General features: G+C 40.7%; 4 protein-coding genes across 4 annotated transcripts; 2 read left to right on the top strand and 2 right to left on the bottom strand.

Moving 5' to 3' along the window:
• The first annotated feature begins 24,229 nt into the window (after window positions 1–24,229).
• Window positions 24,230–51,720, top strand: slco2a1 (solute carrier organic anion transporter family member 2A1). Its single transcript, NM_001142196.1, is given in 14 exon segments — window positions 24,230–24,480; window positions 41,938–42,075; window positions 42,217–42,379; window positions 42,717–42,941; window positions 43,021–43,119; window positions 43,238–43,371; window positions 44,802–44,883; window positions 45,851–46,015; window positions 46,848–47,046; window positions 47,854–48,001; window positions 49,105–49,274; window positions 49,684–49,748; window positions 49,916–50,039; window positions 50,852–51,720. Coding segments are annotated over 14 exon segments (1,914 nt in total). The 5' UTR covers window positions 24,230–24,399; the 3' UTR covers window positions 50,973–51,720.
• An 18,736-nt stretch (window positions 51,721–70,456) lies between these two features.
• On the top strand, window positions 70,457–96,108 carry rab6b (RAB6B, member RAS oncogene family). The gene is made up of 8 exons (NM_001097366.1): window positions 70,457–70,809; window positions 82,476–82,534; window positions 85,043–85,096; window positions 87,305–87,410; window positions 89,596–89,707; window positions 92,421–92,514; window positions 93,217–93,283; window positions 95,219–96,108. The coding sequence occupies exons 1-8, from the start codon at window positions 70,740–70,742 to the stop codon at window positions 95,281–95,283; spliced, it is 627 nt and encodes a 208-aa protein (NP_001090835.1). The 5' UTR covers window positions 70,457–70,739; the 3' UTR covers window positions 95,284–96,108.
• A 2,938-nt stretch (window positions 96,109–99,046) lies between these two features.
• srprb (SRP receptor subunit beta) lies at window positions 99,047–105,827 on the bottom strand. The gene is made up of 7 exons (NM_203711.2): window positions 105,617–105,827; window positions 104,444–104,538; window positions 103,574–103,651; window positions 102,373–102,455; window positions 101,647–101,783; window positions 100,387–100,441; window positions 99,047–100,127 (listed from the first exon to the last, which is right to left on the bottom strand). Exons 1-7 carry the CDS (start codon window positions 105,747–105,749, stop codon window positions 99,914–99,916), a joined length of 795 nt encoding a protein of 264 aa, NP_989042.2. The 5' UTR covers window positions 105,750–105,827; the 3' UTR covers window positions 99,047–99,913.
• A 2,905-nt stretch (window positions 105,828–108,732) lies between these two features.
• On the bottom strand, window positions 108,733–129,497 carry tf (transferrin). The gene is made up of 17 exons (NM_001032316.1): window positions 129,404–129,497; window positions 126,047–126,213; window positions 124,764–124,872; window positions 123,305–123,496; window positions 121,186–121,324; window positions 119,847–119,902; window positions 119,146–119,309; window positions 118,807–118,972; window positions 117,496–117,641; window positions 115,828–115,924; window positions 115,035–115,076; window positions 114,523–114,678; window positions 114,107–114,260; window positions 112,826–112,890; window positions 112,232–112,416; window positions 109,882–110,077; window positions 108,733–108,906 (listed from the first exon to the last, which is right to left on the bottom strand). The coding sequence occupies exons 1-17, from the start codon at window positions 129,444–129,446 to the stop codon at window positions 108,872–108,874; spliced, it is 2,112 nt and encodes a 703-aa protein (NP_001027487.1). The 5' UTR covers window positions 129,447–129,497; the 3' UTR covers window positions 108,733–108,871.
• Between the last annotated feature and the right edge of the window lie 14,682 nt (window positions 129,498–144,179).

The raw sequence follows: 144,179 nt of genomic DNA, 5'->3' as shown, positions 1-144,179 counted from the left end.
CACGCAAAAATTGGGCACTTAAAACACGCCCCTAGCCACACCCCCAAAAAACACGTTGTTGCTTGCGACATTATTGCCCAGTATTTGCGACATGTGCATAAAAAGAACTGGTGGAAAAATAAATGAACCGACGCAATGTAACGCATATGCAATTGCGTGTGCACACAAAATGGCGCATAATCGTAATTGCGTCGGTTTGTGTGCTGCGATGCATTGATAAATGAGCCCCAGTGTCCCTTATCTTCTTTGTACACATATTGGTTTTTATAGGTGAATGCATGACATTATCTGAGAAATGACACACACACAAAATTGTGATAGTGGAAGAAGATTTAGAGGATCCTAGAAAAACGTCTTGGCAACTGAATCAGTTCCCCATTTTCCTGGCAAAATGTCCCCTTCTGTATACAATAAGGGGAATATTATACACATCAGTAAGGGGAAAGATAGACAGGACTCATAGTTTCCTTTGTAACAATCAGTTTTCCTTTGAACATGGTTAATATATGTTTTGGGAATACAGAGCTACTCGAGCACCAATGAAAAAAAAGATTGTGCGTTTTGCCATTTGCTCCAGTACATGGTGCATGTAAACAAACATCTAAAAAAGCAGTTATTTTGCAGCAAATTTATTTTTTTCTTAACATTATTCCTGTAACATCCTTTGTTATACATCCCCCAACTTTGCCGTCACCCTTGATTGACAAAAAAAAAATAAAAATAAAATCATTCTGTTTTAGCACTCTCTCTCTCTTTGCCCTTTAAAAACCTTTCAACAATGGTCACGTTTACCTGTAGCTTTTTGTTTCCCTATCAGCCATTTGACTTCTCTGAGTTCCAGATTTCACTGACTGATTTATTTTTATCTAAAGAACTGTTCTCACTGCTGTCCTTATTTTCTAACTGTGGGTTCAGTGCAAGTCACATAAATGTACATATATTAGCTCCTAACCTAATGCCAAACAGGGAACATTTGCACCACTCCATTGTTTAGCCTCAGTACTATAGCACCTAGGGCCTATCTCCTAGCACTTATATTTTCATGTTTCTGCCCTGGTTGCCACTTTGCACTGGGCTCAGGTATGTTTAACATCTAAAATATCCACAATAAGAGCCTTGGGATCAGCAGCAGCCGCCCTTATTCACCTCTCCGACTGTATGGAATGCTCTGTTTCCCAGCACGTATCAAGCACCTCTTACCTCCCTCTACAAATGTTTCCTCCTTAGCCAAACATTGCAGAAATGCCCCGACAGTAGCCGCACTTAACAACAGAAACCAGATTACTCTGTGCCATTGTAATTACTTCATCCAGTTCTTCAGTCTCTACAATCTACAAACTGTTATATAATAACAAGAATACCTGGACATGTTTGGAATTATATACACTAGTCACTTGTATAGCCATTATATTTGCCTACATTGATTTTTTAAGCAAAAATTTTCCACCTCTAGAACTACAGGCCATGGGCACAGGGCACCTTAAAATATGTCAGCATCACTTTTGTTCACTTTTAACCTGTGCTTCATGGACTATTTGAATGTATTGCTCATCTCAGAGATGCAAAAGCAAAAGATGCAAAGGCAAAGAAATGGCTGTCCTTCTAGCTTTCACTGCTGCAGAGCTTGGGGTGCACCATGGAAATTATTAGGGCCCATTTACTAAGAACAACATAGCCGCAGTGGCAAGAGATGGCTGCAGTCACTGAATGAATGCAACCCCACCAACGCGCCCAGCAATCAGTTGGATGTACCACAAGCACCTATATAGTGCATTAATTGATGCTAGGGAACCCTGGAGTTCATATTTACCACTCTCATATGTACAGGGTTGTTACTAAATGTTACTGGACCCCACAGCTAAATATTTCACCCCCCCCCCCCAATCTGGGAAAATGACTTCTTTGCCAAGCAGGGTGCCCTCTACACTCCTGACCTCTATGTGTCGCAGGAGCTATTTCCCCTTACACCTATGAATATGTAGCTATTCAGCTAAAATCTGTGGGCTCAGCAATAGGACTAAAAGAAAGATTATTCCCCTAATGTAGGGTTTTACGTATACATGGATATTTGGATATTACTAGTTCTAGATTGGGTTTATATTCCATTTAAAATACGTTTGCCAAATCTAATAAATAAATCTCACTGAAATGCCTTCAGTTTGCAGTCAGTGTCCAGATGCTCAAAACCCTTTGGAAAATGACCTGTTCTGCACTTATGCATAGAAATCAGCCTGGAACTGCAAGGCTATGGGTTACTTCTACATTATCATTCTCTCAGCAGCAACTGTGCCATCTCCATTATAAAGCCCTTCGTCTTCAGATGTTTTGTACAAGTTCCCCTATTTGTGATCCATCGGCTCAAAAAAGGTTCCTTTAGTGTTCTAAAGGAACACAGCAAATAAGTATTCACGGCTAATCCACTGCTTTGGACCATATCATTCCCGGGGTTTGGGAGCCTAGGATTGCCCAGCTGTAGAATGTTTGTCACTTTGCTATCCAACCAATAGAAAGTGAACATTGGCAATTGCCAGCACTTAGTTGCTGTTACTCCATGGCAACAATCACAACACGCCATGTGCCTTGGCTATAAAGGGAATTCACTGGTACTTCATGATCAGTAGCAGCTATTTTTAACTCTAAAACCAAGGGCAGACTTTAGGCCCTACAGACTAACTGCTGATTCATCTGATCTCCAAGTCAGGCTCATTAGTAGGTGTGGTTGGGAGACGCTAGAACTGTACCAAGCCCAGTACTTCCTTGCTGATAGCATGTGGTTCCTCTTACTGTTACGCATTTGGTATCTCTTTTTTCCAGAAGCAGATTATTTTACTATAAAACCCATAGTATAAATGCCCCCTAAGGCTTCGCCACAACCCACTCCCTGTCCTCCACACTTCCTGTTTCCAGTTTGGGAGCCCTGCAACTGGGATGATACATGCACACAGGTCATCTGGGCCAAGTAAAAGGAAATGAGTCTTCCAAGAAATGAAATCACAAACATACTCCTAGAAATTACACTGTACATTGGTTAACCCTCAACATGATACTAGAACTATAACCTCAGAACTATAACTTTGATCCATCAGCAGAAGGTCATTTTTTGTTTTTTGGGCTAATTAGACATTTTGTTGATGGATGCCTTCATAGTATCCCAGGGATCCCAAAACACATGGCACAAGAAATGTGAGTCTTAAGGGCTCTGGCACACGGGGAGATTAGTCGCCCGCGGCGAAATCGCGCCGCCGCGTCTGCCATCCCGCCGGCGACTTACATGTTCGCCGGTGGGATGGCAGGGGAAGGCAACTCGGGGAGATTAGGCAAACAGGGAGTTTTGCCGCGGGCGACTAATCTCCCCGTGTGCCAGAGCCCTAGGGCTGGGGCCTGTAAGTTCAGTAGATAAAATTTGGCATTTTTAGACAAATTGCTTGCTAGAGCTTAGTCCATTATAGTACAACTTTTACCTCTAGGGAGACCTCAGATTAATCATTTTATGACCTGTTCATCCTTACATGTCGGGGAGTAAAGACAGTAACAGAGCAATTGTTACCATTGATACTATAGCTGATACATTGCTCTGCAGCAGCTGCAATGACGGAAGTTTCATCTCTTCCTAAATGTGATCCCTGAGCTTTACTGAGACCTGTAATTAAACAATTGTTACAATTTGGCAGATTAGCTGCTGCTGCTGAGCAATGTATCAACTAATGGATCGATTTTGGCAGAACTGTCATTGGCAAACATTAGAAAAACATTACAGATAAAATTGGACTAGCTACCCAGTATATTGGGAGCCAGCACTAGAGTAATAGATCTCGGTAACAGTGGAGAATAGGAAGTTGCTGGGAAATGCCTGCTGGGTGTTACCATAACCATGATAACTTTGCTGATGTTTCCCAAGACCATGACAAGGCAGCATTTGTACTGCTGGGCTATTAGTAAGGGGCATCCTCACCCCTTTAAAACCGCTACCCTCCATTAAACCACCAGCTATGGATACTAATATTGAGCTTTTGCATGACAAAACTAGGCAGGCAAACAGCCCAGTATTGCTAATCACAGGCTTTATTTGAATCATGTACATATGGGTGTTCTAATGACCTCCCTGTAAGGCCTTCAGACAATAAGCAACCAATAAATAACCATGCTGTTACTTGCACTCCTACTCATCCTCAAACTCCTTCATCCCTTCTTCTTGATTTGTTCTTTTCTAAAGCACTGTTCTATTCTTGGTTACAGCTTTCATGTGAATTATAAAGCCACAAAGCCATTGCTTCCTATCCTGACCACTAACTCTATGATCCCTTGTTCATACTGCAGTTACTACTGGCAGTTCCTAGCCTCGCCTCTCACACACCAATCAGATCTTATTAATTGCATTTCACAACATTATCCCTGACTGGAATCTCTTTATTGTGTCCATTCCACCCCCTGCAATGTGTGTTTGGCACATTCCTGCTCTTGTGTATTTATCTCTAACCTGGTGACGCATGTTCATTCATATACAGTTGTACTTTCCCTTTCTGTTGTAATAACGATACTAAATAAACAATGAACCAAACAAACCCAAGTAGATGAGGTGGTCTTATAACTATAACGTGACAGAGACAGGCAAATGTCACATGGCCAAGAAAAGTGGGTAAATTCTTTGGATGTGGGTATAGGGTTGGGTTGCAGGTCTTTTCCATATTTCTTATCTTATATTACCTATATTATCTATATTCTACTCTTCTTAACATTTTTATACCCTACCAACTTTGGATGATGTCACTTCCAGTTCGTAGCAACAGTTCTTCCTGTTTAATTGTGGTCAACAGACCACAGATCGGGTTGCAGATAGGGCAGTTGTGGGTCTGGTTGGGTAGGGGGTCAATGCGAGTAAAGATGCGGGTTGCGGGTCCAGGTCAGGTCTCAAAAATTGGTTCCATGCAGGGCTCTAACACAGGGCTCTTTTCAGCCTCCAAATAGCTTTGCTTACCAGAGCATTTTGAGGGGCCAAAGCTCTAATGCTTGCTTGTGTGCTTACCATACAAGTGAATGGAAGCCCTGAGAGATGATCATGGGTACATCCAAATATTATTCTTAAAGCTACTTGTGTCAGGACATGTTCCTTGCACCCAAATGCTGGTTGCATCCACCCTGGGATTATTACCTGCCTTGAGCAGATGTTATGTCTAGATCTCTCTTTGTATGTTGCACTCACACTGCCCTCTCGGTTGATACAATTAAAATGAAATGGCAACTTGCACACCATTAACCAACATGGACTCACAATTGCATCAGGATTTTTTTTTCAACTTTCTCTGACTAGTGATACAAGGATCTGTTGGTTTGCTAGCTATTGGGGTCTATGTTGCATTATACCATAGAGCCCATTTACCACCATAGTTGCGGCTGTCACCATTACGTTACTTGTGACTCTCGTTAAACTTCCTTGTAATTGTATTTGACGCTGGTCCATTCAGTCCACCTCCTGTTCCAATTGTGCATCTAGTGACAGAAAGGAACACTGGAGCTACTACTACCTTCAAAATGGATGTAAATCCAGGGTTCCATTGAGGCCTGTGCCAAAACATGCAGTGGACTTGCATCTAAAGAATCTCACACAGATGACATTTCCATGCCAAGTGCTGGAGATACTACTGATTGGTGCAATTGCATCTTACACAAAAACAGTTGCCTTGTGGGGATGGGAACACTGTATTCTGGGTAAAAAAACATGGCAAATTGTATTTTACACTTGCGGTTGTGAATGAGCCAATATATATTTTGTATGATGAAACTGTAGCATTGACTCTATATAGTGATAACAAATCTGATTGGGCAGCAGCATTAATGCATAGTCACATGGGTGCTGTATTATGCAGGAATTATTCAGTATCAGATATTTCCATTTCCTTAGTTAGTCCAGTACTTCTGATTGATTGATAAAGGTTACTGGACATGGCAAACTTTGTGTAGAAGTAAACATAATTGGAAAGTCCCTCTTTTCCCAAACAAAGATGACCAGAACCAAGAAACACAACCCCCAACTCTTTATTGCCTTATCCATGGAAATGAATCATAGAGACTACTGCCAGTCAGTGAGATTTCCCATTCTGGTAAAATAACTATTCCATTCTTCTGCAAAGGCTACTCCCAAATGTCTTTGTTATAGGAAAAGTAAGACAAAAGACATTTGCACTGTGTGTTCACTGTTTGCTCTGACTGCATACTGATAGTCCCCCTACTAACCCCACACCCCTATATAGCCCTGTACATCACATACAGGACTGTGGGCCAGCCAGGTACCCCCTACATATATACATGGAAATATTGGGGGTTTTAATATGACAGTAAATATTGTAGAAGTGATTTAATATATTTAAGGGTTATGGAACCCCAGTTCATCACAGTGCAATATTCGTGTTTCATTAGGTGAAGGCTGTGATGATTACAGAGGAGATCTGTTGACCTTTAAATTGAGATTGCTACATGCAATTTCTGGAGAACTCTATACAATGTCATGGAGAGAAGTGGAACACCATGAGAAACGCCCTTTTGGCAGACAACATGCCCAAGAGCACATTGCCTACTAACAATGAATACAAACATTTCTTTTCCTCTCTTCCTTATTGCAAAAGTGATTAATCCCTGGCCAGTGCCTGCTGCATTATCACACCCATACTATGTCAGGAGGCCACAAGTTTATGAGAAATTGTTTTACACAGATGCCAAGGATTCCTTGGCATCCCTTGCACTTCCCAGAAGATGTCTAGGATAACATTCTGAGTCAAAGTCATAGCGGTAAGAGCATTGGAGACAAAGCAATACCCGTAATGGCTCTCTGACCATTATATCATAGTGATATATATCATAGTGAAATCAATGATATATCCTCACAGAGGGGCATTTACATGCATTGCTCAGTATGGTACCCATTAGTGCAATAGGGACTGGGCACCTGCTTAAAGATATAGTTCTAAGCTAAGCTATAGTTCTTGTCAGTAGAAAACCTATTTCTGCATTTTGACTTGTCTTTGGCAGTTTAGAATTTTTAAATAAGGACAAGAAGTGAAAAACTGCCCTACAAATTGAGGAACATGGCCACCTAGAGCCCAAACCTGACCTAAGAACCTGACATTCAGAGCCATATTAATAAATGGGCAAATGTGGTTATTAAGGGGTAATTGCCCAGGGCCCATCAGGACTGGAGGCCAATGTTCGCTCTAAATCCCCTAGAAATGGTAGATACCTCATTTTAATCAGCTGAAAGACTTCAGCCTCAACCACATTAATCTACTTTTTTTACAGAAAACGTTCCTTGGGGACTATTTAAAAATAAACTTCTGGCTGTGTACCTGGACCTCATGTCTAAGTAGTAAGCACATACTATGTCTCTGTTTCTTGCCTTAATATATATTCATGTTCCAAGGGTAGCCCTTTTACAAATATCTTCAGGTACCAGTGGGGCCCTCCAATAAGATCATTGACCTGGGCCCACTGATACCTTAAAGTGTCCCTGCTGACACTGAGAGCCCAATCTCACCAGAAAAAGATATAGACAGTGCTAGGAAAGGGCTGACACAAGTTGTTCTTGGTGGGGGCCCATCAGGAGATCATTTGGTACTCTGTCACGCAAGTCTGGCACTGATCACTGCCGTACAGGCATCATGTAGTGCTTCTATGCTACTAGCCACCTCCTGTTAAGCTCTTCATCTCCAACCACAATTTAAGACTTTTGGCCATTTTTGTGTAAGTGCTGCCATTCTCTTAATGATACTCAATCATTTGCCAAAGGAGACATGTGAGTTCCCAATGCAGTAGGCAGGCTGGGTACCCACTTGTTAGAATAGTGAGTGCGGATAATACATATATTAAAATTCCCTATGAAATCCTCTTGTTTTACCAAACAATAAAACTGATTAACATTATTTTAATTCTAAAGGAGGAAATCGTCTTTAAAATCTTTAAAATGAAAAATCCCTGTAAGTTTGCCCCAGGCCTATGCACTAATGCGTGACAGATGGCTATGGGTGATGAATCACACCCCACTGAGCTGTACAGCTAGATTCATCTCTTATTCACTTTTTTTCATCAGGTGCTGGATCTGATTTCAACACCCCTTGTGCAAAAAGTTTAAAATATATATATATTATGTCAAAAATATGTATTCCTGTAAAATATGTGCCACAAATGACATGACCCTAAAGAAATGAATTATTCAGTAACATTCTTCTTTGCTGCCCAATATCCGGTTCATAAGGTGAATCCTTATCCTTATCCTGAATCCTATCCCTGCTATCTAACAAAATGGCCCATATGTATTTTGAATATTATCTAATCTAAATATGTATTTAGCACATTTTTTAAATACAGTTTCTTTACAATTTTACAAATGTTAATTTCCAGTGAATTAAATATTTAAGGAATATTATGAAGCATCTTGTACTGCTTTAAATACAGTTTTGCTTTAATCAACAAACTACTTATACTCTCCCTAATGATACTGACACTCAGTGTCAAACTGGGACACCCAACTAACCCACCACCCAACCACTGTCAGTCAAGGGCCCACCACCCAACCACCACCCAACCACCACCCAACCACCACCCAACCACCACCGCACTGAAATCCCTCTCCCCACTGCTCTGCGCAGATGCTTAATACCCAACATCATGCTGGAAAATGTAAAGATAGCTGTGTGCTTCACTATCGAACATGTGTCCATGTTTAATTTTATATGAAGCTTTTAGAAGTAGCTAGGGGCAGGCACCAGGGTTCATCAGAATTTTTCCTGGTGCCCTGGTGGGCCAGTCCAACCCTGCAGACACTTTCCTGTTTGCCAGTGCAAGGTGAACCATACAGAGATATTGCCCAGGAGGGGCAATTATACTCACCCTCACTCCCAATGTGTGGGCAACTTGCCTGCACAACTGATATTTAGTAAACGCTTAGAACTATAGTCTCTATGGTCTTATAACATGATGTCTATTTGTTTGTTTCCCAGTCTTTTCCCATATCCTATGGAGGACTGTTTTCCCACACTTTTTGCATTGTCTTACAGCATCATGTGTTCAAATATATATATATATATATATATATATATATATATATATATATATATATATATATATATATATATATATATATATATATATATTTAAGAGAAATAACCAGAACCAGATCTTTCTACAACATATTGTTATGTTTAACATGACTGGAATTGATTACACATCTTTGATAGGTGGAAAGTCACAATTTGCTCTTTCCAGTGTCTCCAAAATCCTTATCACGTTACATGATCCATATCTTATACATGAACCAGGTGCCTAGAATCAAGGCTTACTAAAGAAATCTGTTATAAAGGGAAACTCTAACATGCGCTGATTACAAATTCAAAACATTGCAGCCTTAGCTCAGATAACATATTTTATAAAGGCCCTTTGGGTAAATCTCCATAAGACAAAAGCCCTTGCAGTGTTGACATATAGAGTAGTGCCTGGAGATATTTGTATACGTGAGCTTCAGTGAATAATGACACTATTGTTATTATCCTTAGGACACAGTCATCACATTTATAGCCTTATAGCTGAGGCAATTGAGTACATCTGTGGATATTTTGTACTGTGAGACAGACATGTTTTACTCGTTCATTTTGTCCTGTTATAATGGGAATGTACATTAGACGCTCAGTGACCTGTCATTATGCCCGTAAAGGAAATACTGCTTGCTTATAAGTAAACGTTGATTATTTATGTCTAGTATTTATGTATTTATATAAGGGGACTTAAAATATATTATATGTGATTATTTACATGAGTGGAAGCAGACAATATACTCAGTCAAAGATAAACTCAATAAGATAAGTATAATGTCCCTTATAAAGGGAAAGATAATAGTTCTAAAAACAACATTTTAGCCCCCTCCTTTCAAGGTCCTACACATATGATACAAAGGCTGCCCAAAACACAATCAGCACCCTTACTGCAACTGGCCTTGGTCCTATTCTATCCCTAGCCTGTTTACTCTGCAGGAGTAATGGCAGGAATTTGTGTCACCTGTACAGTCCTGTTGTTCTCCCCCTGCCATGCACACACCTCAACAAACTCTCATCTTTCTCAATGTCATACAGGGGATGATGCCTTGACAGGAAGGTGTTATTGGGCACAGAGCTACAATGGTTGGAGAGGAATGGCTTTGCTCAGCACCCATGGATTTCCCTGCATTTACAACATAAAACACCTATAAAATATGGTATATTAGCATGGGTCCTATACACCTGTCCAGTTTTGAATAATTTTAAAACATAAATGCTACTCACAGCCAAAGAGACCACACCCCTCATAATTATCCTTGATAACCTACAGCATTTTCAAAAAGATATGTGTTAATTCAACGTATTCATTTGGGGATTAGAAATTTTAGCCAAACTCATGGAATGGAACACTTTTTGTTGTTCGGCAAATAAAGAATTGATTGCAGAGGTTAGTGCTGACTCTGTGAGTAGAAGATTTGCCTTGGGAGAGGTCAATGCGTTGGGAAGGTTTATGATGACATGGAATTCAGATGAATAGGTGCATCTATAGAAAGAAGGAGGAATCATGAGTGGCTGAATCATCATGGCAGCAAATGTCAGATTTGCCACAAACTACTCATTGACCTCCAGTCCCATCACAAAAAATAAACCCAAGTCACACTGAGCAACAGTCTAATTTCTTAAAGGCATACATTCATTTAAAATGAAGTGCAGTGCTTTTAGGCATGAAAATAGTGCAGGGTGCCATAGTAAGGTTTGTACTTGCACAGGGAAGTGTAGGGGTGCCTCAGTGTTCTGTACATTCTCGTGTCGGGGGTCCGCATTTATTCATCAATGTCACTCATATGGCCTCCATCTCTATGAGTCTTTGGCAGTTTAGCCGCTACAGGGCATCTAGTTATGCCTGAATTTGCTACAGGGCATCTAGTTATGCCTTCTGCCTATGTTTTGTAAATGTCAGCAAATATCTTTCCAGACAATGTAACTTGTCAGTAGGAGATGGTACTTGAAGGAAATCTATGCCACCAATATAAATACTTACCCAAAGGATAATTTGTATGATATTCATTGTCATATTAAAGAATCTTACCAAACTGGAATATATATCAGTAAATATTGCACTTTTACATCTTTTCCCATGAGCCACCATTTTGTGATGGGCTGTGTGCTCCCTCAGAGATCAGCTGACAGGAAATAATGGGCTCTAACTGTAACAGTGTAAGTAGTGTGTCCATTAATTGGCTGATGGGGCCTAACATGTATGTGTGCCCTTGGTTTGTTTGAATGCACTGTGAATTGTATGATCGCAGGGGGCGGCACTTAGTATTTAAAATGGCAAGTTTCTATTTAGGATTACCCAATGGCACATGCTACAAAAAAGTATTTTTTTGTGAAAATGTATTATTTATGCAGAGGCCTACAGTGTTTCGGGTATAGTTTTCCTTTAAAGGGGTTGTTAATTGAACTTTTAGCATGGCATAGAAATTGATATTTTGAGGTGATTTGCTATTGGTTTTCATTTTTTATGGTTTTTCAGTTATTTAGATTATTGTTCTGTATTTCTTCAGATTGGCATTTCAGCAGCTATCTGGTCTTACCTATCCTTGCTTACCTTAACCACCAGGCAGTGGTTTGGGACTGCATTATGAATAGGTGAGGAACTGAATAGAAAGATAAAGAATAAAAAGTAACAACAGTAATAAAACTGTAACCTCAGAGAGCAATAGTTTTTTTGCTGCCAGGGTCAGTGACCCCCATTTAAAGCTGGAGAAATATGTAGAAGATAAAGGCAAATAACTGTAAATAAAATAACTGTAAAAAATAAATAATGAAGACCAATTGCAAAGTCCATAGGGTTAGGGCATTCTATAACAAACTAAAAGTTAAGTTAAAGGTGAACTACCCCTTGAAGACTCCAGGCATCAATGAAACCAGTAGCACTAGGACTGTAGTAGTAATGTGCTGGCCCGCGGGACCAACGGGTCGGGTGGGTTCTGGCCAACCTCGGCACAACATTTGTGGGTCGACCTTAGACCACCAGCTTCCGGCTCTCTGATATATAGGTGCGTGTGCCCCAGCCTGCCCCCTTCGTGACATCATTGGTTTGTGGGTCGGGTGCGGGTCTATAAATAGAGGGGGCTAACTGAGCCAGGTATGGTTCGGCCTGGCAGTGGGTGCGTAAGGATCGAGTGCAGGTTAGGGTTAAGGTTTAGTTGGGTCGACAACATTAGACACATCACTAGACACATCACTAGACCCATCACTAGACTGCCAACAAAGAGTTCTGAAGGTCTGGATAAGAATTGAAGGATCCGTGGGAGAAGAATTTAGATCGAGCCATATTTAAAGAATAAATGTTAATACATTCAAATATATACTTTATATCACTGCCTAGTTTTATTCCTTGCGGTTTATACATGTACCAGTTTATGTGGGAGAACCTACAGGGATTGGAGATGCAACCAACAAAAGATGCAAAGTGCTGAAGCAAGAGACCCCTGTACCTAACACATGGCTGCCATTATGTGTCGCTCCTATAGGCACTTGCTGTGCAACCACTTAAAATGCATTCAATTTAAAGGTCGCCATTTACAGCACTGTACCCTCTTAGCTGTGAGCTTGCACACAAATGTTGATGCCAGTGCTCACAACAAAAATGTATTCTGACCTAAGCACACATTAGTTTTTAAACATTTTTGCTCTCATAGCCAAGAAGGAGTTAGAGGGAACATTGCTAGTGAGTTACCAACTAAGCTAATTATTACTCAGATGAGCAACTTCCTGAAAGGAACTGTTCTGTACAGTACATCAGGGAATATGTAGTGAAATACCTCTCAGTTTCCAGCTCCCACAGAGCAATTACAGATGATCTCAATGTAGATAACTGCAAGGGTATGTACTTAGGCCTTAGGAACAAGTTTCTGATAGATCCAGGAGAATTAAGAACAAGGTTCAGAAGGGCAAGTCCATCAGTTAAGGGAATGGGAGGATGAAACTATAATTATAGTAATAGGTTTGACATATTAGATATGTTTACCTCCAGAGAAGCCAAGCCAAGGACAAGGGTAGGAACTTAAAACCTAGGAATGGAAAGGTATTACTGTAACCCTCAATGGTCTTGATTTAGTCTAAAGCAATGATATTTCACCATAAGCATAAAAAGATAATTGGAATTCTTTAAAAAGGGAGGCAATTTTTAAGAAATTCAGTTGTCAGGTTTGGAGATGCCTATAAGATATCTCCTACGGAGTAAAGATTTATAAATATGGTTTGTAGTGCCTGGTCAACTCCAGATGCTCTGTTGGAATTAGGGGGGGGAGGATAAAACTCAATTAATGCTGCTGGTGGTGGGTTCACAAAGACTGAACTACTGATGTAGTTGTGAATCAGGACTAGGAACACTTCATATGGCGGCTTGTAAAACAGAAGTAGTAGAGATCTTTTCTTTTCCATGATATCAGATGGATGACCTACCAGCAGTTATGAGTTATAACTGGCATATTGTGTTATCATATCAGTTACGAAGAAAGACTGGCCAAGCTGGGTCTATTAGTGCTGGACAAGAGATGCTTAAGGGGTGATATGATGACTATGTATAAATATATAAGGGGATCATATAATAATTTCTCTAATGCTTTATTTGCCAGTAGGTCCTTCCAGCAGACACAAGGCCATCCATTCTGATTAGAAGAAAGGAGGTTCTGTTTTAAAATGTAAAAAAAGTCGTTTTTTTTTGTATAGTGAGAGCCGTGAAGTAAAATTATGTGAAATTATCTCCCTAAATCAGTTTTACTGGCAGATACTCTAGATCAGTGCTGTCCAACTGGTGGCCCGTGGGCCGCATGCGGCCCGCGACCCCCCTCTGTGTGGCCCCCCACCTGTTTGGCTGCTTTGATGTTTTACTCCTGTGTAAGCTTTAAATGGTATCAGTACTGAGATTAACTACCCCCCTGCATGGTTCTCACCTCAGATTCAGGCTGTAATCCCTCTGTATTGTTTAAACATGTAATCCCCTGTGTTGTTGACACCTTTAATCTCTGCATTGTTCACCCCCTGCAGTGTTCACACCTCAGGCTCAGGCTGTAATCACCTCCATTGTTCCCCTGTTCACACCTCAGGAGCAGTAGAAACCCACAAATAATCCCTGCACACTACAAAAAGAACATATACTGAGGTGGTACTGCAATTAATATATTATTTTTAATATATAGTTATTGTGCAGACTGTAGGAGCAGTGCCAGCATTGTGTCACTGTAGGCTGCCTGTGTGTGCCATACACACAAGAAGCATAGGGCAAGCAGAGTATGGCACACACAGGCAGGGTAGGGAAGGCAGAGTATGGCACACACAGGCAGGGTAGGGAAGGCAGAGTATGACACACACAGGCAGAGTAGGGCAGGCAGAGTATGGCACACACAGGCAGAGTAGGGCAGGCAGAGTATGGCACACACAGGCCAAGTTTGGCACAAACCAGCCAAGAATGGCGCACACAGTGAAAGTATGGCACACACAGGCAGGGTAGGGAAGGCAGAGTATGGCACACACAGGCAGGGTAGGGAAGGCAGAGTATGGCAAACACAGGCAGAGTAGGGCAGGCAGAGTATGGCACACACAGGCCAAGTTTGGCACAAACCAGCCAAGAATGGCACACACAGTGAAAGTATGGCACACACAGGCAGGGTAGGGAAGGCAGAGTATGGCACACACAGGCAGGGTAGGGAAGGCAGAGTATGGCACAAACAGGCAGGGTAGGGCAGGCAGAGTATGGCACACACAAAGGCAGGGTAGGGCAGGCAGAGTATGGCACACAGGCAGGGTAGGGCAGGCAGAGTATGGCAGGTTTTTGCTGTACTACAACCATTAATATGGGTATGGTCATGTGATAATATGGGTGTGGGTTCAAGTGGGTGTGGTTTCAAAAAGGGGAGTGGTCAAAACTGGCTTCCATTATCTGCCCTCCACCATGTAGGTCGGAAAAATTCCAGCCCTCGGTACAACAGAAGTTGGACAGCACTGCTCTAGATAGCTTTAATATAGGGATGGGATGGCTTTAAGCAAGTAAGAAAATACAGGGTTACTGAGCCAGGGACTGGTCAGGTTGCCATCTTGGAGTCAGGAAGGAATCTTTTTTTACCCCTCTGAAGCAAATAGGAGAGGGTTCAGATAGGGTTTTAGGCAGGTTTTAGATAAGCAAAAGTGTTGAACACAAAAGACAAATTCATTTATTAAACCTAAATGACTATGTTACTAAGAAGCAAATGTTCCACTTAACATTTTACATTTATCCAACATGTGTGTTAGAATATTTACATTATCCAAGCTGCAGTGACATGGCAACAACCATCACTTCTTTCCCACAATTCCATCCAGACCAGTGATAAGTATAGCTTCTAGCTGTTACCCCACTATATTGTGCCATAGTATTACTAGGTAAATGTAAGAATGTCAATTGGAATTTCTCTCCAACATTACCCCTGAGGATGCTGCTGACTAGAAAAACATCTGCCTGTGTCATTTTTAATATGCAGAGAAGCTGAGTTAATAGAATAAAACTGAACATCTGGCTACAGTATAATATGCTGAATTTAAACTTGACCTACTGATTTGCACTCATTTGCATCATTATTAATTAACCCACAACCTTGTATTTAATAAAAAGCACAGATTTAGCCCAAATGTAATAACCCATAGCAACCAATAAGTTGTTTACTTTAAAGCAGGTAACTAGTAAATGCTTTCTGCTGATTGGGTGCTATATGTGACCAGACCTGTAGCAAACTTTGCACCCCTTCAGTACATAAACCCATATAATGCTTTATTTTTGTTTGTTTTTTTTACACAAAAAGGGAAATGCAATAGGAGCAGTGAAATAAAATGTAGATGTAATGTTTGCTACAGTTCTAGTAAACAATTGGCATTTAGTTGGCAGCTGTTTAAAAAGCAAGGATCTGATAGGTTGCTATGAGCAAGTTTGGCACCTTTTATTATATTACTTCAAATGTAATGTCTTGGTGTGCTCTAAGAAATATTTTTATTATCCTTCAGTTTTTTAAGAACTCCTTTAACATTTGACTGTTAATGTTTGTTATCTATTTGTCTATTCCAATCAGACATATTCAATAATAAATTAAAGGTAAAGTAAACCTTGAAAGTATCCTACCATATATAATGCAAAACTCTTTTCATTTGAGTGATGAGCATTTTTCCATGCAGGGCTGGTATTGCAGTATTGCAGAGAATACAGGAATATGAACACCCCATGCATGGGGCCAATTGCCCTTTGACTGAGCTTATAGTGAATAGGCATAGAAATCCCCCCTTTAATTCTGTTTATTCAAACATGTACACTGAGAATTATAGCTTTACCATAAATGCACAGTTTTCTCTCCCGCTGTGAGGTGAGATTAGCTCAATACTTCACATGACTGAGCTTGTTCCAAAATGGATCTTATTGCTCCTTCCCCTCAGGTTCTGTGCAGGGAACCCGATATGGCTAATGGAGCAGCACAGCTTTTCTGGCACACTACAAGGTGGTTACATCGTTGTTGTTTAAGTAATACCGGCCAATTCCATAAAACGATTTTTATATTGTTCATGCTGAAATGGTTTGTATATATATTTTTTAAAACAATCATTCGACCTGGATTTTTCTGCAAGTCCAGCAGCCTTCACATCTGCCTGACAGAAGTATGTAATACCCAATGTACAGTAGGGTTTGTCATAAAAGCAGTGGAATGTGCTAGGTACAAAACATGGATGATATGTTTTTCCTACAATGTTTTCCCTACAATTCAAGCAATATCAATATATATTTATGGAATGTCAGCTCTCCAGTCCTTAATTGATGTGTAATGCACCAATAATTGGCCCCTTTTTTGCTAAATCCCACATAAATGACAGGACATGTTTTTTTGAAGTGGGAATGGCTTCTATTCCGGCATAGCAGTGTATCTAGTATCACTCTTGCTATGTTGGGTACAAATCAGTTGCAGCTATAGAATCAAATCTCTAAGGCTAATGCCACACATGGCTGATTCTCAGCCTGTGAATAACCGCAGGCTGAGAATAAGCCCCTACGCTGGCATTAAGCTTTCCCTGTGTCTGCACCCAGAGCATTTGCATCAGGCTGGGTGCAGCAACACAAAGTGGATTTCAGTGGTCACGGATTTTGCACCGAAATCCATTCCTTGTGTCCGCACCTGAGCTGATGCAATGGTTCTGGGTGCAGGCACAGGGACAGTGTAGTGGCTGATTCTCAGCCTATGTTTATCCACAGGCTAAGAATCAGCCCTGTGTTACATTAGACTAAGGGAACACTGAAATTATGAGCCGGTGAAGGCTGCAGGAAATACCCTTGCTTCCATGTGAAACCTATCACAGCAGGTTGGGTACCTTGACACTTAATGGAAGTGGCTAAAGAACATGTATGGGTGCAAATACTATTGCGAATAGCTTCAATGCATATTAAATTCTTTAGTCATTTGAGCTCTTTGCAAATTGCACTTGTCTTTGTAAAAGAGCTCTAGTAAGCAATGCATATTGCAAGAGTAAATAACTGTATCTAACTAAATGTCACAATGTGCAGCAAGAATATTGTAAATGGTTTCTTCCTTTACATTAAAAAAACCCTTACATATACACCACATATAACATGAGTGTCTCCTGACCTTCCCCCTAAACATTTCCTCTCTTGAGATATAAGGAAAATTATAAGACTCCAGTGCAGCTTCGCTTGCAGAAAATATTCCGACATGTTTTTCCTTAGTGGTAACTCACTGCCGCCTCTGGCATCCTGCTTCTCTATATCTTATTCTTCAGCCATGTTGTACCTTGTCCGCCACCCCAGATATCATTTCTCTGTGCTATCAACTGCCCTTCCTGCTGTCAGACTGTTATATTATCCCCCCCCCCCCTTGCTAAGGCATTGGAACCCTAGTGACGAGGATATCGGGAAGAGTTGTTTGCTTGTTTCAACTAGATGTGACCATGTGTGTATCCTAGTTTATAGTTTATACAGCAGATGAACCCATATAGCATTTTGGTTTTCACATCTTTACTTAAAGTAAGTTAATTTCCCCCCTATCATGGGGAAATGAATACAGCCCTCTTCTGAACCTAGTAATTTTCTTACTACAATATCTACGCTGGCAGATAGTGTAAACACAAGGTAACAGATTGCAGTCCATTCTTACACTTACAGTAAGACATTACTGTCTCCCTTCCAGCAAAGTCAGTGGTTTCTAATAAAAGTGCAGTTCAAATGAAAAGGATTAGGCATTATGTGATGTTGATAAAGAGCCCCCTGCAGGCTGAATAGTGTATGCACAACTGGCAGCGTCAGGACCAATACTTCTGGCTCGCAGGGACCAGGAGACCGAGTCATTTTCTGGCATCTCACAATGAGAGCTGATTATCTCTAAAAATGTGACTGTAACACTGATTGTGTGACGCTCTATGGGACTGCTCATGTTAGTTGCACAACCTTGTGTGGGCTCAGTACTGCTTCCCTTTCTTCTATGATAAATGTTAATTCAAGCTGACCTCCTAACAACAAGGACTGTTGTCTCCCCCACCATAGTATGTGCAAGCAGGTTCTGCACAGTGAATCTACAAGCAGACATGACCCTCTGTGACATGTTATATAATTAAAAAGCTCAAAGTTGCTTAGGTCTAGTAACCCATAGCAACAAATCAGGCATGGGTATTACATTATAGAAACACAAGCACTATACGTAGCATTCCTTACCCTAAAGCCAGCCATACACGCATCAATATTATTGCATGAAACCTTGTTTCGTACGATATTTAGTGTGTATGCTGGTGTAACACTTGTTTGGTTAGGATATGGCAAAACCCAGGCTAGTAATTGGTATAGAGCATGTGTTACATGCGACCTTAAAGAGATACTGACACCAGAAATGAAACCTTTTTTTTTGTCATAACATTGTCTTTGTATGCTATTTATAATTTTGCCATAAAAGTATTTGTCCAAGCTTTTACATTACCTATCTGATCCCACATGTTTCTCTATGAGGGGGTGGCCATATTTGTCCAGCAGGAGGCCGTTAGCATTAGAAGCTGTAACTGACTGGCTGAGAAGGGACAGTCAGGTTGGAAAAACAGTCAGGTTTAGGAACTTCAAGTAACAATTACTTACAAAAGCAAACCTATCAGCAAAAAATTATCAACACAACCTATAGGCAACTTTTTATGTAGATTCATATTTTAAAAAGTTGTTTTTTCGTGTCAGTATCACTTTAATACAAAGGAGTGGGCCTCCGCTAAGTGGGAGATAGATAATGGAGCTGAGGGTGTAGTTGAACTACAACTATATAGAGCTGTGTAGTGCAGTTAGAATAATGGACGTCAGAAAGGTTCTTGCTGATGAACTAATAACTTGTTTATTATACAAGACACTTCTGAGGTAGTGCAACAGGGTATTATACTCACAGACACAGCAGGTATAGATATGGTCACAGTGGAGAATAGCAGAGGTGACTTTAAAAGAACAGTATAGCCCAACTTGAAGAATGTGCAGAGTATTAGCTGGATACCTGAGATGAATACCCTCACTGTAGGGAATGTTTCCAGCCGACTATGGTCCAGGGGCACAGCACCTTCCTGAATCCTGCGTCTAAACCGGTCCCTTCAGAAAGGCACACAGAGCCGGGGTAGGCTAAACCCTTAACACTCCTTTGATGGGGCTAAATAGCTGCCCTTGCTAAATAAGCTAACTGTGCTCACCACTCCTAGAGGGTGCTATTAAATATAGAACTGACTGTGCTGGCTTGTTCTCGTTCACGGGGCCCTGTCCCCGACTTTCACTAGGGTATGAGGTCCCCAAGGGTACAAAATGGCTTCTGGGCCTATGTCCGGTCCAGGCTCAGTTGGAGCTCTGCCCAGGACACAGCATGCAGCCAAAAGAGGAAGACACTCCTCCTTGCAAGACACTGTATAGTCTCCAAGGGGAGTGGTGAACCTGGGCTAAACCTATTAAGGATAGCTTAAGAACTGTAACCTGAGTGTAGAGGGCTCTGCCCTATAACAGTACAGATAAGAATAGGTAGGGAAGTAAAGCCATAGGGAGCTTAACCCTATGGGTCCCTACACTGGCTTGACGAGACGACCGATATCGCAAAGGCTGCGGACATCGGTAGAATTTCTATTGTTTCTACCTCTATATCTGACAGTTCAGCCCTGAATGTCAATGGAGGGTGGAAACAATCTTTCGTGTGACCAATGGTCACACGAAAGATCGTTATTGCTACGTGTATGACCATCTTTACTCAGGGAACCCAAACCTTTTTGACCCGTAAGCCACATTCAAATGTAAAGAGAGTTGGGGAGCAACACAAACATGAAAAATGTTCCTGGAGGTGCCAAATAAGCGCTATGATTGGCTATTTGGTAGTCTCTATGTGGACTGGCAGCCTTCAGAAGGTTCAGTTTGTCAGTACACCTGTTTTTTATGCAACCAAAATTTGCCTCTAAGCCAGCAAAATAAAAATAAACACCTGGTTTGAGGCCACTGGAAGCAACATCCAAGAAGTTGGTGCGTAACATGTTGCATACAAGCCACTGGTTGGGGATCACTGCCCTAACTGGTCTGCAGGCAGGTCTTGCCACTATCTCCCCCACAGTTTGTTTACAACATTCTTAACAGTTTGTGTCCAAGGATGCAATTGACTCGTGCCACTATGTCATTACTAGGATAATTTACACCTAGCAACCTGACAGAAGTTTAAATTACATACCATAGAACCAAAAAGCTAAAAAAATCAAATGCCATAAATAAAAAACAGTCATTAATTATCTTACAATATTACTTTCTGCATCATTCCAAAAGTACAAGACAACATTAGGTCTCAACATGCAACATGTATATTTTGTATAGAGTATAAATATATTTAAACATAGAATTGTGGATTGTATCTATTTAGGCACCAGATGGTGGAGGTAAGGGAAGACCCCTCTGCTTATGCACATAGACTGTATTGCTCATTGTCCATCAGGTAGAAGAGTGGATGGACAAGGAGTTGTGCCTAGGGCAGCCCTGGATATTACACAGTAACATAGTAACATAGTGAGTTAGGTTGAAAAAAGACATACATCCATCAAGTTCAACCATATTAAAGCGGCACTGCTTACCTCACGAGTTTAGAAAAGAGATCTCAAGGTTGTGTTATTCCTGACATAGGACCTATTGAGGAAGGACGTAGTTAGTTGGCAGGGTAAAGGTTAGTAAGGCACAGGTGAGAAAAGGTAAGTTGGCACAAGGTTCCTGTAGGTGGGAACTAGGTTCTAGAGGCTCCCAGGGGCCCAAGGGGTAAGAGAGAACTAGCTAGCGCCTCTTTAGCGCCTATGAGAAGAACGAAGGGTTTAGCAGACCCTTTTTAACTATTAAAACCTCATCTCTTCAAATTATTTAGTAAGTGACTGTGAAAGGAGGCACATACTGAGCAAGTGGAGATCAGCACCTGGTAGAATGTATTTTTGTCTGAAAGAGTGAAAGAGAGAGCAGTAGTGGGAAAGTGATTTTTCAATTATTTTGAAAAACATCTAGTTCTGTTTCTATTCTGTTTGCATATTTCTGGTACACATGGCCCTATCCACTGCATGCTAGTCCTGTGATTCTGGCTTAGACTTATCCAAAAAGGAGTCTGAACTTGTTGCAGAGTAATGATTTGCTTGCAAAAGAAAATTGGGGTACATAAGAAAAGCAGGGGTTAGAATCAGCCACTATGCGGCACATAGCAAGTGGCGCAGCAGTATAGGGGTACATAGCAAGTGGCGCAGCAGTATAGGGGTACATAGCAAGTGGCGCAGCAGTATAGGGGTACATAGCAAGTGGCGCAGCAGTATAGGGGTACATAGCAAGTGGCGCAGCAGTATAGGGGTACATAGCAAGTGGCGCAGCAGTATAGGGGTACATAGCAAGTGGCGCAGCAGTATAGGGGTACATAGCAAGTGGCGCAGCAGTATAGGGGTACATAGCAAGTGGCGCAGCAGTATAGGGGTACATAGCAAGTGACGCAGCAGTATAGGAGTACATAGCAAGTGGTGCAGCAGTATAGGGGTACATAGCAAGTGGCGCAGCAGTATAGGGGTACATAGCAAGTGACGCAGCAGTATAGGGGTACATAGCAAGTGGCGCAGCAGTATAAGTGTACATTTTTTATCATCTGCAGTTTGAGTTTTTTGTGTTAGGGAAATTGGCTGACGAGATTTGTTGCTATGTGAAAGTGACAGATCTTCTGAAAATACCACTCCCTTCACTAACATTCACATCACAGCATATAAAACACCTTACTTGTGGCAATTCAGCATAAATGCTGAAATATGTGTAAGAAGAGAGAGGTATTTTCGTAAGATTTGTCGCCCACATAGCCAACAGTTCCCCCAGTCTCCCCTTTTGCCATAACCATTAGCACTGCTGTTGTCACATCTCCCTCTTGTTGGTTACACGGTACCCATGGCCACCAATATGTGTTCTGGTTTTTAACCATTAGGCCTCTGGGGGGCCCTGATAGTTTTGTTGTATGGGGCCCCGTGATTTCTGATGGCAGCCCTGACTATGCCCTGATCAGCCTACCCCTGTGCTTGCACCTGGAGCCATGGCATTGAGTGTATTTCCCTGCCTAAATATATACATGTTAGTTTTGCTGCCATAATCCACCAATGCAGTGACTCCAAGTGCAGGCACAGGTGTGGCGGGACAGAGTGTAGGCACCAAATTGGGATGTTATCGCATCACTTTATTCACAGGTCAGAGGAGTGCCCCATCTCCTGGCGGTGCTGCCTGCATATCTCTACTGGCAGGTCTGCTGGCCATGGATGGCGTGTGTGTGCCATGAAGGGAGGTGGGGTCCCCACTCAACTGTGCTTTTACAGCTACACAGCAGATTTTGTAGCTGTTGGATGGTGTTGGATCAACAGGTCGCATTCTACAAGTTGGATGTAGTTGTATGGGTTTAAAAATAATGAAACTGATAGAAAAATCTGATGTGTAAACTACATGGAAATGTTTCCATTCCATGCCACAAGTCTGTGGGAAGGGAATGCTCTATCCTGTGTCTGAATCTGAAAAGTTAAAATCTGATGGTGTTTGGCAGACTTTTTTCCCTCATTGAAATACACTGACTGTCGGATGTAGATGGAGGAACAAACCCCACCTTCCGACTATCTGATCTGATTTATATTACAAAATATAAATCATATTTTTTGAATCCATTAAAATCTTGTGCTGTAAAGTCTGACTCACAAAATCTGATGGTGGCTATATCTTTCTAACAATAAATGATCTGTAATGCTAATCTAAATAATAAAACATAACACACGAGGGCTTGCTTGTGAACACAAGTGTAAAACTCAATATTGTGTGCAGTTAATGCCATTTACAGAGGTACTTTGTGACTACATACACTCCTTACGAATTTCTGCTAAAGCCATTCTGCCGGTTCAGTCTGCTCTGATAAACTGCATTAAGGTGCGCAGAGAGCAGGGATACACAGGGATCCTACAATGAACACCTGCTTTAAGGATGGTACTTGCTGTTCCGACACCCAACTAAAGAATATCAGGCTATTGACATTTCTGGTAGTTGTGCATCATTGTGCTGGAAGTGATGCCATTCACAAACTTGTGTGCAACTTACACTATTAGCACTGGTATTTGCAAACCACATACAACTATATCTGCTATTATGGTGTAATTCTGGTGAGAATAATACTGCATTGACAACAAAATTTCTGTTTTTTTTTTACTTTTCTACTATTGTTAAATGTTAAAATACTGTAGATCCTATTTTTCTTAAAGTGTAATTAATTCCTTCCCCCTTGTATTAGTGCTCTGTGTGTCTTTCCTGCTGGCTCCCCTGCCACTTTCCCCATGCAGAATGATCAGAAGGCATGCCACAGGCACTTACAGAAGGACATTGCCTTCCTACATGATATCAAAGCTGAATCAACGTAATGAAGCGTTCTTTCCTCTCTTGCCACACATTGCTCACTGTGGCTTTATCTATATTTCACTTTCTCTCTCGCTCTCTCCACTCCTGCATTTTTTCTTCCTCTAATTGTTTGAAAAGTAGGCGGAGAAGCAGAAAAGGAATCTGTCATAGTGGAAAAGTTACAAATCCTTCCCCCTTCAACTTAAACCTCAGCAGACACCTGAGCAGAGGGAGAGAGACAGAGACAGAGCAGAAGACAGAGACTGTTAGAGAATGCACAGAAGAGAGGGCAGAACAGAAAGGAGTCTCCCAGGCACAGCTACAGGTAGAAGGGCTAATATCTGAACTCTAGATTCCCTGGCATGCTCTGCCTTTAAACTCCCGGACTGAAATTTGGGATACCTGAAGAAGTTCTTCTGCTGCTACATTTTAAAAATGGGAATCAAACTGGTAGATAGCAAGGCAGACAGTAAATCAATAACTGGCTGCAAGAAAGGAATCTTCAACAATATTAAGGTAAGAGAAAGCCTTTTCTTTAAATTATTAACTTTGTAACAGAGTCATAGGAATATATTTTTTATCTGGGAATAGCACTGTGCCCTACGAGCTGAATTACAAGGAACCCAGTGTGATGGAATTGTTTCTTTCTTACCTTACTAAACCTGTATAGGTGCAGATTTGTAGACTTGGAAGAGGTTGTATAAGAATCTGCAAATGGAGACAACCTTAGTATCTCATAGTTATATTAATACTTTCTTCTAATATATTATATTAGGGATTGAAATTGTAGAAAGTAATGTTCCAAATAGGAGAAGCCAGCTTATGAATACAGTGATGCTATGTTTGAACTGGGTACACTGCATGTGCTACTCAAGCTGATGCCTTTCAGGTGCCTCCGGGATACAAGCCCACTACTGAGAGAGCTCCTACGGGGCTGTCCAGAACACCCCCAGCTTTCAGTAGCAGATAGTACTGAATTGCCACTATGATCTTGTGAGACTATCTTTATAAAGTCCCATAATGGTGTCTCCTGGATACATAAGTCCGGTGTGCATAGTTCCTACAGTACCACCCTGGGCACCCTCTTTTTTTAGTGGCAGATACTGTAGAACTGATTTACTACTTTGATCTTGTGGGAATCCTTCTTTGGGGCTATGTTCAATAAGTTTGATAAAAAATTACTGATGGATCCAAGCCCTCTGCAGAGGCTTTCATAGACCGATAAAGCACCACTTTATTCTTGCAGGAATCTCCTTCTTTAGGAATAAAGGCATCTAAAGGGTTATAATACTGATATATTAGGAATTGTGCAAGCATTTAATTGCCTTTTTTGTTGGTTAATCATATATTGCAGAGATGCTCCCCTCATGATTCATTTTTTTGGTAAAGTTAAGTATTTCCATTCTTCATGATAATTCTTCCTCCTGTTTCACTATCTATGGGTGCGATTTAACAGCTCACTTTGGACTACTCACACTACAGTGCCCCATATGAGCTGACAATCTGCTTTGCTCTGCTTGCAGCTCAAGGTGATAGACTTGCCCAAGCTAACTCAGGAACTAAAGACCAGTTTGCTCCGTTTAACCCTAGTGCTAGTGTTGATCTAATAATAAGATCTGTAAAGAAGTTATTTTTTAGTCATTGTAAACTTGCTTTAGGATCTGCATGGTGGTTCTATATGGATCTGTGTAGGCTGGCATTTGTATCAACAGACGGAGCGCTGTTGGTACATTCCTAATATAAACAGTATAATTGAACAGTATTCTGTATATGTATATATGTATATTACACATATTTAACTTGATATTATCTATCCATGGGAGTCGAAGGGCCAATGGAAATGTTCTCTCTGTCCCATTGTGATGCACTGTATCAGTTGAAGGCACTAAGGGGAACATTCACCATTAGCTGGTACCAGGAACCTTGCCCAGAAGTTTGTTTTAGTGACTGTCACTAGCTACTGTACCTATGACAAGATTTGCTTTCCTTGTGCTGTAAATCTCTTATGGCTGTACCTGTAGAGACTCGCTTCCCTACCGCATTCTCATCAAGTACAAGGGATTAAGTACAGTGGGGGGATTTATTTTGTTTTTTTTCTAAGGGCAACATATTTTTATAGATGTGATGGATTATGGTTTATAAGACATACTGCATTAAAAGGAATGTATACTGACTGAATGAATTATGGTCATAATACATGTTTTTTTTATACATTTGATGCGTTTCTATAATCTATATAAAAATGATATATAATAATTGTTTCATGTAACCAAAACTGGATGAATGTAATAGTAAATAATTGCTTTGTAAATTTCACCCTTCAGAGGAGATTTGAAATGGCCCGTGACTTAAATGGTAGGATGGGGGGAGGGCTTGCTATGCCAAAGTCTTTTTTTGATTGGCTGCTATCATGGGGCTTGCAGTGAGCCAATTACTCTCCATATCATTATGCCATGATGATTACTTCCATAAGTAATTCTGTATTGTGTGCCCAAATATTGCTTCAGGAAACCATTCGCTGCTGCTTACTGTAAGCTTGACAAGTGCAGCTGATACCCACTAACATTCCATTCTCCTCCAACACACTGCATTTGAAGGGAATATTTCTTGCTAGTCCAGGAACGTGTTTATCAGGCAGGAATTAGTCATTTATATATATTTCATTACATACCGACAGATCCTTCTCCCATGTTTAATGATACAGAAAGACTTCATTTTAAAAGAGAAAACCATGAGCAGGGTCCTATAAGTTGTCACTTGAAAACAGACCCCATATAAGTGTCATAGAAAGCTCAGAATATTGGAGCAGTGTTTATTATTTACCTATTTACATAGTTACATAGGGTTGAAAAAAGACCATTGTCCATCAAGTTCTGCTTCTCACCAGTCTAGGATTTAACATGTTATCTGGTTGCTAAAATCCCAGTTTCCCTACACTCAGACAGATAAATAGTAAGATAATAATAGAAATTATATATAAGAACCACAGCACACAGTTGCAAAGTTGCTAAGATAACTTCAGTCTATTTTAGGAACCTTTAGCCATGTGATTGATATTAATGTCTCTAGCAGCCAGTGTGATAATGCTCTTTTGATGTATTAACATTATTACTAATGTACAAACTCAATCACAAAGGCGTTTTCCATATCTGACACTAGGTATTTGCCATACCTGACGTGTATTTCCTCGGTGCTGATTTTATCGGGTAGATTTTTCCTGTAACTGAAAACACCTTTCTGTTCCTTATCTGCCAGACTGGCAACAAAGCCCAGGAGAAGGCCCAGGAGCTACTAAATCTGGTTTTAAAGAACTTTGGTTACAGCCTTTAGGGCTCATTTACATTTGGCTCCTCTGTAGAAGCAAAATACAACTAAACTGAAGACTACCTGATTTTACAGTGTAACTCTGAAAGGACAGGTGAAATGGCATTACTGTCACACTAAATGCATGACAATTGAGAGGGCTGCTGTAACCTTAGTAAGTACTGCTTTGGGCAATGGTGTTTTTGAAGGTCAGCTCCTGGGATGTCACTGCTGCTGTCCAGGCAAAACTTTGGGACACATCATGCATCAGCTGTAGGCAAAAGGAGAGAAATACGTTACCAGATCATCTGAAGAAATGGTGACAATTCTAAAAAAATCAGAGAGATCCCAAAATATGGCAGCATGTAGTTTAGAAGAGAGTACCCTGGGCCAGTGTTTGTGCAAAAGAACAATAGAAGTAGTCAGAAGTAGAAGGTATAATCTCTAGGGACAGCCGATCAATTTGACACCCCCAGTGATTTTAACTTTTGCTCTTCTTTAATTTAAATGCAATCACCATAGTCCAGCAGTGGGTGAACCCAAGTGTCTTCCTATATCCCTAACCTTGCTATGAGCTAAAAGGGGCCCTAAGTCTAGGTTGGATCTTCAAACAGGGCTTAAAGTCAACCACCTCCTTAGGGTAAAGAGACTCCATTGCTTCCAGCCGATTCAGCACTTCTCTGGGAAGGGGCTTTAGCTGTGGATATTGTGTGTACTGCAGCACAAAATGGGGTCAGTAATATTTTACTTTAGGGCTGTTCTGCAATCTGAGTTTGAATATAAATAATAGGACCCCCATCAGTTATTGCATACCACCAAGGACAACCCGGCATCTGGCGAGGCTCATGCCACACCCAACTATGATGGTGATTCTTATTGCTGCCCACTCATTGTGACCAGAGGTCAGAAACGGAAATTAGTCAGTACAGTGTTCCTGCTAGGTTAAAATTTAAAGCTGGATAACATACCTGCATCATTTAATAAAAGTAATCTATTATGCTCTCATAGGAAACTATGCCTGTTTCTGGCAAGCTACATGAAACAACTACAAATATTATTATGTGACTTAAGCCTTGGGTAACAAAGTAAAGTAAATGAATGTCCTACAGAATAAGTATCCCTTACTGGCAGCCCCTAAGCAGCAGGGTAGCTGTCGGAAGGACAGAATGCCCTTTGTGGTGTGCTTTACTTGTTTCACTCCATATTTTCCCTTCCTGCTGAATCTGATTTAGATTGCTACCCCCAGGGCAGGTGCACTTTTTGCTTAGGATTTCTCTAATAGCCATAAAAGTATTAACCTCTGACACCTGCAGCACTAGGTCAGTCCATAAATTCATCACCTTTTGGAAATATTACATATTACTACTGACACCTGCTAATTACAGATGAGCTTACAGTGACATGTATGACTTTATTAAACCACAACTACTAGCTTTCCTGAAACACACTGTAGATCCCTGGATATATACTGTATATATATTTATTATAAGTGCAGATTAGGGAGCACACCTTAAATAAATAGCGATACCTGGGTGCCAGCATAATATAAAGTATAACAAAGGCAAAGTGACAGTGCCATCACTTTTCCTTTGTTATACAGGTATATATATATATATTATATATGAGATCCAATCTACTTATGCAGACAGCTGTTATGTTTATATGTGTAGTACATATAAACATAAAAGATGTCATCTAACTTCATTACATGTCACCATAAGAATAAAGTTCCAGTCCCCAAAAATGTAAATAGCTTGTTTCATGTTAAGAGTTGCTTTAGCGTGGGATATGGACTTAAAAAGGCCAAGACCGGATTAGTATTGCCTTAATGACACTAAGTGACATCTATTTGAGTCAATAATGTTAATCCTTGCAGAACAGGCTTCCACTAAGGATATTCATGGTACAGGGCAAGGAAGAGCATTATGTCAAGAAAAAGCTTCCAAGACATGGAATGTTACTAAAGTGGCCATGACCCGTCAGATGAGAGTACGTTGGCTGCTCTGTCATGTATCCAAATAAAGTCATATCTTTACAAGGAAAGGAAAGTAGCAATTCTGTTACATGCAAAATTCAACGTGGGATTTCAAGCATTAAAGGAACAGTAACACCAAAAAATGAAAGCGCTTTAAAGTAATAAAAATATAATGCACTGTTGCCCTGCACTGGTAAAACTGGTGTGTTTGCTACAGTAACACTACTATAATTTATATAATAAGCTGCTGTGTAGCCACGGGGGCAGCCATTCAAGCTGGAAAAAAGGAGAAAAGGCACAGGTTACATAGCAGATAACAGATATGTTCTGTAGAATACAATAGTGTTTTATCTGTTATCTGCTATGTGCCTGTGCCTTTTCTCCTTTAAATGGCTGCCTCCATGGCTACATAGCAGCTTATTTATATAAATTATAGTAGACTTTCTGAAGTAAACACACAACTTTTACCAGTGCAGGGCAGCAGCACATTATATTTTAGTTACTTTTATACACTTTCATTTTTTGGTGTTACTGTTCCTTTAAGGCTGAATCAAGAAGCACAGAGAAAACTGAAGCAATCGTAACTCCATAGCCCAAAAAGGCATTGCTCGAAGCTGAAGATCAAATTAAGATATAAATCATAAATCATAAGGTTTACTGAAAACAAAAGTAAAAACAGAGTAAAAACATATCTGTGATATTCTATGTGCTTTTCATAAATCTTCTACTGTTCTGCCTGCCTGTCTGCATTTTGAAAAGCAAAAAAAAGCAGTTTTATATTGCTCCCTCAGGCAAACAAGCTGGTTATTGGCAATAATGTATTTTATATAGGTATATACCAAGCCTTTATATTACAGCTATAGAGATACATAAGGTAGGGCTGTCAAATTCCACAAATTCCACATCCTCCATAGGCCACACCTGGGGTGGTACTTCTGCTTTGCAGCACTGGGATTCCGACGTCATCGCTAAGGATCTAGTATATTCTCTAGGTGTCTGTGTGGATTTGCTCCTATTACCCACCCACCCTCCAAATACATACAGAGAGGTTACTTGGCTCCTGTTGGAACTGACCCTTTTGTTTTGCGTAGTTGTAACTTACAATCCTATACCTGTACCTATGTGTTGCCCTCTGACACGGCAAGAAATAATAGTCCAGTACACTAGAGTTGTATTCTTCTAAAACTGGAAATCCACATGCTGCAGATCACTGCTAGAGGATTCTGGGAGATGATTTCAATCAATGATACCTTATCAGAAGGTGTGGGCCCTTCACTTTTTCTTACCCAGATAAATTCCTTTGTGTAGCAATAAGGGCAGCAAGCCCCAAGGGGTCTTGACTGTTATGCAGTTTCAAAGAGTAAAATCACCATTGCTTCAGTGCCCCTTCCTGACACTTGTATGTTATACACTAAGCACTATACAGAAAAATAACTTAGTCGAGGTTGTTGGCAAATGTGCTTTGCTTCCATGACTTCTTTGGGATATCACAGACTCTTTATCAAATATGATTGCTGGTTATAGCTTTCACAGTCAAGTAGCTACCTGACAGGAAGTAGCTTCACTATTAGGTACAGAGAGGGTTCCACTGAGGTCACTTCCTGTCCTGGGCCAGTTTGAGCTACAGTCTGTTATGAGGGTCTGTCATAACCCAAAACATGCCCTGTGAATTAAGTACATTTTACGCTTTTCCCCCTTTCTGCTATTAGTGACAGGCAATTGCAGCATATCTTTCAATACCCCAAGTTTCAAGTGTACAAATGGTACAAAGAAGCCCTGGAACTGGTGTGTCTGTGCTGATGTTTATGCAGAGTGTAGCAGCATGGGACTCGGCAGGGCATGGGCACTTATAGCTCGCCCACGGTCTGTGTATAAATGTCACATAGCACTGTGAATTGTTTAAAGTGGCTGAAATCACTAGATGAACAAAGAGCCATAAATCCATACACCCATCTACACTGACTGACTAATTGACTGATAAGGGGAAGGTTTCCAGAATAGCAATAGAAATTATCATCATTTATTTATATAGCGCCAGCAAATTACGCAGGGATGTTAAAAAGTTTAACAAACAAAGGGTATACAGAGTAACAATAGGATAGAGGGCCCTGCTCGCAAGTGCTTACAATCTACAGGGGTTAATAGAAATCAGTTAAATCATTGTAAAAAAATAAATATCTGAAATAAAAGGAATAAGGATGTTATTGTACTTAAGCAAATACAAACTAATGTCAAGCAAACATGCGACTGCTTTTGAACTTTGACAGGAATTTCATTTTTAGGGGCCCGTGAATGAGGAAAGGTTAATGTCTGCCACTTGAACATTTACCCATGATAATAAAGGTGGTGGGAGAGAACTTTACCGGAGAAACACACGGAACTAGGTCTTTACAACCAGGTCAAACTCCAAGCACTCCCCTCCCCCACGTGTTATATCCTGACTATACCTCCACAATACAATGCATTTTATATTACCAATTGGGATGAGTATTTCTCATATAACATGTTTGAGGGCCACATTAAATTAAAATGATTGTGTTATACAGTGTAATCTATGGAGCCCTTAAGCAGACTTGGGGCCATAAAAATCCTCTGGAGGGCCATACTACAGTATATCTGGCCTGTGGGCCTCCAGTTGGACAGCACTGACTTATTTATTTACATCACTTTACAAGGGCCAATGGCTGGGTGCAAGGCAACATAGTACCCTGCCCTGAGAAAGTAAACATTTAAATATCTAGATATACACAGTCAGATAGCTATTCAGTGCCATTCTGCTATGGCTTCCACAAAATAATCTTTTGAACAAAGTATAACAACTTCAGTTGTACATTAAATTTTCATGAACACAGGTTGGGCTACCCTTCCTGGAAAAAAATCATTATTATTGCCTTCCTTGAAAATTACATTGGCATAAGGCATTGTTTTTGTAGCCAGCCTGGTAAAATAATACACAAATGGCAACCCTAATTCCCCCTGTATAGATTGGAAATTAAAGGAGAACTTAAACCTTTGGCTAAAAGAAGAGTCATATACATATTCTCATCTTTTTTGGCAAATCAGCAATCAGTTTAGATGTATACAGGTATGGGACCTGTTATCCAGAATGGGCCTGTTGTTTTCCAGATAAGGAATCTTTCCGTTATTTGGATTAAATATTGAATAAACCCCATTGGATTGTTTTACCTCCAATAAGGATTACTTATATCTTAGTTGGGATCAAGTACAGGTACTGTTTTATTATTACAGAGAAAAGGGAATCATTTAACCATTAAATAAACCCAATAGGGCTGTTCTGCCCCCAATAAGGGGTAATTATATCTTAGTTGGGATCAAGTACAGGTACTGTTTTATTATTACAGAGAAAAGGGAATCATTTAACCATTAAATAAACCCAATAGGGCTGTTCTGCCCCCAATAAGGGGTAATTATATCTTAGTTGGGATCAAGTACAGGTACTGTTTTATTATTACAGAGAAAAGGGAATCATTTAACCATTAAATAAACCCAATAGGGCTGTTCTGCCCCCAATAAGGGGTAATTATATCTTAGTTGGGATCAAGTACAGGTACTGTTTTATTATTACAGAGAAAAGGGAATCATTTAACCATTAAATAAACCCAATAGGGCTGTTCTGCCCCCAATAAGGGGTAATTATATCTTAGTTGGGATCAAGTACAGGTACTGTTTTATTATTACAGAGAAAAGGGAATCATTTAACCATTAAATAAACCCAATAGGATTGTTTTGCCCCCAATAAGGGGTAATTATATCTTAGTTGGGATCAAGCACAAGGTATTGTTTTATTACAGAGAAAAAATTATTTTTTTTAAAAATTAGAATTATTTGATTAAAATGAAGTCTATGGGAGATTGCCATTTCCGTAATTCGGAACTTTTGGCATAACAGGTTTCCGGATAAGGGATCCCATACCTGTACTGCTCACTTCTCTGTGCTCCCATACATTACCATATACAATCTGATAATTGGAAATAGGCATGCAGAATTTGGATCTTATAATGAATTTGGTTTTAAAGGAGCAGCATAAACTAGATTGAAATGCCATGCTGGGTTATCTGCTTAGTTGAATTACTTTTCCAGTTTTCCAATACAGTATTTTTCATATCTGATCTAGATTGGAAACTGTTATTTAGGGTCACCCAGTTTTACACAAACTTTGCTTATAAACACACATAAATACAGTTTTCCCTGCTCATGTAGATAATTCTGCATCTCGCTACGAAATGAAAAGAGTGAAAACATCTTTATTTTTTATTTTACTCTGACATTAGGACTAATTATATTATTATTTCAGGTGGAGGAAAATGTGTGCTTGGTCTGTTGGGCCCAAAAAGAGTTAAAGAGGGGGGTGATGTGGTCACAGTGGAAACTTTATATGAAACAGGGCGGAGAAGAGAATCTCAGCACAGTCCCAACTGAACATTTTGTTCATGCACTTATTTTCTTTATTTCTGCTAGAGCTACAGTCATTCTGTAAATCAGGCAGGATTCCCCCCAGCTCTGGTGAGGAGACCTCATTCCAGCCCAGGAGGGAGAGCATCATTAGGTGCTAAAGCAAATCAAAGCTGATTTTAGAAAGAACATGTGACTAATGCCTTTCTCATGCCAGAGAAGAGGCCCTGTGTGCTGGGGACACAGATACACACTGCAGTGCTATAACAACACAACCCAAAAGAACCTTTATGAATCTGTAATGGGCCCATCCCTGTAACGAATAACAGAAACAATTCTTGCCAGCTAACCATATTCAGATCGAGCCAATTACCCTTAATCCAGCAGTATGTGACTGTGTATGCAAAGTATCCAGTAGTAGGCATTCTTGGCAGCATCTATGTCATCTAATGATCATGAACGGCACTGTTCCAAGTGGGAATGTTTCTCTCTTTCTACACAACTGGAAACAATGCTTTGTTACAAACTTGAGTTACAACAGAAGGAAAGTTAAACAGAGATCAAGAACAAAAGGGCTCTGACAGAGTCCAATAGAGAAAACAATTCACAGCTTTACGCAAAGATAAAAGCAAACAACAAAACAGCATAGTGTGCAGGTATTCATGGGTACGGGTAGAGACTGGGGCTTAAGGGTTACCCAGAAATATAGAAGACCCGAGAAGGGCTTAATTTTCCCCAGGAATACTAAGGGCCTGACCATATAAAACACTGGGGTAAAACTATAATACCTCTCTAACGCTGCAAATGCCCTCTGACAAATATAGGAGAACTAATTATATGCTCCCTGTATTATGATTACGGATAGGGTTAGTTTGTGGTCATTCATGTATCTATGTAATGAATCCTTTCTGTAATTTAAATCACCATAATTTAAGTCTGCTAAAGATCATTTAAATCAGGGATCCCCAACCTTTTTTACCCGTGAGCAACATTCAAATGTAAAAAGAGTTGGGGAGCAACACAAGCATGAAAAAGGTACCTGGAGGTGCCAAATAAGGGCTATGAATGGTTATTTGGTAGCCCCTTTGTGGACTTGCAGCCTACAGAAGGCTCTGTTTGGCTTACACTGGGTTTTATGCATCCAAAACTTGCCTCCAAGCCAAGTATTCAAAAAATTAACACCTACCTTGACGCCACTGGGAGCAACATCCAAGAGGTTGGTGAGCAACATGTTGCTCACGAGCTACTGGTTGGGGATCACTGATTTAAATATTGAACAAACCTAATGGGTTTGTTTTGCCTCCAGTATGAATTTATGCAGCTTAGTTACTATCAAGTACAAGGTACAAGGAAAACTTTTTTTAAAACTTTAATTATTTGATTAATAGCCCAAATCTTTCTGGGTAACAGGTTTTCAGAAAATGGACCTTATACTGTACTGCTAAATATTTTAATTACTTTTGGCCTGGGCATTTCATATATTTAAGCAATTGGTAAAGCATTATGAAAATAGATGGGACAAAGTAACCCTATAAGGAGTTCTGTCAACATAAACGACACAATTGCATTGTATACTTCCCTGCATTACATCCCCAAGGAGTATAGCTAATTCTAAAACAAACCACAGGGTATCTTTTAAGCGAGGAGAGAAAGGAAGGGAATCATCCATTAGAATCAAAAATAAATACTTTTGAACTTACAGAAAAAGGAACAAAAGGTAGTAGAAATAGTACAATAAATGCCCGACACGCACCTGTATTGCAACTTGAGGTACGGTCACGGCACCTTTAAGCCATTATTATCTCAGAACTCGTGAATATTGGAGTGTAATACTTTAAGTGCCATAGTTAAAGGGATTAAAGCACACTTTTTAGAAGTGTTTGGGTAAAGTAACAGTATTAGTAATATGTCACATTAGATAGAACTGTTACCTAATGTTTTCTGGTGTCAATGTTATCTTCAGCCCCATTGCTTCTCTTGGCCCCTCTTGTGTTTCCCATTGCTGATATCACATTTCCAGCACTGTTTAGTTTGGATTTGCTTGCGATTTTAATCCTGCTGCCTGTGTTCATTCACATAACCCAAAATAGAAAAAAACACTAGTGTCCGGAAAAAAGACATCAAACACCCCCTGAAGGGACAAGGAAGTAGGCCTTTCTATCTAGTTGTATTCCTGACTACTTCCTATTGCACCGGAATGGCTGTGGGTTTGTGTTCCATAATGTATCCCTCGCTCTCCCCTTCTTACAAATATTATTTAATGCCAAGCAGCTATAAAATGTGTTTAATGAAAGAAAGTTTACTTGCATCCTATGAAAAAGTAGCAGATTTCTGCTTTATAGAATGTTCAATAATGACATTTGTTATAAACATGATAATCTGAGTGCAGTAGGCTGTAGGCTACACTGGCCAGTGATGATCTAATTGTACTGTTCCAATCAGTATATATTGCCTGCCCTTATCATTATGCTACACGCAATGCAATTCAAAGTTTAACTCCTAAGGAACCTAGCAACCATTAGTAATTTGGAGCTAAGGGAGCTGAAAGTTACAAGTTACAGCTATATTGTCTATGCAGAAGTTGAAGTGCTGGTTGCAACTACTATATAATATAAAATTCTTTGTTAACCCCATTTTCCTCCATAATGGGGTCCATTTTTCACACTTATATTAGGGGAATGTATCTATGCCTACAGTCTTCGCTGTATTGGTTCTCAATTTGTTGTTAGGCCTCACTCGGTCCACTTATTGTTAGATATTGCTGTACCTACTTCTTCAACAAGTCCCATACATAAATCAAGGTGCTTTAGTAATAAACCCCCATGCTACACTTTTTCTCCTGTTTTCAAAACCTATTACACTGGAAAGCACTGGGAAATAAAAGGTAAAAAGAAACGTTCATCTGGCCCAGGGTTCATATCAGGTAATGTCACTGAAAGAACTTGTTGAAAAAAAATGAACAAAAACAGGAACAATCTTGCCTGCTGTACAACTCATTCACAGCCAATGTAAATTCCATAGTAGAACCATCAAAAAGGCCACAGTAAAATAAATGATGTCCTGACAAAATTTATGTGGCATTTGAGTGACATGCACTAATTTCCTCTTCCCTGAACTTGCTGTTCCCAAACTCCATTAGACTTTCCCTCTCCAAGTTACCCCTAACCCTGGGAATCTTTCAGAGCCAAAACTGTTAGCATTAACTATTTGCCTTGTGATAACATAAAAGCTATTGCCTGCAAGTTGCAGAATAAGTAAAGTAAGTAAATCATTTTCACAAGTAATTTCTCAAGTAAATCATTTCACAATGAGTGCACGAGTGCATAGCATTAAAGGAGAACTAAGCCACCCAAACCAAAACCCTCATCCACTGCCCTCCATTTAGCCCCCTCTCTGCTCCCTCCCCACAAAGTCTATTACAATGAAAAGTGTCTCTGTTTGTAAAGTTGACCTACAGATGCAGAATAGTGCAGCGGCGGTAACAGGCTCCATCTTCTGTATCTTCAGGTTTTCTTCAGATCAGTCCCGTGACATGAAGCTTGCTGGCACATGCGCAGTTCAAGATCATCCCGGGGTATCTGTAACTGCACATGCGCCGGCAAGCTCCGTGTCGCTGAAGTGATCTGAAGAAAACCCGAAGATACAAAAGATGGCCCCTGTTGGCTTCACTGCGCTATTCTGCATCTATAGATCAGCTTTACAAACAGAGACACTTTTCATTGTACAGGTATAGGACCTGTTATCCAGAATGCTCGGGACCTGGGATTTTCCATATAAGGGATCTTTACGTAATTTGGATCTTCATAACTTAAGTCTGCTAAAAAATAATTTAAATATTAAATAAACCCAATAGGCTTGTTTTGCCTCCAATAAAGATTAATCATATCTTAGCTGGGATCAAGTACAAGGTACTGTTTTATTATTACAGAGAAAAAAGAAAATCAATTTAAAAAACTAGAATAATTTGCTTATAATGGAGTCTATGGGAGATGGCCTTTCCGTAATTCAGAACTTTCTGGATAATGGGTTTCCGGATAAGGGATCCCATACCTGTAATACATGGGCCTAGGGTGGTAGAAATTTAGGGGAGGCATGCTGCCCAGTCGCACTGGAATTTTGCCCGCATATGGAGCAATGGGGACCGGACATGCAGAAACTTTAGTGTGTCCTCTCCCCACTGCTCCTTATGAGTTGTGGGTTGTGAGTGGTGCGCATAGGTGCGCGCAGGGGGTCAGGCGGTTGAGGTGGGCGGGTGGTAAAAGGGGGCGGCCTCTGGCACCCTATTCAGAAGTCCAGCCCTGGGGGAGGGAGCAGGGAAGGGGCTTAAAGGAGGGCAGTGAATGGAGGCTTTAGTTCTCCTTTAGTCTCCCATGATAACCTTTAATTTTGTGATTATATATTTTCTTTGATAGCAATAATAACTATTAATCACAAATATAAACCCACCAGATTAGAAAAATATATTGCTGTAAAAAAACAATCCACCCCCTCCTATGGAGAAGGATATTACTTTCTGTAGCAGGCAAGTACTATTGATTTAATCTTACTGATGTTTTTAATTTCTGCCTCTCTTATATTACACCCTTGAATACCTCTATCTGGAAAACTCCTCTCCTGTACTGTTCTGTGCTGCTTGTTTAAATGGTGCTTTTAACTCATTCCCCCTAATCTGATAATTTTGCATGTACCTGCCTGCTTGCCTTTCATGCATGAATGATCTACTCCAGCACTAGCTCAGCACAGATTATTAGGTTTCCCTTTCAAAATTAAGTAAAACTTGCTAAAATCTTATGTAAGGCATATTCATTATTAGGTGAAAATATATTTGTACGCAGATTAGTACATAGGGGTTAGTGACTTTTTGGGCACCCTAGCCCTCCAAGTTTGCAATATTCTTTGTACATTGACTGGCTCCTTCCCTGCAGTCTTGGCATGAGAAAAGTTATGTAGAAGGATTTTTCCAACATTCTGAATGTAGGTCTGCACAAACAGTACCTAACCAGTATAGTTCAGTATTAAATATTACTGGAGCCACTGGTGCATTTGGCTTCTCTCCATCAGCATGAGCATTGAAGTCTTAGAATCCAAGTTCTTACATTTCACAATAAATAGCAGCAGAGGTAGAAGATGTTTTGGATTCAAGCCTTTCTCTTTGTTTCTCTTTGATATCCCCTTAGCTCAGGAGAGAGAGTTATAATATGTAATACAATTTACCCTGTTATAGTATTAATGAGTATTGGGTAAATTAAATAAGCTTTCACCTAAACTGGCCCAGTATTGAGGCTCATCCATAGCTTTTAGTACTGCTTGCTGGGGAACTAGTTTCCTGTAGGTTAACCTGCTACACACATCTCACACAAGAATGTTTTATATAGTCCAATGATTTTTGGCATTGCCCTGTTGTCTCCTACCATAGGAGCTGTGCCTATCTGCCACAGCTTTCTTAGATACCCAACAGTCCTACCTGCAAGAAAAGACTCAAAATGTGTCTAATGATTTCTGCTTAACATTTTAAAAATATTCTCCCATGATATTCTTGGGCCCACTACATTTGAAAAGCCTTGTTCTCAATTAGTAGACATCCCCTCCACAACAGTGTGTGTCTGTTTCATACAATTTATTTTGTTTGGGTGGACTCAGATGCCACAAATTACCTTGTTGTGATTTCCTAAGCTTAGGCACCTAGAACATCTTTGTAGAGCTTTTAATCTGATGCCCAATTTCCTTTCCCAGTTCAACATGCTTCTAGTTAATTGTTTATTCTATTGTTTCTTCAGGAGACACCTTTTGGGCCATTGAGTTTACTACAACAATGTTATTTTATTGCTTTATGGACCTTAGTTATCTAATCCCAACACACGTACTTGAAGAAGTTTTTCAGCACCATTGGCTCTGCAAACACTTAGAACTTGTCTGTTCCAGTCCTGTCAGACCACTATTGCTTATGCTACTGTTCAGAGTATATGATGAGATGTTGAACATGTTACTTTTAGAAAATATAGACAACTACAAACACCACCAAGGTGCAGATGACAAAAAGTCTACTTTATTTTAATATAATAGAAGGGTTTGTATCATGCTGCGTTGAACTTAAACACTGCAGATAACTGAAGCACCAGAATTAACTGTGGATAGGAGACGAACCGTAATTTCTATGGTAAATGGAAGATTAAGTTACGATGGATAATAAAGTTCTTTAAGTATGATGAAAGCAGTTTTCTTAAGAAGCCAAAGTTATATAGCACAGGAAAGTTTATCCCTTACCTTGTACATTCCCATAATCCCTGGGTGTGCCGACAAGCTGTTGGTAGACTTCCTATGAGTCAGGGTATAACACTACAATAGATCACGGTCGCCAAGATGCTGATTCAATGTAACGACCTGAAACTAGCCCACAGAAGTTGAAGTAAGCCATTTGCTTTCCATACATTAAGATTAAACTAATGACTATGTAATGGCTTACATATAAAGATTTATACTATATGTAAATAGAAAAATGGAAAACTGCTTCCGTCTTTTTAATTAAAACAAATAATCCAGTATTAAATTAGCATTGCCTGGATGACAATTGAAAATCTTGCAACTTTTTCACGTGATTTTCGGATGTAAATAAATTGCAAGGGTGGTTGCCCTTGTAATGCATGCAACTACTGAACTGTGGAGCCCCAAAAAGTGTGGGCCAGGATAGGAGACCCCTTCTTGCCCCCACAGAATACAAAGGATCCAAACCAGATGACCTATTCTGCTGCTCTATTCTAGGTTAATCTTCCATCTCTGTCTCTTATTTGGGATGTACTGATTATAAACAGAGAATGGGAGAAGGTGAGGAGTTTAATAGGGTTGGTGTAGCAGTAGGAGACTACATTTTACAGGGGATGCCATGCCCAAACAACAAGTTTTTCTTACTCAAATTGTTTAATTAAAGTGCTTATTTTTATATTTGTGTGACCAAGATTCCAATGTATTTCATAATAGTCAATATGCAAGAACAAAGATTCAGTGTTAGCCACTTATAAATATAGTGCTATTTGCAGACTGGGCATTCTTTTATACTGTGTGCCATAGCAAGGAAAGGACTACATACATCTAAATGGTCACTGTATTTTGAAATGTTCTTGCCTTGGTGTTTGGTGCTGGGGTGTTCCTAGCTACACACTGGTTTCTGGAATCGCTTTGCACAGTTTTAAAGCAAGCATTGCGGGTTCCTTTGATGCTATGATTGATTGTTGTCATGACCTTCACTTTCAACTGGTCGTACAACCCAGTAACATCATTCTCTACCCCCTTGGCTACTTGCCCTGCGGTTTCTTGTAGGAGGATCATCAAACCGATATGAGATATGATGTGAAGATAAAAGAATCTAATAAAATATGTATCAAAATCTGCAGAGAAAGTAACTAATAAAGGAAGCTTGCCAAGCTCTCTAATAAAAAGTATAATTATACATAATTATATACATAAGTATACATTTAAATCTTAAAGGACCACTATACACTTCCATATTCCTGTAGCAATATGCCTAGTTTAGGTGATTACTTAAGGCATATTAACATTAGGGCACCTGTACATGCAATGGGAATATATACTGTATATGGAATATTCCATTTTCAATTCAGTTTGACCCCCAAAGGCATAACACCACACTCATGATTTAGTAAGCCATTGCCCTTGCTTATTGTAATGGAATTTTAACACAATAAAAAGGCTTTATTCAGGCCCGGGCGGGCAATCTGTGGATTTTGGCAAATGCCAGAGGGGTTGCTGTAAGATGCCATAGACAGTCATTATTTATTGGTCCTGGGGGGGTCTGTTTGAGCCTCTGTGTAAATCACAGTGTAGGCCTTGCTATGTTGCCTATGTCCTATGGTAGAATTAAATATATACAGCCTAATTAAGGCTTCTCAACTCTGTGGTCAACACCAGGCACGGGTATGGTTTTATGGATATGGTTTTGTAGACAGAGAAGGCAAAAGGTTCTATTACTTTAGGTGGGACCTCATGTCTCATAATGGAATTACTTCCTCGAACCTGCCAATTTTTCTATGACAGGCTTTCTATCTAATCAAGTAAATGCAGATGCTGAATGGAATCAGGGATGATTATTTTTCAAAAAGAAAGTAAAGCTTTCCATATGATTGCAATTTTTAAGTGTTTTAAAGGTGTTTAATAATATCAAATCATAGAGTAAAAGTGAATGTCCCTGGGATGCATTTACATATTTCGATGGCTGTGTAGGATCAGGTTGGAATAACGAATTGACCCTCCATTTTCTCTTCCTATAGGTGTTTGTAGTTTGTCATGCTCTCCTGCAGCTTTCTCAGCTGTTATACAGTGCTTACTTTAAGAGTTGCCTGACCACCATTGAGAAACGATTTGGGCTTTCAAGCTCCTCCTCTGGCCTTCTCTCCAGCATCCATGAGGTTAGTTGAAAGAGCTTGGCATAGTGAATGACAGCCACCTACCTTTGCTTTTATACCTCCTATTGAACAGCCATTACTGCCTCTTCCCTATGTACTTACAAACATTAACTATTTACCCTTTATATACTCTTCTGTTTTTAGATCAGCAATGCAGTTCTTATCATCTTTGTCAGCTATTTTGGAAGCCGAGTTCACCGGCCACGAGTCATTGGTGTAGGAGGCCTTCTGCTGGCCTTGGGGACCTTTCTTCTGACGGTGCCTCATTTTGTATCAGAGAAATATCAGTACACTGAGCTAAATAGCGGTAAGTGATATGTGGTAAGCCTGTAAAATGTCTCTTGAAAACACACAGCAGGGCTTTCATGTAATGTCTAAATGTATTGAGGGACCAAAGGGTAAAATTTTCTTTAGTGCATGGCAACCATTTAGCAGTCAGCATTGATATGTCTAGTGCAGTCAACTCAAGGCATTACCTGACTAATTTCTATGGGTAACTGCACTGAAGTAGTATATACCAGTGTTAGGTAAGGAGCCCACAAGACTGTCTTCTAATGACTAGCATAAACTAACAACACCTATCATCGATAACAAGAGTATTTTCAGATGTTTGGTATACCAATGGCTATGTACTGTTTGGACAGGAAACAGAAGTCAAGTTCTGCTGTGCACCGGAGAGAACAGAACATTCCATTGTAAGACACAAGGCCAGCACCTACCAGTGACTACCAACAATGGGGGCAGCAGCATGTGGGCAATAATGGTGGTGGGGCAGCTTCTGGCTGGCATTGGTACCGTTCCCATACAGCCTTTTGGCATCTCTTATGTGGACGATTTTGCTGAACCAAACAATTCTGCTTTATATATTGGTAAGTTTTTTTAGGTGTAAAGACGTATCATGGCTTTAAACTTTATACCACCAATTACTGTATATCCTTCTCCTTGCAGCCATCCTGTTTGCAGTGGCTGTGTTTGGCCCAGCTTTTGGTTATCTTCTTGGCTCTGTGGTCCTGAGGATGTTTGTGGACATCGGAAGAGTGAATCTTGGTAAGTGTGTGAATAACCCAAGCATTTTTACATTTTAATCATCATTCTACATTAGAAAAAGTGCATGACAAATGTGATTAAAATCATTCAACAAGGATACTTTGCTTTTGCCTTATAGAGCATGTGGATCTGACAGTAGCAGACCCTCGCTGGATAGGTGCCTGGTGGCTGGGTCTTCTTATTGCATCTGGCTGCCTGGTCATCACTTCTATCCCATATTTCTTTTTCCCAAAGCAAATGCTGAGGAATGAGGTAAATATTGGCTGTGGGTTACCATCTAAAATAGTTGGTCAGTCTTTTGGGACCTGAGCTGTTTGTTTTAAAGTAATACCATGTAATAACCTTTGGGATACAGAAAATAGAAAAGAATGTAGCTCTGGCTATCCCAAATAGTCTATTTAGTTAGATGGATTAATAGGGGTTTAGCTTATTAAATGTCTCAAAATATGATGGGATATGTATTTGAACATACAATCATCTGCACCAAATGAACCTTTTGGAACCCAGATTTATGGATTTGTCCTCTTTAAATTAGTAGTATTAATAATAGAGACTAAGGGGCTGATTTACTAACCCACGAATCCGACCCGAATTGGAAAAGTTCCGACTTGAAAACGAACATTCTGCGACTTTTTCGTATTTTTTTCGATTTTTTCGTTACCAAAACGAAAAGTTGCGTAAAATCGCCCGATTTTTTCGTAGCGTTAAAACTTACGCGAAAAGTTGCGCCTTTTTCGTAGCGTTAAAACTTAAAAGGTGCGAAGTTTCGCGTAAGTTTTAACGCTACGAAAAAAGTGCAACTTTTTGCGCAAGTTTTAACGCTACGAAAAATCGCCAGATTTTACGCAACTTTCGTAATGGCTACGAAAAACTCGCGTTTTTACGCAAAAATCGTATTGGTAACGAAAAATTCGTAAAGACGCCGAAAAAATCGCAAAAAATAAGAAAAAATCGCAAAATACCGATCATTACGAAAAAAACGCAATCGGATTCATTTCGACCCGTTCGTGGGTTAGTAAATGTGCCCCTAAAGGTAGCTCTCTAATATGTTGTCTACTTACTTTTTAGGGATAAACTATATATATGGACAAACCTATTTTAAGGAGGCAAAACATTCAGTAGATAGTACACAGGCCTCAGATATGTCCAGGGCTGTATTTAGTAGTCAGTGGGCCACAGAAAAAAAGATTTGGTGGATTCCATTACATAAAGGACTTTCCTACCTAGGACTCTCCAGTTGTGGGTGGGAACAGGCCCAGTTTAGACAATGCTAATGTCAAGTATCATGTACCTTTTATTCAAATGTCTCCATATTGCCCTACTGTTGCCACCATGCCCAACTATATCTACTATTTCTGTCTCTTGCCACCTGGAACAATTCAGATCTAGACTTTTCCATAAATACAACTCTGGGTGGTCACCTAATAATGGATATGGAAAGTTCCTAAAACATTTAGCTTTTTCTTAAAAAGCCAGCCAGTTTTATAAATGTGCTGTACAGACAGAAGAACTAATGCCTTCTAACGTTAACAGGGACCCAGTAAACCATGTAGATACAAAGAGACTAGAAATAGTTAATAGAGAGAGAATCTAAAAATAGCTGGGTTTTTTTTAAACTTCTGTTACAACTATTGTCTGATTTGTGTACTATTTATTTTTTCTGTATCTTTTTTTCCTACCAGAAGCCGGCACCAGAGGAGAATGTCCTGAGAAAGATACCAGACGTTAAAGCAGAAGAAGGATCTCTGTCCGACTTTATAAAGAGTAAGGAAACAGCACTGCAGGGGGCAGCAGGATATCCATAGCACAGGAAAGGCTGTGATCAGAGGCCCTTCTGAGCTTAACTTACACATTTCATTGCTGAAGTCAGTGTATGCTTTTTATTAGTATAAATAAAAACTAACTAGAATTATGCATTTGCAATGGTTCCTGTTGGTAGTAGTGGTTGGAGAATACTAGTAGCCGTTAACACAAGCTTGAGATCTCCAGCACTATTACAACTTATACATGAGCCCAAATTATTGATATATAGTATTGGTTAGTCACACCCACAATAAAGGCAAAGCAATACTGGCAAAGTTATAGCAGTTGTAGACTATTGTTCAAGTATGAACTGTGGCGAGGAAAGGCCAGAGAGTGTATGCTTAAGGGAAATATAATCAAATCAGAGGTTCTTGGAAAGTATGTATAAACAATACTTCATACAAATGTCAGAAGGCTGTTGATTTTATTTCTAACCATATAACCATTCCAGACTTGTGGAAATATAAGCCTCTGTCATTTAAATACAAACAAGATCATACTTTTTATCCTTTTTCTTTTAATGAGAGGATACCTTTATACTATTTTAATCTTTACGAGCTTGGCCTGCACCTATCTGGCCTACTAGACAGCAATTTACAAAGCCAAGTCTGTGGTTATATGAGGACAGCACTCATCATGGCGTACTTTCTGGACACAGCAAGGGCAACTTAAGAGGCATCAAGTGTTCTGAGAAACACTGCAATCCCAGTTATCGCTCGGGGCTTCTTGCTTTACACTCCATGGACTTTTATTTGAATCTAAAACTGACTGACACATCTACAAGATATTTACTCTTGCCATGCAAAGGCCTAGTTAAGGACTAATTTGAAGAACATTATCCTAAAAATGTAATGACGCAGTCCTTAGACCTACAGAGTGTATTAGGGTGACTCCATTACAAATGTCCTTGTTTCTCTTTCTGTGGCAGAGTTTCCTCGGTACGTTAGACGCCTGATCACGAATCCACTCTTTCTGATGTTGGTCCTATGTCAGTGCAGTTTCTCCTCGGTCATTGCCGCATTGTCTACCTTCCTCAATAAGTATTTGGAAAAGCAATACAGCTCCAGCACTTCCTATGCCAACTTTCTTATTGGTAAGTGTAACCTGAATTTAAGTCCTACAGAGGTGATGAGAACTGATAGAATGGGGTCATATGAAAAGATTGTCCATTTATTTGGGCCTATGGTAAAATAGTCACTAAACCAGCAGACATTAGCAAAATAATTGAATACAAGATATGGATCCGTTACCCGAAAACGTAATATCCAGAAATCTCTGAATTATGGGAATGCCATCTCCCATAGACTCCATTTTAATCAAATAATTCCTATTTTTTAAAAACGATTTCCTTTCTCTCTGTAATAATAACAACACAGTACCTTGTACTTGATCCCAACCGAGATATAATTAATCTTTATTGGAGGCAAAACAATTCTATTGGGTTTATTTAATTTTTAAATGATTTTTTAGTAGACTTAAGGTGTGGAGATCCAAATTATGGAAAGACCCCTTATCTGGAAAACCCCAGGTCTCGAACATTCTGGATAACAGGTCCCACTCCCATAGCTGTATCGTCAAATTACAGACCAAGCAAATGCTGCCTTTTTGTGTACTGATGCCATTTAACTATATATATATATACAGACTTAAATACTGTACACTTAACCATTGCCCATATTGCACCTTCTCCATCATTAATCCCAATCTGAAATTTTACAATGGCCAAATCAGGGTAAGGGATAATGGGCTGATAACTGTTTGAACTTGGCCAGATACTGATTGAAAAATCACATTGGGTGAGGACCACATTGGGCTAATTGTACAGACCTCTTCTGATTTCTGAAAAACAGCTGGCCAAATTATTGGACCCTTTCTGCTATTGTAAGTAAAATAAACTATACATTTTCCTGTTTTGCTTTCTACAGGTGCAGTAAATCTGCCAACAGCAGCCCTGGGAATGTTGATAGGTGGAATCATTATGAAGAGGTTCTGTATCTCACTGCAAATCATCCCTCGTTTTGCTCTGGCAATCCTTCTTCTTTCCATTCTGCTCTGTGTTCCTCTTTTCTTCATGGGTTGCTCAACACAAGCACTAGAGATGGGAATGGTTGAGCACTCAACCAGGTAAGATGATTTTTGCTTCTTACTGCTACAAAAAAAGAGTGGCATAGAAACCAGATGGTGCCAACATTGGGGACTCTCACCTTTACCAAACAGAAAGTATAGGCCAGATTTGCTTCTTTTCCTAGTCCTACAGAGGCTCATTCTACCCTTGCATTACTGAACAAAGAAGTAATTGCTGGGTAGTCTGAAGGTCCCTATACACAGGCAGATTGTATCCAAGGGACCGATATCGGCAGCTTATGTGCCCGTGTAGGGGCAGAAACGAGGGGCCTGGCCAACCGATATCTGGCCTGAAATTGGCCAGATCTCGATCTCCCAGGTTAGAAAATTCCGTCGTATCGGGGACCGCATCGGCTCATTGATGCGGTCCCCGAACCGACTGCCCCTTGCCGCCAGTATAATTCATCCAAACGATCAAATAATTTTTTTTTTTAACTACACGCTCCCCGATATCGGGATATCGGGTGCGGATCTCAGCGTGTATGGGGACCTTAAGACTACAAAAAAGGGTATATTTATAAAGTCAGGCTGCTGTTACTAATATACTTAAGTTTAATTGCTCACTACTCAAAACTAAAATACAAAAAAAAAATAATGAAACGGGAACTACCCCAATGCTTTTAACCTAAAGTCCCATACTCCCCCCATATAGGGCTACCTCGTCAAGCAGTTTAAAGCCTGTTTTGTCCTGCTTCTGGATGTATTCATTTAATAATACATTTTGTCTTCCTCATTTGCTAAAAACAGGAAAAATAGGGGAAAATGGAGTTCTATGCAGTCTAATTTAAGGTTTCTGATACTTTGCAGTGGTAACACTCTCTCCACCTGTACCTCACAATGTGCATGCCCAGAATATGCCTTCCAACCAGTGTGTGGTTCTAATGGGGTGGAGTATCTGTCACCGTGTCACGCAGGATGCAGAGCATTCAATCAAACATCATCAGAGAAACTTAGGGTGAGTATATTACTTCATGGGTTGTTATGTGGGTTTGCATCCCATTCATCATTTATATGTGCAATATTAGCTTACAGAAATGGAGTAGGCTATTTCAATAAGATGATAATATGTACAACCAAAGTCTGTAAAAAAAAAAATGAGGTTAAATTTTTCTTAACTGCCAAAATAATGAACGCTGTAGCTTTTGTACTTTTCCAAGCACTTCCAATTGCATGACAAGCCTTTCCAATATACATAAATTGTTTATTTTTTCCTAGTATTAACTGCCAATATAATGTATGTATGTATGTATATTTTTAGATAGCAAAAAAGCAAAAACTCAGAGACCTACGTTTTTTTTACATAATATGCTATCACCATGATCTCTCATCTAAGTATACCTATGTATAATTTTATTTATGTAGTGCTACTTATGTACACGGCACTCTATACAATTAATTAACACCTAGTTAATTACACCTGCTAGTCAGTTTATGTAACTGTAAAGTCAGAGAGAGTCAAGGAGCAACATCAGAACACTTGACTGTTTTCCTTCTTATGTATCTCTCTTTGACTGTACAGTTACAGGAACTGACCAGCAGGTGGCACTGTTTTTAATTCATTGAATACAGTGCTGCCTACATAAGTAGTGCTGCATAAATAAAAATATACATAAATACATTATATTGGCAGTTAATAAAAACTGGGACACTGCAAAAGTTCTTGAAAAATTACCCTGAGCAATTTTACATTCAGATGTTCACATATATTTTAATAAGACATGTATGAAAAATGTTTTATTCCTAAATTTAAGCAAACTCTAAACTGTTTTTGCTGTGGGGGCCCAGTAACTTTAATGTCACGGAGTAGGCAGTTTGTGAGGAGGAGAGAGGCTTCTTGCCAATCCGGAGTTGATGCCATTGCCAGCATATTGTACCACACAGGGAGACTTATACAACACTAATCTTAGTTGTTTATACAACACTTAGAACTTGTTCTTGCTATACTAGAATTATTTACTATGAAATATGCTGACATTAGGCTGTGTTGGCAAAGCCATGGAAGTTTCCATTACAAGAACATGGCAGAACTTATTCTCTCCTTTTGTTTTCATTGTGTAGATGTATCGGAACTGCTCTTGCATCACAGACACTTCTGGCGAGGGGACAGCCCAGACAGGATCCTGCCCTACCAGTTGCTCTCACCTTCTGCTGCCCGTCATGTTCCTTATCTCCTTCGCTGGACTTATTGCCTGCCTGACGCACAACCCCCTGTATATGATGGTGTTACGGTAGGTCCCAGTAACTGGTACAGGTATAGGAACCGTTATCCAGAATGCTCGGGACCAAGGGTATTCCAGATAAGGGGTCTTTCCATAATTTGGATCTCCATACCTTGTCTACTAAAAAATAAATAAAACATTAATTCAACCCAATAGGATTGTTTTGCATCCAATAAGGATTAATTATATCTTAGTTTGGATCAATTACAAGGCACTGTTTTATTACTAAAGAGAAAAAGGGAATCAGTTTTAAAATTCTGAATTATTTGATTAAAATGGAGTCTATGGGAGACGGGCTTTCCGTAATTCGGAGCTTTCTTGATAACGGGTTTCCGGATAAGGGATCCCATTCCTGTACTTACACAGACCCAGTCTTGTTAAATAAAATTCTTTTTGTTAATGGCTTCTCTTATTGCAGGGTTGTGCGTCAGGATGAAAAATCCTTTGCGATTGGAGTTCAGTTCCTTCTGATGAGGTTTTTAGGTGAGGGACAATCAACATTTTGATTTTCTTCTAGAAATAATATGTATCCATAATCTGTCAAAGAACCAGCATTTTGATTGCTAATTCATTCAGAAAAGAAAGAAAACCGTAGAACATTTTTTGTCCTTGAATTAAATACCCCTATTATTCCTTTGTGTGTTCAACAGCCTGGTTGCCTGCTCCAGCTCTCTTTGGACTTGTTATTGACTCCACGTGCCTTGTGTGGGATCGATCCTGTAGCGGCAATAGAGGGGCATGCAGATATTATAATAATGACCTTCTGCGCAACAGGTGACTTGAAGGCAATTAATATCACTAGATGATATATATATAATGAGCACTGTTTTGAAGGGATAGTGACACATTCCAAATTTAACAGGAACATGTCGCTATGCCTACTAGTGCCACTATTGTTTTTTAACTTTAACACCTCACCCCTTACTAACCTGTGTTGGTCTCCAGCAACTGTCAGGAAGTTGAACAGCTTTCTGAGTGATGATACACTTGGGGCGGGGAAATGTTCTTATAGGCTATGGCACATTTGTCCTCCAGCCTATCAGAACCTGTCCCGCCCCCAAGCACGCCATCACTCAGAAAGCTCTTTAACTTGAAGCCATGCCAGAAATCAACACAGGGTTGTAAGGGGTGAGTTGGGTGGAGGCAGGGGGGCAGCTGAAAAGAATAGTGGTGTTACGGTTTATGTAGGCATAGTGATATGTTCCTGCTAAAACCTGCTGGAATGTGTCACTATCCCTTTAATTTTAGCTCAATGCAAGTCAATAGGACAACTTTATAAATGGTTAAAATCTTTTTCTTTAAATCACTAACATATTGCAAACATTTTACAAATAATTATTAGTAGTAAATGCATGATTAATAATGCAAGAAATTAATGCTCAATTAGTAATATGAGTTTAGTTATTACAGGCAATTACAGACCTGCAAGTCTACCATTCAGTATTGTAGTGGGAAAATGATCTGAAGGCTTGTTCTGAGATTACATTCATGTTTATATCCTGAAATAAATAGTAATCAGCATTGGTCTATGAAGAACAGATCATGTAAAACAAATTTAGGTCTAAAGAAAGTGCATCTCTTTGCAGGTATCTGGGTCTGCAGATGGGATACAAAATTCTAGGAATCTTGTTATTGTGTGCCATAGCCTGGAAGGTGAGCAAGCGCAAGGAATACAATGTGCAAGAGAAGGAATCTGGGATGGCGTAAGCATCATATAATGCCCAGAGACTCTTGGCTTCCATCCTTGTGCCCCACCCCAAAGTTCTCTTCCTCAGGAAGCAGTCAAGACTAGTCATTCCAGAGCCCCTTCTATCAATGCAAGTCCCACCACAGTGGCTGGTATTGGGTCAGCTGGACAAGTTGCTGAGTTGCCCTTTCAATGACAAATCTGGGATGACAAGCCAAATGCAGATCATGGAGCAAGTGTTTGGAAACCTTTGGTATATGTAATATAAGCGTCATGTATACAACAGCATGAATTCCTAGCACAAACTGCAATGAAGTTCAGAACACACACAGTATTTAACCCTTCTGCTGGCAAGACTTGGTCGTATTTGTGTTCTAGCCACATGAATGATGGTTTCTGGGCCAGGCAAATCTTGTATGAAACAAAAAAGCTACTGTACAGGAAGATCTGAGACAATTCCACTGATATATTCAAGCTGTATCTAAGCAACTTTTGAATTAAGACTCTCAACCATTCCATGGAGTGTGTTTCTGTAGGCTGATTTAGGGGGATTTAGACTTAAATCATTCACATTTGAGCCCCCAAAGACAGCCTTTATTTCACTAATGGACAATAGGCCAGTATAATATCATTGTATCATAAATTCTCATTGAAGAATTTTTTTTCTAGCAATCCTATCATTCATTTAAATATGTGATTTTTTTTTTATTCATCAATGTCTCTGTATATGAAATTGAATTACTAATTAACACTGGTATTTATACACAATTGCAGTATCAGTATCTTCTTCATTTCTCTATGATGATACCAGTAGGATAGAAAAATCCATTTAATGTTATTAATCAGGGGAAAGTGATGGATTCAGTCCATGGATCCCTGCTGGTTGAATGAATCACTGCTGGGTAATGGGTGCAAAATCCATGTCCCAATGGATTAGAATGAAGGACTCTGCCCAGGGTACTGGGTGAGGCACATTTGTGCTTTGCAGGAAGTTCACCTCCTTCTGGAATCCGATCTCCTTGCCTATTAAAGGGGTTAAATGGTGTTTAAAGTACCTGGTGACTTTGGTTATTGAATTGGTTAACAAATAGTGAATGCGTGTTTGTGCAGGGCTGCTATCATGAAAGAGCAAGGTCACTAACACAGGGGTTACTGGTTAAAAGTTCTATTTGCAGAATAAATAGTACATATTTGCTTACTATAATTGGTTTAATAGATATGGTTAGGTATTAGATGGAAATAGTTCCAGTTCTGTGTCTAGTTCCAAACTTCAATCAACTTCATTTAGGAAAAGTTCTTGAGTCAGAACTACACTGAGAGGGGTTAATTCATAATGGAAGGATACATTTTATTGCATACAGCCTCTGTAGAAGGCATTTTCTGGTGCTTTATACTACAGAATAAGATATTCTTGCCTGAAACTAATGTATGAGAGTTATTTTACTGTTCTATGAGAATCTGCCTTGTAGTCATTCTAGCCTAGAAAACAAATACATATAACAACACTGCAACAATACTGGCAATCAGTTTTGGATAAATGTGAATTTGTAGTAAGGGTGGATCTCCATTGGGAACAAAAGCATGTTGTTTTCAGAGGAATACATGATTTTAGAGTAAAAGAAATCTGAAGGGAGTGTTCATATAGCTGGGGTTTATATGTTACTTAGGCTGGTGGTGCCCCCTAGTGGCATATTTAAATATTTATGTTCAGAACTAAGAGGCCTGTGAAATATCAGCAAATCACTGATGGAAGCAGGTCAGCGTTTAATAAAGCAAGTGTCTAATCACTGGGAAAACCAGGTGGAGCTAAAGAAAAACTTACCCATCATGCATTTGCATCAGTTTCTCGCTTTATTTGCCCTCTGAAATAAGTAAAATCAGTAGAAGTAAAAGGAAAATTAGATGTGATCCATATAAAGTGTGTTTGCTATAGGTAGTAACTTTGCCCTGGGTAAGTAAATGAGTCTGAATGTCTCACACTGCATATAACATATCTGCATGTAGAGTACCAGAACCTACTGCCTTTTGCTGTATTAAATGTACTTTTGAGTGCTAGGACTCACTGGGGCTAATTTATGAACACTGGGCAAATTTGCCTCTGGGCAGTAACCCATGACAACCAATCAAATGATGGCAATCGTTCTTCAACCCGCATCTGGCCGAAAACAAACCATTGCTGATTGGTTGCTATGGGTTACTGCCCATGGGCAAATCTGCCCAGAGTTTATAAATGATACCCAGTGCATCTTGCTGTATATAAAGTAATTTGGGGTGCCATGACCCCCTGCCTCTCACTGTATAATGTGCTTACATGCTCTGTTCTCAGTGTAAAATGTACTTGGTGTGCGATTAACCACTGCCCTTTACTATATAATGTGTTTGGGATGCCAAACGCTCTTACTTTACAGTGAGCTTTGGGTGCAAATACCCAGTATTTCTCACTATTGAATATATAGTATATATATATATATATATGTATGTATGTTGCTTATGCAGGAGTCAGTGGTTTCAATAAGTATACTGGTGATGCCATTAACTGCTTCTTCACTCTCACTTTATTATGCGCCAGGCATGCTTACAGTTAACTATTGCTCTTGCTGTATTTTGTTCTTTGAATGCTATTACCAGTTCGTTTACAGTATAATTAGGATTGCCGCCTCACCCCTTTAATACCGGCCACATATTAAAACCACGTCATGCTTGGCTAGTTAGCAATCAATTTAAATGCATGTTACATGGCTGCACATAAATCAGTTCAGTCTGCAGCATTCATCTAATTGAATTGCTAATTATCCATGCAGGATGTGGATTCAATATGTGGCAGCACTAAAAGGGTGAGATGGCAACCCTATATATAATGTGTGGATGCTATTCCATTATCCACTGCTGTCACTTTATCACATGCATTTAAATGCTATTACTTATTAATGTCATTGTACACTGCACTAGGGACGCTATTTTATTAGCAATTGCTCTCAACTGATCATGTGCTTTTAATGCTTTTACTAATTCCTATCACAGTATAAGTGCTGGGGATGCCATTCCTCATAGCTCTCAATGAATAAGGTGCACATAGCCTTATTTAGTGCTCTAGTGTTGAATAATATTACCCATGGTTTAGATTGAATTACCCATGCTTCACCCACTGACTGAATTACCCATTGCTCTCATTGGAGATGATTTAGTTACTCTATTCAGTAAGCTGCAGAAAGATTTATAAAGGAAAGAAAGTGATTGACTGCCATTGGTTACTGCACTAGTGCAAATTTGCCCATGATAGGTAAATTAGCCCAATGGGCCCTGGCACACAAAAAGTACCTTGTATGCAGTAAGGTACAATCTGATTGGTCAGATGTGGCAGAGTACCACCATCGGGAATCATGGGGCCCCATACTAGTAATTTATCATAGCCATCCCCACCAAGGGGGCCCCAATTGTTAACCAACTGATCATCTGGGTCCCTGGGGCAGAGGGCCCTGCCAACTAGTTGAATGGAGCTCTAATGGAAAATATAACCTGTGGATGCATGCTGACATTATGATCCCCCACAGACACACCCATTATACCCCACACCCCTTTGCAACAGCCAAATTACACTTTTATGACTCTTGCGGCCTCCTCTGCCATGGGGCCCCTGACTGCAGTAACCCCTAAACCCCCTGGATGAGCAGGCCTGTGCTTTCTGGTTAAACAGATAGCGAATTGAGAAAAGTAATCGTCAGCCTCCCCCCAATGGGATGGCCCATGACCAAATGAATAACAAGTGGCACCCCTTTCTTTTTTACCCAAACAGTTGTACCTGACATCATTCTGGATGAGAAGATAGTACAGGTATGGGATCCCTTATCCGGAAACCCGTTATCCAGAAATTTCCGAATTACGGAAAGGCCATCTCCCATAGACTCCATTATAAGCAAATAATTCTAATTTTTAAAAATGATTTTCTTTTTCTCTGTAATTATAAAACAGTACCTTGTACTTGATCCCAATTAAGATATAATTAATCATTAATGGAGGCAAAACAAGCTAATTGGGTTTATTCAGTATTTGAATGATTTTTTGTAGACTTAAGTATGGAGATCCAAATTACGGAAAGATCCCTTATCCGGAAAACCCCAGGTCCCGAGCATTCTGGATAACAGGTCCCATACCTGTACCGAAAAGTTGCATTGCGCTAGGTCCTACTGTGTCTGGTCCGGCCACAAACAAACCAGCTTCCAGCTTTATATGATGCCCTCATGTGGTCTGTCATAAATCAGCATGTACAAAGAATTCCTCTGGCATTATTCCCAGCTGAGTATGAGCATTTCCTAGCACTGTTCTTTTGTTTCTATTCCTATTATTTTGTTTCTTAAGCATAACTCTGATTACTTCTGGCCTAAACAATAGGGTGCCCACCTTCTGTATTCTGGGTAAACCTGCTGGACTTTGCAATATAAAAGGCACAAGTCTGAAACCTAGTAACACTGTTCAGTGAAACCCCCAAGTATTATGTGAAATGATGCCCCAGAATATACTATAACTAAATATATTATCCTTACCATGTAATATGTATGAACTGTTGGATCTAGGTGTGTATATAGTAAATAATGGATCCCCATTTCAATATATAAGGATATTAGAAGTCATTTCTGAGTTTCTGGTCACATGAAGACATAAGGCTACAGTTTTTTATAGAGGTGCTTTTATATAAGTCATAAAAGGTCAAGCTGACTTCTAAAATCCTTATTTTTAAATATCTGTTCGAGACAAAAGCTTCTGTGAATCATGTGACAGTAGTGACATCGCCAATGTCTGTATACATCACTATGTATGACATCACTAACCACTGCTTATAAAGTAAATATTGTACATGCTATTCGAGGCTTTTCTGTATTAAACTAAAGCTTCAGAGATCTGTGATTATTCAGGCGCTGGGCACTTTTGGAGTAAAGACATACTCCATGCCCAAACGCTCAGTACTGAGATTAAGGGTACAAGTGCTTTACTATGGGAGGGTAAGCGTATTGAATGGTACAGTTTATGCATGGTGAGATGGGGGTGGATGATATTTAATTTGGAACAGTGTTTATTCACAACTCAGTGCTGATTTACTTAACATAGTGGCTTAGGACATGGCAATACTTGTGACTGTTAAGCTCAGCCTTCAGTGATACAATTTGTTTTCATCCAGACAAAGGGAAAAAAAACAACAGCAACAAAAAATCTGAAGCTTTGTCCATTTTGCCCCACTAAACAAAAAAAATAAATTCTTGGCCACAAATGTGATCCCGCCCCTACATCAGCACTATATTAAGTGAAATACTACCAACAGTCATGTAACTAAAGCCCTACAGGTCTGGGTGTCTGTTAAATAATACAGCTATGGGATCGATTATCCAGAAATCTGTTATCCAGAAAGCTTCAAATTACAGGAAAGCCATCTCTCACAGACCCTATGTTATTTAAATAAGTCTAATTTAACAATGATTTCCTTCTCCTCTGTACCTTGAACTTGATGGTAACTAAGCTGCATGTTGGCAAAACAATCCTATTGGGTTTATTTAATAATTAAATGATTTCTAGCAGACTTAGAGTATGGTTGAGCATTCTGGATAACAGGCCCCATACCTGTAATTGTCTTCTGCTTAATGAGTTCATTAATATGTGCTCCAGTGATGTACAGGTATATTATGGGGTAACCTGATCTGCTGTAAAAGAAATATGTAAATGTTCCTGATAAATTGCCTTTAATATTTGATGTGGCTCTTAGTCAATTTAAATGGAACATTACAGTACTTGATCTAAAGATAGAGATGAATATGAAGCCTGTGATTTAAGGAGGATAACTTTGAAGTTAGATGAATGGGCATTCAATTTAATTTCTTTCATTATGTTGAGAATAGCTAAGCATAGGAATGGAATCAGTAATAAAACATCATACACTACCGCAGCTGATACCCAGGGGTGATACCTATTGCTAATTACACTTACAATATCTTTACCGGGTCTAGTGGCATTTGCTTGAAGCTCTTATTAAAAGTAATATGAACATAAAGGACAGCCCTGCTCAGTATCACTGTGTAATGCATATGGGAAGGATGCTCTTTTACCACCATATCCCCCTGTAACCCTTTCATTATATGGGTATATTAGTAGCAAATGCAATGGGGACCAAAGTCTGCTAATATTATAGCATGTGTTTATAGATGTGTTTCTACTGGCCCTGGGGTGTTATGTGTAACCCTTGCTATGAAAAAAGAAGCAGCAATGTTCATTGTAGGAACCTGAGCCTGAAGGCCCTAGATAAAAACAAGTCAGAAACCCTAAAGTATGGAGAAAAACTTGGTTGGGAATAGAAGGGGGGGTTATAACACTGGTTACACTCCAGGAGTCCTGCAATGCACTAAGGAGAGATATTGTGTGGTTAGTTCCCCCTGTATAAATCAGCTTTTACTGCTCCTATTAGAATTAGAATAACGTAAGCAATGAGCTATCACCATGTACAGTATATTTGGTTAACACTTCATCTTGCTTATATGTTGCAAGTATATGTTTGCAAATTATGTTCTATCTCTATATTCTTATTCTTTTATATGTAACATTGTTTGTTTACTGAAATCCTGCTCTGGATCCTATTATTGCATATTACAAAGACCTCAAAATTAAAGGGGCAGACACCCAAATTATAACCCTAACTTTAACCATCTATATTATTTATGTAATATTTATATAAAGGGAGTTCCATTACATTCTGGAATGCTGCCATGCCTCTTAACCACAAGGGGTAAATAGAATTTCCAAAATGCTCTTGTACCCTAATAGCCTGTCAGACACCGCAAGGAATGTCTATTCTGATCCATTCTATTCCATTGTCTAAAGAATCATCTGTTTAGCCATTAATTTGTCAAGTTATAATCTCAGTGTTGATGTGTTTGACTGCTTGGAATGATTAGCTTGGGCAATAGGCAAGAATTAAAGATCCTTCTTCTAACAAATAGCAGTTCATAAATGTCACCGATGTTCATTCAAACCAGGATAGTAAAGCAAATCTTCTTTCAAAGGGCTTTTTACTAGCTTAATTAATAAAAATATCTGTTTAGTACCAAAGGTAGAATTGTTTCAGGGGTAAGTAATGCAACTATAAGTGCCAACATCACTAGTTCTGAAACATTACATTCAGGTCTGAAGCCATTAGAACTGCAGAACAAAAGCGTCCTTCACAATCGCACAAATAATTAACTAACAGACAACTTGCCAACTATCTGAAATGTAACAGATTAAGATTATGAAATGTATTGATAGAAAGCCTACATTCAGTACAAAGAAACATAAGACAATTAGTATCTCCTGTCTAAAGTACATTATATAAAATATTTAAGGTTGGTGCCTTCACGAGCAGTGGTGCAATTTTGTGTCCTAATGTGACAAGGCCCATAAATCACCTGTAAATATAACTTTATAAATAGTCCTTAGGGATGCCATTAACTACCTTGGCGTTCCATGATGTGGGTAAAAGCACTCAGCCTGCAGCTTCATGCAGTTATATGACCATGGAACTCCAAAACCCTGTATTCCCTCACTTGCAAAAAAGCCATCCAACCCCTTCTTGAAGCTATCTAATGTATCAGCCAGCACGACTGATTCGGGGAAGGACCTACTGGTAAATAAAGCATCAGAGAGATTAGTTGGGTTCCGGTTAGCACTCTGTGCAAATCAGTCAAGTTATTTCACATTCATCTCAGAAAACCCATTCTGTGCAGAGCTAGCTTTGTGCATATAGGGTCATGTTGTTCTGAAACGACAGACAGAGCCTTCCCCAAACCACAAAGTATAAAACAAGGAAATTGTCAGTAATGTTATTGAACACTGTAGCCCTAAGTTTGCTTCAAACTGAGAACAAACTATGAAAAACAACCCCAGACCATTATTCCTGCTCTTGCCTTATTATTTGGCGTTATGCATTTAGGCAGGTAGTCTTTTCCTGGCATCTACCAAAACCAAGACATTTCCACCAGACTGCCACAAGGTGAAATGCCATTTCAGCTTTCATTTATCACTCATATCACTCATAGGTACTCGCTTCCCTCTTCCCTTTGCACCACTATACGTTTGGCATTGCACATGATGATGATTGGTTTGTTGTTGTCTGATCACCCATAAAATACTCCATGCTCATTAGTTCTTGTGCTAATATTGCTTCCAATATTTTTATAGGCCTTTAGTTGGACCACTCTATAGTATAGAGGTTACACTGTGCATGGCCTTCCCCTGCCATCCTGACACTTGGCTTCTTAACTCTTCTCTTATATTACTCCTATTTATAAAAAGGCATCCACCTCTTTCTTGAAAATGTCTAAGTGGCAATAAAGGTTTGGGCTCTAACTATTGGGAAACGTTTGATCCAGGACATCTTTAAAACACTGGAATGTTAAAGGAACAGTAACACCAAAAAATAAAAGAGCTTTAAAGTAATAAAAATATAATGCACTGTTGCCCTGCACTGGTAAAACTGGTGTGTTTGCTACAGTAACACTACTATAATTTATATAATAAGCTGCTGTGTAGCCACGGGGGCAGCCATTCAAGCTGGAAAAAAGGAGAAAAGGCACAAGTTACATAGCAGATAACAGATAAGTTCTGTAGAATACAAGGGTGTTTTATCTGTTATCTGCTAAGTGCCTGTGCCTTTTCTCCTTTGAATGGCTGCCTCCATGGCTACATAGCAGCTTATTTATATAAATTATAGTAGACTTTCTGAAGTAAACACACAACTTTTACCAGTGCAGGGCAGCAGCACATTATATTTTAGTTACTTTTATACACTTTCATTTTTTGGTGTTACTGTTCCTTTAAGGGAGAAGGAAAGCTACAATCACTGATGGGTTGGCAAATATTAGGCACTTTCAGTGAGTCACTTACCTGATACTCTGGGCTGGTGTTCATGTTAGCAGAAATCTGCACTGGCCCAGGGTTCGAGCGACCAAGCGATCCTGTCTATCTTTGGCATCCCAAGGGCATGCGTGGTAGACTTTTTTTTTTGTTAAATTTGGCTTTTCACTCTACTGTGCATGGGGGGGTTCCTAACATTTTGGCACCCCCCAGTGATAAGACTGTTCCTTCTCCTTTAGTCAGGGATGGGCCCATCTCATCAGATCCACTTAGCCCATGAGCTTGCGAAATCCAGGAGATTTCAAGAACTCAGGGCAAATAAATAGCACATTTTTTCGCCATTTCCTTTCACACCCATCATATCCACTGCTTTCCCTGGCTGTAATTTCTATGAGCATAGTAGGTGATCGCTCCTGTTCTACACAAGCGTTGATGGCAATTCTTTCCTTAATGCGAACAGAAATGACAGGCAGCACAAGCAGGAGATGCGGTTATGAAGACATCTACTGCTTGTGCTCCCTTGGCGAATATTTGCTGTAAACCAGGGGCCCACCAGAAAACCTAAGATCAGAGTTCCACTCTCCAAACTATTTTTCCTCCTTTCCTCACCCAACCTCTTTATTTTCCTAGTCTTTATTTATATTCAAACATCTATTCTTCTATCTCTCTTCTTTGTTTTCATTCAGAAAATAGGGAATGACCATGAACAAGGCCAAATGATCAGGAGCAGGAGGGCCCACTGACACCTGGGCCCACCGGGAGTTTTCCTGTTATCCTGGTGGGCCAGTCCGACACTGCTCCCAAGTGCATTTTCTCACTAATAATACAAGAAAACCTTATACTACATGCTAGCATTAAGTCATGTTATTGCCAAACCAATCCTGCTTTTTTCATGTTTAAATGATTTTAGTAGTATAAAGCCATGCCAATCCACATTATGGAATTACCACTTACTGAGAAAACCCCAAGTCCCAAGCATCCTAGATAATAGATTTTCTACTTGTACCATCTTAACAGTGGTAGAGCTCAGTATTCCTTGACACAGTCTTAATGTCCTATATATATGATATGAGAAGTCACAACAGAGCCATGTGACCATATAAAAGCACAGGATGCCAGGCCAGAACCTCTACTTGTAATAAAAAAGAACTTACCAGCGCGGCGGGGACGCCCGCCGCGCCGGTTTCTCTCTAAGCCGGCTCCTTCTTAGTGTGCGAGCGCGCGCACTTCCGCATTGTTAAAGGCGCAGGCGCGCTGACGGATGACGTCATGACGCATGCGCATGACGTCAGCGCGCAATGGCGCCAAATTTGAATTATTTAAAGGGCTTTTCGTTTGTGACTCATTGCCCGTGATAGGTTTACTCCTGGTGCCTGAATTTGTGCTGTAAGCTTCTGTTTGTTCCTGTTTTGACCCTGCCTGGCTTTGACGATTCCGATTATTCCGTATCCTGATCCGTGCCTGTTTCCGACTACTGTTTCTGCCTCATCCGTCTGATTGTTTACCCGGTTTGACCCTTTGCCTGCCTGACGATCCTAGTTATCCGCCCGCCTCGACCCTGCAAGTTTGACCACGTATTTTGCCTATCCTTTTCTGTACCGTGACCATCGGCCTTAAGACTTTTATACTGTCGTGCCCCATTGCTAGCCAGAACTCCTGCTCTGCACCTCTCGTATAAGTCCAGGTGGCATCCGAGTAGCTGAGGGCTCCTCCCGAAGCCAAAGGCGGTCACGCTACTGGCGAAGCACGAGCCGAGACCAGGGTGCTCGGCACTTGTTCTGGTATTGGGTGCCGACCGTGACATTATCACGGGCCATGGAAGACTATGGTCACGAAGCTGCTGCTGCTCCATCTGCCTCCTCCACCACTGAAGCGTTGCTGACCACCTTGCTTCAACGCCTAGAGGAACAGGAGCAGAAACAAAACTATCTCCTGCAGGGTTTCCATAATCTGACCCGTAAACTGGAAACTCCACAGCAGCGGTCCAGTCCTGCATCTTCTCCTCCGGTAGGTTCTGCTAACTTGTGGGGTAACACCATTAAGCCCCAAGAACCTAAGATTGCTTTCCCTGAAAAATTCTGTGGGGATCGATCCAAATTTTTCACATTTAAAGAGGCTTGTAAACTATATCTCAGTTTCTTTCCTCATTCATTCTCTACTGATGAGGAGAGAGTAAGATTTGTAATGACCCTCCTTCAAGGTGACCCTCAGATTTGGGCCCTCAGATTGTCCACCTCTGACCCAGCCCGTTCTTCCTTAGATAGTTTCTTTGACTCCATGGCGATTCTCTACGATGACCCGGATCGTGCATCCACTGCCGATGCCGCGATTCGTAGGCTTCGTCAGGGGAAACGGGATGTAGAGGTATATTGTACTGAATTCCGTCGGTGGGCAGTAGAGACTGGCTGGAATGACATGGCCTTGCGCAGCCAGTTTCGTATAGGCCTGTCTGAGTCTATCAAGGATAGTCTAGTCAACTACCCCCTATCTTCTAACCTGGACGACCTCATGTCTTTAGCCATCCAGGTAGATAGGAGACAGAGGGAAAGAAGGGGTGAGAGGAATTCCTCTCTTCGTTCTAATTTTTTCAGCTCTTCCAAAGCTGTGTCTAATTTTGAATGTGCTGGGCCCTCCGTACCTTTGCCTCAGGAAGAACCCATGCAATTGGGCATTTCTCGCTTATCCCCTGAGGAAAAGGCTCGCAGGCGTACTCAAGGGTTGTGTATATATTGTGGGGAAAAGGGTCATTTCCTAAATCAATGTCCTAAGAGGCCGGGAAACTCCCAAGCCTAAATGGAGAAGGGGAGCTCCATTTGGGTGCAAGTGTTTCCTCTCCCCTATCCGCCTCTAGGATTTTGATTCCGGTCAAACTAACATGGCCCACGGGCTCAGTCAAGGTATCTGCTTTTGTGGACTCGGGGGCAGAGGGGAATTTTTTGGATGCTGCTTTTGCAGCCAAATTTGGTGTACCTTTACTTCCTTTAAGTACCCCCATGAAAATCATGGCAGTAGATCAAAGACCTTTAGGATCAGGATTGGTTTCTGAGAAAACTATGTCTCTTTCTCTGAGTATAAATTCTCATTGTGAAAAGCTAGCACTATTCATCATAAAGGGTGCCACCTCTCCGCTCATTTTAGGATTGCCGTGGCTCCAGGCCCATAACCCCACTATTGACTGGGCATCTGGGGAAATTATTCAGTGGGGACCTAACTGTAGGGGTTCGTGTATTTCCCCTATAATGGCAGTCACGTCCTTGGAGGGGTTACCTGCAGCTTATAAAGACTATATTGATGTATTCTCAAAGAAAGCTGCCGAGAGACTACCACCTCATAGACATTATGACTGCCCAATTGACCTCATTCCTGGCTCTACTCCCCCCAGAGGGAGAACTTATCCCCTTTCATTGCCCGAGGCCCAGGCAATGAGAGAGTATATTTCTGAGAATTTAGAAAGAGGGTTCATTAGGCCCTCGAATTCCCCTGCCGGTGCTGGATTCTTTTTTGTGGGCAAGAAGGACGGAGGTCTTCGCCCTTGTATTGACTATAGGGGGCTTAACAAGATTACTATTAAGAATCGCTATCCCCTTCCACTAATCTCTGAGCTCTTTGATCGCGTTAAGAGTGCTAACATCTATACTAAACTTGATCTTAGAGGTGCTTACAACCTTATTCGTATCAAGGAAGGGGACGAGTGGAAAACCGCTTTTAACACAAGGGATGGCCACTACGAATATTTAGTTATGCCTTTTGGTCTTTGCAACGCTCCTGCAGTTTTCCAGGAATTTGTCAATGATATTTTCCGGGATCTGCTGGGGGTGTTCGTAGTGGTCTATCTGGATGACATTCTGATATTCTCCTCTAACCTGAGGGACCATCGTAGTCATGTTAAAGTGGTATTACAAAGATTAAGGGAGAATAATTTGTACGCGAAACTTGAAAAATGCACCTTTGAGGTTAATTCGGTTCAATTTTTGGGGTTCCATATTTCCAGTAAGGGTCTAGAAATGGATCCAGAGAAAGTAAGAGCTGTTCTTGACTGGATGCAACCTCTTTCCCTACGTGCTACCCAACGGTTTTTAGGTTTCGCTAACTATTATCGTCAGTTCATTAAAAATTTCTCCCTGATTGTGGCCCCTATCACTGACCTTACTAAGAAGGGAGCAGATCCCAGCTTGTGGTCCTCAGAAGCTGTGCAAGCATTTAATTTTCTTAAGAAAGAATTTGTGTCTGCCCCCATTCTCCGTCATCCTGATACTGCCCTACCCTTCATTGTTGAGGTTGATGCCTCTGAGGTTGGGGCAGGGGCGGTTCTCTCTCAAAGGCACCCTCTGACTAACAAATTGCATCCTTGTGCATTTTTCTCTAAAAAATTTTCCCCTTCTGAAGCCAACTACGATATTGGTAATAGAGAACTGTTAGCAATTAAGTGGGCCTTTGAGGAATGGCGGCACTTACTAGAGGGGGCTAAACATGCTGTTTCTGTGTTTACGGATCATAAAAATTTATTATATATTGAATCGGCCAAACGGTTGAACCCTAGACAGGCCAGGTGGGCTCTATTCTTCTCCAGGTTTAATTTTTCTATTACTTATAGGCCTGGCTCCAAAAACACTAAAGCTGATGCACTCTCTAGGAGTTTTGAAGCTAATCCTCCTGACCCTAGGGAGTGCATACCCATTATTCCGGGTGAGTTGATTGTGGCAGCTCTGGGGGTTGATCTCATCAACCTTTTATCCACAGTTCAGTCTTCTGCCCCAGTTGGGACTCCCTCCGGGAGGCTATTTGTTCCTGAGAATCTCAGAGAACAGGTGTTAAAAGAAGCTCACGATTCCAAAATGGCGGGGCACCCTGGCATTGCCAAGACCATGTCTCTCCTGTCTCGTAGTGTTTGGTGGCCCTCTCTCACTCGAGATGTCAAAGCCTTTGTTAATTCATGTTCTGTCTGTCATAGATCTAAGTCGTCCAGAAACCTTTCACAGGGATTGTTAAGGTCACTGCCAATCCCTGACAGACCCTGGTCCCATCTTTCGATGGATTTTATTGTAGATCTTCCTCCGTCCCAAGGGAAGACTGTAATTTGGGTGGTAGTGGATAGGTTTAGTAAGATGAGCCACTTCATTCCCCTCCCACACCTCCCTTCCGCTAAATCCTTGGCTGATTTATTTGTGTCTAATATTTTTAAGTTACATGGATTTCCGATTAACATTGTTTCGGATAGAGGAGTGCAATTTGTTTCTAAGTTTTGGCGAGCATTCTGTTCTCTGGTAGGGATTGAATTATCTTTTTCCACCGCATATCACCCTCAGACTAATGGCCAAACTGAAAGAGTTAACCAGTCACTTGAACAATTCCTGAGGTGTTATGTGGCTAACAACCAGTCCTCTTGGGCGGAGCTATTACCCTGGGCAGAATTTGCGTATAATAACGCCACTCACTCCTCTACTGGTCAGTCTCCTTTTTTCATTGTTAATGGTCTTCACCCAAAAGCATTTTCGTTTTCCGGTTCATTGTCGTCTGTGCCCTCTGTTAATTCCTCGATTAGTTTGTTTGCTAAGATTTGGTCTGATGTTCATGATTCTCTTTCTAAAGCCACTGCGATCCAAAAGAAATCTGCTGACAGATCTCGCAGGGAGGCTCCCCACTATCAAGTTGGTGATTCTGTCTGGCTATCCACAAAGAATATTAAGTTGAGAATCCCTTCTCTTAAGTTGGGGCCTAGATTCATTGGTCCTTATGCTATTACTGAGGTTATAAACCCCTCTTCTGTTCGTCTTAAACTTCCACAAACCTTTAAGATTTCTGATTCTTTCCATGTTTCTCTTTTAAAGCCAGCTCCTCAGGTCCGTGTATTACCTGTTCCTCCCCCAGTATTGGTTGACGGGCAGTCCGAGTTTGAGGTCCAGGAGCTTCTGGACTCTCGTGTGGTGCGTGGTCGGCTCCAGTATCTGGTCAGGTGGAAGGGTTATGGCTCTGAAGAGAATTCTTGGGTGTCAGTAGATGACATCAAGGCTGACCGCCTTCGGAGGCAATTTCATGCCAGGTTTCCTGAAAAACCTGGGGGTCCAGTGGCCCCCCCTAGAGAGGGGGTAATGTAATAAAAAAGAACTTACCAGCGCGGCGGGGACGCCCGCCGCGCTGCCATCGGCGGGGACGCCCGCCGCGCCGGTTTCTCTCTAAGCCGGCTCCTTCTTAGTGTGCGAGCGCGCGCACTTCCGCATTGTTAAAGGCGCAGGCGCGCTGACGGATGACGTCATGACGCATGCGCATGACGTCAGCGCGCAATGGCGCCAAATTTGAATTATTTAAAGGGCTTTTCGTTTGTGACTCATTGCCCGTGATAGGTTTACTCCTGGTGCCTGAATTTGTGCTGTAAGCTTCTGTTTGTTCCTGTTTTGACCCTGCCTGGCTTTGACGATTCCGATTATTCCGTATCCTGATCCGTGCCTGTTTCCGACTACTGTTTCTGCCTCATCCGTCTGATTGTTTACCCGGTTTGACCCTTTGCCTGCCTGACGATCCTAGTTATCCGCCCGCCTCGACCCTGCAAGTTTGACCACGTATTTTGCCTATCCTTTTCTGTACCGTGACCATCGGCCTTAAGACTTTTATACTGTCGTGCCCCATTGCTAGCCAGAACTCCTGCTCTGCACCTCTCGTATAAGTCCAGGTGGCATCCGAGTAGCTGAGGGCTCCTCCCGAAGCCAAAGGCGGTCACGCTACTGGCGAAGCACGAGCCGAGACCAGGGTGCTCGGCACTTGTTCTGGTATTGGGTGCCGACCGTGACACTACTATAAGGAAATATTAAAGCACTGTATGCCTAGACAAATGCAGAATACATATATAAAGAAGTACTGGTCCCCAATTGGAGAGTGATCTAGTGAACTGGAGGCTGGCCTGTAGCTTGTGGGACACTGAAAGAACCAGAGGTCTTCTGGGAGAAAAAGAGGACTGAGGAGGAATACGTATTTTTTGGCAATGCTGGTAGATGTACCACAGGAGCCCCAACTACCATACTGAAGTGGGGACTATTCAGGAAAACAGGGGGAAGAAGCCCTTGCTAAAATTGGCTTACCCAGCCTGGGGAACCAACTGGAACAAATGTATTTTTACCCAATTCGCCCACCAACATGGATTATATGATTATTGATCTCCAAGGCAAAGATTGGAATAAAATGGGGGCATACACAGTCCCATTGGAGGAGGACTGCATCAACACACCCATACGGTCCTTGGGATAGTTAAACCTGCACTGCTAATTAATAAAGGAACAGGTCTTGAGCTTGCTAGGCAGCTGTGTGGGCTCCCACTGACCCTGCACCCTTGTATGTGTTTCTGTAACAAACATGTTTAATCATACATTTTATTCTTTGTATTAATATTTTATTTACTAGTGGAACTACACAAGGTGGTTCTCTTAGACCCCGATAAGGTATGGGCACAGACCCGGACCGGATCTGTAGATTCTGGCAAATGCCAGAGGGGCTGCTATAAGATGCCTCTCGAAATGGCAGGGTCTATTTTGACTCCCAGTCCAGACCTGTAAAGGCCATATGCCATAAGTGCCAGGGTTACCATTCAATCTCAAACAAAGGAGGGTTTCCAGGTTTGATTTACTGTCAGCAGGTAAGTAACATTCTGCCTTGGGAAACCACATCAGCAACCAGTGACACATAATGAAATAGTCTGTGAAATAAAAATTCTTATGTTTGTTACGTTCTAAAGTCAAACAGGGACAAATACATTTATGCCCAATTAATTTCAAAACATTGCTGACTGACTACTGACTAAATATTATTATACATAAATATAATAAATATAAAACAAATCTTATAAATATTATAATGTCTGAACCGCGTATGCATAATGTATGTATATATAACTTTTTTATATAGCAATACTTCAAAGAGCTGCACATCTTTACAATGCAATAAAAGTACAAACAGGGAGGACAAACACTGCAATAAATCCATATACATTTTCAGTTACTGAGTGCCACGTGCTAAGAGACACAAGAGAACCTCCTCTGCAATGCTGAAAGTCAGGGCTGTATTTTCTATGTGGTTATCCAGAAACCCGTTATCCAGAAAGTTCCGAATTATGGAATTGCCATCTCCCATAGATTCCATTTTAAGCAAATAATTCACATTTTTAAAAAATATTTCCTTTTTCTCAGTAATAATAAAACAGTACCTTGATGCTAGCTAAGATATAATTACTCCTTATTGGTGGCAAAACAATTCTGCTGGGTTTATTTAATGTTTAAATGATTTTTTAGCAGACTTAAGGTATAGAGATCCAAATGAAGGATATATCCCTTATGCGGAAAACCCCAGGTCCTGAGCATTCTGGATATCAGGTCCCATTCCTGTAATATATTCTATGCCCTAGGTTGGGCAGGTTTGAAAATCCATCATATGAAGAGTGTGTTGATGTGGTCTCAACGGGTCTCCGTAGGGTCTCGTGGGCCAAGCATTTCATCAACCAGATATGGCCTAGCACTTGGGTGCCCAAATCGGAAAGACCAAATGTTAGCTGAACTCACCTAATTCGTATATCTAATCATGTATGGCCAGCTTTACAAGTGGAACACGGAATGCATATGATGTTCTCATGTACTTGTTAGTCAGGCAAGCCACTGAGGATGCTGGGAATTGTGTATGATGCCACAATTTAGAAACTGCAGGTGAGATGCAGATTTACCATCCTCAACAGTTATAATTCTGGTAAAATTCACTGAAGGGCAGAGCACACAGTGCCTGCTGAGGGAACCCCTATGTTCCCCTTGGCCCCCTGACACCTGCCTGCTGCAGCTAGCTTACATTAAAGGTAAGAGAGGGTCTGGGGAGCAGAGACTACTATATAGCAGCCCCCGAGGTCCAGGGCAACCATCCCCTTGGGGTCTGCTGTATGGTAGTAACACCACTGATTACTATAAATTAATCTACTGTGGACCCAGGGGGTATATGGGCAGTATAATAGGCAGTTTCAAAATATGCTCATCAAAAATGTCTCAACCCTCCCCACCTCCCAAGTTTATGGGGAGATCTAAAATGATTTTGCACTACTTGCATCATCATTAAATGCTGTGTGGGGTCTCACAAAGGAACTGGATTTGGCTTACTCCTGACACCTTCTAAATGCCATTAATGTTATTGACTTCCCAACCCCCACCAATGCTTCTTCTCTGCCAATTATTTTGACATGTGCTGTCACTTTATTAAATGTGCCCCTTTATCTGAGCAGCACTAGTTTCTTGCCCCCCCAGCTGTAGTACGAGCCTCTGTAACCCCCCAGCTGTAGTACAAGCCTCTGTAACCCCCCAGCTGTAGTACAAGCCTCTGTAACCCCCCAGCTGTAGTACAAGCCTCTGCAACCCCCAGCTGTAGTACAAGCCTCTGTAACCCCCCAGCTGTAGTACAAGCCTCTGCAACCCCCCAGCTGTAGTACAAGCCTCTGTAACCCCCCAGCTGTAGTACAAGCCTCTGTAACCCCCCAGCTGTAGTACAAGCCTCTGTAACCCCCCAGCTGTAGTACAAGCCTCTGCAACCCCCCAGCTGTAGTACAAGCCTCTGTAACCCCCCAGCTGTAGTACAAGCCTCTGTAACCCCCCAGCTGTAGTACAAGCCTCTGCAACCCCCCAGCTGTAGTACAAGCCTCTGCAACCCCCCAGCTGTAGTACAAGCCTCTGTAACCCCCCAGCTGTAGTACAAGCCTCTGCAACCCCCCAGCTGTAGTACAAGCCTCTGCAACCCCCCAGCTGTAGTACAAGCCTCTGTAACCCCCCAGCTGTAGTACAAGCCTCTGTAACCCCCCAGCTGTAGTACGAGCCTCTGTAACCCCCCAGCTGTAGTACGAGCCTCTGCAACCCCCAGCTGTAGTACAAGCCTCTGCAACCCCCCAGCTGTAGTACAAGCCTCTGCAACCCCCCAGCTGTAGTACAAGCCTCTGCAACCCCCCAGCTGTAGTACAAGCCTCTGCAACCCCCCAGCTGTAGTACAAGCCTCTGTAACCCCCCAGCTGTAGTGCAAGCCTCATGAGGCCCCCCCTGCTACAGTACATGCCTCAGCAGCACCCCCAGCTGTAGTACAAGTCTCTGCAGCCCCCCAGCTGTAGTACTAGCCTCTGTAACCCCCCAGCTGTAGTACAAGCCTCTGCAACCACCCAGCTGTAGTACAAGCCTCTGCAACCCCCCAGCTGTAGTGCAAGCCTCATGAGGCCCCCCCCTGCTACAGTACATGCCTCAGCAGCACCCCCAGCTGTAGTACAAGTCTCTGCAGCCCCCGTAACTGTAGCACAAGCCTCGGAATCCCACCAACAGGTTGAAGAGCCCTGCTCCATCATTCCTACCCCTGCTGCTACACATTGCACAGACCCAGTGCATACCTATAGGAGATACCTATAGAATATCCATGCTGCGGGGCGGGTAGGCATAAGCTCATGTTTGCATTATAGGCTATCTGATGTGATTGCCAATTAGCCCATGCAGCCAGTTTAGTGGAATGACCTGACAGGCCTAATGGCAGCCCTATAGAGGGTGCAGGTGTCAGTGTATAGAGTAGCCGGTGCACTGACATCAGCCCAGCTAGGGGAGGGGGGCCGCGGCCAGGGAGTACGCAGGCGTGATGGGTTTGGGCGGGGAGGGGAGAGATGCTGAGCAGCACAGCCCGAAGCATCCGTATTCCCCTACAGTAGCGCCGCTCTCCCTCTTTTACTGCTGCTGCTGCCACTGAGCCATTAACCTATTCCTTCCCCGCCGCACCCTGTTACCTCTCCCTGTGCCCCAGCCGCAGCCACAAGCCCAGCCCAGACTGCTGCAGAATCTGCCCCTGCTGCCCCTGGTCCTGTCTCCGACTCCTTCCCCTGGTCCTGTCTCCGGCTCTTCCCCTGGTCCTGTCTCGGCTCTTCCCCGAGCATCATGTCTGCAGGGGGAGATTTTGGAAACCCTCTGAGAAAATTCAAGCTGGTTTTTCTTGGAGAGCAAAGTGGTGAGTGATGGCTTCAGGGTGGGGTGGGCTGGCTATGGCTCTACCTTGCCCCCTAATTGCACTTTGGGGATCGCTAACTCCTTAGTATGAGGAAGCATGAAATATAGAATATATATGTGTATGGATATTATACATGTGCTTAGGGGTGCAGTCTCCATATATTTGCAGAGCTTCCTCCCTTATTTTTTCTGGACAATATTAATGAGCTGAGATTGAGATGGGGGGGGGGGGGGGGGCACTGGGGGTTACTATAACCCCTTCCATACTGGGCTGGGTCACTGCTGACATTTCTGTACTTATGGATTTGATTAGTCTTTATTATGACAATAACTATTGTGCATCTGCATATTTCTACAGACTGATTATCATTCCACTGAATATGCCTTGTTGCCTGAATCACCCTATGGGCCCAAGATAGATAGAAATATAGATAGATATATAGATAGATAGATACATAGATAGATGATAGATAAAGCTAATTTCAGCATTGCCCAGTGTTTGGGACAAATAGCTGCTGTGTTTATTTGCCTTTCATATATAAGTGACAGCAGTCAGCTGGCTTCTCCTTGCTAAATCTATTTTACAGTATAGAGGCCCTTCTCACAGAATCTTCTGGTAGAAAGGAGACAGCCCCAGGGCCATAGTCCTATTACGTTGCAGAAGCAGAAAATGCAGGTATAATGTGTATTTATTCAGTGAAAGCATCCTATAGTGTATTATGGGGATCTTTGATGTGGACACACCCTTAATGACTCTTGGGATCTGTGCTGGAGACGTACTCAGACTGCTTACCTCTTATCAGCAGAATGGCGATGGCCGTGTTAGCAAAAGGTGGGATATGTGTGCTTATTCCTATGCCTGACCTTGTTCTTATAGATGGGAACATAAAAACAGCATAGCAATAATATGACAATGTAGCAGCTTGAATATAAGCAAGCAATTCAGTTATTAGATTAGCAATAGACAGCTCCTCCGGGGGAAAGTGTTGGTGTATAATTCAATCTATAATAAATACGTCAACTGGGTGAATAGCTACGGGCACATTATGTTTATTAAGGTTTTTTTTTTATAATTGCCATTGCCATTATTTTTCAGCTGGCATTTTATTTATGCAATTTTAGAGAATGACATGCAAGCAGACATGCAATCAGGTAGGTTGCGGTTGTGCGTTCCACATCACCGCTTTTTGCCAGAGGTTACAGCTAATATTTTAAGACCCTTTGACCCCAGGAAGAAAATAATTTATGGCCAGACTTGTTCATTAATAGCTGTGGAGGAATGAGAGGTCCAGCGACATGGTTTTTAAATGCAAATCTAGTAGCATGAGTGTCGGTGATAGACAGTTCCATCATGGGGACACAGTAGGCCGGATACAGGCTGCCATCAGTTTAGTCAGATTTATTGGGTGCCTGAGGATTATGGGTCCATGTTATATTTACAGGTTATATAAATATGTATGTATAATCAGAGTGCCACCTCTAGTTTATGCTCCATTTGGAAAAGAGCAGCGTTTTTTTTCAGATTGGCTATATCTAAGCATCAAGGCTATAATAATGTGCATTTATAATAAATAATACCCATCTGATATTGAATTGCAACTCCCAGGATTCTCTGACCAACCGGAAAAAAGACAATTTTGTGAGGCACAACAGAATTTATATCGCTGACCAATGGTACCTGGTGCAAGTGCCCCCATGTACACCCCTCCGAAGACAGTATTTGTAACCAATAATTGTCTTGCAGTCCTGGGGCAAGTGCTGGGGTGTTACATTGAGGCCTGGACTGGGATTCAAAATAGGCCCTGGCAAATCAAGTACACAGAGGCCCAATCCCCCCCACACGCCCGTTAATTGTGACAGTCTGTGGCATCTTACAGCAGCACCTCAGATTGCCAGTTTGGCCTGGTTACATTAATATTTGCCCATACTTATGTATGACCGTCCATAGTGATGCATCTGGGTGCACAGAAGCAAATAGCTATACAAAAGACCAATTCATCACTTGCAGTTACCCCAGCAGCAGTATAAGCATCACATATTGCTTCATTAAGCGGAGTGCAGGTTCCCCTGCCTATAGCCTGTTCTGCTTATCTGCTTCTTCCATTGGACAGTTTATTAACCCCATACTAATGCCCCAAGCAAAATGTAACCACAACTCATCTTCAGCTCTCGCTTTCAAATTGCTTTTGATTTGTGATCCTTGGCTAATATATATATTTTTAATCTAAACTGACAAGTTGAGAAATAGTGTATTTGGTGAGCAAGCTAGTGCCTCTCCATCTGCATGATACATTTGTGATTTCCCTCACTTCATAACCTCACAGTAGGAGATCAGACTCGGGGTGCCATGGAGAAGGTCAGACACAGAATTGCTTGTCAATATGCTGAAATATTTATTTGCTCGTTGTTTAAAATGTACTGCACTGAAGGTGCTGCAATCAGGAAGTATTGCTACAAAAAGAATACGTGGATGGGCGCTATGTGCTCTACAGTGCTTTGCTGGCCCTAGGATTTTAAGGTGAGGAGAATGGATATTGTATAAATGCCATTTCATGTTGAGGTAAATTTTACCCTTACTTTCACAGCCATGTTACCTCTCTTTTTTCTCAGACCTATAGCAACTATATGTCAAGTACAAGGTCATTTCATTATCCCTTCCCAAGTCCTGGCACACTTTATGCATCCTATATATTCCCAGATTTGGTCAGACAGTTTGGTCAATTCAAACACCACAGGCCAATCATCTGAGCATGTATGGCATCAGTGAAAGCAGTTTATTGAGACTGCCCTGCGAACGCAGTCACAAATCACATCTTCCAGTGTCCCTTCTTGGTGTTTGTTGGGGCATCAGCAGTTTAGCATAAGAGGAGCGCAGTCCCGGTGTAATGAATGGAAAATTGCTATTGTTTCATCTATGTGGATAGCCAAATTGCATAATATCGGGCCATGTGGATAGATGTAAAATCAGCCTGTGGGCCAGTTGGTTGAATAGATGCAGATCAACTCTGTCTGGACTTAAATTCAAAATAGGCTCTAGCCTCAACCCCCCATGGGCCAAATAAAAATTGACTTTCTAGGATATTTTACAGCAGTCTGGGCATGAAATCAACCTTTAAACAGATCAAGTCTACCAAACATCCACTTTCCCAACAGGCATTGTGCCACATATAGGCAGGTAAGGTTTTAATACATCCAATAGGAGTGTTGTCTACCAAGTAAAATATTAGACCCCCAAACAGTGCATGTTGTATTGGATCCTCTTGTGGCAATGATTGATCCAAAAATGCTGCTGCCTCTATCTGAGGAATTAGAGATTTGGAAGTCAGTGCTTAAAGGAGGCCGTACATGTTCCATTAAAAATCTTGACAATTGTTTTGCCAATAACGGTCACCTCGCCAACCCACCATACACGCATATTGTACGAATCCTCATTTTGTAGGATAATAAAACTGCATGTATGGGCACCTTTACTGGGTGTTGAGAGTCAAACAGAGGAGAGCCTTTGTGCAATCAAGTTTTCTCTAAACTCCCCAGGGACGAAAGCAGAAAATATAAATTTTTAAAATTTATTGAGACAGGTTCAGGGGACCACCAATAAGATCTTTACCCTGGGCCTGCTGCCACCTTAAATCATCCCTGCCCAGACATATGTATTGTGTATAAGTTGTAAAAATGCAGTCCCAGCAAGCCCTTCGGGGGTATGAAAAACAGATCCAAGGTTTTGGAAGCGTTAAAGGGATGATTCGCCGTTAACTTAACTTTTAGTATGTTATAGGCCAATTCGAAGCAGATTTTCAATTGGTCTTCATTATTTATTATTTATAATGTTTGAGTTATTTGCCTTCTTCTTCTAATTCTTTGCCCCTCAGCCAAAAAAAAACTATTGCTCAAACTACAGTTTAATTGTTATTGCTACTTTTTAGTACTTATTTTTCTATTCAAGTTCTCTCCTATTCATATATCAGTCTTTCATTCAAACCACACCCTGGTTGCTAAGGTAATTTGGATCCTAGCAACAAAATAGCTGCTGAAACTCCAAACGGCAGAGCTGCTGAATAAAAACTGAAATAATGAAAAAACTACAAATAATAAAAAATGAAGACCAATTGCAAAGTTTCTCAGAATTACTCTATACGCCATACTAAAAGTTAACTCAAAGGTGAACCCCTGTGGGCCTCAGTAATTCTAATTACACTACTAAAAAGGTGCTTCTTGTTTATGGTTAGATGCTGGAGGTGGTGAGTTAGTAGAGCTTGATGAGGGGTGTCCAATAGTGTAATTAGGGTTTGAATCAATATAACCAAAATATTCCTGGTACTGAAGTCTTGGACTCTTTGAAAGCAAGTACAAGCATGACCATTTGCCAGGGGTTTGATAATTAGGTCCTCTGTCACCACCAAAGTTAACTTGTGTAAATCTAAGATCTTCAAGAGGCTTCATTTGGCCATGCTGTAGTGTGCTGTTGTAGTGGCAACTCCAAAATGGCTTTTATTTTTAATATGTTTAACCCCAAGGATACAAATTCAGGAATAACTATTTTACATTTTTGAAATGACTAGAAAATATCATGGAGATGATTAGTTACAATGAGGAGGCCCATATGCTGCTGCAGGAGAAGCCTCTGAGGACTCCCATTTTCCCCTGAGCTGCCTGTTAACCAGCATGGTTTTGTGAGGTTAAAATCCCACACAGTAGCAATATCCTTTCATGACAATCAATACCTGATGATGCGCTGGTTAATGGGTTCCAAATGATTTTCTCCTTGCCTCCCCCACCCCGCTCCCTCGCTCAGTACCTTTCATATAGATTCTTATATCAACTAATCTGGTTTTCTTATTACTTTTTTCATCTTCTTGTTTCTTGCATATTCTTTTTCACTTAACATTGCTGAAGTTTTCCCCATGGGTTACTAAAAGTATCTCTGCCTTGTAGTTAATTAACCAAAAACCGCTTCACTGTACAGCCTTTTTATGGATTTGTTTTCCAACAAAGAGGATGTTCCTCTCAGATGCCTCCCGTGTTTTGATAGCAGAGCCGTCAGTCACCCTGAGCAGACAAGCAGAGCGTCTTGTTCATACGGCACTGACTCCCAAGCAATCACCTTTCTCTCATGATGAGGCAGTTCATGGAAGGACACCAAGTCTTTGAGGAGAATCCTAATGACCTCTTCTAGTCTGGAATTAATTGCTTGTGGGTACCTCGGCCACTAGGATAAGCCAGTTCTCACACAGCTGAATTCAGAGAACAGACTGCTGGGATTTGTATCCCACAGCCAAATTGTGTATTCACCACATACTGTTATATATGGCACCTAACAAATGTATTCTTTATTTCGCTAAAGTTCTAAATATTTTGGACATTAGGTGACTATTTATGCCTGTAAATATCCATCATTTATAGTGAAGCTGAATCTGTGCTTTTACAAGGAGTTGCATCGGTCACCTTTTGGTAATGAGGTACAGGTATGGGATCCCTTATCCGGAAACCTGTTATCCAGAAAGTTCTGAATTACGTAAAGGCCATCTGCCATAGATTCCATTATAAGCAAATAATTCAATTTTTTAAAAATGATTTCCTTTTTTTCTGTAGTAATAAAACAGTACCATGTACTTGATCCTAACAAAGGTATAATTCATCCTTATTGGAGGCAAAACAAGCCCAGGTTTATTTAATATTTAAATGATTTTTAGCAGACTTAAGTTATGGAGATCCAAATTACGGAAAGATCCCTTATCAGGAAAACTCCAGGTCCCGAGCATTCTGGATAACAGGTCCCATACCTGTACTCTATAATCTTGCATATTCTTTCCAGTAATCTGGTCCCTTTGACTAATTTAGGCACAAATGACTGCAAATGCCAACTTGCTATATTCATGTTATAAGTTAGATCTAACATTTTGATTTTTGATTTATAATAAGGTCCTAGATGAGGGCAGTTGTAATAGTGTAATAGTCCTAGAACAAGGATGTAGACATGGGTTATGTAACAAAAGGCACTAAGTTTGCCCAGGAGCAGCGACCCATAGCAGCCGAACAGCAGGCAGAATTTACTGGTCACCTGTTTAAAAGCAAACATCTTATTGCTATGAGGCACTGCTACTGGGCAAACTTAGTGCCTTTTATAACATATGGGGGTTAAATACCATTTATTTTAGCTTGTTATATAGGTGTGGCACTGCTGGTTACACACGCTGTATTACAGTGTAGCTGTGTTGGTACAGGACAACCCTGAGTCTCTACATCATGGCATGGAGAGAGTATAGGTGCTCTTTTGGGTAGCCGTAGTGCCTTCTCCAAACAGGATCTGGGATTATATCTGTGGGTGGCACTCTAGGAACACACTATTACACTCAAGAGTCCTAACAGAGGAGGTATCTGGAGGCTGCTCTATGTAATATTATTTGTTCAGAATTTTAGCATTTATAGAAGTCCCACTGTAGACTCATTTAAATGCTCTGAATTGAGCAGTGTTGTTTAATTATTAAAGGGGTTCCTAAATGTATTATCCATTTATTGACTCTTATTACATCTTCATCTTGGCACAGCTTGGCACAGTCGAGGCTTTCTGTGTGACTACCTGCACCCCTGATGGGGACCCCTTGCAGATTCCTCGTGGGCTTATAGTCATTCCAGTCATCCCTGGGTAGAACTACCTGGTACATTTCAAATGCTCTTCTGCAGCAGGGCCTTCAGGTTCTGAACATGGCAAGCTATTTCACTCTGTATGCCTACTTTCTGGGCTTTACAATCCCAGACATTTTTTGGGAAGGCCCTCTAAGTCCTGGATTACCTTCAGCCAACACTATGGCAACAGTAAGAGGCCGCAGCTCCTCTTCCCTTCCTGCTGTTATGATCTTTTGCCTGTCTGCCTGAATGATCTTCAGTTCGAACTGCTGGTTGATTGGTCAGGTACTTTACAATATTGTGCCATGTATGTCTACCTTTAGCCTAATATTACCAGAAGCCACATGCAGTAGCACGTAGGGTGCAGGTGTCTACTGTTCTCTCTCCATAGCAGTAATCTGGAAATAACGCCATAGACATTGCAGCACTGCAGAAGCTTCACATTCCCCAAGTACTGTACTGAGATTATGAAAATGTCTGCCAAAATACAAATATGGAATTTCCATGTGAAAATGTGCTTGCTTTGAGCAGTTGTTTCCCACAAGGGCCAAATAGGAGAGATGGCCAGTGTCACTGTACTGCCCTACCTGTATTTCTTAATATCACTCCCCTAACTAATTATATCCAGCCCCATTATGCAACCTCCAAGCACCTTTGGGTTAAAGCCCAAAGACCAATATATTAACAATAAGTTAAAGGGGTGGGGCACCTTTAAGTTAACTCTTAGTATGTTACAGAATGGCTAGTTCTAATCAACTTATCAATTGGTCTTCATTATTTATTAATTATAGTTTTTGCTTTCAAACAGGGGTCCCTGACCCCAGCAGCCAAAGACTATTGCTCTGCGAAACTAAACTTTCGTTGTTATTGCTACTTTTTAATACTTATTTTTCTATTAAAGTCCTCTCATATTCATATATTAGTCTTTCATTTAAACCACACCCTGGTTGCTAAGGTAATTTGGATCCTAGCAACCAAATAACTGCTGAAATTCCAAACAGGAGAGTTGCTGAACAGAAACTGAAATACAGTGAAACCTCAATTTTACATCCCCTGATTTTAAGTTTTCCTGCATTTTACACCATTGTTTTGTGCTCCCACTGATATATAACACATAATAAACTTCATTCTCATTTGAGATTCTGCACCATTTTTTCTGGTTCCCTGAAAAACTTAAAATGGGGGTTCTACGTTAATTGAAAAACTACAAATAATAAAAAATGAAGACCAATTGCAAATTGTCTCAGAATATTACTCTCTACATCATACAATACATAGCATATTTAACAGTAAATATGCTAACAGTTATAAAAAGCTCTAAAATAACATGATGCCAACCTGTTAACAAGAGAATTGCTGAAGGCTGCATATGTGGGAGACCATTCCTGTCCCTGGCCACAATCCCTAACCTAAGGCCTATCCTTCTATGATCTCCACCTCCCCCCCCAGCAGACTACCCACAGCTGTGACTACTCCTAATACTCCTATGAGACCTGCCTTTATCCCTATATAGTACACAAGAACCATACATACTTTGTAAATTACATCCCTATTAATTTTTCAGTTAAAATAGGTGCTTTGTAATGTAATCTCTATCACAAGACTTGCAAAATAAATATGTATTATGTACTATATTAAATATAATTTAAATAAAGGTAAATTACCTTGAGGTTTCATGACCTGTATAAAATCACTCGGCCTTTGGCGTTGTGCTTTTATATGGTTGTAAAACTCCTTGGTGACTAATAATATCCTTATATTTTACAATAGGGGGTACAATATTTACTGTATGATAAAGAAGAAGAACAGTAGTCTCTGTTACGCTTTTACTTTGGAAAGGCATTGTGCCACCTCTAAAATCATGCAGTTGCCTTTGCATTTTAAAGTACATTTTAAAGTATTGGACTAAAAACGCAATAAAAAGAAAGTATTTTGCAAATGCTGAGTCACATAATGATCTGGTTATGCTTTCAGTTGTGGTTTATTTCGCTGCTTTATTGGATTGCAAGGATTTATTACTAATAATAACAATTTTTACTTCTCCATAACAGTGTTTTACTGATTGGTTCTTTATGTACATGTCACCCAAGCGGCACCACAAGATAATATTATTGCAACACATTTAGGAGATGTAGAACATAATTATAGTTTTCACGCTTTTCGCCAGCAGTGTCTATGTCTGTAATATACCTGCTAACCTCTATCTAATGACTTGGCAAAATCTGTCTGAAATCATTTTCTAGGGTAATTTGTAGGTATGAATATAGCCAGGATTACTCTAAAATGATATCCCCAGATAGTTAGCTTTATAGCCATCCATTTATAGGTGTAATTAGAGTGAGGTTAGTCAGGATGCCTATTGGGATACTAACAGTTTATTCTGTTATTTATTTTTTCATACCTTAGTGATATTTAGTGGCCATTGACTGATGTTCATTTTACAGCAATCACTGTTCTGCCGTGTCTTATGACATAGTTCTGCTCCTTTCCATGTGTACCTAGGCATGCCACCTGGCCAGTATATCACTGCTCAGCCACTTAAATGCCAACTAAGGCTGGCACCGGTATTACAGAGTTACCGGTAATGTACTTGCTGGTAAATTTACAATAACTAGTCAATGCGTAGCCTATTAGCCCTACTAGTCAATGAAATAGCCTATTAAAGAATCTTTCCAAACTGGAATATATAAATCAGAAAATATTGCCTTTTTACACTTTTTTCCATTGAGCTACCTTTTAGTGATGGCCTGTGTGCTCCCTCAGAGATCACCTGACAGCAGGACGCATTTATATTAGGGATTCTAAATGTATTTTATTTCTTTTACATAGCAAATAATTCACTCTACCATTTAAAATTGTATTCTTGAACCAAGAAATGTATTTTTTAGCTGTAATATTGGTGTGTAGGCGCCATCTCAGTGCATTGTGCCTGAGTCTGAGCTTTCAAAAGGAGCCAGCGCTACACATTAGAACTGCTTTCAGGTAACCTATTGTTTCTCCTACTCCCATGTAACTGGAGGAGTCCCAAGCCAGACTTGGATTTCTTACTATTGAGTGCTATTCTGATATCTGCTGGGAGCTGCTATCTTGCTCCTTTCCCATTGTTCTGCTGATCGGCTGCTGGGGGGGGGGGGGGGGGGTATCACTCCAGCTTGCAGCTCAGCAGTAAAGTGTGACTGAAGTTTATCAGAGCACAGGTCCCATGGCTGTGGCACCCTGGGAAATGAAGAATATGGCTAGCCCCATGTGAAATTCCAAAATTAAATATAGAAAAATCTGTGTTTTTGAAAAACAGATTACAATGCAGGATTCTGCTGGAGAAGCTCTATTAACTGATGCTTTGTAAAAAAAAAAAAATAATTCCCGTGACAGTATTTATTTAAGGCCCCTGTGCATAGGGTGGCAGGTTTTGTGGTAGTGGCTCTTGGGTGCCTATATCATTTTTCATTAAAAAAAAAAAAAAAAAAAATAATATATGCCCTCAGTCTCTGCCATGGATTTCCTATGGGCGGTGAGGGGTAGGATTCCTTTGTGGAATTTTCCACTACATAGGTATGTGTGATATTGTGCGCACGCTGAGCGTGACATCATATGCATGACGTAGGGGGCGTATTTAGGTACGTGCCTAGGGTGTCACCAGACCTAAAAACAGCCCTGCCTGACAGGAAATAATCCAGCTCTAACTGTAATTGGCTAATGTGACCTAGCATGTATGTTTGCCCTTGGCTTGTTTGTGAGCACTGTGACTCTTATGGTCCCAGGGTAGTGTTGCCACCTGTTTGGGTTTGACCCGACCAGTTTGGTTTTTCTTAGGCCTGTTTGGGTCTCAACTGTCTGTTCAGTTTTCAGCCTTGTAAAACACAAACAATAATCTGGCCAATAAATAAAAAACATCTATATATTAAGATCCTCACCGTGTTTTTCTTATCAACATGGCTTAGTTATCATCAGGCACAGTTAATTGCTTATTATTACAGAAAGAAAAAGCAAATCTATCAAAAACATGGAATTGGTTTTCTTAATTCAAATTTCTGATTTTAGAGCTTTTTGGATGCCTGGATTCTGTATAATAGATCCCATACTTTTAATTAAAGGGTTTGATTTACCAGGCAAAATGTAGATAGATAGAGCTAGGATTGGCACTCCAGTTTGTTTCAAAACATTCTATCCAGTTTAAAACATTGAGACAACTGGGTAGAAATCCAGGCAAGTGATGCAATAACCCCTCCCCAGTGTCAAAACCCCACCCAACATTGTGCCCACCCCTGATATCATCATGCTCACCCCCAGCATCGCTGCCCTACCCCCAATGTCATCTGCCCCACCCCCTTTGTTCAGGTTTAGCCATCAGCAAAGGTAGCAACCCCATCTCGGGGGCGGAACTTACAGGGTGGGGTGGTGACATCATGGGGGCAGGGCTATGACATTGCAATTGGCCATTCTCCACGTCAGTATAGGAAAGTCCTGCCCCAGCTGGGCAGGTGATTTTGACCCAGACATCCATTCTGAGAACTGCGCTGTCCGGGTCAAAACCAGATCTGTGGCAACCCTAGGCCCTTAGTATTTAAATGTCAGTTTTCTATTAAGGATTACCCAATGGCACATACTACTAAAAAGTATATATTCATGAAAATGGTTTATTTCTATGAAGCAGGGTTTCACATCTCAGCTGTTTTATGCAATATATTGTTTATAGTAACCAACATTGGGGGGTATATTTTTCCTTAACATAATAACTATGAGAGGTACCAGCTCCACTTTGTGACGAGGTACAATAATTACTTTAGTAATATTACTAGTAGGATACTACTATAAACGTCTGCCCATGCTATGCATCTCACTGTATTGCATTGACTCAACTCTCCAGTGGACTTTTGCTTTGAGATATTTTGTTTTCATGATAGCTTATATTGGGAGTGGTCACTCCAAACCACTGTATAGATTAGCAAAGAACTCTTTTACTGCAGTAGTTCCTTAGGATATATTGAACTGATATATATGAATCCTACTGTCTGTGAATACTAACATTTCTCTGTCCTGCAGTTGGCAAGACATCTCTCATCACAAGGTTTATGTATGACAGTTTCGACAACACATACCAAGTAAGTACCTTGTACCGTGCAGAGTAAGTACCTTGTGGCCTGCCATATTTGCACACTCATGCCTAATATTTCCTTTAGGAAAATACAAAAATAAAATAGAGAAAAGATAATACTGTGAGGCAATACCACAGCAGAAGGAAAAATAGAAAATGCAGAATATAATAATACTAACATTCATCCAGAGTGCAGAGGAGAAATGAAAGGCTATGATAAACGACTAATGCACTCTCAATTTTTTCAGGGGGTTATTATATTAGAACAGGTTAGAAGTCACATAGACAGATAGAATTCTCAGTGTCTTCTGACTAAAATGCTGGTGTAAAGCTGGTGATGTCATCTATAATCTTTTCTAATGTAATTATTCCATCAGCTACTGAGCATGCTTAGGTCATTCTTCATTGACCTGGCGGAGGTCACTGCTTATGTATATTGATAATGCTGCTCTGGGACAAGTCAATCAATAACTGTCATTTGTCTTCACATACACAGAGACTGTACTTGCAGAAATAAATGTTATTGTCTATAGATTTCCCCTATAGTGTCAGAAAAGGATAAGGACATGGCTTCTTTCTTCTTTCTTTATACCAAGGAGTGGGGGCTGCCAAATCCCAGTTGAGGCTGAGCTAAAGGGGATCCTGTCTAAAGGTTAAAATCCAAAGGAGGGCTTGAACCACTGGGTACTGGGTATGGTCTGGCTTAGTCAGGGGCATAGCTTAGAATCAGGCTTATTGGGGAGGTGTGAATGGAGAATGTAAGCATCATGGCTACTCTCCCTTGCATAAATAAAATATATACAGAAGGAATGGATTGTGTATGCAGTAAGCTGTGCCACCATACGTTGCTGTCTTTTTAAGTGGCAATAAAGGTAGGATGCTTTGTACCAATAAATAATATATATTTACCCTTTGAGTTGATTAATGGTTTTAAAGGAGGATGTAACTGCACAATTTTTTACACATCTGCCTGATGTGTCCCTCATTTTGTTTGTTCGAAGCAGCTGATTTTAAAAGCAGACATCCATTTGGTAGCCTTCATTTAGATTATGCCTGCTCGCGGTATGCATATTTTATGAGCTTTTTGTAGGAAAATCTTTCCTTGCTCTTCCCTGTCCCCCATTCACATTACAAGATGAATAGTGTAAGTGAAAAGATAAATTGGTAGATGGACAGACAGACAGATGATAGATAGATAGATAGATAGACAAGTAGATAGGTAGAGGATAGATAGATAGATAGATAGATAGAAAGATAGATGATAGATAGATAGATAGATAGATAGACAAGTAGATAGGTAGAAGATAGATAGATAGAAATAGTATGTATATTTTTTCTCTTCCCTGTCCCCCATTCACATAATTCAGCTGAGCTTACAAGATGAATACTATAAGTGAAAATAAAAATATATTGGTAGATGGACAGATAGATGAGTAGATAGGTAGAAGATATATAGATACATAGATAGACAGGTGTGTGTTGATAGATGAAAAAAGATATAAAGGGTTGATTTACTGGCACACACTGTGAATTTCCCTGCTGTCAGTTGCAATTAAAACCACTTTCAAGGTACTCAAATGCACTCTTTGCACTACTGTATTGTTATGCTCAGCACTGCTTTGTCCCTACCTCTGCTTCAGAATTAAGTGCAGTTGCATTTACTGCGCAAAGGAACTCTAGAGATACCACAACAAAGACTGCAATTTATACATCTGATTTGGGAAGTGGAAGCGCAGTTGTGTTCATTGTGAAGTACCCAACACAATTGCATCAGACACAACATCCCACGGGGCATACAACAACTCTGAAATTGAGGGTAAAATACTGCATTGTGGCAAAAAAATCATGACTATTGTGCTCAAAACTGCACTTTGCACTTGCAAATGACCCCTATAACTGAAAGCATCTTTCCAATACTTATTCATTACAAATTTCCAATGGTGTTAGTTGTAAATATAATTGCTACTGAACGCAGTATCTGCCTGGTCATTTATATTTTCTACACTTTTAGCACTGACTTCTATATTCAGAGTCCTAACCAGAGAACAGGGACAAAGGGATAAAGAAATACAGTTGAAATTACGTTTCCAGACTTGGAACTGATAATGGGGGCTCCCTAACAAACATAGGTGCCACATTGCACAATTGAACCAATCAGCAACTAGTTATGAACTAGATGGGGAATGAAATAAAAGGCTTGATTGGAGGCCATTGGCAGTTGCAAGTCAGCACCTGTGTCTGGGCAGAATTTATCCCTTTGCTGCGCTGCTTGTTGAGTGGCTTTGAATTATGCATGGAAACCCAGTAAGCATTGTATCAATTTTTAATCCAGTCCGGTGATATCACAACTTGTGTACATGATGATGAGAGCTCTGCTTAAAGGCAACGTTGCTATTCTGAGTTCTTAACTGTTACCAGACCCTGTGGTTTTGGCAATACCAGTCTGCTTGGGGGCCATGGTGGCATCATCTGGCATCATTCCCCAACTAACCTATTTAATAATGATCTCTTGCAGGCTACAATTGGAATAGACTTTCTTTCAAAGACAATGTATCTGGAGGATCGGACGGTAAGTTTTACGTGGGTGTGGGCCTACCTGCACATCACTACACCTTAGCACTGCTGTTATTAGTGGTTCTGTAACACAAGGCAACCAATTAATACTTAGCTTCTGTAGCTGTGACTGGTTGAACTTGTCTTGCTCATGCTGTTTTTTTTGCAATGGGAAAGTTAAAGAATTTAACGTAAAGGTGAAGATGAAAACTCATGAAACTTATGGACAGACAATTACAGATAGAGAAAGGGGAAGGAAGAGCTTGGGGGGCACAAGACATATTGTTTGTATGGTACCAGTAAAGGAAGTAAAAATATGGTGCAAGTCTGATAAATGCACTTGTGCTGCAGAATAGAACAATACAGAACAGGAAGTCCAGAGCAGAAGCAAAAGTTTGAGAAAACATTATGGTGTGTAATTAATATAGAATCATTGTCTGTTGCCCCAGTTCCTTGTTTGCTATTTTACTCACTCTTCAGTCTTCCCATGTCCCATGTAAGTCTGGTATATACACCCTCAAGTGCTCAGCTGGTTAATCTTGGCCTTTATTAAAGTTACCTTAATGCTGGTAGGGCGCTGGGAAAAACCCCAGTAAATAGTGACTGTCTATGGCATCTTACAGCAGCCCCTCTGGCATTTGCCAGAACCCACAGATTGCCAGTCCGGGCCTGGTCCCATGCACATGTGTCTTCATGATGTATTTGTCTGGTGTCTAGAAAACTCCATTACTCTGTTTACACTGCCCTTGCCCTTTGTCCACTGTTTAGTTGCCTGCCAATGGCTCACTGCCCACCTCTGCCTAATGTGACTCTATAGCAAGTCATTCTTTTGATTGAATCTTCATGCTGCCCTTACCTTTTTTCAATTGTCCACTTTTTATGGTTGTTTGCTGTTCATGGTCCATTTTTTGCTCTTCATGGTCCCTTACTGTGTATAGTAGATAATGTGCCTTCTCTGCAATATACATTTACATTTTACAGTATATGGAACATAGAGTAGACCGATTATTTTATAAATGTTAGTACTGTGACACTTGAACCTACCATTTTATTACAGTACTGATAACTACCTAGTACAGGTATGTGAGCAGTTATCCGGAAACCCGTTATCCAGAAAGTTCTGATTACAGGAATGCCATCTCCCATAGACGCCATCTTAAACAAATAATTCTAATTTTTAAAAATTATATCCTTTCTCTCTGTAATAATAAAATAGTACCTGTACTTGATCCCAACTAAGAGATAATTAATCCTTATTGGAGGCAAAACAAGCCTATTGGGTTTATTTAATGTTTGACTAATCTTTTAGTACACTTAAGGTATGGAGATCCAAATTATGGAAAGATCCCTTATCTGGAAAACCCCCAGGTCTCCAATCATTCTGGATAATGGCTCCCATATCTGCACTGACATAAACTAATGTTGTGGTAAAAAAATATCTCTCCATGGTGTTACCACTGTGTTCTTGTGACTCTCATTTTATTGTTACTTTTGGGATTTATCACTAAAAATGATAAGTTTAAAGGTTAATAACAGTCAGCACTGGCAACCACAGATTAAACTTCAGTGCTGTGGCATATGTTGGTGCTTTAGAAATGATTGTAATTAAGCTGTACAAGGTCCTAAAGGGGTTGTACTTTTAGTTTGTTATAGAATGAACAATTCTAAGAAATTTTAAAACTGGCCTTCATTATTTATTTCTTATAGTTTTTGAATTATTTGCCTTCTTCAAACTCTTTGTAGCTTTCAAATTGGGCTGCCGGTGACCCCGGCAGCTATTGCTCTGTGAACTTTTTTTTTCTGTTCAGTTTCTCTCCTATTCATATATCAGTCGCACATTCAAACCACTTCCTGGTTGCTAAGGTAATCTTGACCCTAGCAACCAGATAGCTGTTATAACTCCAAACTGGAGAGTTGCTGAACAATTATTCAAATAATTAAAGTTAAAATTATAAAAAATGAAGATCAATTGCAAATTGTCTCAGAATATTACTTTCTACATCCTACTGAAAGTTAATTCAAAGGTGAACAACTCCTTTACATCGCTTGAAGGGCAGCAATACAAGAGAGAAATTAAGAGCAGCATGAAGTCTATTGACTCTCTTATGGAAGGGAAGATCAGGCAGCACATGATGGAATTTAGATTCCTTCTGTACATCCCAGTTATAAGACCAGTAAATGCTGTTGTTCTATGATACATGACATAAATCCTCTCTTGTTTCAGGTTAGACTGCAGCTGTGGGACACTGCTGGCCAGGAAAGGTTCCGCAGCCTCATCCCCAGTTATATTCGGGACTCCACCGTGGCCGTGGTGGTTTATGACATTACAAGTGAGTATTGTTCTGAACCTCAAATTTCAAAGCATATAGGCATTCTTTCTGGCCCAAACAAAGGCACCAGTCTTGGGTGCGGAATGTTTTGTTATATGGGGATCCCCTACCAGTCAGCCTCTATTTATTGTAAATTTCAGCTGTGTTTGTTTGGGCAAGAATCATAAGAATAAATGCCCTTACTGGTGTTTTAATGCAGATCCCATACGCAGCAGAGGCATGGCTGGAGTTGAACTGGGGCATGCCGATAATATTGTTTAAAATAAAGGTTTCAGTATGTGCATGGCTGTGCGCTACTCCTGACTAATATCCATGTGTTATAGATAGTGGCTGGACGCGCCAGTGTATGCTGCATGGGAAAGTGAGGAAGCTAAGTATGGCAGACATCCCTAATTATCAGGCACCAATGTGGCATTTGGACCCCTGCACAGTATCTATCTGTTTGGGCCAAGGGCCACCTTAAGGCCAGCGCCACACTGGTGGCTTTAAATGCAGTCAATATTGGAGAAGAAATATGTTGTTAGGAAGATTGTGCTTGATGTACTTAGCGCAGATCGTCGCGCTTCATGCTGAGATAACATTGCAGGCAGCTCTGTATTCTAGCAGTTCCTTTCATTAGCAATGTTATATCCCCCCGCCCACCCATGGGGTGTGCCTCACTTCTCAAAAGTGTAAAAACACATTATCCCTTTATTAGCTAATTAACTGTTCTTATTAGCAGCTTTTTAGCATGTGGGTAGCACATTCAGATTCACCCCTTATCTCATTTGTGTTAACGCTTCCAACTGTAGGCAGGCACTGGGGAGAGCACAATGGGAAGGCGCCTAAACCCACAGCATCACAGAACTGGAAATAAAAATGGAGACTTAAGTAGAAAATGCCCTCTTGTGAATTATGAAAAATGAAAGTTTCATTAAACCTGAGCACAGCCTGGAAAGAAAACCAGCACAGCCATGATTTGTTTACTTTAAAAACATCTATAGATGACATTCTGTATCGCTGGGTGTTCTTTATAAGCAAATAATAAGAGAAGTACTCTGCTACTCTGTATGGGACATTTCATCTTGAATTCTGACAAACAGGAGGTTTGGTGCATTTCTACCCCAACATTTATTTTAGTAGCAGAGCCAAAACTTGAATTTGCCTCCTCCCCCAACTTCTGTGGGAATCATCTAAGGGCAGAAACTAGGATTGTTCATGAGCTTGGCCTGATAAGAGCGTGGCCTAGAGTGGCATACAGTTAAGGGATGTGACACACGGGGAGATTTGCCAAAGTCGCGGAAGTTTACTCTCAAGGCAACTTCTGCGACTTCGGCAAATCGCGGCACCACTTATGCCATCCCACTGGTGATTTACATTCTAGCCAGTGGGATGGAATTTTGGGGAGATTAGTTGCCCATGACAAGGGAGATTTGTCACGCGCCGACTAATATCCCCATGTGTCACAGCCAGGAGAAAACTGCACCAGTCCGGGGTACCTACGAGCGAGTGTTTCCTCTTCCTTCTTCTGTCTTCGTGCCGCTTGCACATGGGCATAGTGAAAAGCCCAGGTCTCACCGCCGACACGGACCCTACAGCAACATGCGCAGTTGGATCTAGCCTGGAATCCGCTTCAACTGCGCATGTTCAAGCAGGGTCCGTGTCGGCGGTGAGACCTGAAGCATTTTCTAATGGACAGAAGATGGCGCCAGGTATGCTGCTGCGTGCACTGCTCTGCTTTTTTTTAGCTTAGGTTTTGAATTATTAACACTTTTCAATGTAATAGGTTGTGCAAGAAGGGAGAAGTGAAGGGGGTGATGAGTAGTTGAGGGGGCTTTTGTACCTAGGGGGGTTTAGTTCTCCTTTAAGAACTTGCAACAAACATGGGGCAGAAGTGGCAACTGACCAAGAACAGGCAAAAGTGGAAATCCTTTGTTGTTGCCTTACACACCAGTGGGTGTAATAAGCAATGACAATGACAATGATGATTTTGGCCCAGTACAGATAGATTGTTTAAGCTATGGGACAGTACTTTTATCTCTGGAGCACTTAATAATCGCATTTAGCAGTGTGCAAGCCCATTTGCTACCATTACTAAACAGCACACAAAGCATGTTTTAGCCTTGCTCTGTCTCCCAGTTGGCAGTAACTTATCCCATCTGCTTATAGTTCACAAATATTAATACTGACAGTTTTACATTTGCAGACCTGAACTCATTCCACCAAACATCCAAATGGATCGATGATGTCAGAACAGAAAGAGGAAGTGACGTCATAATAATGCTAGTTGGCAATAAGACAGACCTTGCAGACAAAAGGTATGGGGAAGGTTATTTCTCCTGATGTTATGTTTATATAACATTCATATATTATAAATGCATTTCCTAGACTTTATATATAACAATCCCTTTATAGAGTAGCACAAGTCACACAGGTTGCCACCTTTTCTGGAAAAAAATACCAGCCTTCCTATATTTTTGCTTTTTTTCCCTATTAATAAAAATTGGTATCAAGCATCATTTGTACCAGCCAGGTGGCAACCCTACACATAGGGCACTGGGCTGTAGCTTTTGATCTTTAGCTTGAAATGCAAACATTCCTACTCTGGCAGTGCCTACCAAATCTATTTGCTTATTGGGTTTTTTTCTCTGGCATTTGTGTGTGTCAGAATTTTTTGGTTTGTAACCCTTTCTTGGCACATTCACTTAATATTTGGCTGTAATGTCAGGAGATATGTGTTCTCAGAGTAATATTGATACTGGGAACTGGGAACAGCGCTGTGCCTCCACCTAGTGGACACTGAGGAACACACCTCTAGGGGATTTCCACTAGGAAATAATCACACACGGTTTGCAGCAATATCAAACTTTATATAACTTTGAAATAGAAAATAGAACAGCTTAGGGAGGACTGACAATCCTGTCTTGAGGAACTTGTGTGGGCTATCCACGGCTGGCACAGTCTCTGTACTTTGCCCAACCCTAACTTTGATCCGGATAGACCCCCAACCCTTTAATCAGTTCAGTCCCTTTCCAAAGAGCTCTTAATTCCCCCCAGGTAGCGCTACCTGCCCCAGAGTACCTTCCCCATTGAAAAGGGTGACTGCTTCCACATAACAGGTAACCGGGCAATACCTCTTCACTCAGGGGACACACAGTGAGAGTTCCACAGAGGACTTTATATTCCCTGGCAGTCCAGCAGACTTTTATCCTTTCAAGTCTGAACTCACACAGTTTGTGTTAACTGCTCACTCCAGGTATCTCTATTCCAACACTGGCAAACAACAGCAGGGGCTCCCTTTATAAGCTGCTGGGCCCGCCCCTAGACTTTTGGCTCCAAAACTTAGGCACACCTCTCCCAGACGTGCACTGGGGCAGCCAGCCAACCGGATCCCTCCCCAGTCTGTAGCTAGGCTGGATGAGATCACAGACTGAGAAACAGGGGACAGGGTTCTCTGATCCCCTACAGGTTTTTTAAATGTAAAGCCAACTGTATTGGGGCTGTTTGATTTGGAGTCTTCAACTCCAGCAGAGGCAGTGAGATTTATGTTATTGGTCTTATTGCTGATCTGATATGAGGTTACAGACACTATCTTGTAAGGCACAAGGACTTAATAAAAAATTAAGACCAATTGCAGATTGTCTCTGAAAAGCACTCACTACAATATAGTAAAAGTTCATTTAAAGTTGAACATCCCTTTTAATGTCCACAAGTATTTATTATACATAAGCAAACAGGCCAGGACTGGGATTCAAAATAGGCCCCGGCATTTCAAGTACACAGAGGCCCAAACATCCCCCCAGCAGCCCAATAAATAGTGACTGTCTATGGCATCTTACAGCAGCCCCTCTGGCATTTGCCAGATCCCACAGATTGCCAGTCTGGGCCTGTGAGGCAGTATTTATTCTAGGTGTTTAGTATATTGAGCCTTGACATGACCCACATATCATGGCTGGGCAGTCCTGAATTGCAGATTAAAATGAAAAGGGCTTGCTGGAGCACACCAAGAGTACGGTCGGTCATAAGAGCACAGAATGAAATATGCCAGTTATAAAATGGCGCTGTTTAAAGCTGGCCATACACGCACCAATACTATCATACGAAACCTCGTTTCGTACGATATTCGGTGCGTCTATGGCATGTCGGCGAGTCGACCGATATCGCAGGAAGCTGCTGATATCGGACGACTCGCCGATCGGCCAGGTTAGAAAATTTTGATCGGGCGCCATAGAAGGCGCCTGACCAAAATCTGCCGTCAGGGCTGAATTGGCAGAAGGAGGTAGAAATCCTATTGTTTCTACCTCCTTATCTGCTGTTTCAGCCCTGACGGTGTGTGGCGGATCTGACGATGTTTCGTGCGACCAGAAACATCGTCAGATCGCCACGTGTATGGCCAGCTTAAGGGCATAAGCCGGGAGCTGCATATGACACCAGGAAATTCAGCAATGACAATAAATTGGAGCTGGTCACACCATACTTCCTATTTGCCTGAGGATTGGTGTATCAGTGGCTTTTTTTAACTATTGGAATGGCCTATTTTTGGATTACCAGAGTGACCTTCTTCTTTTCTTCTTGTTTTGATGCTTAACGGACTGGCCTTACAGGACCCGGTGTTCTACAGGCCTAGAGAGTCTGTGGGTTCTGGCAAATGCCAGAGGGGCCACTGTAAGATGCCATAGACAGTCACTGATTATTGGGCTGCTGGGAGTCTGTTTGGGCCTCTGTGTGGCCTATTTTGATTCCCAGTCCTGTCCTGGGGTTAAATCTGAGTCCTGACCAGGAAAGTTGGAAGGCACATTACATTTTAATTAGCAGCAATGCACATGCATAAAATGCATTTGAATTGAAGCATATATAAAGGCTGGCTTCTTACGGGTTCCCTTTATTTGCTGCCAGACTCACTTTGCTTCCCTCTCCCCAACTACACTTGGGAAATCCACTGTCTGAGCAGTATATAAATAACAGCGCCTGGTGGGAAATGCAGTAGAACTCAGCAACTGTCATATATTTACCTTCTCTTGTATTCAACAGGCAGATAACCATCGAGGCAGGAGAGCAGAAAGCAAAGGAGCTAAATGTCATGTTTATTGAGACAAGTGCCAAAACAGGATATAATGTTAAACAGGTAATACTGTACGCTCACCCATATATCCCTCTTTCTCTCTCCAGCATCTGTCATTGTTATTCTCTCTGTCTGTCTGTCTCTTTCCTGTAAAATGAGAAAAAGCTCAGTTACTGCTGCTGCAAGGTGCCTAGTTTTTTTTTTAATTGGATAATAATAAATATTAGGGCATACAGAAGTTCTTTTTTTTTTTGCCAAAAGTCAGTTTACTCTATTACCTAATTTTTATTGAAAATCACTACATGTGAGCCTGTACTGAGATCTCACATACTGTACAGACTGTTATTTACAGCAAGCAAAATGCTTCAATATCTTTAAAATGCACTTTAAAATGGCAGTTAAATGCCTGACACAATAGAACCTTTATGAATTAGCAGTACTACATGGGGCCGCTGTACAGTTTTCCATGCAGAGCAGCCCTATGTAGATAAATGGATGCCCCCCAGGCTCCTCCTATTTACCATCATTTTGTGCTGCTCTTCCCATTTTCCAGTATGTCTGGGAAAAGCGCGTGCTAATAATGCTGCACGGATCAGTAGTACATACCATGGCATTCTCGACAATTGTGTGCTGTATTCTTTGTGGCAATCCAACCAGCATAGTTTGCTTGATTCTAAAACCCCAGTGCCCCCCCCCCCCCCAATATCCTTATTTAATCGGTATACGCTTCCATTAATGTTCATGTTTTTGCCTTTGTATAACCAGCTCTTTCGCCGAGTTGCCTCTGCTCTTCCTGGCATGGAGTGTTCAGAAGAGAAAAGCAAAGATGGAAGTATCCTTTACCTGGCAGATTCCACATTTTATGCTTTGTTGTGCCCTTGCATTTAGGTAGCTTCAGCCAATGAACTGCAGTTACAGAGAGTGCTTATTTAGCCTTTAAAGGAAGCTATACCTATGGAAATAGGTAGCTTAAATTATAATTAAACCTTAAAGGAGAAGGAAAGCCATTTGGGCATTTTATACCAATAGATTACCCACATCAGTGCCACTTATTCAGCAGAAAGCTTTACCATACCTGAGTAAACAGCCATTGAAGCCCCCTTTTGTTTGTTTAAGATTGCATCTTCCATTTTAGCTTGGTCTCAGTAGCTTCTGTGCTGCAGCTCTAGCTGTTGGTAGCTCAGATTACACAGAGTTGGGGGGGAGCAAATTCTGAAGAGAGATGGAGGAGGAAAAAGGAGGGGTAGAGGAGCAAACAGAGCAGACTTGTGCCTGCGCTCTGAAGGATTTTTCTGAGAGCCATTAGTGCCACCTAGACCACTATATTTATTCTGCAGAAAGCTTTAACATACCTGAGTAAAGAGACCTAGAAGCTTTTTCTTTTTGTTTAAGGCAGCAGCTGCCATTTTAGGTTGCTTCCTGCTGCAGCTCCTAGGGGAGGGGGAAGGGAGTTCCTAGCAGTCGTTTGGGGGGGGGGGCGGGGCAGAGAAGGGAGGGAGAGAGAGAGGAGAGCTCTGGCAGACTCTGGCCCCAGGGAATGAATGATTTTTATGAGAGTCTGACACAGAAGAACATGTGTACACAAAAGGAGACAAGAAATCCTGTGTCTCTTTTGATAGAGGACTAGATAGAGTGCAGGGTTTCTGTGAGTGCTTATGGCTGTATTTACATAGACCTTTCTGATAAAGCTTACTTAGTTTTTACCTTATCTTCTCGTTTAAAAAAACTGATTGTAAAATTTTCAAGATTTGTAAGATTTTATAATGAATTTTGTAACAACATTGCCACCCGCTGGTTAGTTTCTGTAACTGGACAGTGACTTTCTGAAGGTATATCTCTTTGACTACAGTTACAAAAATAATGAATGCAAATTGCAAAAGTGCTTAGAAAATCACCCTGAGCAATTTTACATTAATTTTAAGGTTTACTTATTCTTACTCTAGCTGTCATTTGTGGAGATTTATATAGAAAGCCTACAGTGCCCCCTATCCCTTGTGCTTCCTAAAGTACATCCCATGGTTTGAAGTACAACCTTGTTCCTCCTAAATGCATCTCATTGTTAGCAGTGCTCTCGTTACTTAGGCTATAGTGCCCCCAAGGAGCAGAACATATCGGTGGTTCCACAAATTCCAGTGGGCAGAAATAAAGTTTTAATAAATTGTACCATTCCAACGGAGTTGCCAGTTCGTAGCAGACTTTCCATTGGTATTCATCTTTTCTAGTTTTTGGATTATTTGCCTTTCTTTTTTGCTGCTTCCCAGTTTGGGGCGGGGATCACTGACCCCAGCAGTCAAAAAACGATTTCTTTGTGAGGCTACAAATGTATTGTTACTTTTTCTATTCAGTACCTCTCCATTTCATATTCCGGTCTCTTATACAAACCAGTTTGGCCACTGAGGTAAATTAGACATAGCAAACAAATTGCTGCTGCCATGAAACTTCTCTGGAGTTTATTCTTACCCATTCCAAAAGCTTTGGGTTATGCGAAGCTTAGAAAGCTATATGACTACACATCTGGCAAAACACATTTGTTCCTGCACATTGTGAGGGTGAAATGCCAGATGCCTTTAAATCTATAAGGAAGTGAGATCCTTCCCATACCAGCTATTGGGGGAGGAGTTTAGCTGTGGTCAGGGAACCCCGCAGGTGGTGCCAGTCAGTTTTGGTGCCAGCCTGCCTTTCTTCACCTACTTGTTTCCATCTGAGGCAAAGCACTTTGTTGGAGTGTAGTGTAACATCTTCCTTAACCAAACTGCCCTCCCTCCAGTGATTGACATCAAACTTGACAAACCACAAGAGCCGCAGGTGGCCGACGCCGGGTGTTCCTGCTAATTTGCCCGGAAGAACCTACCAACTACCAGAGGCCGGATGCTTTGCCCAAAACACTTTCTTTTGGTTAGCCTGGAAAAGAAAATCTTTTGGATGCCAAGCCTATAGAATGTCGAACAACCTTTCATTTACTCCACAAATTGACAGCGACTCCCTCCCACATATCTTTTCTCAGTTTTGGGTTGTAACCCTTTAGTGACCATGTCCATATTTCGCTCAGCATGCACAGGTGGCAGAACTTATATATATAAAAGAATAGGCCTCCTCTAAGACACATATGAAGTATGTGTATTTGTGTAGGTAACGTGGTCATTAAGGGGTTCATTTCCTTTTATCTTTTCATTGAACATATCACTTCCAGTTTTCTCTCTTTTTTTTCTGACCCTGTGTTTGCGCCCCTTACTCTTCATTTGCTCACAACTCCCCCCCAAACATCCTCCCCCACTCGAGATAAGGAAAACATATCTGTGGAATCACATTTTTTTTATAATAATAATATAATATATATATAATCTAGATGCTAGAAGCTGACATTTCACAGACGGATAGTAAATATTGTGACTGATGTTCTCCACATATCAAGAACCCCCGTGAAACATAGAGCTGACGGAGACTTGCAGTACATACTCACATTGGTAACCCCACTTCTCACTAAGCTTACATCGCCTTTCAGCCGACTAGGTTATCTTCTGTTTCTCAGTCTCACTAATCAGCCCTCGGAAGAAAAAAATGGAAAATCTTGCCTCTAAATGCAATTACTACCATTTTATTTTTTCACTTTTTGTTGTAAAATACTATTGTACTTTATTAAAATTGCCAAAAACTCAAGTGACTGAATGAGACGCACTATGTTTTTCCAGATTTATATCCAGGTATATGTGTATATTGATAGATTAGATAGACGATAGATAGATGATAGATAGAGGAAAGAAACCCTTACAATGAGTATGGGAAGAAATGATATATATATACTGAAGTTACTGCACCAGCCTAAAGTGCCAACATCCTTCCCTATAGTAATAATGATCCAGGCTTTCAAAGTTGTCACAAGAACTCCCCATGTTGGATTTTGCTGGAAGTGTCAGTGACACCGCACATGCTCAGTGGGCTCTGGGCAGCTGTTGAGAAGCTGAGCTTAGGGGTCATTGCAAATTATCAAGCAGAAATGAGGCTTGCGTGTAATATTAAGCTGATGCTACAGGGCTGATAATTAATTTCTGATGTAAATTGCACTGGTTTTAGAGCTGATCTGTACTAATAATCAGAATTAATTACTGAACAGCCTTGTATTGTGACATTTATATTCTGTACATACAGTATATTGTGAGTGGGCTCCTAAGCTCAGACATGTGACATCAGCACAGAAGAAGGGGAGCTACATGGGGCATCTTCATGGGCAGAGATCTTCCCTGCTAAAGGGCTGTGGGTGCTTTGGGCTGGTACAGGAGCCCAAACCTAATATGCAACATTTATGCCCTACTTCATTAGTTAAGCTTTAGCGTTCCTTTAAATGTTTAAATGGTGTATGAGAGTTTGATTTTAAAATAAATCCTTATGGCATAGTTGGCACCTTTTTTCCTAACCCCAACTTCTGTCACATTAGGTTAAATAAGCAGTTTTATTCTTGCCACTGCAGTTTATTTCCTAATTACTCCTATTCTTGTAGCTCAGTTGGCCAGGCATCTGCAAGCAGCAGTGTAGTAGACTGAGCCTGCTATGTGCCTTGTGAGAGACTTGCTCATTCTGAGTTTAATGGGCCAGAAGCATGTGTATTTGAATCCAATATGTTCCATGCTACAAGTCTGCATACTCCTAGGGAGAATAGGAATAGAAATCAAGCAGCCATACATACCTTTACCAAACTTGCAATGCAATTCTGCACTGATTATGGCGGAGCAGTCTGTTCTGTGGGGAGGGGTGTCCTTGGTGCAGCTGTGCAGGGGACCCATGGTTAGTGTTTGGCCTTCATCCAGCTTAATAAATAGGGACACATAGGCAGCTGCTGGGAATACCAATGCCCCTATATCTAAAATCCCTGCCATAAAAACCAAGACATTTGGATCTCATGGGCAAATTCTATCAGGAGGCCTTTGCTTTACATTACCCAAGCATACACCAACCATATCATGCATGTAAGAAGGTGAACCCTTGTACTATACCATTACATGTATAAGTGCCTGTCCATTTGTACCCCCTACAAGGCCAAGGGCTCTCAGCTTGTATTTAGGGAAAAGACTCAATATTAAACAGACACGTATAGGGGACTGCAGTTTATGTGGCATAGAGCCTGTATGGTCTCATGTACTGTACAAGGATGGAATCAGATCAGCATTGAATTCTAAACTGCCCATTGCAACCTTTCAATTCTTTTCAATCTGGTCACACATTAGCACAGTTTACATGAGAATAGATCTTCATCATAGTCCCTTTAGTACACTGATCCCCAAACTGTGAGGCTGGCCCCCTGGGGGCATGGAGTCTCAGCCAGAAGACCAACTGGAATGAAATTTGGGGAGAATGGCCATTTACTCTGCTAGATGCCCTTGAAAGCTCAGTGTAAAGTTAATTTAGGGTGTGGATATGTATTTCCTGTTCTGCATATTCTTACAACTATGACTGATACACCGACAACTTAGATTTGCAGCCAGTTCATGAGATAAGGGCACCCTGACCAAATGTTGGACCTTCAAGTAGGGAAAGAAACAGACTGCTTGACAACCACTGCTGCAGGTGTGACCCAGGGGCCATGCTTATATATAGTATTGTAGCCTTTTGATATATGGCGGTGATACATTCAACAAGCAGAACCTCCCTAGCAGAAAGCTCATAGTTGCAGTGGTTGTTGCCAATGCCTTTTGATAACTGGTTATTGAAAGATTATAGATAAACCGGTCATGACGCTGGGTTCATAAGAAAGGAATTGGAAGGCCTATACTGTTACACAAAGCTAATGATAGTTACTGGGGGCAGTAAGGACTCATGTAATGATGGGCTTCTTGTCTTGCTTTTTTGCATAATCATGGCTGAAAGTTCTTCTGTGTTTGTACATACCTTGTATGTATCATGAGGAAGGGCACGCAATATTAAAAATGAGTGCAGAAGAGTGCTGAGCTTGTTCTTATAATATATAACTTAAGGCAGAATTAAAAACAGTTTACCCCAAAATGTACTTTTAGCACTATATAAGCAATCATTTCTAAGATAGAATAGCTTCATTGAAAGATGATCAGCAAAGCACTTGATAAGGTAGATCACAATGCAGAGTCCAAGAGTGCCTCAACATTTTGCTTTAGCACCTTATATAATTTTCTGATTCTTGCTTTTGTTCCCTCTTTTTCTAACTCTTGTTATTTTCTGATCCAAAATGTTGTTTTCTCTTTAATTATTTTCTTTGTTTTTTTTTTTTTTTTTAACTCCCATCTCCCATTCTTTTTTTCCCCCAGTCCTTCTTTTGACTTCTCTTCAGGTGTCCACTTCATCTATTTTCTTTTTCTCTCATGACCACACTTGTGCTCTCCTTTTCCCCTTATATTCTGTTAGAATTCTCTCTGCCTTGCAATTCTCTTGTATTCACCCCCCCAGAAAAAGCAATACTAACGCAATGTGCTTTCAAAACAGCACAATACATGAGATACAAATTGACACCATATTTTGATTCCTCTACAGTGCACTTAAACTGGCAGTTTAAAAAGATTTATATGTACTGCCTAGTTTCTAGGATTGCTGACCCTAGTCATGAGAGTAATGACAAAAAAGAAAGACAAAGCAGACTGAAGAAGTTTTAAAAAGAATAAAACAAAGAGGGATGGCAAAATAAATAAATAAAAAAACATAGCAATAAACTGAAGGTGAACTTCCACTTTAATACTGATTTATTTGAAAGTTCAAATTCAAAATAAATATATGTCCCTAGAGCAGGGGTTCCCAGCCTTTCTTACTAGTGAGTAACAGCCAAATGTAAAAAGACTTGGAGAGCAACTAAAGCATTATAAAAGTTCATGAAGGTGCCAAATAAGGGCTAAGATTGGCTATTAGGCAGTCTCTATCAGCTTACAGGAGGCTTTATTTGGGAGTAAATCTTGTTTTTATTAAACCAAAACTTGCCACTAAGTCAGGAATTCAAAAATAACTACCTGGTTTGGGGGCACTGAGCGCAAGATCCAAGGGGTTGGTGAGCAACATGTTGCCCCTGAGCCACTGGTTGGTGGCACAACACAACCTGTGGTCCTCCAGATGTCTAAACATGTACCTAACGTCCATGCCAAAGGCTGTAAATGGTACAGTGGAAGTTGTAGCTAGACAAAGGCTGGAGAAATACAGGTTGCTCTGCATTAACCATTCCCTCAGCACAGAATGGGAGGTGGAAATCCAGCATGTAAGGAATTCATTACATTTTGGTTATTGTTCAAGTGACATGGAGTACAAGAGCTGACAAAATAGACACTGTTTCCTCAGAGCTGCACGTTTCTTTTGTCTAAAGCATAGTAAGAAAGCGGCAGCCTCACCAATGCAGCAGTCATGAACAAGGCACCAACCAAATAAGGGTTTCCCTTACGAGTCAAGATGCAGAAAAATCCATTCAATGTTTCATCATCTTAGCACCTGTGTCCTTGTACAACTTGGGAAAAGTTTCTCAAACCAGCTTCGCCAGCCAGCCCTCAACATTACTGATATTGGCATCACCGTCCTCTTCTTTACTGTCCCGAGTGCTGCATTCCAGGAATTTTACCTTCATAGGCAACTGGGTAAAATCAAAGTCTTTGCCTTTCTTCCCAAGCTGCGTGACGCCAGAGTTTCCACTCTCCAAGATGCTAGGGGCAGCTGAGCGGGTGACACGAAGAGTGTTCCTATTAAACAGAAAGAAGGAAAAGAGACTTGTATATAAAAATATCAGCATATATAATAGAGCAATATGCTGCAGCGTATCACAAGCCTCTCTGGCAGTGAGAAGCACAGCCCCATTTAGGATGTTACTAGACATTATGCAAAACATTGCACTGTGCTAAATATTTAATAGGCATTATGTGCAATGCAAAAAACTATTAATTTGTATGACCAATGTATGCTTTGAATGAATTTCCCCCAGAGTGATTTATCGTTACTTACAGCTCTTTCTCCAGCTGCTGCTGTATAAGTTTGGCAGATTTGGCCATTGAAATATCTGTGAGAATATTAAGACATAAATTAATGGCTGCAGACAAAAGTTGCAGGGCTTCAAGCATACAAATAATAGTCTACCAAGAAAATGTTAAAGGACAAACAGGACATGCAGGAGAACTCAAATTAAAACAAAACATTTAAGGAATTCTACTGTCCAGTGCACAAGTACTGTATGTATATTAATAGAGATAGATTGATAGATATAGATATACAGTCACATGAAAGTTTGGAGATTAAAGGGGAGCACCACAAGGAGCTGAATTAAAAAAAAAGGCAATCTTTATTCAATCATGTGTAAAATAAAAAAAAGAGGACACATGTACATCCAAAGGACCTGTGCTTTATGCGTTTCGTGGTGTCCCACCACTTCCTCAGAAGCACAAGGGGAGATTAGTTGGTCACAGTTAAATCTCCGCTCCCACAGGTGCCTAAACTTTCCAAAATACCTTCCCACCAGCTGTTCTCTTTATTGCCAGTGGAAAGGAATTTCAGGAAGAGGCGGTGCCCGTGGAAGCGAAGATTAACCATGGGTGACTTATCTCCTCATGTGCCATGACACTAAAGGATGAAGAGAGTACTTCTAGGGCTCATTTATCAAGGCTGGGCAAATTTGCATATTGTAATCAAACATGTTTTTCCTTTCACTGCTTTAATCACAGCAGAGACAGTCAAGTAGATTAGCCATGATTGTTTAAAGGAACAGTAACACCACAAAATGAAAGAGCTTTAAAGTAATAAAAATATAATAAACTGTTGCCCTGCACTGGTAAAACTGGTGTGTTTGCTACAGTAACACTACTATAATTTATATAATAAGCTGCTGTGTAGCCACGGGGGCAGCCATTCAAGCTGGAAAAAAGGAGAAAAGGCACAGGTTACATAGCAGATAACAGATAAGTTATATAGAATACAATAGTGTTTTATCTGTTATCTGCTATGTGTCTGTGCCTTTTCTCCTTTGAATGGCTGCCTCCATGGCTACATAGCAGCTTATTTATATAAATTATAGTAGACTTTCTGAAGTAAACACACAACTTTTACCAGTGCAGGGCAGCAGCACATTATAGTTTAGTTACTTTTACACACTTTCATTTTTTGGTGTTACTGTTCCTTTAATATGGGTTACTGCCCAGGTGCAGCTTTGCCCAGCTTTAATAAATGAGCCCCCTAAAAGCCTGTGTATAAATATCGGAGAGAGGCACATACCTTGCTTATTGCACGCAATAAGTATTGGTGGCACATTTTTCAGTATTGCAACATCTGTCAAAAGTTGGTAAAAAAGCTCTGCCACCTCCTTCACCTCACGCTGGAACGCGGAACTGTCCACTACAAACAGCAATGCCCTGAAACAAATGTAAATTATACTGTTTTATCCTTAATGCCTTTTGTAAGAATATTTAGGCCGCTTAACAAGTCTCTCATTTTCTGAACAAATCCTACTCTAGGCTATTGCTCCGTTACATTTTTGAAATTTGCATAGACATTTAACCAAAGACTTTAATATTTTGTAGAGACACATTTAGCCAGTTACATATTTTATTCATTTGGGTTAAGTATGTACACTGCCATTTCATCTATGTAATGTGAGCTTATAAAAAATGTTTGTACCATAACGGGGAGAGCTACACGCCATTGTCCATGGATGAATATGGGCAATAGCCAGGGAGAGTCTCACTTGCACTAATAGTGGTTTGAATGGCAGGCTGGAAGATGAATAGTTAGGAGCTGATCAGAAAAATGAGGAATAGATAATAGCACTTTATGTTTTAGCACCTGATAAATGCAATAAACTGCACAAAATATATAGAAAATGGACCAACTGCAAATTGCCTCAGAGTATCAGAGCTAACTTTAACATTTGTGTGTCTTTTATGCCTGTCCCTAACGAATCAAATAGCATACATGCTCCAAGACTGTACTTATAGGTTATACCTTGCTGATGCTTTATATTGCTCCAGGAACTGAAGCCTCAAACTTTCATGGCCAGGGAGGTCAACAAGCGTCAAACTGGAACCCTTTGGGAGAAAAAAAAAAAAATCAAAAGGTAAAATGGTCAAAATGTTGTTAATTATTTATTGTCTGTGGGATAAAAGTAGTTCATGGAATAACATGTTTTCTTGCACACACTGCTCACATTAGATATGAGGAACTGGAGCTCACCATGTCCACAAACATCTCCAAGCCATAGTCCTCTATTATACAAGAAAAGATGCATGCAGATTCTTTGGATGGCCAAACAAAGCTTTAATGCATTTATTCCATGAATGCAAAGAAAACCACACCTAACAGAAGGGTCCCCCCTGAAAGCTTATATGCGGCTTTTGTTTGGTCCACCAAAAAATCCGAGTGTCTCTACAGTACTGTTAAGTCTTCTTTCAAATACTGTAAAACACCTGTATGCATCTAATTCTTTCCAGCAAACAGGAATGAAAATAAACACACCTCCATCTGAAACCAACACCTTAGCAATGCTAACACAAATGCGGATAAAAACAGTTAAAAAGAACGTTGGCTTTAGAGCAATAAAGGCTAAGTACAACCAAGTCACAAAGACTTAGCGGCAAAGAAGCTGCACTAACACCCTCTCTGGGCTCCAAAATACCAGAACAGGAATATTATATATATTATTATGGGACACTGGGCAGGTAAAGGAACAACAAGTCCCACAATCCTTCACTTTTGAGCAAGAAACATGTTGGGGTAGAGAAAAGGCTTTGGTGCTCTGAGGGGTGGGTATGTGTGAGTCAGGGGCACATCTACATTTGCCAAGGTTTCACATGGTTTTCTCTCACAGGGAGGAAACATGAGTATAGATGACTATACAATCTATACAATAAATAAAAAAAAATTTCAGTTATTAAGTGTACATGTATGTAATGCCACCTTTTACCAACAATAAAACATTACTAACTACGATATATATGTGGGTTCCGACCTGCACATTTACATTTTGTAAAAAGCATACTGGGGAGCACAATTTTCCTCTGTACTTTACAACTTGTCCCCACCTTTCTCAGCCAATGGATAATACATTGCCTATGTATACCATGCTGTGACCTGCCAACATTATGAGCCTGAACCACTGTGATGCCCTTTAAAAAAAAATTAAAAAAAAATAACCTGAGACCATTACCTTGTCATTCTTCACTTTATATGCAGCACAATTGGCAGTGATGGAGGTTTGGGTTTTCTTGTATGTTCCTGTAAGTAACTAAAATAAAAGAACACAGTGAATTTAGAACAAAAATGCTCATGGATTTAGATTATACTAGTAACAGAGAAATGTTACTAGAATGGATTATAAACCAGAGGAGGAGCAGCAGCATTTTTACATGGATACCGTAACGTTGGTCCTGTAAGAATCCTGTGTAACCATCATCAAGCAAGAGATGTAGATGCAAGCTATAGAAGTGTACTAGGAGCTGTAGCAACAAGTTGCTGATACCCACCTACACACACACAAAGCTACAGAAACAGGTTTCTAAAGAACATACAAAAGCAGATTATATATATAAATGTATTTATTTATTTGGAGCTGTAGAAGCAACTGCCAAATTTTATATATAGTGGGAGGTGTAGAAAAAGATGTATATCTTAAACCATAATAGAGAAAGTGTTTGTGAGCAAAACAAGCATAAAAAAAGTCCTGGGGGTGGCACATAAGAGCTATGATTGGCTATTTGGTAGCCCCAGTGTGGACTGGCAGCCTACAGAAGGACTGGTTTTGGCATTACACCAGGTTTTTATGCAACCCAAACTTGCCTCCAAGCCAGTAATGAAAAGATAAGCACCTTCTTTATGGCAACTGGGAGCAATATTCAAGGAGTTTGTAAACAACATATTGCTCACAAGCCACTGGTTGGGGATCTCTTAAACAGCAGGCTACAATTAAAATGCTTTCTTTTATGCAGGAAGGGTGCTCCAAAAAAAATAAAATTTTTGCAACCGGTGGGCAAGAGTAGCTTCATACAGAGCAACTGTACCCACGTGTTGGTAGTCATACCCTGTTGAACAGTAGAGTTTTTCCCGAGTCACACACTCCAATAAGCAGCACTGCTCTGCGGCTGGTCCGACTGCCTCGCAGAATCTTCCATAGAACTGAGGAGAGAGAAGACAATGTGACGCCCTTCCCAAAACACCAAGCAACTATACTAGAAACGAACAGCTCATGTTCCTTTGCTTTATAACCGGAAAAAAAAACAATAAAAAAGCACCTGTTATTACTTGCGCTATTAACCCAGATGCCTCACTTAATTTTTGAACTCATTTATACAATAGCAAATCCCAGGTTACTGACAGATGCAGCACTCTGCACCGCCCTTTATCTTTACAAAAGTTAAGCCTCCAAAAGGTTCTTATACAGGCAGTAATAAGGCAACCTCAGGCAATAGCACCATAATGGATTTGTCGAACTACATCTTTAAGCAAAGTTATTTGTAGTTGGAATTGCTATTGTAGTACAGGTATCGGACCCCTTATCCAGAAACCCATTATCCATAAAGTTCTGAATTACAGAAAGGTCATCTCCCATAGACTCCATTTTAATCAAATTCACATTTTTAAAAATGATTTCCTTTCACTCTGTAACAATAAAACAGTAGCTTGTACTTTATCCCAACTAACACATAATTATGTAATTAATCCTTATTGGAGGAAAAACAATCCTATTGGGTTTAATTACTATTTAAATAATGTTTTTAGCAGACTTTAGGTAGGAGATCTGAATTACGGAAAGACCCCTTATCCAGAAAATCCCAGGTCCTGTGCATTCTGGATAATGGGTCCCCTATCTGTCTGTTCCCTAACATTTGGCATCCCTCAGTGATTTCTCCTTTCCCTTCTACTTGTATCAGAAGTCAGAGGCCTAGGGGCCTAATCATATTTAGACAAAAATACACTTTAGGGACAATAACATCAGGAGCCATTTAACCTGTCAGTGCCCACACACTCAGGTACCACATGTTCCATGGCACAGTACATTGTGGGTACCAAATGGGGGTGGAGGAGAATTCCCCTAGCCGAGATGGTCTGCCCCACACACACCTTCACCACAGATTCACAAACCAATACAGTATCGCCTAAAGGTAGGGCACTTGGCTATTTCTGTCAGTCACATCATAAGTCCCTTCCCCATCTCCTCACACAACTGTACCCGGCTTGGAAAGTTGCCACTCACCAAAGCTAAGCACGACAACAATTAGGGCGATCCCCACGGAGAGCAAGGTCGGGTCTTGCTTCTGCAGCTCCTGTGTAATGAACTCCATGTCCGGCAACCACCGAGAATCATGTTGAACCTGAGGCTCCGCCATTATTCACACGTAGCAGTAACTAAGCGCAGCGCATGCGTACTCCTGCCCTAGAGATGCATTGCGCAGGCACCGACTAACAGTGACGTGTAATTCTCTCAATGAGAGCCGCTGTTCTATAGGCGCGGTGCAGGCCGGGATATTATCGAGCAAATGTGTTCCCTGGTGTTTGAGCTGCGCTGCTGCGCGTCTTAGAGAGTGGAATGAATTAAGAATACATATTTCTATTTTGTAGTATTACATTTCAAATGTTACTTGCGCATCATTAGTTTATACACGGACCTATTTGCCAGTGGGGTGTGACTTGATATATACCTGTTGCCTATAGGTATTGTGGGAATACAGTCCCAGAAAAGGAATGGCATAGTTCAGGGATGGCCAATACGTCTATTGCGGTCCACCGGTCGATCCCCCGTGGATTTCTGGTGGACAGCTATGAAGCCGGGATGTGGAATTGCGGCGTGAATGAGTGCGTACGCTGCGTTGCCTACATACACATTCACGCCTCACTGCCGCATTCCACGGTCATCGGTCAATCGCGACTGAAAAAAGTCTGGCCACCCCTGGCATAGGTTGTGCTCTTCTTGACCACTTCCAGTTGTGATGCAACACTCAGTACAGCGCCAAACTTCAACCCCATTGAAAGCTACAATTTACAGTGGGGATATTTGATTGGTTACGGACAGGTTAATGGTTCATGATGTCGTCAACTCTAATGTACATTTTCTTGTGATTATGATAAGGCCCTTGTTTATAAGCTCCAGTGGGGCAGGGACAGACATGAACAATGCAGGTCATGTAGAAATTTATGCTGTAAGGCATCCTGACCATTAAGTTACTCTAATGCAGCACCAGTGGCTTGTGAGCGACATGTTGCTAACCATCCCCTTGGATGTTGCTCTAAGTGGCCTCAAAGTTGGTGCCCTTTTTTTAATTTGTGACTTGGAGGCATGTGTACTGCTAAACAGAGCTTGTAGTAGTCTGCCATTCCACATTGGGCTACAAATTAACCAGTCCTTATTGGTCACTGACTAGAAAAGTTTTTTGTGCTTGTGTTGTTCCCCACCTTGTTTTTATTGAAATGTTGCTCACTGGTAAAAAGGTTGGGAATCTCTGCCCTAAGGAATAAAATAATTACTATTCAGACTACTCCCCACAGTGGTGCCGTGATGTTTGGCAGTCTTTGCCCACAGTCGGCTGAGTTGGGATAAACCGGTGGATGCTATATCTTTCTGCTTTACCATAATTGAACCTGCCTAATCCATGCCACCTGTATTTGTGAGTATTGCATAACCCTGTGGATCATAGTGTTGGACAATAAATCAATTTCAGTTCAGTTCAGAACCTTCTGGTGTCCATTTATTCATTTACTTTGCACACAGCCTTAGTGAGTTGTAGTTTCATTACATCCTCCCTTGATCTTTCCATGTAGTGAAAGCCCACCCTGTGTGTTAGAGTCCAATGTACCCCATGCTGTATTTACAGCCTCACTCTTCCACATCCACAATTTCCTCTCCATTTTAACCATCTTTCGGGCTTACATTTTATCCCTTCCCAAAACCACCATCTCAGTACCTCCACTTTTCCACTTCTCAACAAACTACTCCCTACCTTGAATGCTTACACCCTGCCAGCTCCTTTATCATTATCCACAAGTATGCTTCCCTGTGATTTATGTCATGGTCTTGCATGCCTTTCCTTTACCTGCTGCTGTAATAACTCACCCACACCTTCTCCAACCTGCTCTGGAAACCTGCTTGCCCCAGTATCTTTAGATTTTAACTTTATCATGTTTTCAGTAAGGGCTCTGGCACACGGGGAGATTAGTCGCCCGTGACAAATCTCCCTTGTCACAGGCGACTAATCTCCCAGAACTACCATCCCACCGGCGACTTACATTTTCGCCGGTGGGATGGCAATCCGGGGAGTTTAGTCGCCCGCGAACTGGGAGATTTGAGACAACTGGCAATTGGTCTGCATTTTGTATTTTTTTATTGTTATTTATTTATTTAGCTTTCTGGTTACAGTTTTCCGGTTTGGCTTTTCAGTAGCTAAATGCTTGCAAGGGTCTTATTTACCCTAGCAACCAGGCAGTGGTTTGAATGAGAAACTGGAACATGAATAGGTGAGGTACTGAATAGCAAGTGAAGTAGCAATAAGTAAGAATAACAGTAAAATTTTAGCCTTACAGAGCAATAGTTTTTTTCGATGGTGGGGTTTAGTGACCCTCATTTGAAAGCTGAAAAGAGTCAAAAGAAGATATCAGAAACTATAACAAAAAAAATAAAGACCAATTGCTAAGTTGCTAGCAATAGGACATTTTGTAACATGCTAAAGGGTTCAACCACCCCTTTAAGCCACGAGCATGGTGAGTTTGCTGCAGGCACTTGCTGACATTATCCTCTTACCTACAGGCTAGACCCAGCACCTTCTGATTGTGTCTTGTACCTTACGGCTGTTCTCTCTTAACTACAGCACAGGCGCAGCAAACCCCGCCTAGTTTGTGGTTGTTATTGTCCTATGTTACGCGCCAATAAGTCTTGCTGTCATTTAGTCAATTATTATCGTATTTATTTCTGTGTTTTTTAATCAACTATACAATTACCCTACCCTTTTACATTATTGGCTGGAAATTTTTTATTAACTGGAGGGTGAAAAAGTGTGCACGACTGCTGAGCTGTCAGTTTGATGCCATGCTGTGACTGCTACGCCAGTAGTGGATGCCACGGTCAAACACCCAGACTGTCCTCTATAGCATATATATATAGGTATACATCCACATACATATACTCATTCATACATAAAACTAAGCCCTAGATTGTTTGTCTCTTCAAGAAAATATCTAACCTCCTTCCATCACAATATCACTGGACAGAGTATTCCACATTCTTACCTCCCTAACAGTGAAGAATTGTTTCCTTTCATTTCTGTATTAAAATGATCCCCAGCCATTTGTCTATAAACTGACTAATAAACGGGCAAACGCTGAGTATGTGAGTAAAACTTTATTGGATAAAGAAAAGCAACAGACAAGTCTGACACAAGCAGCCCCTCCCACATGTGAGAATAACCCAAGGACTGGGCTGATTTGGTGGGAACAGGATAAGCTCCCATGATGCAGTTCTTCAGCAGCTATGGAATGTGCAGGAAGACAGGAGCCCTGTTTAGGGGAAAGCACAGGCGAGAGATCAACAAAACCTCTAAAATGCATGCTAAAAGGATACTAGCATTACTTAAGAACCCTTCTTTTTAATATAAAAGTATTCTGTACACAACATTGTTGAATTTTTTTTGTAATTTTCTTTTACAGATGTTAATGTATTAATAAGTTCAGTGTTTCTGTTTACTCTCCCTCAGCTACATTTACTTTTCAAAAGTAAATATTTTTTTGATTACTCTTTTTTTTTAATTACCACTTAATGATTAGGCAGGTATGGAAGAATATGCCCCCCCAGGTCTCTCAAATTTTACATAATGTAATGTAAACCCCCACAAACAAATAAATGTATAACTGCTCAGGGCACTTTTCTAAGCACTTTTACAATTGATAAAATACAATGAATTTAAAATGACGGATCCACTTGATGAATATTTCAGCCTTCCGGTCACAATTAATTTCCTGAGAAAAATCTTGTTGCTCTGCTTATAAGACATAGAGTACTCTAGAATAGGGGTCTGGGGGAATAAAAGGGGGCTAGTGGGAATTGGGCACAGTCAGTCCGCGTGGGTGGAAAGTTACTGCAGGGAGTTATGCATTTCTCTGTGATCCCCTTAACACTATAAACAGTGACATGATAAATATGGCTATTTGCCATCATTTGATTGGTTTCCAGTGATCCCCAACCAGTGGCTCGGAGGCAACATGTTGCTCACCAACCCCTTGAAAGTTGCTCTCAGTGCCCCCACACCAGGTAGTTATGTTTAAATTCCAGACTTGGTGGCAAGTTTTGGTTGAATAAAAACAAGATTTCCTACCAAATAAAGCCTCCTGTAAGCTGATAGTGTGCATAGAGGCTACCTAATAGCCAATCTTAGCCCTTATTTGGCACCTCCATGAACTTTTATGATGCTTTCTCCTTTAGTTAAGAATGCCCCCCCCCCCCCCCCCCATAACAGCTGTAAGATTGTAAGGTACCTGATTTTGTGTTACTGCACTTATTTAGGCTGGTAACAGCAGTGTAATATTTGTCTCCGAGAAATTCTTGCATTGTGGTTTTCTCTGAAATCTCCAGTAAGCACTGGGTGGAATCTTTGAACAGAAGGTCTTTGCCATCTTTCGACTGAAACATCTGGAAAATATCTTTTTGGAATCCTTTTCGGCCATACAATGACTGCAATCAGAAAGCAGCAGTGTAAGTGCCTTATTACATCAACAAAAACAATGGTGATCATTCACTTTAACAATTCTAGCCCTAGAGTCAGTTCCATTAAGGCAATCTTAGTGCTTGAATGAACTACAACAATCTTACCTCAAAGCCGTTTGTCTTATGACCATTTTGTATTTATTCCAATGTTATGTACCAGAAAGGCTTTGAACCTGTGCAGTCTTATAACACCCAGAGACATGACTAAGTGCCCAAAATGCATAGGGTTAATGGATATGTTAACTCTCATGCTATTTGATGGAGCCCCACAGGTTTCCATAAATTTTTAGGCACAGCTGGGAACATTTTCAAACCTTTGATCAGCTGACTTTCCATTAAAAGGTGTCCTCCACATAAACCATTTTTTTTTTGCACAATAAAAGAAAAAATAATAACTTTTTAATATACATTAATTACACATTTTATTATTATAGTGCTACTTATGTATGTAGCACCTCTATTAGAGTTAATGATGAAAGCAGTGTTTGTTTATTTCTTTATGGTATATGAATCTGACTTTTAAAACAATGTAACTGGGTCTATAAATTAACATTGCCTTTGGAGTCAGGGCCAGGAGTGCAGAGAAAGGAAAAAGCCAGATGGATACTGTTTTTTAATTACATTTACCAATGAAATATTGTAATTAAGGTACATTGGGAAGTTGCATAGAATTGCATAGAATATTTTGTTTCACAAAAACTATCTTTGTGGGGGTAGGGTACTAAAAAGTATGAGCCGGTAGAGGAAAAAAAATTATATCCCTCCCCTACATCTGCTGCCTTATTAGAGAAGTTTCTGCGAAAGTTCTTTTGCAAATCCTATCGGCTTCAGAATGAAAAAATATAACATGGCGTGTGCAGGAGGGTCTGCAGCAGAGCCAGGCTGTGGCAGAAATGCCAGTCGATGCACCCAGCAAAAAGGGCCTGGGCTGAACCCTGGTAAAGTTAACTCATAACAAAATAGTAATTCATGGTACATAATCTAGCTACTAAAATTCATTATTGAGAATTCTTTCCCTATTAAATTGGCAAAGTGATTAGAGTAATTCAGAACCATGGGTTACTAAGAGAAATGAAGAAATAAGCAAACAGTATCTGAAAAATAAATGTCGCTCACAGCCAGGGGTGTTTCTATCTACAATGCCACCTGGTATAGTCTACCCAATGCCACGCACAGGTGAGGGAGGTGCATAACCGGCAATGAGAGCATAGTTGCATTTGGCATTACTAAAGCAGCACACAGGCCGACGTTGTGCCTGCCAGTGGAGCTACACAAAGGAGCAGACGGGAATAGATCTGCACTTCTCTGCCTGTGTATTATACACAGGTAGATAAATCATCTGCACAATGTGCTGCTATCTGCTGTCAGTGTTTACAATAAATATATTACTTGGGTAGCACTAGTGTCAACAAAACCACTTTGACAAAAAGTATCCAATTGAGGGGTAGGTTTTAAAGGAGACATATTGGATAAATGGGAAAAATGCAATTTTTTTAGGCAATTATGAATAATATATAGTGCTGGTTTCACTTTGTGCTAAAAATTAATCCTCTCTGTAAAAATGGCCCCTTTATTAGAGCTCCCTATAGAGCATATCACTTCTCCGTCCAGTGTGAAATGAAGAGTGGGCGTGTCCTAACGGTCCCTGCCAGAAGCACAGTAGGAGGGGGATAGCCAATCACAGCCCTGCACTCACACAAGCAAAGACAGGCTTCAGTTCCCTATCAGGTCAGCCTAGCTGCTGATTGGTTCCTATCCTACAGTGCAGTGTACTGAGGGCCGCTGGCTCCCCAACTCATCCAGATAATTCAGCCAGCAGGAAGTGGAACAGATGGGCGGGACTAGTGGGGTTTTTGTGGAATTTCTCAATAAATCAGTCTGAAACACAAGATTTTTAAGCACAATCATCTATATCTAGAGGAGTATAATTTACTGGTATATTCATAATTTTTATAGGATATATCTCCTTTAAGGTGTGGACATGAGACCACTGTTCATATGAACTATAACTAGGAATAGGACAACATGCAAAATATACTGTAGTTTCATTCGTACAAGAATATTTTGGTTACACTTAAGAATATTGTACCTAGAACATATACAACACTCAGGCCATATTACCTGTTGATTAACAAGAATCTCCACAACGGGCTTCCGCTTCCCTGGCAAAGTGACAACAGAATGGGCAGGAACTTCTGCAAGGTTGCACCTCTTAAAATCATTGATAGGTGCTCTGCTGCCATCAGGGCATAGCAACTCATAATCATCTGACTTCAGGTCTTTTGCCCAGGCTGCAGGGTTTTTTCCTAGTGAAATAGAAGGCAGATATTTTTCTTAATAGTATCAAGAATAATGGTTGTTTTTGTTGTAAATTAATCTATTGTGCTTTTCTTTTCATTTATTTCAATCTTTCAGTTTTTCAGATCTCTTTTTAGACATTATGGGCCCTATTTATAAATCTGCAATGGTTACATCAGTGCGTAATTTCCTGTTTCTGTTAATATTTAACACTTACTACATATTAGAGACTTTACATCTCAGCACTACCCTTCCCACCCATTTCGCCCCCTAATGCAATGGAACTTGGAATAATAGATGTAAGAGGAGGGTAACCTGGGTGTGGCTTGACTAACGCGTATTTAGGGGAGGGCTACACTGCCTTAGGTCCCTTGACATACAAGCAATCATTATAATCTTGCAGCAGTAATAACTTACCGTCTGTATTCTCGAATACAGTGGTATGTTTTGCAAAGCACACATCCCCTTTCTCAACCAAACATCTGAAACCAATATAAAGATGAGAATGTTACAGCAGGCTGTTTTTGTTTAAGGCCTCTATTAAGGTCCAATATTTAGGGACCATATTAGTACATATTATTATATTGTTATTAAATTATATTTCTATCAATTTAGGAGAGCATTCACTCCAAATATAATCCTGACTGGCCTTAGGGCTGGGTCCTCAATTAGGGGCAGCCCCACAATTTGGAAGCACAGGGCTTTAGAATGTATAGTATGCAATGATTCAGTTGGATGAGAAAAGCTTGTCTCCTAATCAAAATCCAGATTTTCCCATTGAGCCCATAGAGCAATTTAATGAGAAAAACTGATGTTAAGGTGGCTATACACCTTACAATTACGATCTTTCCTGCAACCATTGGTCAGAGGAAAGATCGTTCCCACCCATCGTCCAGAGCTGAATCATCAGATATGGAGATAGAAACAACAGGGATTCTACCTCCACCTGGCGATTCAGCCCTAAATGCAGACTTTGCTTTTGAGAGAAAACATTTCTCTTATTTCAATTTCAGTTTTTCCTATAGACTACAATAGAATTTTCATGTGATAAACAGTGGGATCAGTTTTTCTCACCAAACTGTATCTGGTTCTGCAGGAAAATCGAGAACTGAATTAGGAGATAAACTATTCTGATTAAACTATCTGGTTATTTATATCATAAAAAAAACTGAATCTATAAAAACTGGAACTGAATTAAGAGAAAAATTTTTTCTTCTCAAACAAAATCTCGCCCCTGAGTTTTCATGCAATAAACCATAAAAAAAACATGTTTCGTGGAATTGAATCTAACCCAAAGTGTGATAAATCAGTTTTACACTTGATTTTACCTCCTTGGTTATTCAGATGAACTGGTCCTTATGTGTAAAACTGAGACACAGGCAGCAATTAGGAGAAGGGTAAGGCTTGTTTATATAGAGCTCATTATTCCTCCCAGGGGAGGAAAGGGGCAGTAATAAGAGTATAAACAAACCAAGTCTTGGTGTTGAAATTACTTGTAGGACTTCATACAGATAGTTATATATGCGGGGCTGTTTTGTTATTTATGGAAAAGATTTGCTGATATTAACAGTGGCTGAAGTGTTCTACTGTGCATGGCATAGAGATCAGTGAGCCACAATAACATTTGTAATGGAGTCCCATGTACTGAGCAGCAGGAGCTATACATGCTGTGTGAATGTTTCTATTGCAATACAATACCTGAAAGCGCCGCTGTATCCATGATATGCTTCACTTGCACTGGGAGAACACTTTTTGGCGCTGTCCAGAGGCTTTGCTGGATCACCGATACACAGCTTGCAGAGATTTGATTTCACATCAGAACCAGGAGCACAGCTCTCACCTACGTAACTAGCTGTCAAAATAACAGGTTTATTGATTCAAATGATTTCTCAGGCTCCTAAATAAAGCCTTTGTCCAAAGCAAATAAGATATTATCTACACAGGAAGAAGTATTGTAGAGTAACCTTTGGTGGTGTCATTGACTTGATATCTTTGGCTTCGCTAATTTACAGGAAGTGAAATGTCTATCATATTTATAACTATTACCCATAGTTTCTACTATTATGCTCTATGGGCATTGCATGTCCCATAATGCATTGGTATGATTTACTTACCAAAATCACAGTTATTGGTTTCATTGGTAATGAGTCCAACGGGTATGTTCCAGCCAGCTGTACGACCAACGGCAGTGTGACATGTCTTAACGCCTCTAAGATTCTTCCATGAAACTTTGGTGCCTTTCTTTGCAATGGCTACAGCATAATATACACCTGTGTGCAGACAATATGGGTAAACAATGTATTTGGTGTGCATAGCAATAATTGTGTTACGTGACAGTTACACAGAATACACTATTGCTTTGTAAGTTTCAGGATTGGAAGGGTTTCACATTAGGGCAACCACCAGATGGAATTCAATGCTAAATTAGTACAATACAATTTTACTTTTAATTTCACATTTTGCCTTGTTCAGTGGAAAAAATATAAAAAAGCATAGATATTTCTCAGTTAAAACAATAAAATTATGTTCAATACTACCACTATTTGTTTCATTTAAAAGGCTGATTTAAATACACCTGCTATACAGTATCACAGAGGAAAGGACTGATTAATACCATACTGTGTACCTTTTGCCTGTGAAGATCTCCTTTGGCATGGTGTTAGGTCATCTGCACAGAGAAAAAACAACTTATGAGCGGGCTATAGATATACAGGGCTATAGATTGTTTTTGCATTTAAAGCACCAACAAATCACATTACTGGATATCATTGGAAGGACTTTTTTCTATGTTGTCTATACTCTCAGTGGTGTTTTATGCATTATGTTTAACAGTGCCCACCCTTGCAGACCAATCCCTGCCATATTTGTTGATGTGGAAACCGAACATTTCTGGATCTTTTTGCACACCTAGCTGATGGTTATCTTAAAATAATGTAATTAAAGGCACATGATTTGATTGTATTGCTCCCCCATTTGTATATATGGTATTACATGCCAATATGAATATATAAAACTTTAATCTAAAAATACATTTCTGCAGGCCATAGACACTCACTATTTACTGGGCCTGTGGGTGCTGTTTGGGCCTCTGTGTACCTAAAATGCCAGGGACTATGTTCAAATACTTCTTTTATATCCAAGCTGTGAGAAAGGCTTTACTATCACCATTTTACTTGCTTTCTCTGTGCTAATTGCCAGTTACCCCTTACGATCTGACTTTCATGCAGAGACTACACTGAAATTGCTCTCACATAATATTCCAAGGGCCTGCAGTCTCCCATGTCCCAAGCTCACAACTCCTTACTAATACTCTGATATCTCCTTGTAGCTACTTACACTGACACTACCCCACTGGCCATTTTGTCGGCCTCTGTGTGAGTCTGCTGAAATCAGGACAAGATGCAGGAGATTGTGCTTACCTAGGTCATAGTACTCTCCCATTACTGGAACCAACCCACATTGCCCTGCAGTGTACATGTAGCCTCCATCCAAAGTGACTGCATCAGCATCTCCTTTCTACGGAAAAAGAAGTGGTCACAAAGTCATGAAATGCACAAGTACACCTGTAGTGTGGTGCTATAGGTGTATAGTATTATATGGAGAATGAGGTGGTGCTGATGGTGGGAGGTGTGAGACACATAGGTGTTTACCTAGTGCAGCATTTCCTGGGGGGCAAGTGACTGTTAGATGAGCACCAAGGAGAGCTCTATTGTGCCTCTTAAGGCTCTAACACTTGTGGCCCAGGGATATGTAAATTACCTCTTATGTTTTGTAAGCACGTACAGGTATGTGTGTCCATGCACACGTATTATAGATAACGCTTAAGTGGTGATTTATCAACATTCGAGTTTGATTTTTTCATGATTCAAGTTTTTTTGCACTAAAAAGTCTCAAATTCAAATTATGGTTTAAAAACTTGAATGTCTGGTATTTATTAAGTGCAAAAAAACCCCCAAAAACATGAATGTAAAACTTTGCCATCTAAAAGCTCAAGTCAAGTTTTGTTGAATTCAAGTTTTGTAGAGTTGGAAAATTGAAAACTTGAGGTATTCGAGTTTTTTTATTCTAACAAATTTACCACATTAATAAATAAGCGAGCATTCAATATGCAAGTTTGATTTAGAAAAACAAACTCAAAAACTGATAGATAAGCCCGTTAGCATCTATATTGCCAGTCTTCCAAAAATCCTTTGTTATGTTTACCATCCTCATTCTTGGTGAATTTCATTAAGGGCCGTGGCAGACAAAGAGATTAGTCGCCCGCAACAAATCTCCCTTGTCGTGGGCAAAGGCAACTTCTGCGATTTCGGGAAATTGCGGTGCCGCAATGCCATCTCATTCAAGCCGGGGGATGGCATATTGGGGAGATTAGTCTGCCACGGCCCTAATACTTAAACTTCTAGGCTTCACTCCCTTATCTCTGCTTTCTTTGAAAAGTAAACTGCTATAGCACACACACAAACATATCTGAAAGAAGACACTTGAAAACATATTCCATAAATGCCTTGAATATAATATACTAAGCTCTAGCTATAAAATGTATCTTATCTTCACCTTTCAGGGACATCTGAAGGTAGGTATTCGAGTGCACACACTGGATCCTGGATCTTGGGTTCACTCCTTTCTGCACCATCTCCCATCCTCAAATTGTTCTTATTAGTGTGCTAATTGTGCCCCATGCTTTATCGCTTGTAAGCTTGTTTGGCAAGGGCTCTTGTTTGTGTTTTAAGCACATTATATCTTGTCATTTTTTAATCTTTGAATTGTTAGAATAGTTAGAACTATTGTCGCTGCTTTTTATAATATGTATATTTTTGAAAAAGTATCTAATGTATGTCCCAAGGAAATATGCAAGGTTAATATACCAGGAGGAAAAGGGCAACATAAAAATATGGAACCTGCTAATTAGTGCCTGTGGTGAAAGAAACATGCTATAAATTTAAACATGTACTAATCTGCTTTATATGTGTATATGTATGTTACCAAACATATTTATTTTCTTTTACCATGCACCTCAATAGAATGCGTGGAGACTAGTGTGGGCCCACTTTCTTTAATATATAGTTACACAAACATATATATCTCACCAAAATCTGTAAAATACAATCTTCAGCAGTGGCGGCCTCAGTGCATTCAATGGAGCCACCACTAATAGTTGTCCAATCATCACACTTGGTTTTTTCTGCCTTGCTTTGTGTACACCAACGGACTTTGCTTGGTGCTGCGAGGTCATCTGAAAAGGACCAGATCAGGTTTTCTTGTTCAGCTTGTAATAGTACCAGAGACAAGGGTGGGGTGAACCACATTACTCTATAAGAAGATAACTATGTAACCTAAATATGTAAAGTGAGTCTAGTCAGGAAGAGAGGTCGACAGCATAGCTGCAAAAAAAGGAAAGGCCATTGTGGGTAAAAATTGTGGTGCTTTGTGTCCAAACTAGCATTTTACACTTGAACTTGCATTTGTAAGTGAGCCCTAGATAGTAAATAGAGAGAGTAAAGTGAATAGGCACTGTCCCCTAAATTCCAGAATGGCGGGAGCTAAATTGTAAATTGTTTAGTAGAGGGTTAAGTGGCTGCAAATGCATACTTCATCTGACTCCACACTGTAAAACACACAGCATTTTACAGCCTGTTCTACCTGGGAGGTATATGCAGATGTCCTTAAAATACCAAGCATCCCTTTTCCGTGCCTTCGCTAGGCATGGAGGCTAAAAACATAATAAAAAGGGCTGCTAAAACAGTTAACACTTAAAGGAGAAAGAAAGGTAAAAGTAAGTAAGCTTTATCAGAAAGGTCTATGTAAATACAGCCATAAGCACTCACAGAAACGCTGCACTGAGTCCTCTGTCAAAAGATTAATTGTGTCTGTTTTCATGTGGTGCCTCTCTCCTGCACCCCCCTCCCTCAAGAATGCTAAGAACTCCTTCCCCCCCTTAGGAATGTGGATCTGAGCCAATCAGCAGGAAGCTTCCTCATAGTAACTAACTGAGCATGTATGGGAACTTTCTTTACACAGCTCAGCATTTTTTCTTCCTGTTTGGCTTCTGATCATCTGAACAGGTGAAATGTGGGGAGACTTAAGGGCACTATTGAGACAACTGAAGGTATGCCTGCAGCTTGAGATTAACTCTTTATTAGCCTTTCCTTCTCCTTTAAAATGTTGTGTGCAGGTTGCTGCTTAGGTCTGGACTGGCATTTCAAGTACACAGAGGCCCAAACAGCCCCCCAGCAGCCCAATAAATAGTGACTGTCTATGGCATCTTACAGCAGCCCCTCTGGCATTTGCCAGAACCCACAGATTGCCAGTCTGGGCCTGAAGCTATTAGTTGGATATCCCTGTTCTAGTTTGTCTTGTAGGGACTCTAGAATGCTGTCATTATTATGTTCCAGGCTTACCCTCCTTCACCCCTTCCTTCAGTGCGTGGATTTCTTGGTAATAAACAGCTCCGAGGAACAGAAACCCATCTATAGTAGGTGGGAGGGGAACAAGACTCACTGCAGTGTCCTTAAAGAGTAGATCCTTCCCATGCTGGGAGCTGAACAATTTACATTCTTTTGTTTTCTTTGAAAGAAAAAAAAACAAAAAAGAAAATTGCATCAATATGTAAATATATATGTGTCCTTTTTTTAATTTAGCTTCCTATTACATGGGGACATTTGACAGTCCTATTGCTACAGACTCCAAGCATGCCAATTCTCATCTGCGCTTGTACATGGAATGGAAAAGGGTAAAACCTGAGCTTCTTGGAGAAATGCAATGATGTCTTTAGACTTATCATCTCTGGCCCGGGCCAGCACAGAATGAGCGGGGACTTTAGCCAAGTTGCAATTCTTATAGTCACTTATGGGTTTCCTTGTGTTATCTGGGCACAGCAGCTCATAATCTTTATGTAATTCCTCTGAAATGGAGAGAAATTAAAGATAATTCATATGTAGTCAAAGAGTTGAGAATATTCTTAGCCATAGGGGCACATTTACTAACCCACGAACGGGCCGAATGCGTTCGATTGTGTTTTTTTTCGTAATGATCAGCATTTTGCGATTTTTTCGGAAAATTGTCACAACTTTTTTGTTGCCATTCCGAAAGTTGCGCAAAATGTTGCGATTTTTTGTAGCGTTAAAACTTGCGCGAAAAGTCGCGCCTTTTTCGTAGCCACTCCGAAAGTTGCGCAAAATGTTTTAACGCTACGAAAAAGGCGCCAGATTTTGCGCAACTTTCGGAATGGCTACGAAAAACTCGCGTTTTTTCGCGCAAATCGTATTGGTAACGAAAAAGTCGCGACAATTTCCAAAAAGTAAAGGCGCCGAAAAAATCGCAAAAAATACGAAAAAGTCGCAAAATGTTCGTTTTCCAATCGGAATTTTTCCAATTCGGATTCGGATTCGTGGGTTAGTAAATGTGCCCCTTAGAGTGTGTTATATTGTTTGCATATTACCTGGTACAGTTGAGTGTTTCACAAAAGCAACATCTCCTTTGTCATCTTGCAGACATCTGCATATAAAGAGAAAGAGTTGTTTCATTTAAAAGATTTAACAAATAGTATTCATTTTTATCCTAAAGTAAAACCAGCACCATATATTATTCATAATTGCTTACACGATTAGGGTTGTTTTGTTTATCCTATATGCATTAATTGCACTTTGCACCCTGCCTTCTACTCTGTATGAATTGCTGCAATTGCACCCCTTAGTGCTTTGCACTTCTGCCTGGGGTCATAGCAAATGACCCCATTGTAAGATTATCTGTCTCCTTAATATTGTGTGTGTTATTCTGATAAAAAGCTTAGATTGTAATCTATCTATCTATCTATCTTTCATCTGTCTGTCTGTCTGTCTATCTATCTATCATCTATCTATCTATCTATCTATCTATCTATCATCTATCATCTATCATCTATCATCTATCTATCTATCTATCTATCTATCTATCTATCTATCTATCTATCTATCTATCTATCATCTATCTATCTGTCTATCTATCTATCTATCTATCTATCTATCTATCTATCTATCTATCTATCATCTATCATCTATCTATCTATCTATCATCTATCTATCTGTCTATCTATCTATCTATCTATCATCTATCTATCTGTCTATCTATCATCTATCTATCTATCTATCTATCCTAGGCACAGCAGCGCAGCGCTCAGTTCATAACAGAAAGAAGGAAGGACTCAGCACTGCCGAGCGCAAGTGAGCGGAAGTGCAAGCAGGGCCGGAACTAGGGGTAGGCAGAAGAGGCAGCTGCCTAGGGCGCAAAAACTGGGGGGCGCCAGGCAGGAACCTCTCCTGCCTACCCCTAGCTCCTTTTTCATTGCCCCCACCGCTTGTCAATACGCGGTGGGGGCAATGAACTATCGCGTAGCCACCGCCCCCCCTCCCCCGGAACTGCGCATGCGCGCTGAAACGCGAGGGGGGGCGGAAGGTGCAGGGACGAGGTGGCCGACCCGGTTGCCTAGGGCGCCCGGTCGGCTTGGCCTGCCCCTGAGTGCAAGGAGTGTTTTTTGATGCAAGTACCTTTAATGAAAGTGGTTTTATGCACAACTGACTGTGGGGAAAACACAGGGACCGAGACTACAGTTGAAGATATAAATAAACCCTAAAGAGTTCTGTCAGCCAGATAATTAATAGCTCCAAATCACTCCCCATTTGTAATAACATACATATAAGGTCTGTACATTCACAAGTGCAGTTGCCCCACAGCCTGAAGGATCACTTACATAGTGACCCCACAGTAGGGGCAAGAATTTGTTTTACACATGTCACACTCACTTGAACGCGCCAGCATAGTTGTAGTACGGTTCATTGTTAGAGCGCGCGCACTTGTGCTCCTTCTTTCCAGCACACTGCTGGCACAATTTGGGTTCTTTGGCTCCAGGGACACAGCTGGCTTTGAAGAATTTTGAAACCGCTAAACAAGAGAAATGCAGCGTCACTAATGACCCCCACCTGTGACTTATAATTACAGCTGAAAAGGTTAATGAGTCAAGCCACAACTGTCCCTTTGTTTCTGAGCCCCTTATCTAGTAACAATCTGAAAGCTAATCAGTCTGAAAGCTATTTTACCAGCGATTTACATTCTTGCCGGTGGGATGGCATTGGGGGGAGAAGGAAGATTTGTCGCGGGGCGACTAATCTCCCTGTGTGGCACTGCCCTAAGGCTTTAAAGGTTGGTTCACCTTCAAAATAAAGTTGTTAATATGGCTTTCTCTCCACTAAATAAGTATATTTTCAATATATTCGCATTACTAAAAATATGGTTTATTAGATAACAGCTCGCAAATTTCTAATGTACCACAATAAGCCTTCTGAAAGATCTCTGGGTAGCAGGCAGTCCCTATATGTGATGAAAGATGCGCTTAAAGGACATGTAAAGCCTACATTTGCCTATAATGTATATCAGTTGGGCACATCTCCCCCACCCAAATGGCATCATTTGTACTGCATATATCCCCTCCGTTTGCCAGCACCATCACATTTTCCTAAAGCAAATAGCAGCTCATCAGATACATTTAAATATGCAAACAGCATACACACACACAGACCCTTATTCAGCATACATTTCATCAAGAATACAGGCTCACACAGGCACAACTGTCTCTGATAAAAGTTCTGCTTTGTTTGAGCTGAGCTCAGGAGAGAAAGTTAGGAGAAAAAAACTGAAGCAGACATCTAGAGCTGAGTTTCTATGGGAACCAGCAATGCCATCTCTTCACTGGCTGCTAGACTGGGGGGCGTATATAGTAATCTGAGCTTAGAACAACTGAGCATGCCCACAAGCCAACAGCCAAAGCAAATTCCCGAGGGAGGGGGGTGATTGGGTTACAGGAGGAGAAGGAAATCTAAGTGATTAAGGGGATGTTGCAGCCTTACTATTAACCAAAGGACAGCCTGTGTGGCAGGTATTGAAAGATTTCAAAGAGGCCGTTCACTGATTACTTTTTTATGTGTGGGGTTTACATGTGCTTTGAGGAGGACTGCTTCAGAAAGGTCTTTCAGAAGGCTTATTGAGGTACATGGAAATTTGTGAGCTGATGTCTTTTAAACCATTTATTTTTGGTAATGCATATATATTTAAAAAATACTTGTTTAGTAGAGAGAAAGCCATATTAACAATTTTGTTTTGAAGGTAAACCACCCCTTTAATGGAAAACTGTACCCCCAGAATGAGTACTTACCAAACATATAGTTTGTATCATATTAACTGGCCTCTTAAAGAATCCTACCAAACTGGAATATACAGTATATATCAGTAAATATTGCCCTTTTACATCCTTTCCCTTGAGCCGCCATTTAGTGATGGGCTGTGTGCTCCCTCAGAGATCAGCTGACAGGAAATAATGCAGCTCTGACTGTAACAGGAAGTAGTGTGGGAGCAAAAGGCAGAACTTTGCCAATGAATTAACTGATGTGGCCTAGCATGTATGTGTGCCCTTGGTTTTGGTTTGTTTACAACGTGAAATGTATGATCCCAGTAGGCGGCCCTTAGTACTCAAAATAGCAATTTTCCCCAATGGCGAATACTACTAAAAATTATATTTTTTGGAAATGGTTTTGTGGCAGGGTTTAAAATATGGTCTGTTTTATGTGATATATATTTCTAGAGACCTACATCGTTTGGGGGTATAGTTTTCCTTTAAAGCTATAAATACAGGCAGCACAGAGGCTGTAACTGGCACCAATCCTGGGCAATGAGGGGGTCTATAAGATTATAAATATTTTGCTGCAGAAAGAAGGCAAATAGCAGGATGAATGGGTCACTGCACAGGGCCATATGCAGATATGATATGATAATATTGATGATATTGCTATATATCAAGCTCATTGCTTTTCTATATAAGCCATAATATAAATCCTGGTTCAAAACACAAACTTGCATTCCATCACAAACCTTTCTCCAAGGATTCTGTATCTGGCCCTTCCCACTTCAACAGCTGCTTCTCCAGGAGTAATCCAATGATGACATTCCATCCAGCAGTCTTGCCAATTCCCGTATGGCACGACCTCTTATCCCGCAGCTCATCAAATGTAAACGTGCTGGATTTTTTTACCACCGCAACTGCATAATAACACGTGTCGGGTTCTGCAAAGTTGCATGACAGACTTTTAGTAATTACCAATTAGGTGCCCAACCCTTATAAAATAAAAAAAAACCTTATTTTGCCATAACTGCAAATCAAGTTTTCATAAAGCAAAATAAGAATGCAAAATAAGAGCTGGAGAATGATCTGAAATGTTAGTAGGAGTATATGTTATATAGCCAAGGATGTGGCACGTGAACCCATTCCCCTAGAGATCCGGTGTTGTGCTGACTGCTGACTTTAATACTAAACGTGCAGCTGCACACAAGCCTAATGTTACCTTGTGCAATGGCAAGAATTGAGTGGTATAAAAGTCACTGTCATTGGTCTGTGGGATGAAATAGAACGGTGTCTCCTAGCCAACTCTGATCTTGTTCATTCAACATAAGTGAACAACCACACTAATACTTTTGTGGTTGAAAGGAAGCAAATCTCACCAACAATGTTTCAGCGAGTAGAGGCTGCTATAAAATCAGGGAGGGGAACTTCATGTTAATACTCTTGGTTTCACAATGAGATGATGGTCAGGAAGGTGTCCAGACACCTTTGGCCATACAATGTAATCAGAGGGGTCTGCTCAAAAGAATATGGGAAGGAAGATGTTGGTAGAAAATACAAAATAACTAAGGATGGAGGCAATTGAGCTGAGTGATTGTGATGGTTATGAAGTTGAATTATACTGTATTAGATTCATAATACAGTATCAAAAAGAGCATGGAGACCATGTGAGTGACTGCAGCTGTAAAGTAAAGTAAAATAAAACAGCATAATACTCGAAACGCAGTATATTAATTGAATGCAAAAGAGAGAAATAATTAGGCAAGTTTTGTCATTTTATCTTGGTGTCTGCAAGTTGATAAAAACAATTGCATGTAGGCAGTGTGGGTGTTTTTCTTCATTTCTATTCTCTGAAAATCAAATATGTTTCGGCAGAAGTTCATTATGATAAATAGCACCTTATGGACCTACCTTAAATTAGTTGAGGCCCATTTTTGAGTCACAACCCACAGGCTAAAGTCTCTTAGTTATAGGGTCTGGATCAAAATGAAAGTAGAAGCAAGAGAATGAGGGAGAAAATGTTACACTACCCTGCTTTGTTTCCCACCAGAAGCAGAATACACAGAATTAAATAGATCTCTTCTCCTTGTCCTGCTCTGAATAATTTATTAATATAATGTAGGAGAGACTTTAATAAAATGTGCTGAAATGTGGTGCATCTAGCAGAATATAGGACACTTATGCTTTAGCCATTTAGGTACCAGGACTTACCAGTATGTGAACCATAGTTTTCTGCCATAATAGGCTTCAGGTTATAAGGTTGCAGTGATCCTTTGTACACGTCTCCTCCATCCACACAAATTGCATCTGCACGGTCATTCTGAAAGAACAGAAAGCCGCTTTTAGTATATTTTTTCTGTGAAGCCTGCACAAGTGTGACAGTGTTTACCTTTTTATTGGACTTCTTTTTATCACTTTTGGAGGCAAATTAGCATTTTTTTTTCTTTTATCCCCATCCCTTAAGCAAGTTCCTCAGGAGTAAAAGAAAGTAGGAGGATCTGCTTATATCTCGGGTACCTCATAGAGTTTTGGCCTGAAGGGCTGTAGTTCAGTGAGTAAAGTTTGCCCCTAGCAGTAGCCTTGAGAAACCTTTATATTCAGGCTTTTTTTTTTACATTCACTTGATTTATATTTTGACTATTGACTATTTTATTAGCTTTTCCCCTCCTGATCTGCTATGGTTATTTTTTTGATACTGCAACCTGAACATACTATAATAACAGGTCTATTAACTCATAACAACCAATCATGTCCTTGCTTTTAAATAGGTGAGCAGGTAGTACCTGATGATGGCATAATTCCTTTTTTTAATCACCCCCCCATTATGTAGCAAGTCAGTTGAGTGGCACTGTTAAAAGCTATAGAACAAAGCCTCACCTGAGTTTTCCATTGATAAAGAAATATTTTAGATTTAGAACCAAGGCCATTACCACCAATGGATTTATCTCAGCCTTCTTGTCTTGTAATATATATGTATGTTATGGAAACGCTGGTCCCACAATAAAGTTCTTATAGGAGCTCTGTACCTAACAGTTTCTGCTTATTTTCTTCACCATGCTCCATAATCTATATACTGACTACATTTTCAGAAATAAAACTCTGTTTTTCCACCATCCTTCAATGTATAAGGTATTCTTACAGTGACAGACTGGGATGACTGGCAGGCAGGAGCCTACTAGAAAACCTTAGACCATAGGCCCATTGTCCACACAATTTTTTCTCCTCTCCTAACTTAACCTCTATGTTCTCATAGTCTCTTTTCTTTACATACTATACTTTATTCTATTTAGGGAATGACCATGAATTAGGCCAAATGGTTAGAAGCAGGAGGGTCCCCAGACACCTGGGCCCACTGGGAGTTTTCCTCGTGTCCTTGTGGGCCCATCCGACACTGTAGTTATAGTTATAGTTATTTTCTTCTCTCCCCAGTATATAACTAGTTTCTATTGCTCTATACAGAAAATCAGCACATATAGCTGTTACAAAGTACTGACCTGAATAGCAGTTAAACACTCGTCAGTACTGGATTTTTCCACGCAGGACAATGTGATTTCCTTGTTTTTGCACGTGTTCACCAGGTCTCTGCACTTGCTGAATTCACTCTTTGATTTTGCACACCAGCGCACCTGCTTTTCCTTTGGCGGCATTGCCAGGCACAAGGCTGTGTCGAAAATGGAAAATAGAAAATGTAATGACAAAAAAGACAAGCGCTTAAAGTAAAGTAGACATTTTAGGGCTGTGACAGACAGGGAGATTAGTCGCCCGCGACAAATCTCCCTTGTCGCGGGCAACTAATCTCCCCGAAATGTCATCCCACCGGCTAGAATGTAAATCGCCGGTGGGATGGCATACGCAACGCCACGATTTCCTGAAATTGCATAAGTTTCCTCTCAAGGCAACTTCAACGATTTCGGGAAATCGCTGCGCCGCGTATGCCATCCCACCGCCGATTTACATTCTAGCCGGTGGGATGGAATTTCGGGGAGATTAGTCACCTGCGACAAGGGAGATTTGTTGTGCGGCAACTTATCTCCCTGTCTGTCACAGCCCTTAAGCAACTTATAGGGGCCAAGTAAATAAAAAACCAAAAAAGCTTTAAATATAACCAGGTCTAGTAACTAAGAGCAACCAGTTTGCATTTAAACACCTGACTAGTAAATGATGCCAGTTGACTGGCTGCTGTTGGTTACTAGTAATTCTATCTTGTATCTATCTCTTCTGCTCTGTCCTTTTATACTTCTACCGACTCTCCTGTTTTCTTCCCTTTTTTCTGCTCTCCCATTATTTCCATTATTCTCTCAAGGCTTTTTTTTTGCCATTTTCTCTCTCTTTCTCTTTTGTACCTGTTTAACTATGCCCCCTTCTCTCCACCTAGCCCCTTTTCATTTCTATCTCATCTTGGTTTTTTTAAATACTCTTTTGTGACCAACACTGTGTCAAGGGAGCAAAAAACTTGGCACAGTGTATAAGGAAGGACACAAAGCTGGAAAGGTTTCAAAAAGGACAAACATCTGTATCACTGAGGATATGGGAAGATGGCCATAGCAGGAAACAGTTGGGTCCACCTAGGATGTCACTGCTTTGTGCCAAAATACATTTTCGTTATAGTACTGAAATGCTTCACAGCTTCTCTAGAGTCAAGTCCTTATAAACTGTGTGTTAGCCTATTATCATTTACCGGTCTTTGAATAATGAAATCAAATATTTCTAGAACTGGGCAAGATTTTGTGCTAGGTAATATGCAAATGTAATTTGGAGCCTGTTGTGGGTGGGATCACTGCTACAGTACTTTGGTTCATAAGTTGGAAACATGTTGGTGTGCTTGCCTTAGGTACACTTCATACTCACGGGCTTGTATGTAGGAATGTTGGCATGTATGTATGTATATATTTATAACTTTATTTATAAAGTGCCACAAGGGTACGCAGCGCTGTACAATCTTACAATATACAAAATTACACACAGGACAAGTGTTATAAAAAATACAATAAATAATTATAAATACACAAAGATTAAGTGCCATGTCGTGTGAGATACAGTAGGAAGGAAGTCCCTGCCCCATAGAGCTTACAATCTACAACTGTGTATCAATGCTATGCTACTATATAAAGACAGAAGAGTGATAAGGTCAAAAGTATAGCTGAACTGAATTCAGTTAATGCTAGTTTTGTACTGATAAATGCATACCCATGATTTTCTTGTTAAAACATTGAACTAAAGGTTTATTTGGAGCTAATAGCCTGTCCTCTGTTGTGCTGGTGTTCCAGACTGCTTAGCATGTTGACAACTAAGATCCTTCCAATGATAAGTCTGAACAAACATAATAACCAATTTGTTTCTTGTTATTATTTTTTTGCCCTACACATTGCAATCATTGTGTGTCTATAAAGAGTGTTATTTGATTATTGTCTATGTTTAATGTATAGGGCTGGTACCAAACATAATTTTTGTCTATTTTGTTATTTCTTGAGCTAAACAGGCAAATTGAAGCTCTTCCATGCTTGGTCCTTGCAAAGTACTTTATAGATTTTTTATAATGATACCAATAAGCAAAAAGTATGTTCAGCACAAGCCCTGTTTACTGAACTCATGTTGAACAAGGGGGTATACTGTTCATTTAATGTCATGTTCTGGACAGGATAATGGAACAGTGAGATACACTTTGTTTTTTATATTGTTCATATTTGAATTCACAAATTTCAGATTTGTATTGGTTTTTGGAAGAATGTTTTGTAGAGGATTTAGTATTTGTCCAAATTAAAAAAAATGCATTTAATGCCCCTCTCCCTAGTATGTTTGTATCTGTATGTGTATGTGTCTGTATATTAAGGTCTATAAAGTGTATATAGTGATCTGCTGTATGTTGCTTTGCAACAGAGAAGAACCAGAATCTTCTGTGGGCCAGTAAGTGCTGAATCCAGCAGCCAAACATGGCAGCCAGTTCATAGCTAAGAACACTGAGTATTTTATAAGCACAGGCAGTAAAACATAGAACTGCCTAGAAATTCAAACTAGTGTTGTCTTCTTACAGGGACAACAATTTAAACCTATAGGGCCCCATGCAACAAAAAAAAAATTGTGGTATTGTGGCATAGAAGGGGATAAAATGCATTTTCGGCCCTGACCCCCTGTTCCTCCCTAAGACAACTTGCCTTATTTTTAAAATCTTATGAAAGTTTTTTTGATGATTCGATAATAATGAATGCAGTCATCAATTAAGTAGGAAAGCATAGATGTATTACTGAACAATGTACATTAATGTATTCATGTACAATTGTATATTCAGCTGTTTCTCAGCTCAGTATATTGTGAGCTCTTGTGTGCATTACTATTAATCATTTCTTCACCCTTAATTGTGCATTTCTTTTGTGGCTCATATGCCATACAGAACTAGTGTGTACTGTGTGCTGCAAGGGCTTAAAAATCTGTAAATTAAGAATACCCAATCATCTGAAAAATCATGAACGTTTGTAGAAACAGCAGCCAGCAGGGCTGTAATCATTGCTTTTCATTTACATGCAATCAGTGCAGCCCTAAATGCATTCATTGGAAAGTGTCCCTGAGTTTTCTGGTAACCTTATTGTAAATACATGTGACAGATATTGATCTATTATAAATATAATGCATAATTAAGGACGTTTATAAGCAAATTATTATATCATATCCTAATAAAACTGATTGATATGACATTGTTCTTTTAGGCAGGTGGTGCAGGTTACCATTAGAATGTTTATATAATATAAATAAATAATATAATGTTTATATAATATAAATAAAGAGCACTAAGTGCAGGAGAATAATGTTAATTGATCCTAAGGGTGGGGAGGCTTACAGACAGTATTCTTACTTACCCAGCATGCCCAGGCACAGTGCCACATGGAGAGAAAGATCCATTGCCCTTGGATTACTCAGGGCTGGAAGGTAAATGTTTCTCACTATGTATCCTCTGTCAGTTAAAGGAGGGATAGGGCCATCCTCTACTGCCTTTATATAGAAGGACATAGGTGCTGACTAATCAGATTTTGTATCCCTGCAATGTTTACCTTCTGGAGTTTCCCAATCATGCCCCCCTCCTTTGTGCCTCTTGCTGGTTCCCGTAGAGAAATATTTGGCACAAAACCACACATTTGAGGCTGAAGTTCTGCAGGTCCCACGATGGGCAGGATTAACCCTTTTTTACAACAGGAAGACTAGAAAAGGGGATTCAGAGGGAATTTCCCATACAGCATCTTGGCAATTAGTAGGCTCAATGCCAATTCATAATGAGAGGCTTTTTGTTTTCTGTGCACTTTCCCAGTGTGTGTCTCCGTTGCTTTGCTTCCTTGGAGAATAGATAGGGAGCACCACATAAGTAGTTCAGCAGATTACTTCCATTGCTAATACAGTACATGTAACTTTGAAGTGAAAAAGTTTTACTAACAAGTTATTCAGTGAGCATTTAACTCCTGGATTCTGCCGAAAGCAAAACATTAGAATTAGATATAGGTCTCACTTCAAAAAAGCCTAAGGAAGCATTGGACTAGATATTACACATTATATGTAGAATATATACAGTAATTATAATTAACAAAAAGTTGAGCCAATTAATTTGGCACCCAAGGTATGTGGTGCAAACCCCCCTCAACCCCTAAAAGCAAGGCAGATAGGGGCCAGCTGCCATGGCAAGATCCAGCAGAAGGAACTGGTCTGATAATAAGCTACTTATAGGGGCAGATTTACCAAAACACAAATGTGTATCCCGAATTGGAAAAATTCAGATTGGAAACAAAAATTTCTGAAGATCGACTTTGTCGTATTTTGCGCGACTTTTACGTATTGAACGATTGTAAACGGCGGGAAAACCATTCCGGCATGATTTTGGAAGCCTCCCATAGGAATAAATGGCACTCTGCAGCTCCAACCTGGCCCAAGGAAAGTCTCCCATAGGGCTCAATGGCACTCTGCAGCTCCAACCCGGCCCAAGGAAAGTCTCCCATAGGGCTCAATGGCACTCTGCAGCTCCAACCTGGCCCAAGGAAAGTCTCCCATAGGGCTCAATGGCACTCTGCAGCTCCAACCCGGCCCAAGGAAAGTCTCCCATAGGGCTCAATGGCACTCTGCAGCTCCAACCCGGCCCAAGGAAAGTCTCCCATAGGACTCAATGGCACTCTACAGCTCCAACCCGGCCTAAGGAAAGTCTCCCATAGGGCTCAATGGCACTCTGCAGCTCCAACCTGGCCCAAGGAAAGTCTCCCATAGGGCTCAATGGCACTCTGCAGCTCCAACCTGGCCCAAGGAAAGCCTCCCATAGGGCTCAATGGCACTCTGCAGCTCCAACCTTGCCCAAGAAAAGTCTCCCATAGGACTCAATGGCACTCTGCAGCTCCAACCCGGCCCAAGGAAAGTCTCCCATAGGGCTCAATGGCACTCTGCAGCTCCAACCTGGCCCAAGGAAAGTCTCCCATAGGGCTCAATGGCACTCTGCAGCTCCAACCCGGCCCAAGGGAAGCCTCCCATAGGGCTCAATGGCACTCTGCAGCTCCAACCCGGCCCAAGGAAAGCCTCCCATAGGGCTCAATGGCACTCTGTAGCTCCAACTCCAATGGCACTCTGTAGCTCCAAGTCTCCCATAGGGCTCAATGGCACTCTGCAGCTCCAACCCGGCCCAAGGAAAGCCTCCCATAGGGCTCAATGGCACTCTGCAGCTCCAACCTGGCCCAAGGAAAGCCTCCCATAGGGCTCAATGGCACTCTGCAACTCCAACCCGGCCCAAGGAAAGTCTCCCATAGGGCTCAATGGCACTCTGCAGCTCCAACCCGGCCCAAGGAAAGTCTCCCATAGGGCTCAATGGCACTCTGCAGCTCCAACCCGGCCCAAGGAAAGTCTCCCATAGGGCTCAATGGCACTCTGCAGCTCCAACCTGGCCCAAGGAAAGTCACGATACCGAAGCTTGAATGAATCCGAAACTTTTGTACTCGGCGCAACAATACGATTTTTTCGCGACGGCGACGAAAAAGTTGTGGAAAATATGGCAAAGATACGAAAAAGTCGCGACGGCAGAGAAAAAGTCGCAAAATACCGATCATTACGAAAAAAACGCATTCGGACGCAATCGGACGCATTCAGAGCATTTGTGGATTGGTAAATCTCCCCCATAGTGTTCTGCTGTGCATTCTAGCATGGTTACTATGTCTGCACTGAGGGGACCCATTCCCTTCTACATGTGCACCTATCTGCTCTATGCACATTTTTTAGCATTACTTTGACTTCACAGCATCACCTTCTGCAACTGGACCGTGGCTTACTTTTATTAAGAGAAGAGTGTCTAGGTGAAGGCAAATCCGCAAGATGTGGAGGCATGTTAGGACCCCCCAAGAGCCATTGTGAAAGCCATTGTGAAAGCCACAGTGTGGTGCTGCTACATCAGTTCATTGGATTTGGACAATAATACAGTGATAAACATAGTTATTGTCATTTCTCATTCCTCTTTTCCCAAAATGGTTGTGTATCCTAAAATCTAGGATGCTCCTGTGGTTAACCTGCAGGGCAAATGTTGTTCCTCTTACTGCACAACATCAGTGTGTCTTTTAAATGCTAATAAACAAAATATACTTTGTTAGGTAATTGCTCCTCTGAGAAAAAAGAACAAGTAGCCATGTTGCTAAGTAATGGTTAGTACTGAAACTTAAGAAAAGGCTTGTGTTTGAGGTAGGCAGGTTCTTGGGTTCCCAATATAAACATTTCTATATATTTTATTATATCACATACAGCATTTTGTCTGCTAAGGCTGGAAGAAGACATGTGTAAAGGAGATGAACAGAGGATGAGATGGGAGTTTAATTCAATGTAAAGGTCACCTTCAATATTATACAAAGAGATCATTGTATAGCTGGTATCATGTGATATTATAATTTAAAAGATTCCTATTCTCAGCCTGATAAAAACCTATAAACTTGACTTCTATAGTATTATAGTCTTTTATTGTCCTAGAATGGATAATAAAAGATCACATAGCATGGTTCATTCAAAATGCTCCACACAGTGTGCAAAGTGCAAACAAAGGCCATGATTGTTTTTTTTTCACCACTTTTCCACTGAGTGGGACATTGTGTGAATATATCCGCAGGTCTCTGCACTGCTGCGTTTTAGGGTGCAGAGACCTTCGGATATTTGCACAGTGTCCCACGTGCAGAAAAAAACCCAAGTCTAAATCTAGTGCCACTTGCGTTATGCTGCACTAGACTTAAAAGGGGTGGACAGTAAAGCTTCATTCTGATGCCAAGGTACAGAGTGACAGGAAGCGCAGGTCTCATAAAGGCCCTGTCTTTACTGCTGGCTCTACAGGACAGGGCTGGACTGCACCTCCTGATGCTGCTCTTTGCAGGTAATGCCCCTTATGCTAATTCTGTGTGTTTCTATGGGATGTGCTACTCTTTAACTCAAGCCCTGTCCTTTCTGCCTGCCTTAGAGGGAGCGGTAAGGACAGGACCCATATGCGCCTGCACCCCCTGCTATACCTTGCACATCTGAATGACACTGTCCCATTTTGAATCTAATGCAACCTATCACAGGCCACAGTAAATTTAGACTTCAGTTCACAGATCTTTGCGTACCTTGCATGTGTGAATAATGCACAAGGTCTGAGGCCTGTAGGGACGCATACCCTCCAACTGTCCCGCTTTCCGCGGTGTGCACCTGTATGTCATGGACCCTCGTGAGCAACATGTTACTCTCCAACCTCTTGGATTTTGCTCCCAGTGGCCTCAAAGCAGGTGCATATTTTTCAATTCTTGCATTTGCTATGAGACACTGTCTTTTTTAATTCTGAAGCAATGTTTCTTTGTCAATTGCTATGTTTCTGAGATATTTTTAAGCACAAAAATGTGAAATAATAAAGTACTACATTTCCATTCAAGATCCATGGCACCCTAGGCAAAAGATATCCAGGCAATATCTCCCTAGCTGTGGATAAACTAATTCTCCAAAAATACAGATATATGGATTTAAATGGATAGGATAAGACAATTATTCTGAGAATTGTAGACTCTGTCTTGTACTTCTTATATATCTATTGTAGATTATTCTAGGCTTTAATTCTTAATAAATCTACAGCTCTCTGCCAATTTTTGAAAAAAAAAATCACCTTTGGTCAATTCCTGAAACTGTGGCTGATACCAAGAAAACTATATGGTGGACGAGTCTTCAGACCCCCAGAGAAATCAATAACTGTTAATGACTGACCTATTATGAAATACAACATGGCAAACACAGCAGCTTGTTGTCCCTTTGCTGGTAAAAGAAAAATGTTCCCTACAGTTGAGTTTTATTTTCTTTTGCAATCCTGCTCATGTTGCAGTGCCCGGCATAGCAGGCAGTCACCCTGTGCAGCTGTGCAATTATTTATGTTATTGCCCACTGTGTGCAAAGGTAACATTACTCGTGCCCATTCAGAGTATTGCTCAAAGCATTTAACCCATGAGTACTTTCTGCTTTGCAAGGAACAAACTTGGAGTTGCATCAGTTTTCCTCTTTGCTCTGTTTTGCTCAAGAAAAGACAAAAAATATTTATTTATGTTATTAAAACAATAGGCAAAAAGTATGATAGGCAAAAGCCCTATTCATTGGACTCATGTTGAACAGTGGAGTATACCCATAAAATTGCTTACAGAAGTCTGTTATTCAACTCTTAAAGAGTCTGTTTCTCTTTACCTCCATCAAAGCAACAGAGCAAGAGTGTGTGGTCAAAGCAGCTAGGAACAGCCACATGGGACTGTTAGACTTTCGGGTAGCATAAGCCTAGAGGGGGCAGAGAAATAACAATAAGCCATTGAAATTAAAATACTTGCTAAATGTGTTCAAATGGTAGGCACAAAATGTATCTCTTACCAATTACCTTTAAACTAAGAAAAAAGAGCCTTTGCTGCTAGGGGTAAGCCAACATATCCTGCATTCTCTAGGAGCATTAAAAAATAAAGGGGCAAATATTAAGATGATTCCAAGAAGGATATAGAAGAAAGGAAAGAGAAGTCTAGGGACAGGAGAACACATGTCCAAATCTACGTACCAAAGTAAACAAGAGTGTTTAAAAGAATTAAAAGACAAATACATTATTTTTTATTAGACAGTTGCAAATTAAACAAAGAAAAGCAAAGTTGTTATTATGACTATGAAGATTTTCATTCACCCAGGTCATGGTATAACTAGTATAAGTAAGCCTAGAGCAACTGGACTCATCCGAGCAGTCCTCGGCATATAAACTCTTCCACTAATCCAGTCACAATGGTGCAATGTAACTCCTTAGAGAAGTGACGATGGAAACTCACAGAGGTGTGAATGCTGTGGGGTTACTGTGATACGATTACCAAGGTATCATTTAACTCACAGAGACAGGTGTTACTTGTGAGAGTTGCATGAATGGATGTGTGAAGTGTTCTGAAAAGGGGTACAGATTTGAGAACAGCACTGTATATAGCAGACAGATGGTGTTGAAAGCCCCCACCTCTGATTAGCGATGGTTTCTCCACCTTAACATGAATGGCCTCTTTTATGCCTCTCTTTGTCCGAAATGTGAACAATGCTTTCTTCAGTGCCCCTGCATTTTGTTGTTATTGTCACTTTTTATAAGACAAACTGCAAACTGTTTTAGAATATCACTGTCTACATCATACTAAAAGAAAATGGCCAATGGCCCAATACCCCATAAGATACATTGCACAGTATTCAGTGGACAAAGATCCTAAAATACTTAGAGGATTCTATGACTTTTTCATTATGGAACTGGCCATAGAAGCATTTCCTATAATAACACCAGTGGCTAAAGCATTAGGAGAATTAAATCCCTGATCCAGTTCAAGAATCTGTACCATTATTTTAAAGTGAATCTGCACAGCATCATGTCTGGGAAAACAGAATCACCCCATACTGTGTGCAAAAGGCTGAACGCTGTCACTGCTTCAAATGCAAAATATTAACGTGTGGGGACAAACATGCAAATGGAAGATTTAATTTTTGTTTAAATCAATATAGCATATATTTATAGGGTAATGGCACACAGGGTGTTTCACCACCATTGCCACCCAGTGATAAACAGAGGTGTTCAGCAGAAATTGCAATGAAATTGTGGTGCAAATACTTACTTGGCTTTAGAAGTTCTGCAAGATGTTGTTTTCAGAATCATTAACCTGTGATGTCCCACTAAAGGGAAACTAAGCTCCACAATATGTTTTAACTACTAGCCCACTGCACCCCCCCCCATGTTCTTCCATAGCTGGTGATGAAATGCAGAGCTATGCAGAGGAGTCAGTGGAAGTAGTGCTGTATTCAGAACAAGGATCAGCTCTTTGCTTCTTTATTCTAGAAGTACAAAAAGCCACCTCTTCAGGCCAAAACAAAGTGCAAAAAAAGTCACAAAAGTGCAGAGCACTTTGAACCCTGCCTTTTGAAGGGGCTGGATGGATTCTTAGCAAGTGAGGGAATACAGGGTATGGGAGATAGCTCTCAGTACAAGTGAGGGAATACAGGGTTATGGGAGATAGCTCTCAGTACAAGTGAGGGAATACAGGGGTATGGGAGATAGCTCTCAGTACAAGTGAGGGAATACAGGGGTAGGGGAGATAGCTCTCAGTACAAGTGAGGGAATACAGGGGTATGGGAGATAGCTCTCAGTACAAGTGAGGGAATACAGGGTTATGGGAGATAGCTCTCAGTACAAGTGAGGGAATACAGGGGTATGGGAGATAGCTCTCAGTACAAGTGAGGGAATACAGGGGTAGGGGAGATAGCTCTCAGTACAAGTGAGGGAATACAGGGGTAGGGGAGATAGCTCTCAGTACAAGTGAGGGAATACAGGGTTATGGGAGATAGCTCTCAGTACAAGTGAGGGAATACAGGGGTATGGGAGATAGCTCTTAGTACAAGTGACGGAATACAGGGTTATGGGAGAAAGCTCTCAGTACAAGTGAGGGAATACAGGGTTATGGGCAATAGCTCTTAGTACAAGTTGATCCAGGGACTGGTCCGATTGCCATCTTGGAGTCAGGAAGGAATTTTTTCCCCTCTGCGGCAAATTAGAGAGGCTTCAGATGGGGTTTTTTGCCTTCCTCTGGATCAACTTGTAGTTAGGCAGGTTATATATAGGCATTATGGTTGAACTTGATGGACGTATATCTTTTTTCAACCCAACTTACTATGTTACTATGTTACTATGTTTTTGTTTCGTCAATAAGCCCCAGAATCATCATGTATTACATAGTAACATAGTAAGTTAGGTTGAAAAAAGACATACGTCCATCAAGTTCTACCGTAATGCCTATATAAAACCTTCTTAACTGCTAGTTGATCCAGAGGAAGGCAAAAAACCCACCTGAAGCCTCTCTAATTTGCCGCAGAGGGAAAAAAAATCCTTCCTGACTCCAAGATGGCAATCAGACCAGTCCCTGGATCAACTTGTACTAAGAGCTATTGCCCTTAACTCTGTATTCCCTCACTTGTTAAAAATCCATCCAACCCCTTCTTAATGTATTAATATCCTTTCAATATACAGTATGTAATGTTATCCAAAAGTATTTCATAGTGTACATTTGTTACAAAGGTATCATCACATTGTAATCTTGCAGAAACTTTCTTACACAAAGGGGCCTTTGATAAAATCTCTTCTCTTCCCATCAGTTATGCAAGGGGAAAATCCCAGGCTGCTCCACAGTGAGATCTAAAAGCTCAGTGGGACCAAGAACAAACAAAAACAAAAGTCTGCCCTGAAAGTCAACTCTTGTGAAATATTTGTTGCAAATGGCAATTACAGAACCTGTGGGCCATATACCTCTGTCTCATTTAAAGGTCAAGGAAAGGCTTTTATTCATTATTAATGCAGATAGAACATGTAGCATATTATAAACAGTGCCAACTGTATGTTGGGCAGCACAGCAGTGCAAAGGTTAGTACTGCTGCTTTGTATTGCTGGGGTCTAAGGTTCAGTTCCAGCAAGGATTTTGATTTAGTTTACCTTAGCAACCGGGTAATGGTTTTAATAAAAGACTGACATATGTACAGAAAAGGCATGAACAAAGCAAGAATAAAATAGTAACCTCACAGAGCAATAGCTTTTTGACCCCCATTGGAATACGTAAAGCATGACAGTAAGGGCACTTGTGACAGTAACAGGTGTGGGGAAAGGGAAGATGATGGAGGGGGCCTGTGGCTGTGGGGAAGGCTTCATTCTTTAAAAACATACAGTACCCCAAAATAGTAAAGGGAGCTCAGCTTGGTGATGCCAAAACCAGAATGTCAGAATTTCAGGCAAGACCAGACCTGTCTAACAAATGTGAGGGTTGCTATTGTCAGCATGAGGAATACTTCAAAGTCATTACCTGGGTCAACCAGTAAACAACTCCCCAATGATGTTGTGAAAATGCCTGTGCCATTTTCCATGCCAATCATTTGGCACTGTAAAGATGTAGGAAATAAATGCCATCCTGTGTATGTAAACTCCACTAGGACACCTAGAACACTATATTTATTCAGCAGAAAGCATTGCCATGTTCTTAGCATTCTTATAGGAGGGGGAGCAGGAGAGGGGAGAGAGGAGAGAACTGTGCAGACTTTGGCAGGAAGTCAGACACCCGAACAACAAGTTTATAAAAAAGGAGACTAGAAATCCTGTGTTTCTTTTGATCAGAAGAAGGTCAATTGGTTGATGAGAGTGGGGAAAAGCAGAAATTCTGTCTACGCAACTGAGCAACTAATAGACCCAATTAAAATAATACTGATGGATGGATCACTCAGGACACTTGAAAAACTAGAACATGTGAAGGTAGAAAAAGACTGGACTAGATGATATTAATCCAAGGGTATTTGAAGCTTCGCTCTGATTGCCAAACCTCTTCACTTAATTTTTCAGGATTCATTGAGGTCTGACATGGTGCTGAGAGACTGGCGAATTGCTAATGTGGTGCCGTTATTCAAAAAGGGATCTCATTCTTAGCCTAAAAAATTGGTCTGTTGGTTTGACATCAGTGGTAAGAAAGTTTTAGGAGGGGGTAATAAGAGATAAGATACCTGGATACATTCCAAATCACAATACTACAAGTTTCTGCCAACATAGTTTGATGCGTAATAGATCTTTCTAGACTAATCTAATTGCTTTCTATGGGGAGGTGAGTAGAAACTTAGATAGTGGGTGGCAGTGGATATGATCTACTAAGATTTTGTTAAAGTATTTCATACACAGGGCAAGATTTGTGGGAAGGATACTAAGTTCACAGGGCAGCTCCATTCTTCTTTTTTAGCAGAGTGGAGGGTGTCGGGGAGTGAGCATGGTTAGTCATTCACAGAAGCAGCGTAGGGGGGTCTTCACAGTGAGGGCAGTGAGGTTGGGGAATGCCCTGCTGGGTGATATTGTGATGGCAGGTTTTATTAATGCCTGGATTATTTCCTGAAGAAGTATATTATCCAATGCCGTTCCACTGCTAAAATAATAAAACTGAAACAGCACCTGCTGTTCATTTTGGCCAGTTGCACACAATCACTAGAACATTAAGTTAGTGACAAAAGGAAAGCCCTGTGATGTTGCTCTGTTTCCGACTCACTAGAGAAACATCATGTGACTTTTCTCTGCTCACTAACTTACCTTTCTGAGAGAGTGCAAACAGTCCAACAAATACAGCTTTTAATAGCAATTACATTTACAAATAACTCTTGCAAAGTCGCTTACAATTCCATTTTTCCCATTTTGCAAGGGCAGTTTTCCTGGAATCTCCTTTAAAGCACTACAAAAGTTGTTAAAAAATGTTCTCTTTAACATGATTAAGACAAGAAATCGAAATAAAAAAAACAACAACAAGGGAGATTAAAAGTGAGTAATTTTATGAAAACTGAACATAATATTTGTGGCTGAAAACCATCAGATAAAGGGCACATAAAGCAATTGGATATTTATACAATGAAGCAGAAATATTTAATAAATAAGCGTGTAACCCTTTGGTAAAACCCACACAGACAGTATACAGTACAACTGATATTACTCATTACATAGTTCTATTAGGCCACATACGGTATGAAGCATCCCGCCAGCACTTTGGCCATGGTCTATGTGTTTGTTCAGCATCAAGTCAAACAGCAGGGAAAGCCATTTAAGGCCCAACAGAAAGGGTCATCTGCATTTACAGGTGTCTGGGAAAGAAGCCACTGACCTGGACTTTATCTGCTTTGTATAATAGAAACATTGCACTGATTAGTTAATTATTAAGGGAATAAAGTTTGTTATATGCATATATATAGCCTGTCTTGTTCATTAAAGGAGAAGGAAAGGTAAAAACTAAGTAAGCTTTATCAGAAAGATCTATGTAAATACAGCCATAAGCACTCACAGAAATGCTGAACTGAGTCCTCTATCAAAAAAAACACAGGATTTCTTGTCTCCTTTTTTTGTAAACATGTTCTTAGGGTATCTGACTTCCTCTCTCGAAAAATCCTTCATTCCCGGGCCAGAGTCTGCGCAGTTCTCTCCCCTCTCCTGCTCCCCCCTCCCATAAGAATTCATAAAACTCTCTCCCCCCTCCCTTAGGAATGTGTGATTTGAGCTAACGGCTAAGATGCAGCAGGAGACTATGAAGACCAAGCTAAAATGGCAGCTGCAGTCAGAGAAAGCTTCTAGGGCTCTTTACTCAGGTATGTTGAAGTTTTCTGCAGAATAAATATAGTGTTCTAGGTGGCACTAATGTGGCAAATTTATGGGCAGTAATATCCCAAAATGACTTTCCTTCTTCTTTAAAGCAAGGGCCTTTCCTGCAAGCTTTGCTCATAGTGTATTGCTTATTAAAATCAAAGCGTAGTACAACTTGTCATGATTTCCCAGCAGAGGAGGAGGAAGAGGATATAATCTGAATGGCAAACAGTTGTATTGTTATTATCCTTAATTTATGTAGCACTTTACAGAGATTATATTTCATTCACATCACTCCCTGCCCCAGTACAGCTAACAATATAAGGTTCCTATCACAATAGTGTGGCATTTACATCAGGAGTGATATTGCTTGTATGTTTTAGGATTACAGAAACACTAGATGGAGTTTGATTAGATCTGGGTGCATCTTGGTCAGACCCACAGACTAACCCAACATCATGATCTAGTTTTGTCCCCTGAGCCATCACACATTGGGGCTCATTTATCAACACTAGGCAAATTTGCCCATGGGCAGTTACTCATAGCAACCATCAACCATAAGTTAATGCCAATGGGCAAATTTGCCCAGTGTTAATAAATGAGCCCCATTGTGACAGAAAAATCTAAATGGACTAGATCTAATGCAACACCATATCCCAGCCTCCTGCACACATTGTCACATTATTGTGTAAGGTTACCACAAGTTGCTGTGTGTATGCCTCTTTTAGGTATCAAGTTCAGCACAAGTGTCAATATGGATTACCTAATGTGTGTTCTTCCAGCAGCAGGCATTGCAAAATGTACTGTAGCCTGTGTGTAATCACATCATATGCAGTTTGTGCCAGTGTGTGTTTGTCAGGGCCAGCATTAGGGGAAGGCAGAATAGGGTGCAATGGTGGTGGGGGCACTAGGCACTTTTCTCTTTTGCCTGCCTACCCTGAGTTCCGACCCTTCTGGAGCCCCTCCCAAGTCCTGCTCCTCCCCTGACCCGCTCTTCACTGCTCCCTCTTGCTCTTCCCTCAGCCTGCCCTCCGCTTGCTGTGTAGTGGGGGTAGCAGGGCAGTGGGGTAAATTGGGGAAATTTATATATCACCCTTCTTGGAAATTTATATACCCACCCTTTTAGGGCTCTGGCACACGGGGAGATTAGTCGCACGCGACAAATCTCCCGTGTCTCGGGCGACTAATCTCCCCGGATTGCCATCCCACCGGCGAAAATGTAAATCTTATTTTAATCACAGGGTGACTAATCTCCTCTTGTTCTTAATCAGGGCCAGTGTTTGGGATAGTCATTTATAATATCCACACTATGAATCCATATAATGTAGCAGTGCAAAAAAATCCTCTAGTGGCCAAAGAGGAGAATAATCACTAAATATAAATACAGTATGCACCAATGTTACTGTTAAAAAAAATGACTTTATTCCAATCCATTAAATCCACTTAAACCCAATGTATAAAGGCTTTATGCATGGGGTTTAAGTGGTTTTAATGGACTGTAATAAAGTCATATTTTTGTAACAGTAGCATTGGTGCATATTTATATTTAGTGATCTCCTCTTGTGCCATCAGCCTAAATTATTGGGAGGCAGTATACACAGTTTTGCCTGTTTACCCACTCACTAAAATTCAAGGCAGTATACCAGCAGTGCTGTGAGTCTACCAGTTCAGGCAGCTCAGTCATTCAGCAGAGGGGTCATGGAGCTGCTATCTTGTTACCTGCCCATTGTGCCTCTGACTGGCTGCTGGGGGGGGACATCAATCAAACTTACAGCTCAGCAGTGGGGAAGAGTGAGTGAAGTTTATCAGAGCACAGGTCACATGACTGAGGGCACCTTTGCTCTTTTAGAAAACGTATTTCAGTGCAGGATTCTGCTGGAGCAGCTCTATTATGTTATGAAAAAACATGTGTTACTGTGACATTATTATTTTAATGAACAAGGTAATGTTCTCATTTTGAGTGAATATATTGTACATTGAGCCTGTCTGGCAAATGTTTAGTTTTAGTTCCAGTACATAGCCCCCACTTTCTTCCCTAGCATGTCAATGACATTTTTTTCTATTTACTTATGCCCCCATAGCATGTTGGCTACCACTTTAACTGTGTCACTTCTGTTCCCAGCATCCATGTTGGTGATCAGCAAGCAGCCCATGCACACTGGGAGCCAAACTTTGATCTTTTGCTACTGCAGAGGTTCCAAGTGAACATTCATGAGAGAATGAAAGTTACATGGCCAAAGATGGTGGTTGGCAGGTTGGCGGGACACAGGAAAAAAAGCCCGTTGTGGCATTCCCCACCAGGAAGCATCGGCACCTCCTGCTGACCTACCTCTCACAATGGTGCCTAGGTAGGTATGAGCGCTCGGGGGGATGGGTGGGTGTGGGGGGGCCCCTTGGTTGGCAGCGCCGGTGTCCTACTCACACCCCAGTCCGTTCTTGAAGTTCTGCAATTGTGGAGGTGCAATATGCCACAGTTAAGTTGGAGATAGAGGTTTGTAAATATGGTGGGAAATCTGACAAATCTATCTCCACTTTTCTTTTGTCTCAGTATCACAACTGTTGTAAATTCTCCCCTTAGTGTTTACTCTGACATTCCGACCTAGACTAACAATCTGTGGGTACTGGGAATGCCGGAGGGGCTGCTGTAAGATGCCATAGACAGTCACTATTTATTGGGCTGGTGGGGGCTGTTTGGGCCTCTGTGTACAGGAAACGCCAGGGCCTATTTTGACAGTCCAGACCTGCAAACTGGTAAATTTCACAAGATGAGTTTAAGAGGGTTAAATTCTAATATTTCTGTGTATGTTATGATCAAAGGTACTTTCCTAGTTTGGACTCTAGATGGCATCAATCACTTGGTTATCATTCCCCTAGAAGTAAAGAATAGGATCTGCCCCCTGGCTGGCCAGTAAGTCTAGCTACAGGTAAGTTACACCTGTTAGACCCCACCTCGGTGGTGAGAGGCAGGTATGTTAGCTAGTGGGAAAGCCATACCTCAGTTTGGAAAACAGTGGCAATAGTGACTTCACTGAGTACAGCAACAGGTCAGGAAACAGCTGGTTATAATACATTTGTTCAGTGAAACAGACAACTTAAAAAAACATGTCAGCCATTGGCAGGGCAAGTGAGGAGAGACCCCACTAAAAAAGTAGAGTTCCATGCAGGTGAGCCCCAATATAGCTCTGTGTACATGTGGCTAACTGTGCTGCTATGCACGTCTGTGGCTGTGAAATGAGCTCTGAGTAACAACAGTAAAGAGGGGAAACTGGTGAAAAAGTTTAAATGGTTCCTGTGTTCAACAACAAGAGCTCACTTTTTCCGGCTAAATAAGCAGCCGCCCTACCAACACTGTAACCTTACACTTGCAGTATATAAGCAGCATTACAAGTGGGTGAGCACAAATAGCCCTTTTACTATTATTTATTAAATAAATATTAATCGTTATTTATAAGATTATGTTGATCATTGTGAGAGACAGAATGTGACATATTTTGTTCTTACAGTCCTGACAGATGTATAAACATGGCTGGGCTTTTTATAAAGATGCTGTGAGAGTTAAATTTTGCTATAACACAATTTCCCACAAGGGGGCATTGTGTCCTTCGGTATAAAATTATTTATGGACTTTATTTCTTTTGATATTGATACAAGGTCATACCGAGTATCTCAAAGTTGTTCATTTGGGGGTCTGGTTACGTAAATCATAAATCAAGATATTTTTGAGTAGTGCATGGAGTTCTTGTTAACAATGACATTATTTACATTACCAGAGTTTTTTACATACCCAAATCTATACCCCAAGCAGGGATTCTACTTTTTTCTAGTGCTATTTCCTATGACTTAATAGTTGTACAAAATAAAAATATAGTAAAAAGGCTCTGCTGTGTGGGAAAGAGTTCTTCCTTGAGCTACCTCTTAGAAGGCAGCCAAATGTCAGATGAAGCAGGGTAAAGAACTTTAGCAGCCAGTCCAGAACCTTATAAAATAAC

This window comes from Xenopus tropicalis, chromosome 5 (genome assembly GCF_000004195.4).
Source record: "Xenopus tropicalis strain Nigerian chromosome 5, UCB_Xtro_10.0, whole genome shotgun sequence".
Classification (NCBI taxonomy): Eukaryota; Metazoa; Chordata; class Amphibia; order Anura; family Pipidae; genus Xenopus; species Xenopus tropicalis.
Note: the sequence above shows the minus strand (reverse complement) of the source record. Positions and strands in the feature narration are given on the sequence as shown.

Bases quoted from the DNA above. Each gene is read 5' to 3' on its own strand.
- srprb (NM_203711.2), bottom strand. From the start codon at position 105,749: ATGGCGGAGCCTCAGGTTCAACATGATTCTCGGTGGTTGCCGGACATG. The intron at 103,652-104,443 runs GTATGACTACCA...CTTTTATTTTAG, and splicing joins AAACTCTACTGTTCAACAGG to TTACTTACAGGAACATACAA. The intron at 102,456-103,573 runs GTAATGGTCTCA...TTTCTCCCAAAG, and splicing joins ATAAAGTGAAGAATGACAAG to GGTTCCAGTTTGACGCTTGT.
- rab6b (NM_001097366.1), top strand. From the start codon at position 70,740: ATGTCTGCAGGGGGAGATTTTGGAAACCCTCTGAGAAAATTCAAGCTG. The intron at 85,097-87,304 runs GTAAGTTTTACG...CTCTTGTTTCAG, and splicing joins TGTATCTGGAGGATCGGACG to GTTAGACTGCAGCTGTGGGA. The intron at 93,284-95,218 runs GTATCCTTTACC...CCCTCCCTCCAG, and splicing joins AGAGAAAAGCAAAGATGGAA to TGATTGACATCAAACTTGAC.
- tf (NM_001032316.1), bottom strand. From the start codon at position 129,446: ATGGATCTTTCTCTCCATGTGGCACTGTGCCTGGGCATGCTGG. The intron at 117,642-118,806 runs GTAAGCCTGGAA...GGTCCTTTTCAG, and splicing joins GAAGGAAGGGGTGAAGGAGG to ATGACCTCGCAGCACCAAGC. The intron at 115,925-117,495 runs GTGAGATATATA...CTTTTTCCGTAG, and splicing joins ATTGTATTTTACAGATTTTG to AAAGGAGATGCTGATGCAGT.